Source organism: Hemiscyllium ocellatum, chromosome 11, assembly GCF_020745735.1.
Source record: "Hemiscyllium ocellatum isolate sHemOce1 chromosome 11, sHemOce1.pat.X.cur, whole genome shotgun sequence".
Taxonomy (NCBI): Eukaryota; Metazoa; Chordata; class Chondrichthyes; order Orectolobiformes; family Hemiscylliidae; genus Hemiscyllium; species Hemiscyllium ocellatum.
The window spans coordinates 67,198,879-67,328,507 of record NC_083411.1 but is presented as its reverse complement, the minus strand read 5'-3'; the positions used below and the strand labels follow the sequence as shown (position 1 = coordinate 67,328,507).

At 42.3% G+C, this 129,629-nt stretch overlaps 2 protein-coding genes across 4 annotated transcripts; both read left to right on the top strand.

Moving 5' to 3' along the window:
- Positions 1-8,527: 8,527 nt before the first annotated feature.
- Positions 8,528-66,272, top strand: LOC132820449 (U2 snRNP-associated SURP motif-containing protein-like). 2 transcript variants are annotated; one of them, XM_060832597.1, is made up of 25 exons: positions 8,528-8,609; positions 24,782-24,862; positions 25,685-25,799; positions 28,052-28,176; positions 30,470-30,537; positions 30,632-30,753; positions 31,055-31,134; positions 31,225-31,390; positions 32,437-32,645; positions 34,087-34,130; positions 36,301-36,405; positions 36,499-36,565; positions 37,665-37,834; positions 41,740-41,902; positions 42,198-42,277; positions 42,373-42,460; positions 45,231-45,359; positions 48,545-48,710; positions 50,394-50,489; positions 51,647-51,710; positions 59,367-59,517; positions 62,867-62,977; positions 63,470-63,726; positions 65,332-65,496; positions 65,711-66,272. In XM_060832597.1, exons 2-25 carry the CDS (start codon positions 24,785-24,787, stop codon positions 65,844-65,846), a joined length of 2,955 nt encoding a protein of 984 aa, XP_060688580.1. In that variant the 5' UTR covers positions 8,528-8,609; positions 24,782-24,784; the 3' UTR covers positions 65,847-66,272. The 2 variants fall into 2 exon arrangements, with proteins under 2 accessions (XP_060688580.1, XP_060688581.1); XM_060832598.1 differs by lacking the exons at positions 8,528-8,609; positions 24,782-24,862; positions 25,685-25,799; ... (4 more) ...; positions 31,225-31,390; positions 34,087-34,130 and having other exon boundaries at positions 32,476-32,645; positions 65,711-66,271.
- Positions 66,273-87,035: 20,763 nt separating this feature from the next.
- LOC132820196 (type-2 angiotensin II receptor-like) lies at positions 87,036-94,842 on the top strand. Of its 2 annotated transcripts, none has more exons than XM_060832164.1 (2): positions 87,036-87,078; positions 93,498-94,842. In XM_060832164.1, exon 2 carries the CDS (start codon positions 93,510-93,512, stop codon positions 94,671-94,673), a length of 1,164 nt encoding a protein of 387 aa, XP_060688147.1. In that variant the 5' UTR covers positions 87,036-87,078; positions 93,498-93,509; the 3' UTR covers positions 94,674-94,842. The 2 variants fall into 2 exon arrangements, with proteins under 2 accessions (XP_060688147.1, XP_060688148.1); XM_060832165.1 differs by lacking the exon at positions 87,036-87,078 and adding an exon at positions 87,321-87,392.
- Positions 94,843-129,629: the final 34,787 nt, after the last annotated feature.

Sequence of the window (129,629 nt, the reverse complement as noted above, 5' to 3'; positions counted from 1 at the left end):
CAGCAGCGACTTCCTTTTCTCAATGGAATCTATCTGTGTTAAACATTATGACATCTGTGTTAAACTGCTTCCTTACTGTAATGAAATGTGTGTGATTTATAGATATTAATTTTTTTTGTTTAGAATTTGGATTTTAAATTAGTGGCAATTGGTTACAGGACGATTTCCATAGATGTGTTTTAAAATTGACTAGGATTACTTCTTGGCTGTTTCAAGGAATAATCTTCTATTAAAAAAAAGAGATTGGTCAGAGCAGTTAAGAAAATAAGCTCCCTTAGTGAAAAATCTCGTGAAATATCCAGACCAGGAATAATGATTAGAAATTGGCAATTTATTAAAAGCTGAGAAGGTCTAAGCTCTCAGTTATATGAGATGCTAAGGCCTAAAACTGAGAAGACTTAGGTAAGTCAACTCTATAGATTTGAAAAAGAAGGGATTTCTATGGATTTTGGAGTAACTGTAATATTATGGCATTGGGTAATAGATGGCATATTGTTTTTCCATTTGTTTTGAAATCTTTCAAGTTGCGTTACCTGTAGATAACTTGATTTGTTACATTCTGTTTTTGTTTCTGCTATCACTAAACTTTTATTGTTAAAACCAAATCTGCAGCCTTGTGTACTTGTTTCTAAGTGAAAAACTGCCATAGAGCCATAGAGACATACAGCACAGAAAGAGACTATTCAGTCCAAACAGTCGGTGTTGACCAGAATCAAAAAACTCAACCAGTCCCATCTGCCTGCCAGATCCCTCCAAACATCTTTTAAGCATTATAATTGTGCCCACCACTTCCTCACAAAGTTAATTCCACATGTGAACAATCCTCTGTATACAACGTTTGCCCCTTGTGTCGTTTCTAAATCTTTCTCTTCTCACCTTAAAAATGTGCCCCCTCGTTTTGAAATCCCCCATCCTTGGAAAAGACACCTACCATTAACCCTATCTATATCACTCATGATGTTATAAATCTCCATTAGGTCACTTCTCACCACCCTACACTCCCGTGAAAGAAGTCCCAGCCTACCCGGCCTTTCTTTATAACTCAAAGCTTCCATATCCGGCAACATCCTGGTACATCCGTTCTGAACTCTCTCCAGCTTAATAGTATCCTTCCTGTAACTGGGTGACCAGAACTGGAGACAATATTTTTAAAATAATCACTTTTATATTTTCATTCTAGGATCTGACTTGTCCAGTGGTAATATCAGCTGGGGTTATACCAAGTTGAGGCTTGTGTGGGATCTCAGTTCATTGAATTTTTTTTTAGATTAGATTACTTACAGTGTGGAAACAGGCCCTTTGGCCCAACAAGTCCACACCGACCCGCCGAAGCGCAACCCACCCATACCCCTACATTTACCCTTACCTAACACTGTGGGCAATTTAGCATGGCCAATTCACCTGACCTGCACACCTTTGGACTGTGGGAGGAAACCGGAGCACCCGGAGGAAACCCACGCAGACACGGGGAGAACGTGCAAACTCCACACAGTCAGTCGCCTGAGTCGGGAATTGAACCTGGGTCTCAGGCGCTGTGAGACAGCAGTGCTAGCCACTGTGCCACCGTGCCGCCCACAAATTTGAGAGGGATCCATGTCTGTCTTAAAGAAAACCATTTGTAGAGATTCTCAGCATAACATGAAAGGGTTCAGAGAAGATTTACAAGGATGTTGCCAGGGTTGGAGGATTTGAGCAGTAGAGAGAGGTTGAATAGACTGAGGCTGTTTTCCCTGGAGTGTCGGAGGCTGAGGGGTGACCTCATAGGAGTTTATAAAATCATGAGGGGCATGGATACGATAAATAGACAAAGTATTTTCCCTGGGGTCAGGGATTCCAGAACTAGAGGGCAAAGATTTAGGGTCAGAGAGGAAAGATATAAAAGGGACCTAAGGGACAACTTTTTCACACAGAGGGTGGTACATGTATGGAATGAGCTGCCAGAGGAAGTGGTGGAGGCTGGTACAATTGCAATGTTTAAAAGATATCTGGATGGGTATCTAAAAATGTAGGGTTTGGAGGGATATGGGCCGTGTGCTGACAAGTGGGACTAGATTAGGTTGGGATATCTGGTTGACATGGACGTTTTGGACTGGAGGGTCTGTACATCTCTATGACTCTATGAGCCTATGCATTTGTTGGGTTTTGGTTTATTCTGTGCAATAAACTTTTATCTTATTGTTAAAACCAAATCTGCGGCCTTGTATACTTGTTTTTCTGTGAAGAACTGCCATAAAGTCATACAGTCATACAACACGGAGTTTTGAAAATGCCCGTAAATATTCCTAGTGTTTTCTGGAAGTAGAAGACATAAAGTGAATTTTTGGAATCTTTGACTCACTCTAAACTTAGAGAGTTAGCAGATAATTTGAGAGTAGAAGCAAACGCAGGATCTCCTAAGGAAGATAATATGTAGCATGATTAACCAACATTTAGAATTAGAAGGGACACATGAAATTGAGATGCCACATCTAGAATTAGCTAAGATGCAGTTATAAATAAAAAAAACTTGACTGGAGAATAAAAGAAATGAACACCCTTGAATTAGAAGATAAACAGAGAGAAAGAAAAATGAAAAGTCTTGAAGTAGAAGAAAAATAGAAAGATAAGTGAGGAAATTTGAGTTGGGCAAAAGAAGGGAAGATATAGCTAGCATGGTGGCTCAGTGCTTCCTCACAGCACCAGGGGCCTGAGTTCAATTCCACCCTTGGGTGACTGTCTGTGTAGAGTTTGCACATTTTCCCCACTTCTGTGTGGACTTTCTCTGGGTGCTCCGGTTTCCCCCCACAGTCCAAGGGTTAAGTGGATTGGCTGTGCTAAATTGTCTATAGTGTCCAGGAATGTGCAGGTTAGGTGGATTAGCCATGGGAAATACAGGGTTACAGAGATATGGTAGTGGGAATGGGGAGTCTGGGTGGGATGGTCTTTGGAGTATCAGTATGAAGTTGTTGGGACGAGTACCCTGCTGCCTCACTGTTAGGATTCTAAAAGAGCGGTGGAAAGGGAAATGGAGTTAAGAAAATCTGAATCGAAAAGGATAAAAAAGAAGAGACTACTGGAAAAAGAAAAAAAAGAACTGTGGACGTTGGAATTCAGAAACAAAAACAGAAATTGCTGGAAAAACTCAGCAGGCCTGATAGCATCTGTGGGGATAGAACTTGCTGAGTTTTTCCAGCAATTTCTGGTAGAAAAGGAGATGGAATTTTAAAAATTTTGAAATCCAAAGAGGTCACAAAATCAGATAGCATGATATAGTCAGAAAAAAAAGCTTGATGAAAGTAAGGGAAGAAAAGGCAACATCCCAGAGAATGATTTGACTCCAATCAGATTTTAACTAAGACTAGGCAAGAACTTTCAAAAGCTGATTGGGGGCAGAGGTAAAGGGACGGCTAGAAAATGGGAAGCCTTCAGGAATGAGATAACGAGAATCCAGAGAAAGGATATTCCTGTTAAGGTGAAAGGAAAGGCTGATAGGTATAGGGAATGCTGGATAACTTTGCTGCTCCTCGGATGCTGCCTGACCTGCTGTGCTTTTCCAGCACCACCCAAATCTAAAGAAATTGAGGGTTTGGTTAAGAAAAAGAAGGAAGCATACGTAAAGTAGAGACAGGATAGATTGAGTGAAGCCTTAGAAGAGTATAAAGGCAGTAGGAGTATACTTAAGAGTGAAGTCAGGAGGAACAAAAGGGGACATGAGATAGCTTTGGCAAACAGAATTAAGGAGAAACCAAAGGGTCTTTACAAATATGTTAAGGACAAAAGGGTAACTAGGGAGAGAATAGGACCCCTCAAAGATCAGCAAGGCAGCATTTATGTGGAGCTGCAGAAAATGGGGGAGATACTAAGTGAGTATTTTGCATCAGTATTTACTGTGGAAAAGGATATGGAAGATATAGACTGTAGGGAAATAGATGGTGACATCTTGCAAAATGTCCAGATTACAGAGGAGGAAGTGCTGGATGTCTTGAAATGCATAAAGGTGGATAAATCCCCAGGACCTGATCAGGTGTACCCTAGAACTCTGTGCGAAGCTAGAGAAGTGATTTCTGGGCCTTTTGCTGAGATATTTGTATCATCAATAGTCACAGGTGAGGTGCCGGATGACAGGAGGTTGGCAAACGTGGTGCCATTGTTTAAGAAGGTTGGTAAGGACAAGCCAGAGAACTATAGACCAGTGAGCCTGACCTCGGTGGTGGGCAAGTTGTTGGAGAGAATCCTGAGGGACAGGATGTACATGTATTTAGAAAGGCAAGGACTGAGTCAGGATAGTCAACATGGCTTTGTGCGTGGGAAATCATGTCACACAACCTTGATTGAGTTTTTTGAAGAAGTAACAAAGAGGAATGATGAGGGCAGAGTGGTAGATGTGATCTATATAGACTTCAGTAAGGCGTTCGACAGGTTTCCCCATGGGAGACTGGTGAGCAAGGTTAGATCTCACAGACTACAGGGAGAACTAGCCATTTGGATACAGAACTGACTCAAAGGTAGAAGACAGAGGGTGGTGGTGGAGGGTTGTTTTTCAGTCTGGAGGCCTGAGACCAGTGGAGTGCCACAAGGATCGATGCTGGATCGACTACTTTTTCTCATTTACAAAAATGATTTGAAGGTGATCATAAGTGGTATAGTTAGTAAGTTTGCAGATGACACCAAAATTAGAGGTGTAGTTGACAGCAAAGAAGGTTACCTCAGATTACAATAGGATCTTGACCAGATGGGCCAATGGACTGAGAAGTGGCAGATGAAGTTTAATTCAGATAAATGCAAGGTGCTGCATTTTGGGAAAGCAAATCTTAGCAGGACTTACACACATAATGGTAAAGTCCTAGGGAGTGTTGCTGAACAAAGAGACCTTAGAGTGCAGGTTCATAGCTCCTTGAAAGTGGAGTTGCAGATAGATAGGAAGGCGTTTGGTATGCTTTCTTTTATTCATCAGAGTATTGAGTACAGGAGTTGGGAGGTCATGTTGTGGCTGTACAGGACATTGGTTAGGCCACTGTTGGAATATTGCTTGCAATTCTGATCTCCTTCCTATCGAAAAGATGTTGTGAAACTTGAAAGGGTTCCGAAACGATTTACAAGGATGTTACCAGGGTTGGAGGATTTGAACTATAGGGAGAGGCTGAACAGGCTGGAGCTGTTTTCCCTGGAGCGTCAGAGGCTGAGGGGTGGCGTTGTAGAGATTTACAAAATTATGAGGGGCATGGATAGGATAAATTGACAAAGTCTTTTCCCTGAGGTGGGGGAGTCCAGACGTAGAGGGCATAGGTTTAGGGTGAGAGGGGAAAGATATAAAAGAGATCCAAGGGGCAACTTTTCCACACAGAGGGTGGTATGTGTATGGAATGAGCTGACAGAGGAAGTGGTGGAGGCTGGTACAATTGCAACATTTAAGAGGCATTTGGATGGGTATATGAATAGGAAGGGTTTGGAGGGATATTGGCCGGGCGCTTGCAGGTGGGTCTAGATTGGGTTGGGATATTTGGTCGGCATGGACGGGTTGGACCGAAGGGTCTGTTTCCATGCTGTACATCTCTATGATTCTATGACTCTGTGACTAATCTACACTTACTGCTTAAGCTCCTGAGGATAGATTCTAAAGATATATCACCTCATTTGAGGTGGGTTATAGACAGATGAACTGCCTAAAAAATGTTCAAAGCTTCAGTGTTTTGACAGATACAACAATGACTGTATATGCCAGATGAACAATCTTCAGGTTGTGAATCTGTTAAAAAAGCTATTTTCAATACCTATGGGACTGTCCATGACACATATAAATTAAAATTCTGAACTACAAGAAGGAAACCTAATCTTCAAAGGAAAACAAATGCTGTGCAGCTAGTTTCAATTACTGAAACTAGACAAACTTTTTTCAGAATGTTAGGGAAATTAGATTATGGACAAATTCAGAGTTAGCCTTCCTATAAACTTAAAATCTCATTTAACTGAGCATTAAGCACCAAAGGTCAGAGAAGCCGAAGTTCCTATAAGTAACCATGATATCTCATACAGACACATACAGATGAGGAGTTGGTCATATGGGAGAGTTAACAAATAACATACACACCAGACAAATGGCAGGCAATGACCACCTCTATTAACAGATCATCTAACCACCAGCCCTTGTGACATTCTGTGGTGCTGCCATCACTGAATCATCTACTATCAATACCCTGGGGTTATAATTGACCAGAAACTCAACTGGACTCACTACATGAACATTGTGGCTCCAAGAGCAGGTTAGAGGTTAGGAGTACTATGGTGAGTGACTCACCCCTGGCTCACCAAAGCCTGTCTACCATCTCCAAGACACAAGTCAAAGGTGTGATGGAAGACTGCCCACTTGCCTGGATGAGTGCTGTTCCAAGAACAGTCAACAAGCTTAACACCATCCAGAACAAAGCAGCCAGTTTGATTGGCACCACATCCACAAGCATCCATTCCCTCCACCACTGACGCTTAGTAGAAACAGTGTGTACTATCCTAAAGATGCACAGCAGGAATTTACCAAAGCTCCTCAGATAGCACCTTTCAAACACCTGACCACTACCCTCTAGAAGGGTAAAGCATTGTGTGTAAACTAACAGTATGTGGATTGCAGCGGTTCAAGATGACAGCTCACCACCACTTTCTCAAGGACAACTAGGGATGGGCAATAAATGCTGGGTCAGGCAGAGATGTCCATGTATCATCAGTGAATAAAAATAAATTGAAGGAATAAAAAATGTGCAGTTTGTTTTACAGAACAAATTGATGCCAAAGCTATAAAAGAGAACAGCTGGAATCAAAACGTGATATAAAGAAACTTAATCATTCTATTGTAATAAGACTGGACATATCAAAGTCAGTTGCTGGATTTAAATAGGACACCATTACTGCAAAATAAGTCAGGAAGAAAGGACTTCAGAGGACAGAAAGTTTGGAAATAAAAATGAGCACTATGTATAACTATGATTTCACAGTATCATTTCCTCCACCAATATCACCCATGCTTTTTTCAATGTTTCTCTCTGAGAGTATGGATTTCAAGGAGGGTTTCAAGTTTTAACTAGTAGAATTGTTGCTCGCTCTTAATTGTTTGTCTGTGGTTAGAATTTACCTACATGTATTTGTAATAAATAGTAATTCTTGTGGAGGACTTAAATGTAGTCAATATTTTCTATTAATCTAATTCCATCAGGCATACTTTGATGAACTCTTTCACTTTTTTAGTAACCTGACATTAATGGGCTCAAATATCACTACATTTTCCCAAGAGAAATGAGCAAGTTTTTTTTTTACTTGGTTTTAAAGTTCAAAGGAGACCTGACAGGCATCAAAAGCAAATGTAGTCTCTCTTAAAAAAAAGGAGAGCTGAGAGCAGTTAAGGAAAAATAAGCTGCCTTAGTGAAAGAGTGCAGTTTGTGAAACTTTCACATCACATGGTTGGAACTCTGCAGATTATTTATGTTTGTTTATTTAAGATTGTTCATGTTTGTTCCAAAACGTGTATGAAGTCAGGAGTAGATTGCACGGGCAGAACTCAAAGTAAGGATCACTGAGCATGTTGTTCCTTTGGTAGTTTCTCTTGATAGCATTTTTAACCATTTTCCATCACGCCATTGGTGATTGAGAGTAGACCAACAGGGTAGTAAATGGCTAGGTTGGATTTTCCTGCATTTTGGCCATAGGTCATACCTGGACAATGTTTTCTCTTATAATCAATCATGGAATTTGAGTGTTGGTGACTGGACCAGCATTTATTGTCCATTTCTAGTTGTTCTTCAGAAGGTGTTGGTGACCTGCTTGTTTGAACGACTGCAATCTATTTGCTGAAGGTAGACCTACAATGCCGTTCCAATTTGACATTGAAGGCCAAGCTAGACCAGGCTACCCATACCCAGACACAGAGAGAGAATCTCAACCACAGTCACCCTCTGGTGAGGTTCACCACCCAGACACATATTTCCAAGCCAAAATGGTGTCATGCTTGGAAGAAGATATATAATCTGCTGCTGCAGTTCTTCTAGATTTTAGTGCTGTGGGTTTGGAAGGTGCTGTCAAAGGACCCTTGGTGATTTTGACGTAACGCTTTATCCTGGATTGTGTCATGTTTCCTGAGTGTTTTTTGACCTGGACTCATCCAGGGAAGCAGGGAGTATTCTGCCACACTCCTGAATTGTGGAAGCCAGGTGGTGAGTTATTCAGTGCAAGATTCCTAGCATCTGACTTGCTCTAGTGTGAGTTGAATCCATGCCTTCAGGAGAGTCGCCTGGGGTTACTGGATGACAAATCCAGTTACATTACCAATGTGCCACCACTTCCCCTGCAGCTGAGGGGACCGCATTATAACAATTATTACATTTCAAAAACGGAAGTCATTGGCCGTGAAGCGCTTGAGGACATTATGAGATGGTGCAATTGTGATTGATGAATTATGCCCTTGCACTGCCTTATGCTCCAGGCTGCGATCTCTGGGAATTTTGAAATTGCCGCGGCTTGCCCGGGGGAGGGGGGATGGCGCATGCGCTGTGGCGGCGGGGTCCGCGCAGTCGCAGTGGAGCGGCGGCCGCGCGCATTCGTCGAGACGGAGCGGCCCCGACAGCGATCACCGGCGGCGGACCCGGCAGGTAGGGGCTGGAGGCTGGGGTTGGCCGGCGAACTTCACCGCCCGGTGTGGGGAGGAGGAGAAAGAGTTGGAGGGCGAGTGTGGCTGAGACTTCTCTCTCTCCCTGTGTGTGTGTGTGGCCTGGCCTAGCTCGGCCCTGCGTTGTCAGGCTCCGGGCCTGGGCCTTCCCTGACGGAGGCGACGCTCTGACTCTCGACTCTGTCCCTCCCGCAACGTCTCCCGAGCCTCACCACCGCCCCCGCCCCCGCCCCCGCCCCCGCCATTTCCTGACCCGACGCCCCCCGACCTCGGGGCCACTCTCAGACCCGCCACCCTCTCCGAACTCTTCCTGACCCCTCACATCTCCCCCCCCCCCCCCGCCTCCCTCACATCTCCCCCCCCTCCCTCCCTCACATCTCCCCCCCCTCCCTCCCTCACATCTCCCCCCCCCGCCTCCCTCACATCTCCCCCCCCGCCTCCCTCACATCTCCCCCCCCTCCCTCCCTCACATCTCTCCCCCCCGCCTCCCTCACATCTCCCCCCCCTCCCTCCCTCACATCTCCCCCCCCTCCCTCCCTCACATCTCCCCCCCCCGCCTCCCTCACATCTCCCCCCCCGCCTCCCTCACATCTCCCCCCCCTCCCTCCCTCACATCTCCCCCCCCCCCTCCCTCCCTCACATCTCCCCCCCCCTCCCTCCCTCACATCTCCCCCCCCCTCCCTCCCTCACATCTCCCCCCCCCTCCCTCCCTCACATCTCCCCCCCCCTCCCTCCCTCACATCTCCCCCCCCCTCCCTCCCTCACATCTCCCCCCCCCTCCCTCCCTCACATCTCCCCCCCCCGCCTCCCTCACATCTCCCCCCCCGCCTCCCTCACATCTCCCCCCCCTCCCTCCCTCACATCTCCCCCCCCTCCCTCCCTCACATCTCCCCCCCCCTCCCTCCCTCACATCTCCCCCCCCCGCCTCCCTCACATCTCCCCCCCCGCCTCCCTCACATCTCCCCCCCCTCCCTCCCTCACATCTCCCCCCCCTCCCTCCCTCACATCTCCCCCCCCTCCCTCCCTCACATCTCCCCCCCCTCCCTCCCTCACATCTCCCCCCCCTCCCTCCCTCACATCTCCCCCCCCTCCCTCCCTCACATCTCCCCCCCTCCCTCCCTCACATCTCCCCCCCCTCCCTCCCTCACATCTCCCCCCCCCTCCCTCCCTCACATCTCCCCCCCCTCCCTCCCTCACATCTCCCCCCCCCTCCCTCCCTCACATCTCCCCCCCCCGCCTCCCTCACATCTCCCCCCCCGCCTCCCTCACATCTCCCCCCCGCCTCCCTCACATCTCCCCCCCCCCCCGCCTCCCTCACATCTCCCCCCCCGCCTCCCTCACATCTCCCCCCCTCCCTCCCTCCCTCACATCTCCCCCCCTCCCTCCCTCACATCTCCCCCCCTCCCTCCCTCACATCTCCCCCCCTCCCTCCCTCACATCTCCCCCCCTCCCTCCCTCCCTCACATCTCCCCCCCTCCCTCCCTCACATCTCCCCCCCTCCCTCCCTCACATCTCCCCCCCTCCCTCCCTCACATCTCCCCCCCTCCCTCCCTCACATCTCCCCCCCCTCCCTCCCTCACATCTCCCCCCCTCCCTCCCTCACATCTCCCCCCCTCCCTCCCTCACATCTCCCCCCCTCCCTCCCTCACATCTCCCCCCCCTCCCTCCCTCACATCTCCCCCCCCCCTCCCTCCCTCCCTCACATCTCCCCCCCTCCCTCCCTCACATCTCCCCCCCTCCCTCCCTCACATCTCCCCCCCTCCCTCCCTCACATCTCCCCCCCTCCCTCCCTCACATCTCCCCCCCTCCCTCCCTCACATCTCCCCCCCTCCCTCCCTCACATCTCCCCCCCTCCCTCCCTCCCTCACATCTCCCCCCCTCCCTCCCTCCCTCACATCTCCCCCCCTCCCTCCCTCCCTCACATCTCCCCCCCTCCCTCCCTCCCTCACATCTCCCCCCCTCCCTCCCTCCCTCCCATCCCCCCCCTCCCTCCCTCCCTCCCTCACATCTCCCCCCCCTCCCTCCCTCACATCTCCCCCCCCTCCCTCCCTCACATCTCCCCCCCCTCCCTCCCTCACATCTCCCCCCCCTCCCTCCCTCACATCTCCCCCCCCTCCCTCCCTCACATCTCCCCCCCCTCCCTCCCTCACATCTCCCCCCCTCCCTCCCTCCCTCCCTCCCTCACATCTCCCCCCCTCCCTCCCTCCCTCCCCCCCTCCCTCACATCTCCCTCCCTCCCTCCCTCACATCTCCCCCCCTCCCTCCCTCCCTCACATCTCCTCCCTCCCTCCCTCCCCTCCCTCACATCTCCCCCCCCTCCCTCCCTCCCTCCCCTCCCTCACATCTCCCCCCCTCCCTCCCTCCCTCCCTCCCTCACATCTCCCCCCCTCCCTCCCTCCCCTCCCTCCCTCACATCTCCCCCCCTCCCTCCCTCACATCTCCCCCCCTCCCTCCCTCACATCTCCCCCCCCTCCCCCCCTCCCTCCCTCCCTCACATCTCCCCCTCCCTCCCTCCCTCACATCTCCCCCCCCCTCCCTCCCTCCCTCACATCTCCCCCCCCCTCCCTCCCTCCCTCACATCTCCCCCCCTCCCTCCCTCCCATCTCCCCCCCCTCCCTCCCTCCCATCTCCCCCCCCCCCCCTCCCTCCCATCTCCCCCCCCCTCCCTCCCATCTCCCCCCCCTCCCTCCCATCTCCCCCCCCCCCTCCCTCCCATCTCCCCCTCCCTCCCTCCCTCCCATCTCCCCCTCCCTCCCTCCCCCCCCCCCCCCCTCCCTCCCTCCCATCTCCCCCCCCCCCTCCCTCCCTCCCATCTCCCCCCCCCTCCCTCCCTCCCATCTCCCCCTCCCTCCCTCCCTCCCATCCCCCCCCGCCCGCCTCCCTCACATCTCCCCCCCGCCCGCCTCCCTCACATCTCCCCCCTGCCCGCCTCCCTCACATCTCCCCCCTGCCTCCCTCACATCTCCCCCACATCTCTCCCCCTCCCTCACAGACTCTCTCTCTCCCCCTCCCTCACATCTCTCCCCCCCGCCCCTCACATCTCTCCCCCCCCTCCCTCCCTCACATCTCTCTCCCCCGCTCCCTCCCTCACATCTCCCCCCCCGCCTCCCTCACATCTCCCCCCCCTCACATCTCCCCCCCTCACATCTCCCCCCCTCACATCTCCCCCCCTCACATCTCCCCCCCTCACATCTCCCCCCCTCACATCTCCCCCCCTCACATCTCCCCCCCTCACATCTCCCCCCCTCACATCTCCCCCCCTCACATCTCCCCCCCTCACATCTCCCCCCCTCACATCTCCCCCCCTCACATCTCCCCCCCTCACATCTCCCCCCCTCACATCTCCCCCCCTCACATCTCCCCCCCTCACATCTCCCCCCCTCACATCTCCCCCCCTCACATCTCCCCCCCTCACATCTCCCCCCCTCACATCTCCCCCCCTCACATCTCCCCCCCTCACATCTCCCCCCCTCACATCTCCCCCCCTCACATCTCCCCCCCTCACATCTCCCCCCCTCACATCTCCCCCCCTCACATCTCCCCCCCTCACATCTCCCCCCCTCACATCTCCCCCCCTCACATCTCCCCCCCTCACATCTCCCCCCCTCACATCTCCCCCCCTCACATCTCCCCCCCTCACATCTCCCCCCCTCACATCTCCCCCCCTCACATCTCCCCCCCTCACATCTCCCCCCCTCACATCTCCCCCCCTCACATCTCCCCCCCTCACATCTCCCCCCCTCACATCTCCCCCCCTCACATCTCCCCCCCTCACATCTCCCCCCCCTCACATCTCCCCCCCCTCACATCTCCCCCCCCTCACATCTCCCCCCCCTCACATCTCCCCCCCCTCACATCTCCCCCCCCTCACATCTCCCCCCCTCACATCTCCCCCCCTCACATCTCCCCCCCCTCACATCTCCCCCCCCTCACATCTCCCCCCCCTCACATCTCCCCCCCCTCACATCTCCCCCCCTCACATCTCCCCCCCCTCACATCTCCCCCCCCTCACATCTCCCCCCCCTCACATCTCCCCCCCTCACATCTCCCCCCCCTCACATCTCCCCCCCCTCACATCTCCCTCCCCCCCCTCACATCTCCCCCCCCTCACATCTCCCCCCCCTCACATCTCCCCCCCCTCACATCTCCCCCCCCCTCACATCTCCCCCCCCTCACATCTCCCCCCCCTCACATCTCCCCCCCCCCCACATCTCCCCCCCCCTCACATCTCCCCCCCCCTCACATCTCCCCCCCCCCTCACCATCTCCCCCCCCCACACATCTCCCCCCCCCCCACATCTCCCATTCTCCCCCCCTACCTCCCTCCCTCCCCACCTCCCTCCCTCCCTCCCCACCTCCCTCCACACCTCCCTCCACACCTCCCTCCCTCCCTCCCTCCACACCTCCCTCCCTCCCTCCCTCCCTCCACACCTCCCTCCCTCCCTCCCTCCCTCCACACCTCCCTCCCTCCCTCCCTCCACACCTCCCTCCCTCCCTCCCTCCCTCCCTCCCTCCCTCCCTCCCTCCACACCTCCCTCCCTCCCTCCCTCCACACCTCCCTCCCTCCCTCCCTCCACACCTCCCTCCCTCCCTCCCTCCACACCTCCCTCCCTCCCTCCACACCTCCCTCCCTCCCTCCCTCCACACCTCCCTCCCTCCACACCTCCACACCTCCCTCCCTCCACACCTCCACACCTCCCTCCACACCTCCCTCCCTCCCTCCACACCTCCCTCCCTCCCTCCACACCTCCCTCATGTCCCTCCCGTTCTCCCTCCCGTTCTCCCTCCCTCCCTCCCGCCCGCCCGCCCGTTCTCCCGCCTGCCCGCCCGTCCGCCAGTTCTCCCGCCCGTTCGCCCTCCCTCCCGCCCGCCCTCCCTCCCGCCCGCCCTCCCCTCCCGCCCTCCCTCCCGCCCTCCCTCCCTCCCTCCCTCCCTCCCTCCCTCCCTCCCGTTCTCCCTCCCGTTCTCCCTCCCGTTCTCCCTCCCTCCCTCCCTCCCGTTCTCCCTCCCTCCCTCCCTCCCGTTCTCCCTCCCTCCCTCCCTCCCGTTCTCCCTCCCTCACGTCTCCCCGCGCGCCCCCACGTTGTCCCCCCACCCCACAACCCCCATCCCCCTCTCCACACCTTCGCACACCTCCATGATTCCACCATCCTCAAACCCACCTTATCCCCTGATCCACCTCGGCATCCATTCTGTATTCTGATGCTGCACTGCCAGTTTCTAGTTGGTGCTAGAACGAGGTATTATACCAGGCACCAGATGAGCTCGTGTGAGCTTGTTCAGTGCTACCTTATTGAAGTCCCTATGGGACAAAGTAGGTGTATTTGCAAGCTGTGTCACTGTTGTTTCTGTTCTTTAGTGTTTTACAAATTTGACTTTATTTTGATCATGTACTGGTAGTGAAACAGTTTCAGATGGAGTAGGCATGACCTTGTGTGATTTCATGATTCTGCTAACCTCACTGATGAATAATGAAAGTTTTGGATTTGACAGTCACATTCGTGATGAAGTTTTGTGCCATAATATTCTTGAGATTAATTTGCTTGGGTGGATGGAAAATAATCTATTTTGGCTAATGAAACAAGTTAAGGATAGTGTTAGTGAATTAGAATAGACTTAATTGCGAAGAATAGGGGTAATCATGAGGATTGGGAGAGTTCTAAACTAACAGCATGAATAAAAAAAATTGATGGAAAAAATAGAATAGGAGCATAATCTACCAAAAAAAATGGAAGCTGATTGTAAGAGCTTCTAGGAGTTTGTAGAAAAGAATAGCTCAATTATGGGTAGACCAACATAAATGGGAAAAGCTCTGGAGGTTATGGAAATTGCAAACCAGTTAAGCATATATGTTATACCTGTCTTCATAGTACAAGGTATGAAAAACATTGGCAAAATATTGGGAATCAGGGACTACTGAGAGAGGAACTTAACTGGTAATTTCAAAAAAGTACTGGAGGGGTTATGAGACTGAGCTGATAACTCAACTAACAGAGCTACAACTGAGGTTTCTTATAAAAGTGTGGCAGAAGTGATGCTTACGATCTTCCAAAATCTCTTTGGTTCTTGAAACGTCCCAGTGATTGCAGGTAGTATAACCATCAAGAAAGGAAGAAGAAAGCAACTAACCACTTATTCTGATGCCATTATTGGAGAAGATCATAGAATCCCTACAGGCCATTTAGCCCAACAAGTCCACACTGACCCTCTGAAGAGTAACTCACCTGGACCCATTTCCCTCTCTCATTACTCTACATTTCCCCTGACTAATGCAGCTAACCTACACATCCCTGAACACTGAGCAATTTAACACGGCCAATTCACCTAACACGCACATCTTTGGACTGTGGGAGGAAAGCCACCTGGGCATGGGGAGAATGTGCAAACTCCACACAGATCCGGGTCCCTGGCTCTGGAAGGCAGCAATACGAACCACTGAGCCACCATGCTGCCCTGTGTTGAATATGCTTGCGTAGGCACATATGGGATATATTGTGCAGAAACAGGCTCTTCAATCCAAACAGCCTATGCTGAGCCAATCCAATCCAAGCCACCAGACGCCTGGAGGAAGAATGCCCCATCCTCCTTCATCTCACCCCACCACTTTATCCTGGATCCAATCCTCCAACTCAGCATCGCCCTCTTGAACTGTCCTCCCTGTCCATCTTCCTTCCCGCCTATCCACTCCACTCTCCACCCTGACCTATCACCATCATCCCCCACCTTCCTCTACCTAGTGCTTACCAAGTTAGCTTTCTTCTCCCAGCCCCACCCTCTCCCATTTACCTCTTGACCCACTTGCGCGCGTGCACACATGCACATGCGATTAGGGGCTTATGCCCAGAACGTTGACTTTTCAGGATGCTGCCTGACCTGCTGTGCTTTTCCAGCACCACACTTTCTGACTCTGTATGCTGAGTTTATGTTCACCATAAGATGTTGGAATTAACTTTTAAGGAAATGATAACATGGCATTAAGAAATCCATAATAGTTTTAGTTAACCTTTTCAGTGATGTTATGACACAGTCCTGAGCAAATGGGACTTGAACCTGGGCCACCTGTCTTGGAAATAAAATAAATCATAGTATATATGATTGGGTGCAGTCCACATGTTTTTATGAAAGGGAAATTTCGACAAATCAGTTTTGGAAGGTGTAACGAACAGGATCGATGAAAGGAGACTAGTGGATGTGGTAGGCTTGGGTTTACAAATTACAAGCAAATAGTAGTTTACTACTATTATACAAGTGCAAGAGGGTCTTATTGCAGAGTTTTGGTGAGACCACATGTGGAGTTTTGGTCTTAACACGAAAGGAAGAATATGCTTGTGGAGGAGTACATGGGATATATTGCACAGAGGAGAAAGTGAGGACTGCAGCTGCTGGAGATCAGAGCTGAAAAATGTGTTGCTGGAAAAGTGCAAACAGGTCAGGCAGCATCCAAGGAGCAGGAGATTCGATGTTTTGGGCATAAGCCTGAAGAAGGGCTTATGCCTAAAACGTCGATTCTCTTGCTCCTTGGATGCTGCCTGACCTGCTATGCTTTTCCAGCAACACATTTTACAGCATATATTGTACAGAAACAGGCTGTTCAGTCCAAACAGTCTATGCTGAGTTTATGCTCAGCTTCAGCCTTCTCTGTTCTTTCCTCATCCAGAATGATTAATAGTATCCTCTATTCCTTTCATCCTCATATGTTTGTGAAGCTGCACTTTAATTGTTTTTAACTGTTGACTTCAACCAGTACCTCTGTGGTTGCAAGTTCTGCATTCTCAGGGTAAAGATTGTGAAATTGTTTCTTGATTTATTGGTGACTGTCTTATACTCAGTCACAGGATCATCTCTAGTTAGCCATTGTCTTTCACTATACAGTGTTGTGTTGACATGTTTTACATGGCTTTGTTAGATGCCTTTTGGTTAGTTTGGCTTCTGGGCTATCTGGATTTGGCTTGATTGGTATACCTTCGTGATTGATATGCTTTTTTGTATTCACTGTTAAACTTCATGCTTGAATAATGAATATGGGTGACAGCTGGAAATTTTTACTACAGTATGGGTATTTGATTCTCAAAATAAATCTTGCATCTATAGCAGAGTTTATATTGACTGTAAAGCACAAAACAGCCATTCAGCCATCAAAGATTATTTTAGCATTGAACAGTAGTACCTGTAAATTTGATCTAGACTGCTGTTTACTAATGCCAAATTGTACCTGTCAGGTAATGCAACATTTATAGGTATATATGCAGTGCTAATATTACACAAATTACAAGGTTATCAGTTAAAGCAAGTGGTTCCAAACCACATTCTGTACAAAAGAAATGAATTAATTCAACAGAGAAGATATTAGGAGTAGCATTGATATAACTTGCTGAACATGTCAATATGAGAAGGACATTAAAGGAGGAGTTTTAGGGAACCAAATGTATGGGGTCTAGGTGGCTGAAGTATAGCCATCAAACGATCAGTTGAAGAACAAGCAAATATACAAAAGGTATCAGAAAAATGGTGTGTGGTTTCACCCTTCGGGATTGGTGAGAGCACAATAGAATTTAGACATTGATAATTTTGAATTGTAGGAAGTTGAGGCCTGGAGGGAATATAGGCCAACAAAGATAGAGATAGTGGGTGAGTGTGATCTTGCGTCAGATTGTGCCAGAAGAATTTTAGATCACCTGAATTCTAATGGGTTGTGAGAATGACCACTGGGAATTGGTTTAGCTCAGTTTGCTGGATTGTTGGTTTACAGAGCAATGTGATGCCAATAGCGTGGGTTCAATTCCCATCACTGGTTTGACGTTACCATGAAGGACTCTCCTTCTCAACCTGTCTTCCCTTGCCTGAGGTCTGGTGGCCCTCAGGTTAAATCACCACCAGTCACCTCACTCTAATGAGAGAGCAGCTCTTTGGCCTGATAAAACTGGCGACACAAATGTCTGTGAGAATGACCAGGTGACCAATGGAATAATGGGATGACTGAAGGTTTTAGCAGTGTCCTGGAGATGGAACTGATCTGTCTTTGTGACGGAAAGAATCTGGGATTGCAGTTTAGTTCAGGATCAAAAGAGATGAAGAATGAATAAATTCTGAAGTATAGATGAAAGTGTTTTGCAGTGCCATTATATTTCCAGTTTTATACTTGCAGCATGCTAGGCTGCTAAAAAGCATTGAGCTGAGCGCAGCAATAGGTCTTAGATGTTAGTCTGTGGAAGATTCTACTTGAGCAAAATTTGGACCAATAGATTTATCTTTGGAAATATGCTGGCTAAATTTCTACAGTATAATGATCACTTTGGTTGTATTAATGCTCAGCTGCACCTTTCCTCACCTCCATAAACTGGAAGCGCCAACTGATCAAATTCTGTGTATGTTCAAAAGCTATTTCTTAAGAGACTGACCAGTCTTGATGATAATAACTTACCAACAAGTGTTGGCACGAAGGTAAAATTACCATTGTCCTACCAGGTCATAGTTTTGCTCCCTCATTATATAGTAGTGACTGGTGGTGCTTTATCCTGAGGGTCACCGCACCTTAGATGAGGGAAGAGGTTGAGAAGTCAGTGCAAGAATTGAACCGACACACTGCATTGCAAGCTGGCGGCCGAGCCAACTGAGCTAACTGATCCCTAGTGTAGGAATAGATAGCAGTTGTTGCGACTTGGTGTGGGATCTTTTAGTTGTTACTGAGTGTCCGAAATGAGAACGTTTGTTTACAGAAGCCTGTCTCACCTTCAGGAGAATACACAAATAAAAGACGTGTTAATCCATTTCATTCTTTTCCATTGCATGATTGAAAGTTTGATTTAACACAAGTTCATTTTGAACTGCAAGAAAGGTGGTGGCAGCTCAGAATCAGCATTAATAAGTTTTTTTTTGCTGATCATTGAATCTCTCAGCCTGTTGACCGTCTACTGAATCGTGCAGCACAAAACCCATTGTACCTCTGCCAGCTTTCTGAAGGAACAACCAATTTATCTCACCGTCCCTTCTTTTCCTGTAGCTCCTTAAATCCTCTCCTCAAAGTATATACCTATTTTCTATTTAAAAGTTTCAGGTGAGTCTGTTAAGATACTCTGGGCACTGACCAAGATATAAGTATGCAATTGTAAGAAGATAATACAACATAAATAAAAGGGCTTCACTTACATAGCATCTGACAAAAGCATAATTTCACATCACGAAAGGATGCTTAGCAATGACTAAGGTGCCCGAAACATCAACTGCGCACCTCAAATCTTCCTCACTAACCACGAGTGCTGTTCCACAGTACAGCAATATGTTATAGTCGCACTTGTGAAGTCATACTTGAAACCAAAGTCCCAGCACCACCATTCCTAGGTATTTACTGTGTCACTAGCAACGTTGTATTTTTGCACACAGGAAACTTTTCAGCATGTTGAGTGGCACTACCAACACTCAGTCTCAACACTAACTCTCTTATATAGAAGCTCAAAACTGGACAACCATTGATCAAATCAATGCTACGCTATCCAGCCACATCCAGTGGTGAATGACTGTGTAATTAAATAACTAACCAGAGGAGATCCATAAATATACTTGTCTTGAATGATGGGGGAGATTTTGCACATTGATACAGAAGGTGAGGAGAAAGTGTTTGCATTCAGTTTCAGCCAGAGATCCTTCTCAGTCTCCTTCTGAGGTCCTCAGCATTGCAAGTGCTAGTCTTCAGCCAATTGAATTCACTCCATGTGATATCAAGAAATGGCTAAGACATTGGATACTGCAAGGACTATGAATTGTGAAAGCATCCCAGTAATAATACTGAAAACTAGTGTTCCAGAACTAGATGAGGCCCAGCCAAGCTATTCCAGTACAGCTGCAACACTGCTACATCTACCTGGCAATGTGAAAAATTACTCGGGAATGTCCTGTCCGCAAAAGTGGAACAAATCCAAGCCAGCCCGTTACTGTGCCATCAGGCTATTGTCCTTCATAAGTAAATCAATGGAATGTGACATCAACAGTGTTATCTAGTGGCACTGACACAGCAATAACTCATTTACCAGTGTAGGTTTGATTCAACCTTCATTATAGCCTTCATCCAAACAAAAGAGCTGAACTAGGTAAGGTGAGAGACGTTGCCTTTGACATCAAAGATCCTAAGCAAAATTGGAATTGGGGTTGTTAGTAATTGGGAGCAAAGCTTGCCTAGCTTGGAGACTTACCTAGTACATAAAAGAGGATTATGGTTGGTGGAATTATCTCAGCCCAAAGATATACACTTCAGGACAGAAACTAAACTGGAACAGCCACATAAATACTGTAGCTGTAAGAACAAATTAAAGACTAATAATCTTTCAGTGAATAACTCACCATCTGACTTCCCAAAGCCTGTCAGCCATCTATAAGGCACACACCAGGAGATTGATGGAATACTCTCTCCTTGCCTGGATGAATGCAGGTGCAATAGCACTCAAATCCTCACAATGTGCAGAACAAAGCAGTTTGACAACCCCCCCCAAAAAAAACAAAAACCCACTCATGCACACTGGTACTAGTGAATACCATCTACACTGCAGTAGCTCTAATACTTCAGGAGCTAGCTCATTGCTGCCACAGAATCAATTGGGCATAGGTTCCATGTTAGTGATGCTTGCACTCTGAAATAATTACTTTTTAGGAGCTTTAGTGAAATGCAGTAGTTAATCTTTGCATTAAGGTCCCGTGAAGAATGAGTTACAGTTTTTATCATTAATGCACAGAAGAATCAATGATCAGTTGATCCATATTTGGTGTTGGTGTCTATTAGAGCTTCGTCTTTATTAGTGCCATATTGTCTTGATTCAAATTTTCAAAAAGCTTAACTATCATGTGGACACTCCTTTTACCAGTCAAAAGATGTTGTCATCAATGTTGCATCCCTTATTACAGCATTGTACCAATTTAACCATTGGATTTTTAAAAGTTATTCATAATGTATGTGACAAAACGTCTTTTTCAATCTGTGTCCTTTTTATTTTGAGTAACAGTGAATAAACACATTTATACAATACTTGGCAGAACCCTTAGGAGTATTGACGTGGAAAGGAATCTTTAGGTGCAGGTCCATAGCTCCCTGAAAGTAGCAACACAGATAATTTGGTAAAGATGCTTGCATTTATTATTCGGAGCGTTGAATACAAACGTTGGCAAGTCAAGTTACAGCTGTATGAAGTTTGAGTTAGGCCACATTTGGAGTATTGTGTGCAGTTCTGTCATGCAATAGTAAGGATGTGGATGCATAGGACACATAAAAATGGATAAGTCCCTAGGACCTGATCAGGTGTATCCTAGAACTCTGTGGGAAGCTAGGGAAGTGATTGCTGGGCCTCTTGCTGAGATATTGGTATCATTGATAGTCACAGGTGAGGTGCCTGAAAACTGAAGGTTGGCTAACATGGTGCCACTATTTAAGAAAGGTGGTAAGGAAAGGCTAAGGAATTATAGACCTGTAAGCCTGACATTGGTGGTGGGCAGATTGATTAGATTAGATTACTTACAGTATGGAAACAGGCCCTTCGGCCCAACAAGTCCACACCGACCCGCCGAAGCGCAACCCACCCATACCCCTACATTTACCCCTTACCTAACACTACGGGCAATTTAGCATGGCCAATTCACCTGACCTGCACATCCTTGGACTGTGGGAGGAAACCGGAGCACCCGGAGGAAACCCACGCAGACACGGGGAGAACGTGCAAACTCCACACAGTCAGTCGCCTGAGTCGGGAATTGAACCCAGGTCGCTGGCGCTGTGAGGCAGCAGCACTAACCACTGTGCCAACGTGCCGCCCATTGCTGGAGGGAATCCTGAGGGAAAGGATTTACGAGCATTTGGAAAGGCAAGGACTGATCAGGGATTGTCAGCATGGCTTTGTGTGTGGGAAATCGTGTCTCTCAAACTTCATTGAGGTTTTTGAAGAAGTAACAAAGAGAATTGATGAGGGCAGAGTGGTGGGCGTGATCTATATGGACTTCAGTAGATTTAGATTAGAAGGCATTCAACAAGGTTCCTCATGGGAGACTGGTTAGATCTCAGGGAATACAGGGAGAACTAGCTATTTGCATACAGAACTGGCTTGAAGGTAGAAGACAGAGGGTGGTGGTGGAGGATTGCTTTTCAGACTGGAGGCCTGTGACCAGCGGTGTGCCACAAGAATCGGGGTCCACTGCTTTTCGTCATTTATGTAAATGATTTGAATGTGAACATAGATATAGTAAGTTTGTAGATGACACCAAAATTGAAGGTGTAGTGGACAGTGAAGGTCACCTCCAATTACAATGGGATCTTAATCAGATGGGTCAGTGGACAGAGGAGTGGCAGATGGAGTTCAATTTAGATAAATGTGAGGTGCTGCATTTGGAAAAGCACATCAGAGCAGGACTTTGATACTTATTGGTAAGGTCCTGGAGAGTGTTGCTGAACAAAGAACCTTTGGAGTACAGGTTCATATTCCTTGAAAGTAGGGTCGCAGGTAGAAAGGATTGTGAAGAAGGCATTTGGTATGTTTTCCTTTATTGGTCAGAGTATTGAGTGCAGGAGTTGGGAGGTCACACGTACAGGACATTCGTTAGGCCACTTTTGGAATATTGCATGCAGTTCTGGTCATCTTCCTTTCGGAAGGATGTTGGGAAACCTGAGAGGGTTCAGAAAAGATTTACAAGGATGTTGCCAGGGTGAGAGGATTTGAGCTGTAGGGAGAGGCTGAACAGGCTGGGGCTGTTTCCCGGAGCGTCGGAGGCTGAGAGATGACATTATGGAGATTTATAAGATCATGAGGAGCATGGATAGGGTAAACAGACGAGGTCTTTTCCCTGGGGTGGAGGAGTCCAGAACTAGAGGGCATGGGTTTAGGATGAGAGGGGAAAGATATAAAAGGGACTTAAAGGGTAATTTTTTCACAGGTTGGTGTGTGGACTAAGCTGCCAGAGGAAATGGTGAAGGCTGGTACAATTACAGCATTTAAAAGGCATCTGGATGGGTATATGAATAGGAGGGGTTTAGGGAGATATAGGCCCTTGCAAATGGGACTAGATTAGGTTAGGATTTCTGGTCAACGTGGACAAGTTAGACCGAAGGGTCTGTTTCCGTGCTGTGCACCTCTGACTCTGTGTGTGTGCAGAAGAGGTTAACTAGCATGATGCCTGGATTGGACTCTATTGGCTAGAAGGAGAGGTTGGACAAATTTGAATTGTTGTCACTAGAGCATCAAAGACTGAGGGGCAATCAGATGGAAGTGTATAAAATTATAAGAGGCATGGATAGGGCGGACAATTGGAGTCTTCCTTGGAGTGAAAATGCCAAGTACTGGAGTGTATAGGTTTAAAGTGTGAGGGAAAAAGTTTAAAAGAGAAGTGAGGAAAGATGTTTTTATATACAGAGGATGGTAGGTGCCTGGAATACACTTCCCAGGGAAGGTGGGAGAAGTAGATATGACAGCAAAGTTTAAGAGGCATTTAGACAGACACATGAACAGACAGGGAATAGAGGGACGTGGGCCATGTGCAGGCAGATTGGATTAGTTTAGACTAGATCATGGTGCAGACAGCTGAAGTGGCTGTGTTCTATGTTCTGCTAATTGCAGTCCTCTGCTGTTTAACCCAAATGACTCTACCTGATGCATGGTGTTTGGGCCTGAAATCATTGTTTGCTTCTCAGAATGCTGTTAAGATAAAAACCCCATTGCATTGAGCAGTACAGCATGTAAGGATCCAAAAGGTTAAGTATATAATTTTGAGAGATTTTGTTTTTACCTTAAAATGGGGTAAAATTCGTCTGCTCTCAAAACCCAGCTGTGTTCAGTGAAATTGGAAATGTTTTGATCTGGCTTCTTCCATGCCAGTGCAGGTAGTACTAAATCAATAATTTTTTTTTTAAGTATGAGGAATCATTACTCTCAATAACAACCCAAACTGATTTCTACAATCACTAGCCATTATTTCTGAGATTATTTTTATTTTTTTCATGGAACAGGAACCTCACTGGCATTTGCTAATCGTCCTTCATTTCTGATAAGGTGGTTGCGAGCCCCTTTGTGGTGCTTTTTTTATATATAAAAAAGTTAAAGCTAGAAAGACCTATTTTTCATTGTCTGCATATATCTGTTTGTTACCATGGTGATGTATTAATAAAAATCACTGGAGATTATGGCCAGAGGAACAGTTGCAAACTTGGATTTTCATAAGTGAACCTTTGGAGTGTGGCCTGAATTGACCTTTAATTTCATTCTTCAGAAAATTCCAGTCAATGTCTGTTTGTGCATGGTTATCATTGTTGTTTGCCTAGCTGGAAGCTAAAGGCTGAAGATTACTGTTTTTTGTGAGCCAACTCCCTTAGATCAGGATCTGACGATGATTCAGACTGCTGTAGGAAAGATCCAAATTACACAGCCTTTGCCCTGTTTTCTGCCAGAAATTGGGTTCAGGTGTGAACATCTTGGGTGCAGACACTTCTCAAATTTGGTAGTTTTTTTTTGTCTTAACAAATCAACTAGTCAGAAGAGAAATCTGCAAAATTTTTGGCAATCAATGTTGCTTTAAATTTGTAAATTAATTTTTAAATTGATTATTTTTGAATGTTTCCTTGAATTGTATTCTGTAGGCCTTCATTTTAGTCCTTTAAGAAGCTTGAAGTGTATTCATTCGCATCTTTTGTGTTGAGGACAAGCATGAACACTGGCACAAAGCAGTAATGATTAACTTTATATGTTAGTTACAAATTCCATGTACCTCGAATTATGCAGCACAGAATGAGACCATTCAGTTAATCGTGTCTGTTCTTTTCACAAAAGAAAAATTGTACAGCTGTCTATAACCCTTTAGACTGATTTTTTTCTTTTAAATTAATGGTGTAGCATTTAAATTAAAATCTTTTTTCACTAATTAATGTTTCTTATATGGTTAAAAACTTGTGCTAGAAATTCTTATTTTCCACCTTTCAACAGTTGCTCTATAATTCTCTACCCCACAGCTTTGTGTCTCATAGTGAGTGCATGTAATATTTTTGATAATTCTATTTTGCAGTCGTTCTTTGACTATTTTAAGACGTCACCTCAGCAGAACCTATTAGAGAACCTGATTAGCTACCAGTTTTTTGCTGACTTGAAGTTAACCAAGTGTGTGAACCAGATTCAATAATACTTCTGTTTATCTGCAGAAAATGGCAGAAAACAAACTGAAGAGCTTCGCTTCAAAAAGGACGTTAAGCAAAAAAGGGCAAGAAGAACTAAGAAAAAAGGTTTGTATTTCTATTTCCACTTAATAATGGTTTGCAGATTCTATGTTGCCTGAGAATTGAGAATAAAAAATTGAATCTGATTTTCTTAATTTAGGAGCTATAAGCATATGATATGGATTCTTTTTTGACTGAATGTTACAATAACTAGTGTGAAGAAATATTTTCGAAATTTATGGAAAACATTGACTTGAATTTATAGTTTAAAGAAATATAGGGACATAATTACATTTAATATTGAGAAACATGTATCAGGCAATGCAAGTTAAAATACAATTCAAGTAGTTATTTCTAAATCAAAAAATGTTGCACTGGATAATTTTCAAAGTACCCCTGCATTGTTTTCATAATCGTCCAGTGCTTGATTAAGTCAAAATGCTGATTTTAAACTGTAATTGAATTTTAAACTGTAGAAGCAATAATTAACATTGGTGGTATGCAATCTTATGTTTCAAAGATCAATTGAAATACTTTGCCTGAAAGCTGAGTGGAAAGAAAAGCCACTGTTTTGGTAAATTCCTTCTGCTGTGGAACAGGTCTAAATTGTGAAAGATAGAAATCACATAAAGAACAAAAATGTGAAGTGAGTGGATAAATTGAGTGCCACTGAAATGTTGCTCCAAACATATCACTTTATGCACAAAATGTTATTTGCCTCACAGGCAGTAAATATTTTTAGTTCCACAACTTAAGATCAAAAGTAAGGTACAGCAGCTTTGATTATGAATGCCACATTAAAAGCTGTTTATTTTATTGACGTATTTGTTCCTTTGAGATGTGAAAGTAAATAACAGTTCGGAAAACATAAACTACTGTTTTTAACAGGAAGAGGAGCTAAAGGCAGCTGAAATCTATGAAGAATTTTTGGCGTCATTTGATTCGGGTGGTACAGGCAATGTGAAAACTTTTGTAAGAGGGGGAATTGTAAATGCAGCAAAAGGTAATTTTCCTTATTATTCTTCATTTGGTAGTGATTTGTTTTTATTGAAGTGTAATAATTTCAAGAATGTCTGCAAGAAAGTTAGGAGTGAGATGAGGTGAAACCTCTTCATTCACGAGTTATTAGGATTTGGAATGCGCAGCCACTGACATTGGTGGTGGTAGGTTCCAAAGGAGGTTTCAAAAAGAGGTGGATATATACCTGAAAGTGATGAATTTAGAGTGCTATGGAGATTGGGCTGGAGAATGGGACCAGCTAGGTACATCATTTTGGAGCCAGTGTAAATGCAGGTCAAATGACCTTATGCACTGTAAAATTCTGTGAATATTTGGTGACTTAAAGATGTAGACGAGACTTCAAAGCTTGTGCAATTTGCATGATCAATTTGTCTTTGGGCTATTAATTTTAGTACCAAGTCATTAGTTTTGCCTCTACTTCTGCAAGTAGAACGGTCAGGATTAACAGAAGTCCAGGAAGGTTCTTAATTTTGCTTTCAATTAGTGAGAAGATTTCTGCTGTAGCTGAGCTAATAACTTGAGTTTTCTGCTGGAGTGAAGTCTTAGATAGTGAGGCTTTCTCTTTAAAAAATCAAAAGGGCAGATTATTTATTTCTTAAGGACTGGAGAGTGACAGCACGTGAGAGTTATAGATATTTTACTGAATTGCATTTTTGCAAAGGTGGGGTGGGGGGTTATCGGATGCTGTCTATATTCGAACAGTTAATGATTGCTATATAAAATGTTAGCTTAAATATTTCGGTAGAGTTAAGGATATGCCGATTCTTCCTTTTCTTTGTATTCTAACTGTTTTATAAGTGTACTGACTGGAACTAGGTGTACCGTATTGCCTACAAGATCCTTCATGAGGTTTTGTTGACCTGGGCTAATCAGGCTCTCTTTTCTGGCCAATATAAGCAGGGAATTTAGACACTCTGCAGTTCTAGGGACTGACTCCCTGCTGGCTATTGTTGTTGATTTTTGTTTTAAAAAAAATATAAACAGGGATTTAGACACTTTGCAGTCCTGGGGACTGACTCTGTGCTGGCTAGCCACAGAGTGACTTGGTGACGGGATACCGGCGTCTCTGCAGTTATTTCAGTTAGAATAAAGTGTGTTTTGCTTAAAGCCTTGTGGTGGATTAATCTAATCACATCTGGAAGACAGCACCATACGCTTCCCTTTAAATAAAAATAAAAAGTAAGGTTTAGGCTATCTCCTTACTATATTTTAGAGGAGAGGGGAATTCTAGTCTGGACAACTTTTTGCCTGTCTAGATGTATAAACATGACCCAGCATTTATGGTAAAGTCCCTTTTGCCAGAGTTGTCACAAAAGTTAGATTTTTTAAAAATAGTCAAGAAACCCGATTTACCTTTCAAACCCAGTTTAATGGAAAGCCTGGAGCAGGATTCTATAATTAATGATAATTTGTGCACATAATTTTTGTTTATCAGTAGTTAGAATCTGTTTTTGATTGTCAGGGCATGCTGTTCCTTGATTCTCCTTCAAATACTTGCGCATTGTTCAAAAGGTACAGGGTGGCTGGGTCACACTTAAGTCTCTGCCTTACACGTTAAAGGCCAGAATTACTGAGGGTAAAATAAACTGCCATCACCCTTAATGTGGTTTTCCCTGCAGAGCAGAAACGTATCTATTGTGAAAGTTTGATTGCTTCTTCCTTAAATATTCACACTCGAGCTGTTTCCCTATGTAGGAACCAATCACATGGCAAGCCGAAGGCCGTTGTCATCAATAACTGGTCATTAGTCCATAAATTAATAAGCTTGTGTGTTGCTGGCCAAAGCTCCAGCCTATCACAGTCCCCTGGCTCTAGTTTGTCTGAACCAGACTTTCACTACTACTTGAAGAAGCAGTTGCTGAAACACCACTTAGAATGAATGTCGGGTTACTTTTAAAACATTCAGTAATCCTTTCTACTTGAAGTCCACAGTTAAAAGTAAAATTAAAATCAAAATACAGTCAGAAATGGAAAAATAAAAATATTATGATCTTTTCAATGCCTATGTAATAAATGCAGCAGTAGCTTCAACTTTTACTTTATCCTTTTGCCTAACGTACTTAGTTCAGGATGCATTTGTGGATGGAGTAATGTATTTAATGTTTTCATCAGAACGTTGTTTCTCTCTCATCACATGTTGCCTGACCAACAGAACGTTTTCTGTTTTTATTTCGGATTTGCAGCATCTGCTTTTGGATAATGCACATCTTTAGTGATATTTTTGAAATTTTTCAGATGAAAAGGAAAGAGATGAAAGGAAGACTAAACTGTATAAGCCTAAAGCTAGGTATGGTGAAATGAAAGCACCACATCAAGAAACTCCTTCTGCCCCAGCTTCATCTTCTGATGCGAAGAAACCTGTACGTAAGAGTACATAATCTATATTTCCCCACTCAAAACGGGTTATTATAATTTATGTGACGGCTCTTTGGAGAATTGAAACTTGTTGCAGCCAAATACAATTGGAGGAGTGTATAGCAACTTGGCTTTCCAGGAGGCGAGGTAGAGGAGCATAAGGAGAGAATTCTGGAACCTGGAGATTATTAAATTTGTGGACCGAAAGGAGACAATAAAAGAAATTGTTCCCCTAAAGGTGGCACAGTTATTCCTACTGTAGACGCTTGAATGTGGATGGTCAACAAGCATAGAATGAGCCTCACTATGATGCTTTTACAGTTAAATAATCTGCGTGCACCCATCATCTTGGCTCACACATGGAGATTGGTTGCTTTGTTGAGATACTGTTGGAAAGCCAGGGATCCCCATGACCAAGACGAGGATGAAACCTATCAGAAGACAGACGGGTAGATTAGATAGTGAAGAAGACATTTGGTATGCTTTCCTTTATTGGTCCGAGTATTGAGTACAGGAGTTGGGAGATCATGTTGCGGCTGTACAGGACATTGTTTAGGCCACTTTTGGAATATTACGTGCAGTTCTGGTCTCCTTCCTGTCGGAAGGATGTTGTGAAATTTGAAAGGGTTCAGAAAAGTGTTGGAGGATTTGAGCTATAGGGAAAGACTGAACAGGCTGGGGCTGTTTTCCCTGGAGCATCGAAGGTTGCGGGGTGACATTATGGAGGTTTATAAAATCATAAGGGGCATGGATCAAGTAAATAGACAAGATATTTTCCCTGGGGTGGGGGAATCCAGAACTAGAGGGCATAGGGTTAGGGTGAGAGGGGAAAGATTAAAAAGAGTCTTAAGGGGCAACATTTTCAAGCAGAGGGTGGTGCTTGTATGGAATGAACTGCCAGAGGAAGTGGTGGAGGCTGGTACAATTGCAACTTTGAAAGGCATCTGGATGGCCATATGAGGAGGAAGGGTTTGGAGGAATATGGGCCGGGTGCAAGCTGGTGGGACTAGATTGGGTTGGAATATCTGGTTGGTACAGACAAGTTGGACCAAAGGGTCTGTTTCTGTGCTGTGACTCTATGACTGGAAGTGAGGGCTTGAATATAGAGAGCCCTTGCCAAATTTTAAGCTGCTCTTATATAAGAATTTGAGGAGGAATGACACAAAATTCTGTTGTAAGAAAGTCAAACAGCTCGGTGGCTCAGTGGTTAGCACTGCTGCCTCACAGCACCAGGGACCCGGGTCAATTCCAGCCTCGGGCAACTGTCTGTGTGGAGTTTGCAAGTTCTCCCCGTGACTGCGTGGGTTTCCTCCGGGTGCTCCGGTTCCTTCCAAAGTCCAAAGATGTGCATGTCAGATGAATTGGCCATGTTAAATTGCCCATTGTGTTAGGTGCATTAGTCAGAGGGATATGAGTTTGGGTGGGTTACTCTTTGCCCACCCAATATTTTAAATATTGTGATTGCACTTGATTTTCAAAAGATCTGGAATAGTTTGGGATAATATTGAAATTCACCAGTAATATTCTGATCAAAGGGATTGCAGTGTTTCCAAAAGGAATTCGATCAGTTTTCCCATTTATCTCAAAATATTTTGAAATTAATTAGTACTTTGAACATACTTCTTTCCTTATACACCAGCTTGCAATTCCGCAAGATACAAGAAATCAATGATTTGTCATCTTTTTGAGTGATGCCTTTGTGTTGGTCTACATTGTCATACTTATCTTCTATGTCTTTAAGCACTGGTGCTTATCAGTTAGAATTCAAAACCAAAGTTTGATTTTATTTCTCATTGTGTTTATGGCTTGATTTGCTGAAAGGTCCATTGTTGGCATAGCATTAGAGTTTTAATTAGAACCTTGAGAGCTGGAATGCAGGAGTACTTTAAAGGTTGGAACCTTTATAAAGCTTTAACTTGTAAGGTGGCAGAAACAAATCTGTACCACTCTTTAAGCAAGAGTAGATGGGGAAATGCCTCGTATATTCTTTTGTATTAATCAACAGCTTTCAGGACAGTGAATGATGTAACTGGGCTGTATCAAACTGCATATATATAAAGTTTCTGCCAAAGCATAATTGTGTCGCTTAATTCTAAAGACGTCAACATTTTAAGATCAGAATTGAGGAAATGCCTTGTGATTTCGGAAAATTCATTTCTAGTTTGGAATGCCAGTCCACTAATGGCTTGGTGCCTATGACAAAAAAGCTACTTTTGCAGTGGGGATTTGTGTGTGCCTTGACATAATTGTCCTGCATAGCAGAAGTAAAATTTTACCTTTCTTTTGCACCAAATATAGACTAATAAAAAAGTGAAAGATGAGAAAAAGAAGAGCAATTTGGAAATATTCAAAGAAGAACTCAAACAGTAAGTGCCGCAAAGTGCAGATTATAAATTGCAGTTTCTTAAAATATAACATTGAGTGATTATTTAGAATGGTTTTCTTTTAATGTCCATGTAGGATTCAGGAAGAGCGTGAAGAGAGACATAAAAATAAAAAGAAGAATAAAGAAGGAAATTTAAGACCAAGTAGATTTGAACCTATGCCCACTGATGTGGAACAGCAAGCAAACAGACGTGTCTGTGAGTGTTCATTTCATCATTTTTTTTACAGTTAACTGTTAGAATTGAACGTTGAACTATCAATTGAAGGCAAAGTGTACTTCATTAATTCCTGTTTTGTGTGCCTTCGAAATCTAGTCAACAAAGACTTTTGCTACCTTTTACTTTGTAGCCTATATCTGAAGCAACTCCTAGTTAACACGAAGAACATTAGTTGGTAGATGTACTTAATAAGTTACGATTATGCAGACAAAACACTTGTGTATCTCCTGCAGAAATACAAATTTTCATGCAAAATTCATTATTTTTACATAATATCCAGTGCTTGACGATACTCCAGGATCATACGATTCCGGGGATCCTCATACCACAAACTTGTATGTTGGAAACATAAACCCACAGGTATCCAGGTTTTCTATTCTAGTTTGTCACATTTTGGGTTCTTGGGATGTATTGCTTTTTTTAATGAGACAGATGTTTCTGTAATTTTAGATGGATGAAGAAATGCTTTGTAAGGAATTTGGCAAATTTGGCCCTTTGGCAAGTGTAAAAATCATGTGGCCTAGAACAGAAGAAGAGCGGGCTAGACTCCGAAATTGTGGGTTTGTTGCCTTCATGAACAGAAAACATGCAGATAAAGCCCTTAAATCTCTCAATGGTAAGTAGACCACAGTAAAAAGTGACTTAATGCCTAGTTAGATTGCAAAGTTTGATAAGCATAAGTATTATCTGACGCTTGGATGCTTGCTATTAGCTTCAGTACTATGTCAAGATATGTAACAGTTGACTAGAACTCATTTTAACATATATGAAATTGAAGATTTGTGTCCGGTTGATACTAACTTAGTTCATGCTTCAGAGGCAATACTTCTATGAATTTAACAAATTTCGCAGATTATGGTTCAGAGATTGCTGAAATAGGATACTTCATGCAGAGCACTGTGGATTGTATTTTCCTCACCTTTCAGGCCTTATTTTTGCAATTGAGTATTGATTACAGTGGGGTGAGATAACCAGGACTTTGAGACCTCATGACCAATTGGGCTAATGGTTTTTTCTTTAGTTAGTTCAATAGAAAGAAAAAGCAAGAAACCAGAGAAACAACAGAGATGGCAATGGGATGAATTGGATAAATTAAATAGTACGAGTACAAAAAGTTGGTTTAAGACAGGGGGAAAATGTTTAAAATGATGCTTAAGGAGAAAATTTCGAGGAACAATTTAATACCTGCAAGGTTCAGACTTTGTGGTTACAATTATTCAGTTTTTTGGCCTCCACTATTCAGTTTCATGTTAAGGCCATCATTCGTAGTGTCCTTACATCGTGGAAGACCAAGCCAAAACCAGTGTGCACTTCACTTGTGTTCATGGCACAAATTTACAAATGTGTTGACAACACGCACTTAATTTTGCAAGGCTAATGGTGGTTGCTGGAAATGTTCGAGAAATTTATGCAATTATCACTTCATGGCACTTCTCTTCCTTGCCAAAGATTGGGCATTTTCCAACGTTTCTTGTTTTCAGTTATGTTATTATTTATGGTGCAAGCTAACTTTATGAATATATCTTAATTTGAAATTGTGTTCTTTTGCATATCCATAGTGGTTTCTCAGTCAGTATATTTTAAATTAATTGGTTGACTAATACTGAAGAGTAACACAGTTATTTTATGTCCTAAAGCTTCTGTGTGACGTTATGTTTACAGGGAAATTTATAATGGGTTATGAAATGAAGCTGGGCTGGGGAAAGGCCGTGCCCACACCTCCATATCCTATATATATTCCACCTGCTATGATGGAATTGACGCTTCCACCACCTCCATCGGGTTTACCTTTTAATGCACAGCCTAGAGGGAGGCTGCGGAACCCTGACTTACCACTGCCGCCTTCAAAATCAAAGGAGGAATTTGAGAAGGTAAAACTATGTGTATGATTTCTATGCATGCTAGACAATCAAGAATTGAATATAAAATCTAAATATTACTATAGATCTAGTGCTTGAGTCTTTAAAAGCTTGAAGGTTGACTTTTTTAAAAAAAATTATAGTTGCATAGTGAGGTAATACATTGATTTTGAGGTTGTTCTTGTCACCATGAGATGTTCTATTAAAAAAAACTGACGCTGATTTTATTTACTCAGTGTGTTTGGGAGCTTGGTTGCAACTTGACCTAGTGTCAGATTTGACCCTTCCAAAATAGCTTAATGACCAGGCTAAGAACATAGTTTTTTTTTGAACAGGATGAAATGCATGGAACTATATCGCTTGTCTTTGTGATCTTTTGAAGGCAGAGTCATTTAGCAGCTAGTTTAAACAGAGTTGGAAACCTTGGTTATGAAAAAAATGAGCAGCCCATTTTGGTGAGCACATGGTAGGAATGAAAAATCTTCAGCATACTCTGCGTTCATTACACCCTGCATAATAATTTTAATTTACCAAAATATGAAATCAATCATTGTGTCAAATTATCATGCTTGCAACCTATTCATCTTCTCAGAGGCAAAGTGTCCAAAGCACTTTTTAAAAAGTTCCGAGTTTTCTTACTGTCCAAATTGAAGACTTCCGCACTATATTCAGAATTTAACCATGTTCTGATATGTGTATTCTACAATGTAAATGCTTAAAATAAGTAAAATAAAACAATCATTCTCATTTGAAAGAGAGACTAACATTTTTTGTCAGTGCTAGCGTGTAGTAAACCAAATATTCAAGTCGTCCCAAACTGAGCGCTTTCAGATCATTGTCTCCCAGTGATATGGAGTCATTGTCTTGTACTATTATTGCAGGGGACTTCTTTAAAATGTTAGTTTTTTTAAACATTCTGTTCTGGAATACAGGCATGTTACTACCCACCCCTAAAGTCTTGTAAAATAGCAAGATAACCTCTGTTGAAACTGTTAATAACAACTTCTACCATATGCTATTGTTTTTAACAAAGTTAAAACCAAACTTGTGCTATAAAACTTTTTTTAGGATTTGACATTCTGGTTCCCATAACACCAAAATGACTATAAAACTCTGCATACAACTATGTAGTGATGCTTAAGGGTATGTCTGCATTGCGACCCAACAACTGACTATTGAACCTAGTAGTACCCATTAGAGTAGTACGAACAAATGTTAACCAAAATCCAGATATGTAGATATCGTGTTAGCCAAATGCCCTGGTGAGTAGGCTGCTTTCAGGTATTTCGTGCTTTCTTTTTTGAGAGGTATTTGTCTTCTGGTTAAATGGCATAACATTAAAATACCAACTGTTGTTTTTATTTTGTTCTTGATGCTGTATGTCCTGCAGTGTTTCACCAGCAAATACTCACATTCTTTATATTTTTACTATTTGATGTGACTTCATGTGCAGACTCTGTCCGAAGCCGTAGTCAAAGTGGTTATCCCAACAGAAAGGTACACTTTCAGTTCATTCTTACTACTACTGCTACTACGACTAAGCAGCCTATTTGCGACAAGACTTTTAGTAGACCAAAGGATTTTTTTCCACGTGTGCTTACGTGCCTTAAAAGATGGGCCCCATTTCTGCGAGCAACCATATACTTCTAGAAGTATTCTGTTAATTCCACTCTCAGATCATGAATTATCAATAGTTAATCCAAGAAGTGGTTTAATATAAGTGGATTATCTAGATTTAACTCTTAGATCTGTGCTGAAACTTTCTTCGTTAATTATAGGCAGATGTCTGTGAAGGGTTTCTCAATTTTGGCAGAGATTTTCTGTTACTAAAATGTAGTTGAAGTGTTGACTTATACTTTGCTGTTGCTTAGTAATGAACTCAGTTGAGCTTAAACTGTGATGTCTTGCTCAGAGGAATGGGGACTCTTGGTACGTAGCTTTAAAAAAAACACATAAATAGATTCGTGGATAGAGTGTGCCTTAGTCACAGCACAATGAACGGACCAGAGGAGCAGGGACTGAAGTGACGGCTTGCTGATGCCTCAGGACGCTGAATTGAGTGGAGCCTGGTGCTGGTTTTCACTGGTTTCCGTACGAACATCCAGGGCTTCGTGGGATAACAAGGATGCACAACCACGGTTTGAGCCTGTTAGCTCTTCACACTTTGGTAGTTTTTACTATTAGTAACCAACTCGGCCACATGAACTATGGACACTTAGTACTTTCAGGTAATACTTACACTACAAATAGCTTCTGTACTTGTGTATACCAGCTGCATTGGATTTGTGAACCCAACTTATAACATTGTTTTGCTGCTTTCAGATTGTTATTTTCCTGTGACAAAATTCAAAAAAAAACTTTTGGATATTAGAATGTGGATACATTTTAAAGCTGCAATATGCATCTGTAAAATGGCAAGAACATCTAGTATGCAAGTAGAATATTTTGTTATAACTGCATGTACCAGAATTAAAATGTAATCAAAGTTGGTGAACGTCAATTCCAGAGCATCCATCCATTGCCTGTATGTTTTTTGAAGCACATCATGTCTCATGACTTGTAACTGTTAGAAAACAAGTTGATCGCTATAAAGTTAGATGATTTCTCAGTTTCAGAAAGGATTGACAATGTTGAGGCCTCCAATGCACAAGTGTATTATTATTTCGAAATATTGCATTTCACCATCTTGTCAATATATCCCTGCAAATTAAGTTAATGTCTTGAAAAGTCTTATTGTATATTGTAGCTTTAAAAGGTTAAATATTGAGTTACAAGCTATAATTTGGTGTTAATAATTGCCATTATTCCTTAAATGTGTGCACAATACAATTTCTGCGTTTTTGGTTTTGGTTAAAAAGTGAAAATGAGTCCAACTGTTAAAAAAAAAATGTACCATCCAAAAGTTTGGGAATGTGCTGAAAAATCAAGTTTTACTGATGGGGAAGTCGGACTGGATGGTGCAGTGGGTTACAACTAGCCTTTCACCTTAGTCCTGGATTTAGATTTGACCCAGTGTCATCTGTTTTCTAGTTGTGAAAAAAAAACTTGAAATTAGATATTTTTGGACAGTTTCAGTCCTTTTCCCAGTGAGAGTGGGACTATACGAGAAAACTAAAAATAATACTTGAGAAATGGGAAATTGAAAAGATCTGTCTAATTGGGGTGCCCTTTCAATGTTGGGTCTGAAGCTTATCATTGGAGCAAAGTCGAGGGAGCTTTACTCCACATCTAACTTTTCGTATTCTTATCTGTGTTTGATGCTTGTTTTGGGTTCCCAAAATGGAAGTATTCCATTTTCCAACACCAACATCCTTCACACTGAAGAGTACAAAATTCATACAATTTTTAAAGTTTAAACACAATTGCAAAAATATTGCCTGTAGTAGCTGATAGTAGTAAGTAATGCAGTAAAATGTAGGTGGTTGTACTTGTGCACGTTTTCGGTTGGATTGGAGATCTGCTTTATATATCTTGAAACACTGCACCATTTGCTTTGAGATTGTGGATTCACTGAGAAAGGGGACAGCATCAACTCTCTTGTCTTATTTCTGTTGATTTAATTGCTGTGTAATGGCTTTCATTTTTGAAAGTATGTCTGTCTTTGCTATTTAAAATGTGTATAATGGAGTGTTTTTGAACAATGTTTAATTTTCTTTTATTCTGCTAGGAACCTATTGTGTCTAATCCATCGAATGATTGAATTTGTAGTGCGTGAGGGGCCAGTTTTTGAAGCTTTAATTATGAACCGTGAAATTAATAATCCCCAGTTCAGGTAAGAGTTGATATTATATTCATAACTTTAATTATTTTTTCTATTCATGTAGTAAAATGATGTGGTGATTCTTCTCATCAAATCCTTTACCAGGTTTCTATTTGACAACAAGAACCCAGCGCATGTATACTATAGGTGGAAACTGTTTTCAATTCTGCAGGTAAGTAACACTTAAAACAATACAAATTCCGTGAATTCGTTCAATGTAACAAATTTTTAATAGGTTCGCTTAACAATAAGTTAGCTTCACTTAATTTTCATCTGCAACTGTTCCATTCAGGGAAAATAGAACACATTGCATATGTATTTTACTAGTATATTAAAAGGTAACTAAATGCTGGATAAGGAATTATTTAATTTACACCAGCATTTCTTTTGAGTTTAAATTAGATAAATGAGAGGTGCTGCATTTTGGCAAAGCAATCTTAGCAGGGCTTATACACTTAATGGTAAGGTCCAAGGGAGTGTTGCTGAGCAAAGAGACCTTGAAGTGCAGGTACATCGTTCCTTGAAAGTAGAGTTGCAGGCAGAAAGGATAGTGAAGAAGGCGTTCGGTGTGCTTTCCTTTATTTGTCAGAGCATTGTGTATAGGAGTTAGAAGGTCATATTGTGTGGCTCTAGAGGACATTGGCTAGGTCACTTTTGCAATATTGCGTGCATTTCTGGTCTCCTTCCTATTGGAAAGATGTTGTGAAAATTGAAAAGGGTTCAGAAAAGATTTCCGAGGATGTTACCGGGGTTGGAGGATTTGAGCTATAGGGAGAGGCTGAATAGGTTGGGGCTGTTTTCTCTGGAGCGTCGAAGGCTGAGGGGTAACTTTATCGAGGTTTATAAAATCGTGAGGGGCATGGATACGGTAAATAGACAAGGTCTTTTCTCTGGGTGGGGGTGTCCAGACTAGAGGACCTAGGTTTAGGGTGAGAGGGGAAAGATCTAGAAGAGACGAAAAGGGCAGCTTTTTCACGGACAGGGTGGTATGTGTATGGAATAAGCTGCCAGAGGAAGTGCCGCAGGCTGGTACAATTGCAAGATTTAAAAGGCATCTGGATAGGTATATGAATAGGAAGGGTTTAAAGGGCTATGGGTCAAGTGCTGGCAAATGGGATTAGATTAGGTTGGAATATCTGGTCATCATGGACGAGTTGGACCGAAGGGTCTGTTTCCATGCTGTACATCTCTGATTCTTATGTATTTAGAAAAATCTGAGCTAAAATGGGGTTTTGAAATCCAAATTACTTGCATTGTTTCTCTGCACTTAGGGTGATTCTCCAACTAAATGGCGGACAGAGGATTTCCGAATATTTAAATGTGGTTCAGTGTGGAAACCTCCACCTATGAATCCCTACTTGCATGGCATGCCGGAGGATGGAGAAATGGAAGTGCCTGTTGAACAAGAGGAACCAGTGAAGAAAGGACAACTGAAGGATGAGTGAGTAATGTTGTCACTTGTAAGGTGGCAAATCGCTGATTTATTGTCTGTAGGAATTTCACATAGTTAAAATGGAAGTGACTGCTGGAATATTCAATCTTTGTATTAGTGAAATAGTTTTTTTAAACTATATTTCAAAAAAAGCACATCCAGCAGGTTTATTCTCATGTTTTTGATATTTTCCTTGAGTTCAGTAGTTTATTGTTTAATTTAAACCAGTCGCTGCCAGTAAAACAGGGTATCCGTGTCTGATCAGCGTAGTGAGTTTCTGTTGTGCTTGATGGGGAGGGTGACATAGTCCCAGATTCCTGAACGTGCCCTACCTGCACCTGACCCACAATCAGTTGAAATGATATGTTTGCACTGCTTCAGCAAAAATTTTATTTAAATGGAAAGATATGTCTCCTTCCTTAAGGCACGTAGGGTTTTTTCTTTCCCTTCTCTTTAATGCGCCTGAACACCTTGAGCACACTGTCCATGTTTTACAGTCTGAAGTTATTCCTGATAATCTGGCAGGCAGTGTGTTTTGTCTTATGCTAATAAGTATGCATGGAAGCTTCACTTCATCAAATCCAGCTCAGTGTTGAGTGTATTCTTGGAGCAATTTTAGCTTGCACTTCAAACAAACTACAGTACTTCCTGCTGAAGTTCAGTTCCATGGATGTCATATGATTGGTAATGCTTTGCAAAGGCACTGATATTGATGAGTGAACCTACATAGTTATATTTGTAGACTACTTGGCCATGGAACTGATCAAATCTGACTCAGATCCCACCTGTGCTCTGAGAATTGGTACTTTGGAATAGTGTTGCTGGTTAATTTTACAGCTTAACACCAGACTGCTGAGACCCAAGGCAACCCTCACCACTACTCTAGTTGTGATTGAGCTATCTAAGTGTGCTGTTGAACACTTAGAACAATGTAGCTATGACAGGCAAAAAGTTAGCACTTTATCCCCCCACTTGAAAGAGAAATCATGCCAGAGAACATTTTGCTGTTATAACATGATATTTTAAATAAGAAAGATGTTATCAATAAATGAGTGATTTTGTTTGACTGGCAGCACCAGCTTTTGTCTGCTGGTGTCTTTGGGTAAGATTGGATTCAGCATAGTTTTTCTGGCATGATTCTGAAAACTTTTTGGGCTGTCCAAGTCACTATAGTAAGCTGTGCAGCATTAATTTAAGCCAAAACATTTTGAATGTTTTATCTTCTATCAATCTGGGCAGAATGTAGGATTTAGTGTCACATATCATTATATACCTAGTTCTACACATTGTCACCAACTCTGCCCATGGGTGTATATCTAGTGGTGGTGACATCATTATGCGCCAGCTTAACGCTTAGTTCCATGTGCTGTTTTGCTTGTCATCCTGCTTACATACTACCCTGTCCATCCTGCTCTCAATACCCTTGCTCACAGGTAATAGTAAGCTGCAATTGGAAAAAGACACTAGCAATGCGGTCTTTAATATCTACATATATGATTGATATTGGCCCAGATTTTTCTGTATCTAGAGATTTAGACTAGATATACTCTGAAAATGTGCATTGGCACCTCTTTGAAATATGATGAGAAGTATTTTTTTTAATATAAATTGTAGAGTTCATATTTTAAAATAGTGACATACTGTTTTATGTGGGTTACTTCTGTGAAGGTTTTTGAAATATAATAAGGTCAGGCAGTCTTTGTGGAAGGCACAACATAATGGACCAAAGGGCCCATTCCTTTGCTTTACAGCTCTGTGGTCTAAGACTGACCTAATCCACTATGTGCCTGAGAATAGGGACTTCTGAGTGTTAATGGAAGATTGATTTATGACAGTTGGGGTAACTATTGAAGGCCATTAGCTTGTTTTCAGTTTAAGTAATTTATTTCAGCTTGGGAAACCGAGACTAAAAGGTTTAGACAGTTTTGAAGGACACCTGTCTGGGTTTAAAAGCAAACATAGTTTCTCTCCTAGAAAGAAGTGTAGGAAAGTTCAGGGAAAGCACACTTACCCCAATAGAAAAATTTATTTGTGCAAATTCCAGACCATGAGTATTTGATTAGAGGTCTGAAGGTCATTAAAAGCTAAGAAGGTCCCACTGTCCAGTAAGAAGACTTCACAGTTAAATGAAAGAACTGGAAAAATGAGTTGTCAGACTTAAAGATTTGCTATAACAGTAAGTGTAGGGTAAGGTATGAGCCTTTGTTTTTCTGTGATTAAGAAGATCTTTCAAACTGTATTCCGTATTTAGATTTTCCTTGGATTTTTCTTTGGTGTAATAGTATTCTTTAAAACTTTGTTATTAAAGAAGCTCTTCAGCATCTTGTGACTATGTTTAGTGACTGACCACCATGCCAACTGAAATAACAATATAATCTATCAATCAGATTTATTTCAGGGTCTTACTTGTCCAGAAGTGCCATCATGACAAGGTTCTGTCTTACTGAATATGCGATAATTGTCTAAGAAGTTTAAATTTCCAATGACAATTGCCCAGTATGTGGAAACCTCTCAGAGATACACCGACCCTGACTCTTAAATCAGAAGTTTTGGCGAGTTTCCTTCATCATTTTGCAGCTAAAGTTGGAGGATCAAAACCTACTCTAACTCCTGGCTAGTCATAGAGTCCCTCCACACACATGTACACTTGCCTGCACATGCACTCTCAAAAAATAGCTGTTACTAACTGTTGCCCCTAATTGCCCTGGAGCACCTGAACCCTGCCTCTGTGAACTCACTTGCTTGTCACCTGTCATGTCTCACTCATTCCGAATCACTTCAGCCCACTTAGCACCTTGCTGTAGTCTCACCTGTCTTCATCCCCTCCCATCTTGCATACTTTGCATTTCTCAGTAGTTGTCAAAGTGCCTTTACTTTGAAGATTTTACTGACTGGAATATGGCAGCAATTGCTGCAAAGGGGTACCTTGACCTCCAATCATGATCCTCCACTCAGTGGATTGCCAGTTGGTTTCCAACACTGCAACACCTTTCACTGGGCAGTTAACTACAAGATACCATTTTCACAAAGCTAACAGTGATGTGACTAAACCAGCAGCTTGTGGCAATTGCGGAAAGGCTGTCTTATCCTTGCCCACAATTGCTGACTGACCATTAATATGATTTATATCATTCAAATGGCTTTTTTTCTTTGAAATACACATTTCAGCTCATATTTCAGTTTGGTGGGAGTTATGTTCACTTCACTGCTAAGTGCAAACCAAAAAATTGAACAATTGCATTTCAAACTTTTAGTACCCTGTGAAATGATATTGGTAATGTTTGTCAGCATTAGAAATGAGACTTTGTTTCCTAAAATGTAAAGTTTTTTGGACAATGCTAGTTTTAAAATTACTGTCTAGGTTTTGATCATTGATGGTTAAGTCCCTATACTTTTCACAAATAGAGTGAGCATTGCCATTGTAGCTATTGTGACGGTGAACTTTTACTTGATTCCTACTGCATTTGGAGAGATGTTGGTATAGTGGTAATGTGACTGGACTAATAATTCAAAACCCCTGGCTAATATTCTGGGCATGTAGGTTGATTTCCCACAATTGCAGATCGTGAACTTCAAATTCAATTAAAAATCAACTAGAATGAAAAGTTGGCTGAATGCCAACCAAGTAATCATTGTCGATTGTCTCGTACTGTAAACCCATCTGTCCTTTAGGAAAAGAAATCTATCATCCTTACCAGGTTTGCCCACAGATGACTCCAGACCTACAGAAGTACGGCTGACTTGTACCTGATCTCTAGACAATTGGAAATAGGAAATGAGCACTGGTCTTGCCTATAAAGCCTGCATTTCATGAAAAACATAATTTAGAAATGAGGATTTGTACTTTTTGATTTGCAATGTAGATCTTTTAACATATAATTTGCAACGTGTACCTAATGTTATAAAACTTACAGGCAGAGAGATAAATTGGAGAATATCTTGAGAGGCCTGGCACCACATCGAAACGACATAGGGGATGCTATGGTCTTTTGTTTGAATAATGCAGAGGCTGCTGAGGAAATAGTGGATTGCATTGCAGAGTCACTGTCTATTTTACAAACTCCACTGCAGAAAAAGGTAAACGTACAGAAGTTAAATGTTGTGTGTGCCTGTGTTAAAGTATGCAAAAAGTTGGTCATTCCTTTGTGCCACAATCTTCACCATCACTATACAACATTGAAATCTTATTAAGGTTTAATAATGTTTCTTGGCATTGTTGAAGTCTTCCAGCAAACTTGTAATATGATTACATGGGCTAGTAAATTAGAATATTGCTCAAATTTAAATTCATACTTGTGCATGTATTACTGTTTATGAGAGACAGTTTTTGGATTTCAAAAACTGAACCATTCATAAATATTTTTCATTGCAGATAGCAAGGCTGTACTTGGTGTCTGACATTCTCTATAATTCTTGTGCTAAAGTAGCCAATGCCTCTTACTATAGGAAATAGTAAGTTTCATTCGTTTTCCTTATCAGTCTTTTAAGATGATTTTTGGAAAGATTTTATCTGTGTAATTTAAAGATTATTTTATTCCTTTTAACAGTTTTGAAACCAGGCTTCCTCAGATATTTACTGATATGCATGAGGCCCATAAAGTGATTCAAGCAAGACTTCAAGCAGAACAATTCAAGGTATGTTTTTTTAGGAAAGAAAGAACACTGTGTTCTCTTTTGTGCAAAGTGTGGCTTGGTTTAGTAGACCATGAATTTGTCTAGATGTAATTTTATTTTTAGAAGAACAATTTCCTTGCCATCTTCCACTTGTCACTTGGATCCATTTATTTTAATTTCAGAGAACATGGTGACTACTTGATTTTGGACTACCCTGACACCTGGATGACCTCATCTCATTATCTGGGTTAGGGGCACTCAACTGCTGAGGTTTAAATTGAGTCTGTTGTCTTTAATGCGACAGATTTAAGGATGTTCCTTGCAGTTGATTACTGGAGTGATCAATCAGGGAAGCATATTTTACTGATAAGTAAGTTAGCTCACTGAGCTGGAAAGTTTGTTTTCAGATGTTTTGTCACCATACTAGATAACATTATCAGACAGAGTCTCAGATAAAGTGCTGGTGATATATCTGCCTCTTTGTTTATAGGTCTTAGTTTCTTAAGTTGGATGATGTCATTTTGTTTTTTTTTCAAAGGGAGGTAGATAGGATCTAAATCGATGTGTTTATTGATGGAATTCTGGTTAGAATATCGTGCCTCTAAGAATTCTCTTGTGTGTCTTTGTTGTACCTGTCCAAGGACTTTTGTGCTGTCCCAGTCAATGTGGTGGTGTTCTTTGTCTAGTGATAGTGGGTCATGTCTTTTGGTGGCTAGTTGATGTTTGTATATCCTGGTGGCAAGTTTCCTGTTAGTTTATCTGTGTTTGTTACAGTTCTTGTCTGGTATCTTGCAAATGGCTTTAGTTTTGCTGGTGATATCTAATGATTCTGTTAGGTTCATTAGTCGCTGTTTGTGTGTTGGTAGGTTTGTGGGCTTGAGAATGTTGAATAGATATTTTTCTTCTGCTTTTTGTAGTTCTTAGGTGCTGCAGTGTGATGTAGCTCCTTGAAATGTCTTGGTGCAGCTCTGTTTTTGGGTGTTGGGGCGATTGCTTCTGAAGTTAAGTATTTGGTCAGTGTGTGTTGTTTTTCTGTAAACGCTGGTTTGAAGCTCTCTGTTAACTGAACGTTCACCTGTCATGTCTAGGAATGGGAGTCTATTGTCGTTCTCCTCCTCTTCTGTAAATTTTATGCCTGTCAAGATATTGTTGTTGGTATGGTGTGTTTGCTCTGATATATTCTGTTTTGTGATGACAAAAGTGTCATTCACATAGCAGACCCAAAGTTTGGATTGGATGGAAGGGGCAGCTTGTTCAAGTCTCTGCCATTACTGCTTCCACTATGAGATCTGATATTGGTGATCCCATAGGTATTCCCATTCCTCGACATGACAGTTGAACGTACAGTTAATGGAGGGTAACTGATGATGTTACCTAGTATGGTGACGAAACATCTGAAAACAAACTTTGCAACTCAGCGAGCTAACTTACATACTTAACATCAACCTGAGCCATTATTGAATATTTATCTATAAAATAACTGTCTCCATTCTGCCTGCTATGGTAGAATGGTACTGTTGTACCGTTTTCGTCAAAAGTTGCTAATATTCTACTGAATTCAGTCATTTAAAAAAAAAACACGGAAACAAATGCAATCCAATAACATTTTGACCCAGGGAAATAAACTAAATGAAATAAATTGTCTTCCTGTATGGGTTTCCCTTTAGAGACCACTTGTCATGCAGTATAGGATGAGTATCTCTGCATGAAATCTCAGTTTTGCTTGATTACCAGTTTAGAATTAGCTGTTGTGTGTACATAATTTTCATCATGCTCAGATCTGATTTGATGCTTTTCTTTATATAATATTCTTGGCGGGTAGTCATGGGGAATAGATGGGCTTCTCACTGCGTGACACATATAGTCAGGGTTGAAAATTTTGAGCTTGGGAATAGTACATACTTGATGCAGCATTAAGATATCTTTAATCTGAGTCAGTGCAGCCATAGAAGATAATACCCTTATTGCATTAAAATTTGGATCATCATCTTATTTGTTAATATTATGTTCTCTTAAAGGCAAAAGTAATGCTAAATTGTGGCAGTTTCATGAGGCATTAGACATGTCCCCAAATTGATTTTACTTGGGATTATGAATGTATAATTATGAATAAGGGACTTTTTTTTTTAAAATCCAATGTTTTACCTTCTGCTTTCTTGGCAGCGTTGACTTCAGCTGAAATTGGATTGCATAAAGACTGATTATCCTTTGGTAATTTAGCAGATTATTACTTTAAAGCATAATTCAAAGCAGTGAGCATTGACAGGTCTGTCATCCCAATTACAAATAGATTTATGAACATGCTATCTGACAAACTGGCATTGAGGTGATTTTAGGTGCTTCATAGGAGTCATATCCAAGTTTGCCATATGGAGCCATCGTGCACTAATTCTGTGTCATTTTCTCAGTGTGTTCTTTAAAAACGTTGGTATGGTTACCATGTGTCAGCTTTTAATTTGCTGCATTTGTTAAATTTATGGTGCAGTAATGTCACAGATTTATTTTAATAGCCATCAATGGTCTGAACCCTTTTGTAAAAGTAGTAACTAGCGTTCACTTGCTGCATTTCTAGTTGTTCATTTAAGTTTGTTTAGTTGTCCTACAGTGACCATACACGGCAGGTCATTGTATCAGGATATTTTATACAGTTCTGCCTGCACGGATTAACTGTAATTTAAACCTTTCATCCAAGCATGCTCAACAAGGCTCAGCATTAAAATAATATTTGGCGGAATGAATATGGTATGAATTCATACCATATTTAAAACGATTGTGCTTTGTTTTTATTTAGCAAAGAATAATGACTTGCTTTCGAGCATGGGAGGACTGGGCAGTGTATCCAGAGCCATTCCTCATAAGGTTGCAGAATATATTCCTTGGATTAATGAAACTGGATGATGATTTATCAGAAAGACCTCTGGTATGTATCAGTATTACCTAGATTATCCTTTGAACACCAGTACATGGTGCATGAACTACACTTCTTGTTTTCTTTTCATCCCTTCCAATTCGCTTTCTCAGTTCTGGAGATGTCAGCTAATGTCACCAGTAGCGATTCTGTACATTTAACTTCAAATTGTGATGGTTGGTGTTGTAACACAGCAGCTAAGCCCATTACTTTCTTGAAGAGATGCTAAAGGTAATTATAATATTTGAGCCTGAGCTGTGATCAATTAATTCAGCAGTGAGCAGACTATTTTTACAGGTAGCTGTTGAGTCAGATGCTGATAACATATTTGACATCGTTTTTCTGCTTTCTATGATGGAAAAAATGGCAAAATTGTTTTTTAAAAAAAAAGCTTGAAAATACAGTATATACTCGTGTAAAAGTCAAAATTGTTTAGCGAGTTTTTTTTAGCTGAAATTAAGGGGTCGACTATTACACGAGTATTGTTTTCGAGGGGATGAAATTCATGTTTGGTGAAGTCCAAAATAGACAAACAAGAGCCAGATCTCTACATAAAACAAAAAAAAATGAAAGAGTTATGGCCATTATTGAATATTTATCTATAAAATAACTGTCTCCATTCTGCCTGCTATGGTAGAATGGTACTGTTGTACCGTTTTCCAGTTGCCAGTACTGTAAAGTGTACATAGATCTGCACATACATACAAAGGTTAATCAGCATACCAGCAGGTGGTTAGGACATCACGTAAATTAGTGCCGTAATTTACCAGTAGCCTACCAGTGTTCAGAAGCATGATCATCAAAAGCCTACTGTAGAGAGTACACATTTACCGTAGCTTGCTTTGTCATATTAACACTCTTACCGTATATACAGCTTAGTTCTATAGTTTATCGGTAAGTACCAGCACATCAAATTTTCTTATACTGGTAATGAAATTTTGAGGTAACTACAAAGGAGCCTCGATTATCTGAATATCGGATTATCCGAAGGGAATCTTAAGGTTCCGATAGAAACATTATATCAAAGAGCAGTTTCAACCCTGCTCGCGTCTTTTGTTATACAGGTACAATGATTAAAAATTAACTCGGCTCACTGAAATGCTGCCGAGAACAGTCCTGGACAGTCCAGGCACCATCTCTAAATGACTGACCTCCCACCCCCCTCTCTCTTCCCCCACACTTTCCCTGGAGTTCTACACCCCTAAACCTCCCCCCTTCCACAGATGATCTCTCCAAAATTGTTCAGTAGTTGCAGTTAAAAAGTGGGTGTGTGCGCGCAAGTGTGCTATTTGGAGACTTACCCCATATAGGCAACAGCAATCTTACTGTTGGTGTCCATTCTAGTGGATGAGGGGGTAGGGCGGTCGGCGGGGGCACGGATGCAGATCAGACGGTGGGTGGAGTTGGGGGGGTGCTGTTGGGCAGGCAAGGTGGGAGCGGACGGATTTGGGGGTGGGCAATGGGGCGGAAGGTGTTGGGGACAAACTGTGTTGGGGGGTGGGTGGGGAGGCCTACAGGGTTTGGGGGCGGGGTGGAGGCTGACGGTTTGGGGGCAGTCAGGGTGGGGGCGGGGGCTCACATGCAATGTGCTGCTGCTTAGTCTCCTGCACAGGGAGCAGACTTCACAGAAACTCCGAGCCCCAGAGGAAATCGATTAACAGAATAATCCATTATCTGAACAAAATAGTGCCCACCCATCTCGTCCAGATAATTGAGGTTCCTCTGTATATAGTGCGTTCTGGTAGTATCCATGTACTGTGCCCTTTAAGGCTGCATATATGGTCAGGAAGAGACCCCTGAAAAACTAGGGTCGGCCTTTACACAAGATAGATTTTTACATGAGTATGTAAGATATAAAGTTATTAGCTTATTGGAAAACTGCTATTTAACTCTCTGAAGCTCATCCTTCTATTATATTATCACCTACTATGCCATTATTTGTATTCTCAACATTTCAGTAATTTTACTTGTTATCTTGCTTGATAAATTGTAACTGTTGATGGTATTGTGCACAAATGTTTTTCCTGATACTTCTCCCCAATTTAATTTTCATAAAGTTAAATTTCTGTCTTTTGGTTCTATTTCTTGGTCTCTAGCCATAGTTTTCACGTTAGAGAGCCTTGAGTCTGTTGTGCAGTTATTGCAATTTGTCATATGTGAAATCATCACACACCTTCTTTGCAGTATTTCACTCTAATTGTTCATAACGCTGTACCCCATCACTGGTCACAAATCACAGCATACCCTTACCAAGCTATCCTGTACACTACTTCAAAACATAACCATCCACTTTTGTTACCCCCAGATTCTCAACACATCAGATTCACTGTAGATGTAGTGTTGTGTGATTTAATCATGCTCAGTATTGTCAGACTCTTACACTCTAGTTCTACTCATAAGATCCTGGAGGATTGCTGATTGAGTAGTATCATTCAATGACCCTTTCTCAAATGTTCATATACCCTGCTACAGTTATTCCTGTGATTCAGCACTTAGACAAATGTGGCTCCCACTACTACATTCTCTGACTTGCTACCATTTCTTTGTCCCTAGGCAAAAAGACTTCTCATTCTCTAATAATTCTGCACTGCTCCCATTTCCACAATCATTCCCATACTTTTAACCAACTCCACAACAATGCTGAGTCACAGTAATCCAATTAGTGTTAATAAATATTTACCAATCAGAATTTATTCTCTAATGTAAGCTTTTAAATAAAGTTGATGTCATTAAGTAAACAAGTACACCTGTAATAGTTAAAGCTCATAAATTAAAATGCCTGAAAGTTGCACAATTAATTTCAACCAGAACATGCTATCATATTTCTCTTTGTATTTTAATAAAAGGACAATTTCACATCAATTGCTTAAAGTAGTGGCTATCAGTAGTCCACAGCAGGCCAGTCAAGCATTCCAGTGCAGGAAAGCTTTGGGAACTATTTCCACCACCACCAAGTACTGTATAGGCATTGGAAGCATGCTTCATACCTTGTCTTAATTATGTATCACATTCTAAAATATTGTGTGAATGAAATCCAACTAATTTGCGTTTTAATCAATATTGTTTTTATGACCTACTTGGTTATCTTAAATGTACCTGCTAGCTGACTGTATGCACCACCTAGGATATTTGCATGTTTACCAGTATTAAAGTTGAATTAAGTATTCCTTGTGTTCGTCTGATTTATGTTTATTTAGGTGATTGATGATGTGGATGGTACACCAATTGATGGTGACCAACTTGCTCCATTAGATGATGTTGATGGATTGCCAATTGATGGTATCCCACTCGATGGAGCACCTTTAGATGATATTGATGGGATTCCTTTGAAATCAGTTGAGGATGACCTTGATGGAATGCCAAGTAAGCGCATTAATAATATTGACACTGCTTATTTATGATAAGAGTATTGTTGGCACTTGCAGGTTTATTTTAATGATAGAAATATTTGAGTTGAATGGTAATTATTTTACCTAATATTGGAAATATTTTAATGTAGTTATCAATTATACTTGTTTTAAGGTAATTTGTTATCGATGCAATATCTATAGCCATTGACCATTTTTGTGAATTAATATTTCTAAGAATTATCAAAATAGGTAGTTGGTGGTGCGAAAAAAATTATTGGATTTGTTCTCATTAGTTAAGCAAAAAAATCATTTATTTTGCAACTGCTTTAATATTTAGTAAAGTTTTAAATAGAAACTAAACCTGTGCACATTTTGATGGTATTTTGGGGCAATTGATGTTCTTTTGAATAACTTCACAAGGGGAAGATCAGTAATATTGAAGTTTCAATCCTGTGGAACCCAACTTACTGTATTCTGTCTTGTATTCAGTCGTTGAAATTGAAGATGTATGAATATTCTGTCAAAGGTGACTTCATTATTGGTCACTGGCCTTTACAAAGGAAAGATGATGTTTAATTCATTCATATGAACCATTCAAATCTTTGAGGCATCTTGATCGGCTATAATGCATTTTCAAGTAGCTTTGAAGTGTTATTACTATTCTGGTGAGGGAAGCATAGCAATATCTCGCTGAGCACTGAGGTAACTACCAGGTAAAAGGCCATCAATCAATTGCCAGTCGGGATATAAGACCTTAAGAAATAGGGACAGGAGTATGTCCTTGAGCCTACTCAGCCATTCAATAGGGTCATGACTATTCTGACATTTATGACAGTGCTATGGCTTTGAGGTGTATTTTGTTCTTTTGTTTTCTGATGAAGAAAGATTGAGACAGAAGTGACATGCAGTCTGCTCAAAGCCAATAAAGACCATAAAACGTGGGAGCAGAAACTCAGCTGTTCAGTCCATCAACTCTGCTCTGCCATTCAATCATGGCTGAGAAGTTTTTCAACCCCATTCTCCCACTTTCTCCCAGTAACCCTTGATACTCAAGAATCTGTCTATCTCAGTTGCAGATATACTCAATGACCTGGCATCTATAGCCTTGTGTGGCAGTGAATTCCATAGATTCTCCACTCTGGCTGAAGAAGTTTCTCCTTATCTCCGTTCTATAAGGTCTTCCCTTTACTCTAAGGCTGTGCTCTCGAGTCCGAGTCTCTCCTACCAATGGAAACATCTTCTATGTCCAGGCCATTCAGTATTCTGTATGTTTCGATTAGATCCCCCGTCATCCTTCTAAACTCCATCCTGTATAGACCCAGAGTCCTCATATGTTAATGGGACCATTCTCGTGAATCTCCTCTGAACTTGCTCCAGGATTAGTACATCCCTTCCGAGATATGGGGACCAAAAATGCATACAATACTCCAAGTGTGGTCTGACAGCTTGTGAAGCCTTGGGATTTTTTTTAAAGTTGGAACAGTAGCTGCAGCCTGAATGGGTCGGGTCAAACTCCTCAGAACCAGGATTACTAGTTTTAGCTTTTAACAGTTGCTGGGTACTTGGAGCGGAAAATGACACTGTAAGTGGCATTGTGGTAACCCGTGAGAACAGTTGCATCTACAAGTTTCCAGCACGTTAATAGGTTTGTGACAATTTCAAAGAATATTTCTGTATTTGTTTCTCTTTTTTTTAGTGGAGGAACTCGTGGTTGTTAAAAAGGAAGAACCACTGTTAAAGATTGCACCTTCAAAATGGGAAACTGTGGATGAATCTGAGTTGGAATCTCATGGTATGAAGTTTAAGTTTGTTTTGGTGTTTATACTGATACATTCATGCACTATTTCAAACTAATTGAATACTTGTTAATATTTTGATCATCTGTTGCCTGATTAGAAATTTAAGTTTTAGATTTAAATTTCCAACTAAGTATTTCATTGAAGATTTGGATATAAGTAGATGTATGTTAAGTAGTCCCAAACATTTTGTTGAATATCTTTAAACATTGTTTCAAATTTCAGAAGTTGTAGATAATAACACAAAGATGCAATGAGATCTTGTCATTTAACAATTAGGCATAATACAGTTTTTAACCAAGTAACTGCATAAGTGCATTTGTTTTGTGATCAAAATTGGATCATAAAAAGAAATTAATCTTCAACTTAAGAAAGATGAAGTTAATGTAAGTTTTTGCAATGGCAATTTGTAGCCTGAGATTGAGTAGCACATATGACTGAAAAATCATCAGCAAGAGAGGATGAAATGGCATGTCCATTTTCTTCCCATTGCCACAGCATTTTGCCAGCTGTGGAGAAGGTGGCAGATGGCCCTCCTATTCAGAGGTCACTTGAGACAATTAACTAGCCAGTTAAGGGACTCTTCCCAATACCAGGGGCTTTCTGGAAAGTGGAGCAGCCACATATTAATTCATGGCAGCTTCCCTGTAAACTCAAGGTGAAGGTGGGTGGCTTGTGGTTTCTTATCCAGTGACGAACACTTCCTCTGTAGTGACATGCCTTTCCATTGCTGAGGCCTGCCTGATTGGACTGAGACCAGGTGGCCCCTCACCACCTGCCTTGCTTGGAAATGCCACATCTATGCTGCTTTTTCTAGCTGCATGCAAGCTCAACAGTGGCAGTACTCCAGTGATGCTATTATGCCTAAAGAGCTGCAAGCTCTCCAATTGACTGGCAGCTTTGAGGCGAAACCTTGCCCTATAAGGATTTGGAACCCAGATACAACTCATTAGCTGGCCAGTGTGTCTGCTGCTTGAGTAAATGGCTGTGGAGTATTTTGTATTATACCCACAGTTGTTTGTTCTTTATCTAAAATGAAATGGTTTAAAATACATTGCTGGATTTGTAGTAACCAGATGAGGCACTTTATATGTTTACACAATGATGCTGTTTCTATTTATGAAATACTGAAATATAAATCTTATTTTTGCAGCAATAACTATGTCAAAATGGGATCTCCTTGACCACCCAGAATCAGAAGAAAAAATTGAGATTAAGTGAGTTGCTTTGTGCTACCTGTTGTGCGTTGGCATTTAATTCTCCAAGAATTTGTGTGAATTGCCAAGTTGCTCAGGAGCGGAATTAAGACTTACTAATCATCTGATGAATGAATTGGTTTCCTTCATAACTGTAATCAAGTTGGAGTAATTATTTTGTCAGTATCTGCAGTCGAGCATGCCAGACATCTAAGTCAAAGACTGGCTCTCAGCAAAAATAGTGTGCCATTTCTGCCCTTCCATCTGAATACTGTGAACACATCTTCTTCACCTCTCCACTGACAGAATTCAACAGTGACCATTCCCTCAGTAAAAGTGAGAAAGTGAGGACTGCAGATGCTGGAGAGTCAGAGTCAAAAGGTGTGGCACTGGAAAAACACAGCAGGTCAGACAACATCCGAGGAACAGGAGAGTCGATGTTTTGAACATAAGACCTTCCTGATGAAAGACTTATGCCTGAAACGTTGACTTTCCTGCTCCTTCTTTTTCCTGACCTTTGTTTTTCCAGCACAGTTCTTTCTGTGACACCCCAGTAACATCACTTCTGACACTTGCTTTTGCACACAGCCCCCAAATGGCACCTTCCCATGCAATCCATTCACATCGTCCCTCCACACTATTCAATGCCCCAAGTACACCTTCCAAATAAGGCAGTCTTTTATGTGTACTGCTTTCAGTTGTATTTGTTTCTTACATTCAACTTTACTTTAGCAAGACTGAGCACAGACTATGACTATTTTGCAGAATGCCTCTGTTCTGTCAGTAATGACTCTGACCATCCAGTTGCTTATTTCAATAAACCATCTTTCTCTATGTTAACATTATCTATTGGGGCTACTATAGTGTTCCAACAAAACTCCCCTCAAGCTTGAGGAACATCACATCATTATTGGCTTAGGCACATTACAGCCTCTAGGACTCAATATTGTGTTCCACAACTCTAAAGCATAAGCCCTTTCTCCATCTCCACTCCCTAGCTGTATGTTACTGACTCTGCTGTCAGTGGAATGAGCCCATTTCCCATTGTCACACTATTTTATAACTGTTATCAGTTCTTTCCTGCCACTAGTCTTTTGCTGTGTTCACTCTCACTATCTGTCCCACTCGCTGCACCTCCCCTGACAACAGCATCAAAAACACCATTTTTCAGTGAAGTTCACTCCATTTTTCAGAATGGCAACCGGTGACAAGCGGTGTCCCACAGGGTTCAGTGTTGGGGCCGCAGCTGTTCACATTTTATATTAATGATCTGGATGAAGGGACTGGGGCATTCTAGCGAAGTTTGCTGATGATACGAAGTTAGGTGGACAGACAGGTAGTACTGAGGAAGTGGGGAGGCTGCAGAAGGATCTAGACAGTTTTGGGAGAGTGGTCTAGGAAATGGCTGTTGGAATTCAACGTGAGCAAATGCGAGGTCTTGCACTTTGGAAAAAAGAATAAAAGCATAGACTACTTTCTAAACGGTGAGAAAATTCGTAAAGCCAAAGTACAAAGGGATCTGGGAGTGCTAGTCGAGGATTCTCTAAAGGTAAACATGCAGGCTGTGTCCGTGATTTAAGAAAGCGAATGCAATGTTGTCATTTATCTCAAGGGTTGGAATATAAAAGCACTTTATAAAGCTCTGGTTAGGCCCCATTTGGAGTACTGTGTCCAGTTTTGGTTCCCACACCTCAGGAAGGACATACTGGCACTGGAACGTGTCCAACGGAGATTCACACGGATGATCCCTGGAATGGTTGGTCTAACATACGAGGAACAGCTGAGGAACCTGGGATTGTATTCATTGGAGTTTGGAAGATTGAGGGGAGACTTAATAGAAACTTACAAGATAATATATGGCTTGGAAAGAGTGGACGCTAGAAAATTGTTTCCATTAGGTGAGGAGACTAAGACCCATGGACAGCCTTAGAATTAGAGGGGTCAAATCAGAACAGAAATGAGGAGACATTTCTTCAGCCAGAGGTGGTGGGCCTGTGGAATTCATTGCCGCAGAGTGAAGTGGAGGCTGGGACGCTAAATGTCTTCAAGGCAGAGATTGATAGATTCTTGATGTCACGAGGAATTAAGGGCTACGGGGAGAATGCTGGTAAGTGGAGTTGAAATGCCCATCAGCCGTGATTGAATGGCGGAGTGGACTCGATGGGCCGAATGGCCTTACTTCCACTCCTGGGTCTTATGGTCTTATGAAGACATAAGTTTAACATTAACTCTCCCTTTCCCCTCCAGCACTTTGTGTTTATTTTAAAATGTCTGCACCTCCAGTATTTTACTCTTATAGTCTTTCAGTAATGCAGAGTGTGTTTCTATTCTTTAGTACACATATCTGGCAAAGCTTTTTGCTTTGCACTCATCAGAATAGTTCACAAGACAGAATGCTAATTGATTGGAAATGACAGCGGTTGGTTGGAATCCTGCCAATTGGGAGGGGTCCACCCAATCACTGCACTTCTTTCAAATTGTCTGTTGTTTTACCTTTACTCGGGTGTTTTTTTGTGAATTCTCCTCCTGATAAGTGCAAGATGAAAACCTTCAGCAAAATGTGTCTTTCTTCAACCACAAGCAACATGACAATAATGAAGCAGCTAATCAGTGGCTCAGTGGTTAGCACTGCTGCCTCACAGCACAAGGGACCTGGGTCCAATTCCAGTCTCTGGCGAAATTGTGGAATTTTCACATTCTCCCTATGTGTCGGTTTCCTTTGGGTGCTTGGGTTTCCTCCCACAGTCCAAAGATGTGCAGGTGAATTGGCCATGCTAAATTGCGCATAGTGTTTAAGGATATGTGGGTTAAGTGCATTAGTCAGGGGAGATGTAAAGTAATAGGGTAGAGCAATAGGTCTGGGTACGATACTCACCATAGCTCGGTGTGGACTTGTTGGGCCTGCTGGTCTGTTTCTACCCTGTAGTGAGTCTATGATAACGGCTTTGAAGAATGCCAAATCCTTATCACCAATTGATTTCAGTTGTGGGGTTTTAAAGCATGTAGATAAGAAAATTGTAGATGCCCTAATTATTGTCTTAGAATGTTCTTTTGGTATGAGAATTCTTCCTTCACATTAGAAAAATTGTATAGCCCTTCAATAAAGTGCGGTGAGAGAAAGAAAATGGTTGATTACAGATCCATTTGTAGTCCAGGATTACAAAATTCTGCAATTGGGGATAGGAGATGAACATCTTGATTAGAGAGAGCTAGCAAGGATTTCTAAAGAATAGGTCATGCCTGACTAAGCTGAATTTTTATTCACAAGGTCATGAATGTCATGAACAGGATTTTATTGGTGTAAGATATTTGTATTAATTTTTCCAAAGGTGTTTGAGAAAATCCATCATGAGTACTGATAGCTAAAATTGACACTCCTGGAATTGAAGGCATTTTATCAACTGAGTGCAAGGAGACAAAGGTGTATTATGTTAGGCACGTGCAATGGCTTAATGTGACTAATAGTTTCATTCAGAGATCTGTATTAGGGCTTCAATTATTGGTCTTATTTTATTAGTTTGAATAATGAGATAGAAAAGCACATATCCAATGTAGTGCCCAAAACAGGGTCTTGTGCATAAAGACAGGGGACATGGCTGAATTTACTGTTGAGTGGTTTAATATTTTTGTGTATGTTTGCCAGCTTCAGCCAATTCAGTTATTCCATGTGATACCAAGGTATGGTTGAAGGCATTGCTTTGCTGATAAGGCTGTGAGCTGGAAAAACATTCTGGACACTGAAAACATTCTGTACCCTTAATCAAGCTGTTCCAGTACATTCACAATACTGGCACCTACATGACACTGTGTAAAATTGACCTGCCATGTCCTTTACAGGACAAATGCAACCCAGCCAATTACTGCCCTGTCGGTCTACTTTTAATTGGTTGAAAAGTGTTGGTTGATGCTCCGTTTAGGTTGTGACAGGCTCATCAGCTCCTGATCTCACAGCATTCATCCAAACATGGTCAAAAGACCTGAACCCAAAATGGGAAGGGAGGGTGATCACTGTTCACTTCGAGGCATCTTTTGACCAAATGTGGCATCAAGGAGCTCTAGCTAAACTGTGTTCAGTAGGATTGGGAGTGTTTGCTGATGATTGCATAATATTTGGCACCATTTTTAACTCCTCATACTGAAGCAGTCTGTGTCCAAATGCAACAGGAACTGGACAGCACTCAGGCTTTGGCTGATAAGTAGCAAGTAATGTGTGCCAGGCAGTGATCATCTTCAACAAGACTGATTCCAACCATCACTGAATTTTCCACTCTCAACGTTCTTGGAGTTTCACCTGAAACTGAACTGCACCACCTATATAAGTACCCTGATTGTAAGACCACATCAGAAACTGGAAATTCTGCAATAAGTAACCTGTCTCCTCAAATCTGTCCATGATCTACAAGGCACAAGTCAGTGGTGTGATGGCATATCCCCAATTACTTGGATGAATGCAGCTCCAACAACAGTCAAGACGCTCAATTTTATCCAGGACAAAGCAGCTGCTGATTGGCGTCCCATCTGATACCATCAGTATTCACTCTCTCCATGGTAGCAGCAGTGTGAACTATCTACAAGATATGGTACAACAGCCCCTTCCAAATCCGTGACCTCTATCCCCTAGGAGGCAAGGGCAACAGATACATCGAAATATCATCACCTTCAGGTTCCCCTCGGAGCCACATACCAGTTTGATTTAGAACTGTATCATGATTCCTTCACTGTCACTGGCTGAAAGTCCTGGAACCCTCTCTCTAATAGCACAGGTGGTGTACCTGCTCCCCATGCAGTGCAGTGTTTTTGGGTAGGCAGCTCATCACCACCTTGACAGCAATTAGAAATAGGCAGTATCTGTTGGCCTAGCTAGGAATGTAATAATCCCATGAATAATCCAAAAAAAACAGTTGAATTAGTAGTTATTGGCAATATCAGGATTGCTATGATGTCAATTTTACTATTTTCAAGGGTAATTGACTCATTAATATATGTTGAATTGACCTTGATTGCCAACCTAAAGATAGTGATTCTTTAGGCATGTTGGATTTGTATGTTTGACAGATCATAAACTAGGAGATTTCAATATGTTTAGAATAACATCAACTCAGTATCACTGATGATGAACAAACTCCAAGGACTGTAAACTGTATGGAGTCTGTGGTTGAATCATACCAAACTGTGGTGTGATGTTTTGGTTCTGTTTTCACAGTACAGGGGCACATTACCTACACCCTGTCACTTTAGGGCCTGGAATATGGTGAAGCTTGAGGCTTTCTGCAGTGATAAAGTATCCAATCTCCTGTTTGCCTCTGCTAACACATCCTTTTTCAACTTGTTTGTTTAAGTTTCTGTGTGGTGCTGCAAATTGCAATACTTTGAAAACTACTTTAATGCCTTTTATTTTGGTGATTCGTTTGTGTTTTGATTAAAGGGTGTGATTCGTCTGATTTGTGGGTGGATCTTGTGCCTGAAGAATATTTGAATTGGACAGCTGATAAAGCACTTTAATTTTGAATTGGCTTTTCTGGATTCCGAGAAGTAGTTCATGTGGGGATTCTGCGCTGTGGTCTTGGTAGCCATTTAATAGTTGGCTTTGCTAGATCCACAAAGGAGGTTCTGGGGTGACCAGGCAGGGAGAGGATTTTATTCTTCACTGTCATTGTTCTAAACTTTGTGATGCTGCCTTTGAATTGCAGTTCTGAGAGTCTTGAAACAAAATGCTTGAAATGTTACTCTGTTTCATTTTGTAAGTGTCCACATTAGTTGTGATGAACTATTTATGTTGAAGCTAGATGAAAGATGAGATGCTCCAAGATTATAAATACTGCACTCTATGTTGCTTGTAGTTTGACAAATCGCTTCTCTTAGACTTGATTTCTGTTCTTTATCCTTTAATATAAACACTGCTGGTTTACAGGAAGTTTTTCATTTGAGGAAGGCCGAAAATATAAAGTGGATGAAAATTGTTCTCTGGTGTTTATCTAGAAGCCTGTTTTCTGTAATTTTTATGGCATTCTTCCCAGCGTGGATTAAATTTGAAATCAAACTTCATATGGTTTTCAAAAATTCACTTGGCAGTTTTTTTTGCTTTCTGGGAAATTAATGGATTATGAATCTAAATGATTTTTATTGGAGTCTTCAATTTATTTTCCTGTAAAATGAATATTATTATTTCAAAATTACATTTCTAAGGATATAAAATTTATTTTGATGCAAGTTACAAACACAGTAGCATTGGTACCATTTGAGTAATGCCAGTAATGGCAAGCATGCTAAGTTGCAGACCTTTCTCTAAGTTGCAGTAAACATCACGTATGACTAATACACTAATTTGGCAAGTTTATATGTTATCTTACTGGAGCAGAAATTATCCTATTTGTGTTAATAGGGCAGCTGTTTGAATTTCATGAGTTTGTCCCCTGAGTAGAATAGTTTGTCCTGCAGAAGAAACCCATCAAAAGTCAGAATTTCACTTCATACACTCGGACATCTTGGGATAATTTTAAGAGCACTTGAGGAATCCTCTGGAAGGGTGCTTATATTTTCCATGCTTTCCCCATATTTATTATGATTTGAATAATAAACTTTATTCATATAATTTGTAGAAGTAGGTAACATGACATTTCAAAGTTGAAATTACAAAAAGTACAAATAAAACCAGGTTATTCTAATACTTTATCACTACATTTAAAATTACTACATTCACGACTTGTCAAGCATAGAGTCTGAAGGGTTTTATCCAGTTTTTAGTGTTCTGTAGATAGCTGTAAGGCCTTAGACGGTGACCTTACTATCATCTGTGCTGTTGCTTAAATTTGATATGAAAGCCTGACCTAGGAATTGACACATCTATTTTTGCGGCAGACCTTTTGCCTTGGTCAGGACAATCATTCTTTTAATTATTAGTTCAGACCTCTATACTGACAGATTAAAATTAGGTTTCTTGCTTTCTTGGCGTCTTATTCCAGGCCAGACTCCTCCTGGTCAGTTCATTTCGCTCCTTCGTCAGGAAAGGGCCTGCTTCTTTTCAGCTCCATATTATTATAAAGTAAATTATTATAAAGCTGTTATTAATTGGATTCTGAGGTTTAAGGAGGGAACTAAAATTTGGAAAGGAAACTTGTAGAAATTGCATGAGAATGGGTGGGGAATAGGCCAGGCAAAGCCACACATATGGTCAGAGGTTTTGAGGGGCTGCCTCATTTGCAATTTTCCAGTTGGCTTCTACATCCTCTATCTGTGCAGACGTCTTTTCTTAGTTGAAGAAGACGTTGTCTAACATTTGCAACTGAACATTTACTTGAATAGTAAAATAATGCTTAACTGATTACAGTTAAGTAGACTGAAATAATTGGGTGAAAACTTTGTTTGATTGCTGTGCACTTCAAATTTTGCTGCTTGCCATCCATATGCATGACATTGTGTTTTAAACCTATCCGTGTCTGAATGTCATTAATTTTTGTCAATACTTATTGCCTGCCTTGATCACAGCATTTTCTTACATTTTTAGAATGTGCTAATCAGTATCTTGGAAGATATGTATGTAGACACCAGTATAATGTTAATAGATAGATTTTTGGCGATCTGGAGGAGGTAGTAAAACACAGGCAGAAGTACACTTGTCAGCAGGTCATCAATTTAATATTCAAAAAGCAGTGAATTCTGGGTGTTTTTGATGTACAGGGAGGAAATTAAAGAGGAGTCTGATGAGGAAGAGGATGATGGTATTGAATCTGAAGAGTCATTTGGACAGAATGAAGATCCCTATGATTCAAAATCTCAAAAAATGTTGGAAATGTCTGAAGAGAAACGTGCCAAACTGCGGGAAATTGAGGTAATAAACTGTTTTTATTTAAATCTTGTATGTGTTTTAACAGATGTTTTTTAATTGATTTGCTGTAAAAACATCATTTGAAATAATATAGCTTAAAGGTTTGAGGCTTAGTAATGGCAGTGCTATCTTTGTAGACTTTGTCATCTCACTTTTAATAGCTTCTTTTATAAAGGTATAGGGTGGCAGACAGAGAACTCCCACAACCAGTTGAACAGATCTAAGATCAGTCCTGTTCAATCTAGCCATGAATGTGGGTGGGCAATTAATCAGCTAACAAGAGGCAGAGGCACCCATATATTACCCCATTTTCAATACTGGGGGAGCCTAGCACATCATTGCAAAAGATGAAGCTGACACATTTGCAGCAACAATCTGTCAGGATGTCTTGTCGATGATCTCTCCTGGAATTTCCTTAAGTTTCGAGGATGACAGGTGCCTATGATTGCAGCCAATTTGTTTCATTCCACTTGCTTTCAAGAAATGACTGAAAGCCTTGATAACATCTTGGCAGTAGTACTGAAGACTTATTTCCAACCAGTTAAACTACTGACAAAACTGGAAGTCGGACACCAACTAGGACAAAGACTTCGAGACAAAAAAAAATGCAGATGCTGGAATCCAAAGTATACAGGCAAGAGGCTGGAGGAACACAGCAAGCCAGGCAGTGTCAGGAGGTGGGAAATTCAGCGTTTTGGACCACCTGGGACAAAGCAGCCCACTTGCACAGGAGCAGCTGTTTATACTATCCACAAGGTATACTGCAGTAACTCCCCAGTGCTCCTTCAACAGCCTCTACCACCTAGAAAGCTAAGTCTTAAGATGCTTGGGAACAGCACTACCTGAAAGTTACCTTCCAAATCTCATATCATCCTAGCTTGAAACTACATCATTGTTCCTTCACTGTCAGTGGGTCAAAATTGTTCACTTCCGAACAAGAAGTTTACCTACTCCCCATGAATTTCAGCAGCCCAAGAAGACTGCTTCCTGACCATTTCTTGATGGCAGTTAGGATGTGCAATAAATGCTGGCCCAGCTAGCCACATCTCGTGAATCAATACCAACATCAAGCTATTGTAAAACTTGTTCTCAATATTTGAACCAACAACTCTGGATAACACATTGTTTATTACATTTTTATTAAAAATTACATTGAAGCATAGAGAAGTTGGGACATTACATTAGTTTTTTCAGAGTTAATTTAATCTAAAAGGGAATATTCCAGAGAGAACTTCGTAAGAACGTAAGAAATAGGATTGGATCATGCTTTTGAACCTATTCTGCCATTCAATCAGATCGTGGCTGATCTATTTCAAAGGAACTCTACCTTCCTATAACAATCCCCATATCCCTTAGCTTATTTAGGTACTAAGCACATTATCATCAAAATATGAAACAGGAATAGATCCTCTCAAGCTAGGTCTGCCATTAATTATGATCATGGTTCATCATTGACTTCACTTTTCAATCTGCTTCCCATATCCCTTCATGATCTGACAGACCAAAACTCTGTGCCTCAGATTTGAATATATTCAGTGATAGCACATTTGAAACCCTCACGTTGTACAACTCGTCTCTGTATTAAATAATTGGGCTCCTTTCCTGAGACTGTGTCCCCTTGTTCTAGATTCTCCAGTGAGGAACAGCACCCCTCTATCTTGCTTACCAAGTCCCTTCATAACCTTGTATACTTGAATGAGCTTGCTTTCTCATTTTGCTAAAATCCAGACTTCATAGGCCCAACTAACTGGTCATATGGCAACATTGATGTCCCAGGAATTAATCTAGTTAACTTTGCATCATTTTTAAAGCAACTGTTTCCTGCCTTAAGTATCAACACCAAAATTGCACACAATTGTCCAGGTGTGATCTTGCCAAAGTACTGTACAGACATAGAAAGACTTCTTTGTTGCAGTTCAGCCCCTTTGCAATAAAAACTAACATGCAAATTTCCTTTCTGGTTGATTGCTGTACCTGCATGCTCTGTTTCTTCTATCATTATACCTACTTTCTTTGTGTATCACCATTTAAAAGTTACATGCCTTTTAAAATTATTCTGAATTTCAAATCTTACAATCAAAGTGAATAACTTCACACTTGCCCATATTGTATTCCACCTGTCACTTTGCGCGTTTACTTAACCTGTCAGTATCTCTCTGTAGTCTCTTTGGGTTCTATTAATGGCTTTTGCTTCCACCCAGCTTTGTATTGTCAACAAATGTAGTTACATTATTGTCTGTCTCTTTATCTGAGTCATTGACATAGACAGCACAAAGCTGAGGCCACAGCACTGAAGATTATGGCAATCCACAAGAAACAGACTGCTAACTTAAAAAATTAGCTGTTTATCCATATTCTTTGCTTCCTGTCCATTAACAAATCCTGTATCCCTACTAATATGACTACTTGCAACTCCATAAGCCCTTAGTTTGCAAACTAAAGTATTGTGTTCTCTCATGCAATTCTTTTTGGAATCAGGTATGTTGTATCAACTGTCTCCTTTGTATCATACAGTTATATCCTCTAAAAATATCTAAGAAACTTGTCAAACATGTTTTCTCTTTTGTGAAACCACGTTGACTTTGTGTGATGTCAATTTCAATCATTGCAGCTAAGCAAATATAGCCTTCTGAGTGACAGAATTTGGAAGATTCACATCCCTTCAGTGAAGTAATTTCTCCGCAACTCCGGTCCTGCATGGATAACCATCTTTTCTGTACTCCCCAGCCAAGGGAATGTTCTCCCAGCATCAATCCCTTTGTTTGTTAGACATTTTTCAATTCTTCTAAGTTCTCAGCATTGTAGGCCTATTTCACTCCATTCTCCTCGTGGGAAAATCCACTCCTGCTAAGAATCAGTCTCGTGGACCTTCCAAGGTTAAAAAAAGAACTGTGCATGATACTCATGCAGTCTCACAAAGCCTTGATGTGATTGGAGTTGGAAGAAAGGAAGTAAAAATGTAAATTGTTTCGCAAGAAATGTTGACATTTGCCTTTTTAGTTATTTGTTACATCTACATGTTTAGTTACAAAAAATAAAGTGCTGAAAAGCAAAGCAGGTCTGGCAACATCTGTGGAGAGAAAACAGTTAACAGAACCTTCTGAAGCTGCGTTTCACCAGCAGTTTGTTTTTGTGCATTTCAGACCACCAGTACAAAGTTGTTTTTATTTTTGCATGTTAACTCACTTTGATTCATGTGCAAGGACTCTCAAGTTCCTTGGGGTGCCAACATTTCCCATTTTCTCAACACACAAATAAAATGTGATTTTTTTTTGTTTCTCTAAACATGCTGGTCTTTTTATTTTGAATGACAACTATATTTTGAATTCTTAACTCTTCATTTCTTTCTCAGCTAAAAGTAATGAAATTTCAAGATGAATTGGAGTCTGGTAAAAGGACTAAGAAATCAGGAATGACTTTTCAACAACAGGTTGAGCATTATAGAAGTAAACTGTTACAAAAGGTAAGATAGTTAACTGTGGCTGGCAAGTTGCCTGAGTTTGAGCAGAGAATGAGCAACTGGTTTTCTGCACAGTGTATCAATTGTAACGACGTAAAGGAATGAGAAAGTGTAAATGACTAAAGCATGGAGGGCAGCAGATGACTTGCAAATTCATGAGGTGTTCCATTTTTGGGGGGCCCTCTTGTGGCACAGTGACAGTGTCACTATCTCTGGATCAGGAGGCCTGGGTTAAAGTCCCACCTGCTCCAGAGGTGTGTAATAACGTCTCTGAACCAGTTGATTAGAAGAATAGAGGGCGTTGAAAGCAGTATCAAAACTATTATGTCTCAGATGTTGTGATTTAAAGGAAATCATGTGTTGCATGATGGCATGCAAAATAATTATTAGTAATCTGAGAAGGAAATATTATTGCAATTCATAGTTTACATTTATATAAAGCCCATATTTTGTAACAAAAAAATGTCAAAGTAGCCTTTTTTTCACTGTGCGTAGGAAAAGGAAAAAGACCAGGATAAAGAACTAGAGAAAGAAGTTGGGGATCTTGAAAGAATAAAAGATCCAAGCAAAGAGAAAGATAAAAAGGAAAAAGATAGACCTGAAGAACGGAGCAAAGATAGAGACAGGGATAAAGTCAAGAGCAAAGATAAGGAGAAGAATAAGCTGAAGAGCAAGGATAAAGAACGCAGTAAAGATCGAGCACGGACTAAAGAGAAGCACAAGGAGAAAGGCAATTCCTCATCTCCCTCTAGGTAAGCAAATACGTGAAACTGTAAAGTAGAACAAATCCTTGGAATTCTGGTAATACCTGAAGTTCAAATGTAATTGATATGATTCACAAACCATTTTCACTTGCCACCGAGTTTCATATTGTGTCCCATTCTAACTGAGTTTGGAAGTAATTGTTTTATTTCTGCACCTCCATTTTTTCACATTGTTTGAGGCAAATATTGAAGGACGTTCAGTGTCATTCTTACCTTTTGCCCGTGGAACAACTTGCATGTAGGTGCACTTTTATCCCAATTCCTACAATTGTTTGCTGAGCTGATGCCTTGAAATTTCACTCTATGCATTTTAATTCTTGTGATGAGGTTTAGCCTTCTGTTAAAATGTTTGTGTGGACATCAAATGTTTTGCATAACTAAATATTTAGAATTTAAATTGAGTCCCTCAATGACTTAAATTATGAGTTTTTACCTTAGGTTTAGATTGTGGTATAAGTGTGAAGGTCTGTCTGATAACTGCATATTTTGTGAAGGAAGCTTGGCAGTATCAGTTTAGTTTTTGGGAAGCATAAAGTGAATATTAATTATTTGATTGTTGGGATCTGTAACTGCTGTAGTTGTTTGTCACAGTAGCATCCAAATTAATACTGAAGGTTCAAAATATATTATTACGAAACTTGGATTCTAAATTAGACTGAGTTATGTATCGCTTTAAGTTTGGTCTGCATTTATGTGGCCTAAGAAGCAGAGATGGAGTTTTAGTTCCATCATCGAGTCCTGTGAATGGGGAAAGAGGTCCTCAGTGGCACAGAAGTTTGTAAGCAAAAAGCTCCAGGAACAGAAAACTTAAGATGTGGGTGAAAACATCTTTACAAGACTGTTGCATATGAGAATTTAAGTAACACCTGTTAAAGAATAAGTGAACTGTTAACTGTTTGATCATTTAAAAAGAGCTATTAGCCAGGTTTTCCTACGCCAGCCCATTATTATTCCAGTGTGGATTGGAGCTGCACATGGTATCTGTGAAATCTTCATTGTAGAAGGTTTCAAAAGAATTGCCTTGGAAATTAGAATTTCTACCATGCATTTCCTCTCTGCCTCAAAATCTTCACTTACATTCGAGAATGTGGAGAGTTCCAATGAAATTAATTAAATAGTTACTTAGGAAAGGTCTAACTTCTGAGTAACTATTCAACTGAACCCTCACACTGCCAGCTACAATTCCCTGGTCTGCACCCTCTCCCACTTCACCCCCCTCAAGACTTCCACTGTGCCATGTTCCTTCAGCTGTTACGTACACTTGGATACTGTTCCATTGGTGAAGTTTCATATTAGTAGCCTTGAATAGAATTTTTCTTAGTTTGAGCTAAGCAGACCAGCATTTATGAATTAGGATCAGTGAGAGAGCATCAGCCCGGACGTCATCTCCATAGCTCAAAACATAAAATAGAAAGAGGCTTGTTTTAATTTAAATTCATCTTGTTACTAGGAAGGAAAGCAATAATTGAACAATTTAATCATTTGCATACATTTCAGAATCTTTAGAAAAAACAGGTTGAACAATGCCATTTGGGTAAACTTTAACCGATGTACTGTAATTGAAAGTATTTTAACATTGCGCTTGTATTTTAGGAAAAGGAGGTGTACAAGCTCCCCAAGTCCATCAAGAAGCATCCGATGTGAAATATCCGTGTCTCCTTGGTCTGAAAGGTCACTACTAAAAGAAAATACCCTGTCTAGGTCTCCATCCCCAGCATATAAAGATTCCCCAAGACAGAGCAGCAAACGGAAAAAAAGGTAGGTGCTATCTTCGTACAATCTGCGTTTGACAATTGGTTAGTCTGCAATGAGGAGCATGGAGTTTTCTTACAGAAGTTTCTTAGCATGTAGGTTAACTAGTCGAAATTACACTTTTTTCAAATAGGTCTATCAATATTCGGGATTCATATCTCGTGTTAAATCTTTTGGTAATATTTATGCTTGCATTTATTTATTCCAATTTTTTTGGTAGATCTTGGTCTCGATCAAAATCACCTAAAAAGTCAAAGCATTCTCGTTCAAGTTCTCCGAAGAAATCAAGGCGATCAAGGTCGCGCTCAAGGACTCCTCACCGGTCTCACAAAAAGTCAAAGAAGAGCAAGCGCTGACATCCATTAGGTTTGCTTCTGCGCGATTATGTACATAAAGGATGATGCAGCATTTTTTGTACTTTGTTTTGCCCCTTTGTTACTCTTTTCCATTTGTTTTATAGATGGAATAAATATTTGCTTTTGTATTTGGATAACTGCAACTCATGTTTAAAATGGGAATGTGATTCCGATCTGAAAATGGTGATCAGTTAGAAATAATCTGTGTAACTGTTGTTCTTGCAGTGTAAAGAATTCACTTCTGCTCCGCTACCTAGTTTTGCTTTTGCTTCAATACAGGTGTTGTGGTTTTTTATATATAATTACACAGTGAAGAGCTGCAGGGCCAGTATTTTTGTTTTGTTTTGTGACCCATATGCATCTCTGTTCTGTTCCTGTAATTACCGCAACATTTAAATAAACTTTTGTGGCTCCTTTCATGATATTGATCGGTTTTATTCAGCATAATGGGTCCATATAGTAACTTTATCATAATGAGTATATGCTTTTCCTGTGAGGGTGTGGGTTATCCATCTTGAGTTAAGTGTCACCTGTGACCTAAGGAGCAGCAGGAGTCTTATCCCCTGATGATTCTACAAGGAAATGTCTCCATTTTCCTCTTTCTATCAGTACAGCTGCTTGGCAGTTTAAAATGAAGAATTCTACTGATGTTTTCCAGTCGTATCAGGACTTTTGGTGCACCTTCAAAGTTATAGTAGTGTGAATACACAATATAAGCATTCTAGCTTTGATCTTTTCCATCCTTTTCACTTGGCTGGGAGAAACTTCCATAGTTTCCTATAATGTATCAAATATAAATGAAGTTTTAAACTGAATTATTACAATGAGATGTATATGTATTTGCTTTCTGTCTCAACCCCTCATTACAGAGTTTTAAGGTTGTTGTCCTGGTTCATGGTCAATAGTGCGGTATTCAAGACCCTTTTTTTTGACAGCATCTTCCCTATTGTAGCCATGTGTAGACCTGTTGACAGTCTGTACTAAAGAGAAGTTTTCCTGTTTAATTTTTTTTGAAGAAAATCTTAACTTACATATCTTTGTTTTGCAATATAGTAGTTAAGTAAAATTCTTTTCCAATGCTGGCCCAGCCCCTGTCTGCTTTTGGACACCAATGTTATGTATAACATGGAGAAATTCTTCACTCAGCTTCAGAAAGTTATTTCATTGAATATTTTTTTTGTACACAATTAAGAGGGAGCTTGGCCAAAAGTCAGAAACCCCATCAATGCTGGATCGTTGAGATTTTTAAAGTCAAGTTGAACCTTAATTTGAAACTAATGTATTTTAATATCCATCATGCATTGGGTGATTAAGTAGCTGCAGAATATTGACCCTTTAAGATCATCAATCCCAGATGTCATCTTCTCCCCTACTAATATTATATAAAGATTGTATCTCAATTCCATTTTTCCATTAACAAGAATTGTTCACTTGTTCTGAGCTGAAGATTCAACTTGACCCAGCCCCAAGACTATGCTAGTTACAATTTTGTACTTTGCAATTTATTTCTGATGCTTTTTTTTTGTTTTATAATGCCCCTTGGCCTGTAATGAAGTGCCCTGAAATTTCTCCCAACTTCTCAAAATTTTCAGATGTACCTCTTTTTCAGGTTAAATAAGACTTTGTGAGCCTTAAATTTACAGAATGAAGTCCTTGCATAAAATAGTAATGTACATGAAGCGTTGGATGAACATGTACCTTGAATACCAGCACAGCAAAAGAATGATTAAACTTATAAACTTTTAAACTTCTGAATGAGCCTCCCTCTTCAAAATCTGATTAAGTTAGAATAATAGTCTGTGCCTTGACCATTTTGGAGCCTGATCACCCTTTCCTTTGAGTCAAGATTTGCAGAATAAATTAGATATTGACTTGTCATTCTTTAACTGCTGACTTCATAACCATAATGCAATGTGTGCAAAATAAAATTACTTGCCCTTTGTACTGACATGACATGCCCACAAGTTATTAATTGTGCATTTATAAAAATGGAGCAGTTTAGCTAGTTATTTGTTGTTAGGATCATTCCATGTTTTCATACTAAAGGCATATTTTACTAGGCACACCCACTCTTTCTGATTTAAAGTTTCACATTAATACTTTTTCAAGCTGTTTCCCATTGGGAGGTTTAAATTGTCATGACTCCAGAGCTGAGAAAGAGTCTGGGTGGGAGAGCAGAAGAGAGACCTGCAGAGTTTTAAATAAAAAGCTTTTCACTAGGTTTTACTGGACAGAATTCAGGCCTCTGACATCAGGCAGTGGGCCATGTCCACACTCTCTTTAAAAAATAAGTGAAGATTTAAAGGGATCTTGCAACTTGTCACTCAGTTGGAGTTCCATGACAGCTATTGGTGTTTCAGAGCTGATACCCATGTGCACTTTAAAAGAAAAGTTAAAGTTTAAGCAGTTTTGAGGAAGGGTCACCGGACCAGATACATCAACTCTGATTTCTCTTCACAGATGCTGCCAAATCTGCTGAGCTTTTCCAGCAACTTTTTGTTTCTAAGTAAAGCTTGCAGTTTTTTGGTATTATCGAAATCCAAAAACCCACATTTTGAGTGCATCAACAAGCTCTAGTGAACATCTTTCTCTGTAAATTTCATTATGACATTAATTCTCATGTGTTTCTGGTGTTGAGTGACTGTAATATCAAGCAGACTAAGTCAATCACTTTGAAGAGTCCTCATGAATAGCTACCTAGAAGGTAAGGAGCAAGTTTATTGCTTATTTTTTGGTGAACAATATATAGATTAGATCACAAATTAGATTAATGTACAAGATGGAAGATCATAAACATAAAATAGTTAAATGTAGGATTTTTATGAAGGCGTGGGGATATTTGGCAATGATCCAGAAAAAATAATTTTCTGTTTGTACAGAGGTGTGCTGTGCTCTCTCAAATGCCACAGAAGTAACGTCAAGATACTGCAACCTCCTCTCCACTACCTCCTTTTCAAGTACAGAATTTGTTCATGATGTTAGACTGTTAGAGGAGAATGCTCTGATAATCAAACCCCAACACTCCACCTTTGTGTAAATGTCTTGATTCAGTTACCAATATGACTATTTCTCTTTGGAGATTGTCAAAAATAAGACAAACATCTACCAAACTTCATGAGCTCAAAACAGTCCGCTTATTATGGACAAAACTTATTTTTAAATCAACAGTTATGTTCTCATAGGACAAAATACAAGTCTGAACAGAGATGATGTTTAAAAGAAATGAAAACAAATGATAGTTTGGTTCTCACGTCCACTTTTCCTGCTGACAAAACTGAATTGTTGACGGCTGTAGATAGATGATAGTGTCAGCTCTCACTACTATCAACGTAGATTTGAATCATTGGGGATTGGTCACCACCTTTCCCATAACGATTTAACAGGTAGACAGAAATACTGGGATTTGGAATGTCTATTAGATTCCCAGGGATTTTTGTTGAGAGGATTGTGGGAGAGAGCCTGCAGCTTCCATGAAGTCATCTTTACATTGCATGCTGTGTCTGCAACAGAATGCTTGAGAGGATGGTAGGTAATCAGAAGAGAATCGTGGAAATAAAGAGTGACAAGTGTCTTGAGACCTGACCGTTTCCATCTAAAGTTCTTAAAGGAAATAAGGAAGCACGTTGTACACCTGCTAATTCTAATCCTCTCAGGATTGGACAATTGCATGTCACTCTCTAAGAAGGGCAAAAAGAGAGAAACCAGGGAATTACAGGCCAGTCTAACATCTGTGTTGGGGAAATTGTTGGGAGTCTATAATCAAGGATCAGGTAACTATACAGCGAAGACTTTCAGTTAATCAGGGATAGCCAGCATGGATTCATGGTAGGCAGGTCATGCCTTGAATTTTTTGAAGAGGTGACCAAGGCAGTGGACAGGGGAAGATCTGTGAATGATGTTTATATGCACTTCAAGAAGGCATGTGATAGTTTACAGACTCTTACATGGAATCTAAGAAAGCTTCTGGACTGAGGTCTAATTTCTGATTATAGTTGGGAAATTGGTTGAGTAGAAGGTGACAAAATGGGGATACTGAGTAGGTACTCATTGACAGGATGTGACCATTGGTGTCCCTCAAGGATTGGTGTTAGGATCTCAAATATTCATTGTTTATTAATACTTGGAAAGTAGCATAAAAAGTCATGCACCAAAGTTTGCTGATGACCAATTAAATAGCACAAGACAGTGTAGATAGTTTAAAATTGCAGACTGATATTTATAGATTAAAGTGATTGGGCAAAACAGTGGAAGGTAGAGTTCAGTGTACGTTTCATATGAGTTTATCCATTTTGGACTGAAAAAGGATAAATTAGATTACTTTCTAGATGGTATGAAATTAAATACAGTGAATGCCCAAAGGGACTTGGGAGTTCAGGATCTTTAAAATGGCACAAAGATGTGCAGAAAGTAAGAGAGCTAATGGAATGTTGGCCTTTGTATCTAGATGGCTGGAGTACAAAGCTGCAGAAGTTCTGCTGCAGTTATACAAACCCTGGTTTGACTCCACTTGGATTATTGCGAGCAGACTTGGCACCACACCTTAGGAAGGTTATATTGGCTTTGGAAGGTGTATAATGTAGATTTACAAGAATGATTTACAAGACTTCAGGGGTAAAGTTATGAAGAGAGGTTACACAAATTAGGCCTATTTTCTCTAGAATTTAGAATGCTAAGGGGCGATCTGATTGAAGTCTTCGAGATGTCAGCAGGAAAGACAATAGATCAAGATAAACTATTTCCATTGGTTGGGAATTCTTGAACTCTTCAGAAGGTTGGTGTGGACTTGTTGGGCTGAAGGGCCTGTTTCTGCACTGTAGGGATTCCAATTCTAATTCGGGGACATAGTCAATGTATTAGAGCCAGACTTTTCAGAAGAGATGTTAGGAGCTCTCTTCCGCAAAGGGCAGTGGATGCTGGATCAGTTAATTTTAAATCTGAGATAATACATTTCCTTAACAAAAATGTATCTAAGGGATATGGGGCCAAGATTAGGCCATTGAATGGTGGGACAGGCTCGAGGGATTGAATGGCCTACTCCTGTTCCAGTGTAACAGCTGGAGAGTAGATAACTTGCATTTGAGCAGCTTAAAATTCATTCTTCACTTCATACTGGAGTGGACTGGGGAAGTTCAGTTAAAACTAGTTGAGAAACAGTGACATGCAGCAAGATATGTCCCAGTGAGGATGGAGGATTCTAAAAAAGGGATGAACCAACTACGTTTAACTAGGGAAGTTATAGATAGAAAAAAAAGTTAAAAGAGAAAAAACATAATGTGGCAAAGATTAGTGGTAGACCAGAGAACTGGGAACATTTTGAAAGCCAACGAAAGATGACCAAAACAATGAAGAAGGCAAAAATGCACCGAAAACGAACCAGCAACTAAAATAAAAATTGGCAGCAAGCATTTCAGTTTATAAAGAGGAAAGGGTGGGGCAAAGTGAGTACAGGCCCCTTGGAGAATAAAGCTGGGAGAACTAGGAAATGCCGGAGGAGTTGAATAACTACATTGCAACAGTCCTCAGTATAAGACTTTATTTAGCATTTTTGGAATGTTATTAATCGGAGACTCAAGGGTTAGAGTGGGGGCAGGAAATAAATGTTATAATTATCATTAAAGAAAAGCTATTAGGGAAGCTACTGGAGCTAGGGGCTGATAAGCCCCTGCACCTGATGGGTTCATTCTAGGATTCAGAAAGTAGTTACAGAGATAGTGAATGCACTGGTAGTGACCTTCCAAGAATCCTTGGATTTGGGAAAAATCGCAGTGATCTGGAAAACTGACAATGTAACGCCTTACAAAGGGACAGACCCAAAGATCGGTTACCATAGGCCGATTAGTTTAATATCTGTTATTGAGAAAATGTTAGAGTCTGTTGCAATGGATGTAATAGTGGAGCATTTAGAAATACATCCTAAAAGAATAAGCATAACTTCACAAAGGGAAAATCATACCCAACAAATTTATTGCAGTTCTTTGAAGATGTCAAAGACAGGGTAGATAAAGGAAGGCCAGTAGATGTAATGTATTTGGATTTCCAAAAGGCATTCAGTAGGGTACTCCAACTAAGGTTATTTAATAAATGTTGGTTTATTATATAAGAACGGACAGAGAATGGGATAGCAGAGGGTTGGGATAATGGTAACTTGTAACTAGTAAAATACCAGAGGGATAATTGCTGCCACAATTATTCATGTTGTAGATTAATGACTTGGATGAGAAAAAATAATGTACTACAGCCAAGTTGTAGTTGACAAAAAAAATAGGCAAGTTGTGAGGATGACTGGGGATATAGACAGGTTAAGTGAATGGGCAAAAAGCTTGGCAGATGGGATACATGTGGGAAAATGTGAAGTTATGCACTTTGGCAGGCAGAACAGAAGAGCAAATGTTATTTAAATGAGGAAAGGCTGCACAGAGTCACCCTGTTATAAGAAGGATATTTTAAACTGGAGATCGTTCAGAAAAGATTTATCAGAATGTTGCCAAGAATGAACGATTTGAGATATAAAAATAGACCGGAAAGGCTAGGACCTTTTTTCACTGAAGCATAGGTGGTTGAGTGGTGATCTCATTTATGTAGATAAGGTGAATGACAACAGTCATTTCCCTAGGGTGGGAGAACTCAAAACTAGGGGATAATATTTTCAAGGTGAGAGGAGAAAGATTTAAGAAGGACTTGAGGGATAACTTTTTTATGCAGTGGTTTGTATATGGAATGAACTGCCAGAGAAAGTGATGGATGCAGATATAGTTACAATGTTGGAAAGGTTTTGGATAAGTTCATGAATAGGAAAGGTTTGGAGTGATATGTGTCCAACGCAGGCTGGTGGGACAAGTTTAGTTTGGGAACATGGTCGGTGTGGACTGGTTGGACCAAAGGGTCTTGCTTCTATGCTGTATGAGTCTATGAATTGGGGTCCTTGTGAATGAATCACAAAGTAGCTAGCATACAAGTTGAATAGGTAGTAGAAAAAGCAAACTGACTTCGCTTTAATTTCATAGGGAATGGAGTATACAAGTAGAGAGATCTTGCTAAAACTATACAAAGACATAAGTCAAACCACACCTAGAATATTGTGAACAGTATTGGTCCCTTTCCCTAAGGATACATGCCACACTGGCATTGGAGGCTGTCCACTGAAAGTTCAGTGGGTTGATTCCAGGTATGGAAGGATTTTGCTTTGAGGAGAGATTGAGTAGATTGGGTTTACGCTTATTGGAGTTTAGAAGTTCACCTTACTGAGATATATAATGGGGCTTCACAGGGTAGATACAAAGAGGTTGTTTCCCCTTGTGGGACAGTCTAGGATCAGAAGGGATATTCTCAGAGTAAGAGGCCATCCATTTAAGACAGAGATGATTTTTTTCTCTAAGGATAGTCAATCTCTCTTTCCTGCGGAGAGCTGTCCAAGTTGAGTATTTTCATGGCTGAGATAGACCGATTTTGAATTAGCCAGGGAATCAAAGGGATAAGGCCAGAAAGTGGAGTTGAGGATTATCAAATTATCCATGATCTCATTGAATGGCAGAGCAGATTCAATGGGCCAAATGGCCTGTCTTTGTTCCTGCATCTTAGGAGTTTGTGCCTGGAACAGCCCCTATGAGCCATTCCATAATCCTTCACAGGATTTACATGCCTTAGAATCTGGCTGAGGTCTTTGAGTAGTTTGTCCGCAGACTCTCAGGCATCTGTCCCACAGTTTTACGTTCAGTATTTTTATTTATGTGCCAGTATGTAATATTTATGTTCTTTATGTAATATTTTCATTAGGTTTCCCACAGACTATTCCAAGCCGAATAAGATAAATGTTTATTTTGCTAAATGTGTTTACAGTGATCTCGTAACCACAAGGGAATTAGTTCTAGTTTCACAGCACATCCCCAAGTGTGGTAGGAAAAATCAAGGATTGTGCATTGATATATTACATTGTGAATAAAGAGGAAAGATAATATTTTCTTTTGTATAACATATTTCCAGTCATGAGATGATCTGAAGTACTTTAAGCCAATCAATTATGCTACTTTTATGGTTAAAGTAAATGTAGCAGTTAATAGTGCCCACAACAGGATAGTACTGAAATCTTGAGACTGCTGGACTATATGATACAGGATACGTCTTTGTGCATTGTATTGGCTGAATTACATTCTTGGTATCTCGGTGGTAGAATATTCACCACTTCAGGAAGTCATGGGGTCAAGCCAACTACCAGATATTTTAGCATTCCATTTTGTAAAGAGGTCACATTTTCATTGTTTCTTAATTTTTGGATTGAGGACCAAATGCAAAAAAGAACTTCTTTAAACCAAGGAAACTGTAGAAGAAAATGTTGGAGTTTTAAAATAAGCTACTGGAACTCATTGTAAGTTGTATCTACACTGTTGCCTTGTTTAAACAGTGGGAGTGCTGAGTGATGGGTGGGGTAAGGGATGTTGTGGGGTTGAGGGAGAGGCTCGCTAGATTCATTGGCACTGTGGGGGTGTGTGGGGGTGTGTGTGTGTGTGTGTGTGTGCCGGGTCATTTTGCTCAGAAGACAATCTGTTGATTGGTCCTTTAAATTGTGTGGCTCAGGAAAGGTCAGCGTGGCAGCAACTTTCTGATTGGCTCATGGGCAGTTGGACAGCCAGTGTGCCAATAACATGGGCAGAAGGCTTCCAGATTGTAGAAAGACAGCATCTCTCGCGCGCTCTCTCTCACTCTCCTTGTAGAAGACACCAAATATTTGAAGAGAGCTACCTATATTAACTCACTATTTGCTGATACAACTGAAGACGTGGTCACCAACAGTCAAGTGATTAAAACTGGGAATGCTTGGAAGGTCAAAATTAGGGGAGAGCAGATATCTTTGGAGGAGATTACAGAAATAGGAAGGAGTAAGGTCCTTGAGGGATTTGAAAGCTAGCATGAGAATTTTGAATCAAGGATTTGCTTGGTCAGACTAGTGGAATTCATTGAACACGAGGATGCCAAGTGAATGGAATTTGGTGCAAGTTAAGACACGAGCAGTAGAGTTTTGGATGAATTCAAGTTTACGATGTGTAAAATACGGAAAAAGACATCCAAGAGAATAGTGGGATAAAAACATGAGTTGAGACAAGAGCAACATTTTGGAGGTGAAAATAAACTTTGGTGATGGTGTAATCAAGAGGTTTTTGGGAGAGAGGTGATGATGACACATTTAGAGAAAAGAGATAATATTTGAAGAACATTTGAAGCTCATCATTAGGGGCAAGTGTGACACTAAGATTATGAACAAATTGTTTTAATCCAAACTTATTGCAAGGGAGAGGAATGAAGTCTGTATGTAGGCAATGGAATGTGGAAGAGATCCACAAACAATGGCTTCAAGCTTTCCAACATTTAATTTGAGGAGATTTCTGCTCATGCAGCATCTATACTGGACTTTAGAAAGCACTGTTCAAGTTTAACAGCAGTGGAATCAAAAGTTGGTGGTGAGGCAGAACAGAATATGATCAGCATAGAGGGGAAGACTGATACCTGTAATTTTGAAAGATAGTGCTCAGGGGCTGCACGCAGTTAAGAAGTAGCATGGGGGTAAGGGGGGGTGGTGCAGCAGCGGAAGTAATGGAAGTGAAACCATTGAAATTTATACTCTATGATTATTTAAGAATGGAACCAATTCCGAGTGGTCCTACTCAGTTGAACAACAGTCAGGAGGTGTTGGAGGAGAATGGTGAATCCTTCCAAAGGATGATGAGATATCGGGAGAATGAGAACAAAAAGTCAACTTTATTCACCGTCAGATAACGCATCATTTATAACTTTGATAAGAGCCCTCTTGGTATTGATTTTGGAGAGAGACCTTGGAGATATGAAGATAGTGTACAAGAGCAGATGTGGGTCAAGGACTTTAGAGAAGACAGGTGATAGTGACAGGAAAGAGGGACAGAACTTGTAGAGGTACAGTGGTGATTATTAGCTAAACGTTTGGAGGGCATGAGATCAATAGAAAGTCACATCGGGATTGAGGATTCACTTTGATTTGCTTCTTGGTACTCCACACCAGCAGAGTGTTCGATGAACCTCCAAATATATAACATATTGATTTAGGGCTCGAACATTTGGGAGGCGATATTCTTCCATTTTGTCTGATGATGGCTCGTACCATGGTGTTTATCTCCATCTTAAGCATTTCTTTGTGTGGCTCACTCTGGAATAGCAGTCTGTGCTACATCTGATGCAGTGGATGACATTGACTGAGAGGGACGAATGCCCTCTCCATTGGGTTGCCTGTTCATCTACCCATTTGAGCCAAGGCTGAAGCTCTGAGCACCTATTGAAGCAGGTGGACTGTGGCCATGTTAGCACCTTGCTATGTAGGATCTGCCTGACTTAAGATGAACATGGCTGCCTTATTTTATAAGGTATGGGTAATTTTGGTTCAGCCAGCATTTGTCACCCATCCCTGATTACTTTTGAGAATGCAGGGACCATTAGGAAGAGAGTTCCAAGCCCTTGACCCAGTGACACTGAACAATGGCAATATATTTCCACGTCAAGTTTTTATATGGCTTGGAGGAGAACTTGTAGGTTCCCATGCAACTGTGGTCCTTATTCTTGTAGGTGGGAGAGACCATGGATTTGGAAGGTGTTGTCAAGGGAAGTTGGTGAGTTATTGCAGTGCTTGAGGTGGTACACACTGTTGCCAATGTACATTTGTGATGAAGGAGTGCATGTGTTGCCAGGCAAGCTGAAAGCAAGTTTTTTTCAGTCTTGTTGGAGCTGCGCTCATCCAGTACAGTGTACAGTATTCATTACACTCCTGACTTGTAGATACTGGAAAGGGAGTCAGGAATAGAGTTACTCACTGCAGAATTCCTGGCCTTTGACCTCTCTTGCAGCTACAATATTTATATGGCTGGTCCTGTTGAGTTTCTGTTCAATAGTAATTCCCAGGATGTAGATGGCCAGGGATTCAGTGATGATAATATGTCAAGGGGTGATATTGTACAGTTGGCATACGATAGAACCTTCCATCATTGGAGACAACCTGTTGTACTCAGTTCTCTTTGCCAATTAAGGTGGGTTTATCATCTGTAACTATTGTCTCCTGTGTTGTTACTGACTTGTAATAAAGCTGAAATATCCTCTCCAGGGCACAAGCTTGTGAAAAATGAATGAAGATCCTCATTGAGTCCAATAGCATTAGATTTGGCACTAATTTGGTTGTAGGGGTTGCCGTGAGGATGACATCAGTCCTTCTTTGGGCTCCAATCCAGATTATCTCATCAGGATTCACACCCTTAGACTTCAGCTCTCTTGGGATATCCATAAGACATTGGCATACTTATCTACAAGACGGAGTTTAGATCATGAGTACCAGATCATGTCCACATGCCAGCAAGCCTGCACACTGCACATCAGTGGGTCAGACCTTCTCCACCCTCTGAAGGGTTGCAAGCCACCCAGTTTGGCCTACTTGTTCAACAAGTGGTTAATTGCAACTGACATGAGAGATGGTGGAAACACCAATCGACTGCAATTGAAAGCTGTGGGAAACTTACTGACCCCAATAAATGCTTATGTCATCGTGTGAAGTGGAAAGTGAGGACTGCAATTGAGTGGCTTCCTTACGGTAAAGTCATCATTATTTCAGCATACACTTGATTGTATCGGTTGTCTTGGATTATAGCACTGGTAGCTCTTGACCTCAAATAATGTGAGGTTTTACAAGCAGAATTATATTTATATTCGATCTAAAAATAAATAGCCTTGGTGTAGTGTACTTTCTGGAGTTTTGTCTGAGTTAAGTTTTTCCCATGTGTTGTCTGAACTTTGCGTGAGTCCTACTCAAGGTTTTTTGGCTGCTTGCCTCTTTCTAAACTGGAACTGATTCCCATATTATCAAACTGGACTGGAAATGTTAACTCTCAGCTGTAGACCAACTTAAAAGATCTATGTTGGTACAAGTCTTTGATGGTACAATGTGTAATATAGTGCGGGCTAAGGCATTTGCATAATTGACTATCCCGACAAAGGTTCCAGATTTTATTGCTTTAAATAGGCACACCTGAGGTCAAATTGAGCCCAGTTCTTCCTGGTCATGTCTTAAGGATAAATAGAGAGTATTTTCTACAACCTCCACTAGAGTCAAAGATAATCTTTTCTGCTAGTTACACTATCAAAGAAAATTCCAAATGGTTTATTAAATATGGTTTCTCTTTTACAAATCCATGTTGACTTCTTCTGATCCTACCATTATTTTTGAAGCATTCAGTTATCATGTCCTTTTATAACAAATTCCAGTGTTTTCACTACTACATATTTGTTACTCGCAGTTTTCTCTCTCCCATCTTTCTTAAACAGTTGGGGTTCCATTTGCTGCTATTAAATTTGCAGGAACTGTTCCAGAGTCTACAGAATTTTGAAAGAAGTTATATTAATATCTCCACAGCCTCCTCTGTCAACAGTCTATGATGTATATCAAGAAGTCCAGGGACTTTTCAAATAACTTTGTGTCATTTATTTTTCCAGTACTGCTCTTATTTTTTATTATTGGTATTAATTTCCCTCAGTTCCTCCCTGCCAGTGGTCCCTCAGTTCTCAGGTATTTCTGGGACAATGTTTGTGTCACCTCCATAAACACTACCCAATGTATTCATTTGATAGTTCCTTTCTCTGTCTCTGCCTCTAAAAGGCCCACAATTTTCTGTGCTAATCTTTTCCTTTTCACCTCAAGACGTTTTTACCATTGATATTTATGCTTTCCACTAGTTTGATTTCATAATCTATTATTTTCCCTTTCTTTATCAGTTTTGCTGGCTAGGAATAGCAGATGTTCTCCTACAATATTTGAGTAATTTAACTGGTTATTTTATAAATGCTTAAACTTTAGTTAAATTAGTTTAAATGACTGCCCTCGCTTAGAGGAAGAATTAAACCTAAAACTCACTAACTGAACCCACTTGATTGCCAAGTTAATGTCTCTGCATTCAAACTCTCAGATCTCAGTGTCTTCTGCTCCCCTCTTCAACAACATCGATATTTCATCATTTGTAAACTTGAGCAAACTCTTCCACCCATGTCCTTACACACATCCTGTCCTGTTCATTTAATGTCCCTGTGCTCATTAAGTTGATTCCTGTTCAAAGCCAAACATTGGTTTTAAATATTTTCAAATCCTTTCATGGCCTTGCCTCATCCTGTCTCTATAATCTGCTCCAATCCCACAAACCTTGCTGTAACAGACTGGAGTGATAGAGCAAGATCAAGGGTTCAGCAGGTCAAACCTCTCATTCATTTGTCTTGCATTGTATTGATTGTAACAGTCTAATCGTGTGGCTGAGCGGTCTAAGGCGATGGACTGAAGTTCAGTCGCAATAGAGGTGTGGGTTCGAAATCCACTGCTGCCAGTGAGACAATTCTCTTTAGAATAGAGAGCAAGTGCAGATGAACATGTGGCTGGAAAGCTGGTATAGGTGGGAGGGCTTCAGATATTTGGATAATTGGGATACTTTCTGGGGAAGGTGGAACCCGTACAAGAAGGATGGGTTGCACCTCAACTGGAGGGGCATAAAATCCTGGGCAGGAGGTTTGCTAGAGCTCTTTGGAAGGGTTTAAACAAGATTGGCAGGGGGTGTGGGAACCTGAGCTATGGATCAGATGGTGGAATAGGTAGTGAACAGCCATATACAGTGGATAGTGGCTGTTGGAGGTTGCAATGAACATTGATAGGATGCAGAACTGGGCTGGTAAGGGGCTGATGGAGTTCAACCTGGAAAAGTGTGAAGTCATTCACTTTGGAAGATCAAATTTGAATGCAGAATACAGGGTTAAAAGCAGGATTCTTGGCAGTGTGGAGGAACAGAGGGATCTTGGGTCCATGGTGGAGGAAGCAAGGATCCAGCACAGCTTTAGAGGTTCACAGGCTTACTAGAGGAGAGGAGAGCCAGGACAGGGCACGAAAAAGGCTTGGCAAGAAGGATTAGGCAGAACTCAAAGGCATTTTACTCATACGTGAGGAATAAGAGAATGATCAGGGAAAAGGTAAGGTCGGTCAGGGATAGCGTAGGGATTTTGTGCGTGGAGTCTGAGCAGATAGGGGAAGCCCTAACAGAGTTTTTTGCTTCGGTTTTCACTCAGGAAAGAGACCTAGTTGTGAATGAGAACTTTGCAGAGCTGGGAAACATGCTTGGACAGATCAAGATTGATGAAGTTGATGTGCTGAAAATTTTGGTAAACATTAAGATTGATAAGTCCCCAGGGCCAGACCAGATTTATCCTAGTTGCTCCGGGAAGTGAGAAAGGAGGTTGCTAAGCCGCTGGTGAAGATCTTTCCTTCCTCACTCTCCATGGGAATCATACTAGAGGATTGGAGGGAGGCGAATGTTGTGCCTCTTTTCAAGAAGGGTAATAGGGAAATCCCTGCCAATTACAGACCAGTCTGACATCTGTGGTCAGTAAGGTTTTAGAAAGAATTCTGAGGATAGGATTTATGACTATTTGGAAAAGCATAGTGTGATTAAAGGCAGTCAGTATGGCTTTGTGAGGGGCAGGTCGTGCCTCACAAATCTTATTGAATTCTTTGAGGAGGTGACGAGACAGGTCAATGAAGGTTGAGCAGTGGATGTGGTGTATATGGACTTCAGCAAGGTATTTGATAAGGTTCCCCATGGTAGGCTCATTCATAAAGTCAGGAGGTTTGGGATACAGGGAGATTTGGCTGTCTGGATTCAGAATTAGTTAGCTGTCAGAAGGCAGAGTGGTTATAGATGGAAAGTATTCTGCCTGGAGGTCAATGGTGAGTGGTGTCGTCCAGGGGGGGCTCTATTCTTGGGGCCTCTGCTCTTTGTAGTTTTTATAAATGACTTAGATGAGGAGGTTAAGGGATGGGTTAGTAAATTTGCTGATGACACAAAGGTTGGAGGTGCCGTTGATAGTGTCGAGGGCTATTGCAGGCTGCAGCGTGACATAGATAGGATGCAGAACTGGACTGAGAAATGGCAGATGGAGTTCAACCTGGATAAATGCGAAGTGATGCATTTTGGAAGGTTGAATTTGAATGCTGAATATAGGATTAAAGACAGGATTCTTGGCAGCGTGGAGTAACAGTGGGATCTTGGTGTTCAAGTGCATAGATCCCTCAAAGTTGCCACCCAAGTGAATAGGGTTGTTAAGAAAGCGTAGGTGTTTTGGCTTTCATTAACAGAGGATCGAGCTTAAGAGCCGGAAGGTTTTGCTGCAGGCTCTACAAGTCCCTGGTGAGACCATACTTGGAATATTGTGTCCAGTTCTGGTCATCCTATTATAGGAAAGATACAGAGGCTTTGGAGAAGGAGCAAAGAAGGTTACCAGGATGCTGCCTGGACTGGAGGGCTTGTCTTACGAAGGGAGGCTGACTAAGCTTGGACTTTTCTCTCTGGAGAGAAGGAGGAAGAGAGGTGACCTGATCGAGGTATACAACGTAATGAGACGCATGGATAGGGTCAATAGCCAGAGACTTTTCTCCAGGGCAGGATTGACTGGCATGAGAGGTCGTAGTTTTAAGATATTAGGAGGAATGCATAAAAGAGAAGTCAGAGATAAGTTCTTTACACAGAGGGTTATGAATGCATGGAATGCGTGGCCAGCAGTGGTGGTGGAAGCAGAGTCATTAGGGACATTTAAGCAACTGCTGGACGTGCACATGGATAGCAGTGAATTGAGGGGTGTGTAGGTTAGGTTATTATATTTTCGATTATATTTTTAATACTCAGCACAACTGTACCCCATATTCCCAATTCCTTCGTCTCTGCCGCATCTGCTCCTAGGGGGACCAGTTCCAATACCGTACAGCCCAGATGGCCTCCTTCTTCAAGGACCGCAGATTCCCCCCAGCCGTGATCGACGATGCCCTCCGCCACATCTCCTCCACTTCCCGCTCCTCCGCCCTTGAGCCCCGCCCCTCCAACTGCCACCAAGACAGAACCCCACTGGTTCTCACCTACCACCCCACCAACCTCCGTATACAGCGTATCATCTGCCGTCATTTCCGCCACCTCCAAACAGACCCCACCACCAGGGATATATTTCCCTCCCCTCCCCTATCAGCGTTCCGCAAAGACCACTCCCTTCGTGACTCCCTCGTCAGGTCCACACCCCCCCACCAACCCAACCTCCACTCCCGGCACCTTCCCCTGCAACCGCAGGAAATGCAACACTTGCGCCCACACCTCCTCCCTTACCTCTCTCCAAGGCCCCAAGGGATCCTTCCATATCCGCCACAAATTCACCTGCACCTCCACACACATCATCTATTGCATCCGCTGCACCTGACGTGGCCTCCTCTATATTGGGGAGAAGGGCCGCCTACTTGCGGAACGCTTCAGGGAACACCTCTAGGACGCCTGGACCAACCAACCCAACCACCCCGTGGCTCAATACTTTAACTCTCCCTCCCACTCCACCAAGGACATGCAGGTCCTTGGACTCCTCCATCGCCAGAACATAACAACACGACAGTTGGAGGAAGAGCGCCTCATCTTCCGCCTGGGAAACTTCCAGCCACAAGGGATGAACTCAGATTTCTCCAGTTTCCTCATTTCCCCTCCCCCCACCTTGTCTCTGTCGATTCCCTCGAACTCAGCACCGCCCTCCTAACCTGCAATTTTCTTCCTGACCTCTCCGCCCCCACCCCACTCCGGCCTATCACCCTCACCTTGACCTCCTTCCACCTATCACATCTCCATCGCCCCTCCCCCAAGTCCCTCCTCCCTACCTTTTATCTTAACCTGCTGGACACACTTTCCTCATTCCTGATGAAGGGCTTGTGCCCGAAACGGCGAATTTCCTGTTCCTTGGATGCTGCCTGACCTGCTGCGCTTTAACCAGCAACACATTTTCATCTACATTCATCCACAAACTCCATTAACAGACACATGGACCTGGACCCCATATACAAACCACTACAGCTGAAACTGACACCCGGAAGCGGCGAGAACAAACCACTATAAATACCGGAAGAAACATCAAAGCAGCGCTTCACAGGAGGCTCCAATAGCACTGATGATGTTCCCTAGCCAGGGAACGAAACGTTTGCAGCAAAAACTTCCAGCTCGGCGAGCAGAACCACAACAACGGACTCCAGAGCTACAAATCTTCAACCAGACTTTAAACACATTTTCAGCTCTGCAGCTCTATAGAGCCCTGGTTAGACCACACATGGAATATTGTGTTCAGTTCTGGCTGCCTCTTTAAAGGGAAGATGTGGAAGCTCTGGAGAGGGTTCAGAGGAGATTTACCAGGATGCTGCCTGGAGTGGAGGGTATGCCTTATGAAAAAAGGTTGAGGGAGCGAGGGTTTTTCTCATTGGAGTAAAGAAGGATGAGAGGTGATTTAGTAGAGGTGTACAAGATGATGAGATGCACAGATACAATGGATAGCCAGAGACCTTTTCCATGGTGGAAATGTCTATGATGAGGTGGCATAATTTTAACGTAATTAGAAGAAGGTTTAGGGGAGATGTCAGAGGTAGGTTCTCTACACAGAGTGTGGTGGGTGCGTGGAATGCACTGCTAGCGGTGATAGTAGAGTCCGATACATTAGGGACAATTAAGGGACTCTTACGTAGGCACAGGGAAGATAGTACAATGATGGATATGTAGGTTAGTGTGATCTTGGTGTAGGATAAAAGGCCGGCACAACATTGAGGGCTGAAGGCCCTGTACTGTGCTGCACTATTCTATGTTCTAATTCTGAAATCCTGCAAAATCCCAAATTTAACCCTTTGTGACCCTAAGCCCTGGAACTCATTCTCTAAAACCTGTCAGCCTCACTACGTCTTCCTTTAAGATATAATCTGAAACTGACCTCTTTTACCAAGCACGTAGACATGTGCTCTAACATTACCTTCTGTAGTTTAGTGTCAAGCTTTGTTTTACACCTCCATTTAATTGACTTTTTTTTATTATGTTAAAGATAATAGTTAACTAGATGTTGTTATTGTTATTTATGATGAAGGAGTGAGGAGATATATTCAAATCAGGATTGTATTGTAAGGTTACTGAAAATGGTGGTGGAGCATTATTTAGGCCTTCCGTGGACCAATTGATAGGGTTTATTCTCATCACAGAATTATTACAATGCAGAAGGAATCTGTTTGTCTGCACCAGCTCTCCAAAGGAACATTGTAACTTAGATCCTGCCTCTTCCCTATAACCCTGAATTTTGTTGCTTCTTAAATGTTATCTATTGTTCTCTTGAATGCCTCAATTGAACTTGCCTCCACCAAACACCCAGATCCTAACAATGCTTTGAAAAACATTTTATTTACATCCCATTTACTTCTTTTGCAGATTGTTTTGTATCTATGACCTCTTGTTCTTTAACCTTTTAGGAGACGGTACAGTTTCTCCACATGTCCATCTTTTCTCTTGATCTTGAAAACCTCCGTTAAATCTCTTCTTAGTCTTCTCAACAGTCCTAACTAATCTATCCTCATTACTGAAGATTTTCATCTCTGGAATCATTCTTGTAGCCATCTTGTCCACTTTCTCCAAAGCGTTCACATCTTTCCTTGCCATCCTGTGGCAACCAGAACTGTACACCAGGTTCCAGCTAAGGTCCATTGAGGGTCTTAGCATAGCTTCCTTCCTCTTTTGCTCTTTGATTCTATTAATAAAGCCCAGGTTACTGTGTTAATAGCTTTCTCTACCTGTCCATACACACATATAGACAGACAGACACAAAAAAATGGGGTGTGATGGGTAGGGGGAAAGCCTAGGAATGCAGTTTAATGCTCCTTACCATAGCATTCATTGAGTTGAGATCCTTTTGGCTGGTCAGGACTTGAGGCTCTTGGATCTTCTTTCTTGAGGATGCACAGAGCAACTGATTCAAACGTATGATGTGTCGGACTTGGTTAAAAAACGCAGCTTGCAGCAATTGCTGAGGAGATATAAACTGGCTTTCTTCAGGTTTGAGGTTTTAGTTTACTGTAGAAACAGGGCAACACCTTTGTTTCGGGAGGTCCGATGTTCTGTGCCCCAGTATTTACATTCACAAGTTGTTCAGCAGCCTCGGAACCAATCAGAAAGCTGTTGGCAAGCAGAAGGCCTTTGTCATTGACTGGTCACTACTCCACAAACCAATCAGCTACCTGTTGCCTGCTGAATCTTGTGTACACACCTCCTGGTTCCAGCACATCTACAACTTTAACCTCCCCCCTGCTAGAACAAACAGGGTTAACAACATTTACAATGAGTATCAGATAACTTAAGTACAGCAATCCTTCCCATAATCCTTGGCTTTTAAAACAGTCCTTTTCCATTTCAGTCCACAAAGATAGAAAAAAAATATAAACATACTATCTTCACACTAATTATCCTGCATTTTACCAGGTGACCACCAATTCTATCCTGAAAATTTGTTTTTAGAAGCTTTCCCACCCCTGCATTATAACCTTCTTTGAACAATTTGCAATTTGCAATTCTCCAATCAACTGGTACCATGCCTGAGCCAAAAGATTGAAAGAATATTGTGCCACACCTTGCTGTAGCACACTGAAAATTAAACCCCATTACACCTGGAGTCATCGCAAAACTCAAGATTTTATAAAAGTACGTAAAATTCCCCAATTTTCCAGTCTGATAGACTCAGGTTGACAGAAAGCATGGACTAAGTTTCTGTACTTAGCAAGGATTATTATTTATTACAAGTAAATAGATTTTAGTTACTGATAAACAATTATGAGCTGCTTACGTATGGCACAGCTAGTTAAATCTAGAACCCCTTACATTTAAAAGGCTTAAATCATAAGCCTCTGGAATGTAGCTGGGGTGCTCTTTAATCTAAATAGCATCATTTGACGTTGATATAACCATTTGGTGTAACAAAAGCAGGTACCTCTGAAACCATTGATGTTGATGGCATTTGCCAGTACCTCTTCAATAGATTAATCTTAGAAAGGAATGAAGTACTGCTGATCCTATCAATTCAGGGCTCTGACCATGGAATTGGGTACAAAATCGACTTTGTGACTGCATTCATCTTTCTATAATCTGTACAGAATCCAATTGATCCATCCAATGTCAGAACTAACGTGGATAGAGGATTAGGAGAAAGTGAGGACTGCAGATGCTGGAGATCAGAGTCAAAAAATGTGGCACTGGAAAAGCACAGCCGGCCAGGCAGCATCCGATGAGCAGGAGAGTTGATGTTTTGAGCATAGATAAAGGATTGACTAATAACTATGAGACAGTTGTCATACTGGTTCATTTTCAAGATGGCAACCTGTAATTAGTGCCATAGAGATCAGTGCTTGTGCCACAAGTATTTACAAGACACATTCAGGACTTGGATGAGGAAAGTGAATATACTGTAGCTAAGTTTGCAGATAACACAAAAATAGGTGGGATGGCAGGTTATTGTGGGTGATGGTTTGCAAAGGGATGTAGTGGTGTTAAGTAAGTGGACAAAACTTGAGAGGTGGAATATAATGTGGGAAAATGTGAATTTATGCATTTTAGCAGGATGAATATAATGTAAAGTATGATATTATATTCAAGCTGAAGTTTATTTAATTTAGGAAAGGTTGCAGGAAGACATGAAGCAGAGGGACTTGGGCATTCTCTTGCATAAATCACAAAAATCTAGCATCCATGTTCAGCAGGTATAGGGAAAGCAAATGGAATATCGGCCTTTACTTCAAGTGGAATGGAGTATGAAAAAAAGGAAGTTGATCCTGGCTATGGAGGGACTGTCTTATGAGAATTGGTTGAGTAGCAGGTGGATCTGTACTCACTGGAGTTTAGAAGAATGAGCAGAGACCTTATTGAAATATATAAGATTCTTAGGAGACTTAGCATGTTGTTTCCCCTTGTTGGTGAGTGTAGGATCAGAGGGCATAATCTCAGAATAAGGGGTTGCCATTTAAAACAGATTTGTAGAGACTACTGCAGCTGTTGGATTGCATTACTGCAGAGGGCATCAAGGCTGGGACATTAAGTCTATACAAGGCTAAGATAGACAGTTTTTTAATCAGTACAACCAATTTTTTTTTGGAAATTCTAAATTCTTCCCTTGCCACAAGGGAAGGCCCCAGGAGAAACATGACATGACTCAAGTTATTTTTCCTGTCAGAATAAGTGCTGCCAAAGTTCCTGTCCCATGTTTCGCACAATTCCATCTGGACACCATGTGATTTCTGTCGTGAGAATATAAAGGATGACATTAAAAGACTTAGCAACCAAAGCCAGGCTAAAACTTCGATTCTTCTCCAGGCTCCCAGTTGCTGGTAAGTTAAACTGATGCTTATACTTTTTGAAGCTGTTCTTGATTTTGGATGCAATCTTACTCAAGAATTTAAGATAAATATTTCAGGCATGAAATTTGAGACAAATAGATTGAGGAAAATAAATATTTGTAACTGCATATTTTAGATCAGCCATTCATTTATTAATACCCATTTCTGAAAGGAATACCTTGATGAGGCACAGTACTTTGACAGGAAATCTGAAGATACGTACATAACATTCATCAACATTCACCACATCAGAAAAGCAGAAAATCACTCATCAAACTAGATGGCATTTACAGAGAGAAATAGTGGTGAGAGCATTTTGCATGAATCTGACTTGTGTCTTTAATGGAATCAGATACTGAGTTGTGCTGACTCTAATTCTCCTTCTGTTCAATGGGATTGAATATTTTAACTGATGCTAGCGATTGTCAATTCATGAGTCTGTTCATTTGCTATTTAAATATGTTAGATTGTGATAAACAAAGTTTCTGATACATGGGATATCAGGATATTCTGAGATTATATATTTGGAATTGGCAGGATTTTTGTTTAATGCATCCTTTCCTTATCCTGTGAAAAGTGTAGCTGAGTTATGATGATGACAGTCTGTGCAATTTGGAATTTTGTTGTAAATGTGATGTCAATGTCGTACAACGTTCCTGGGGTCCGGATTTGAAGACAAGCAGTGTGGGAACTCCCAATGCTGAGAAATGTTAAAAAATGCCATGAAGAGGAGAATCAGAAATTCAATGTGCCAGAAGAGACTTTGAACAAAGTGCAGCAGATAATAAAGAAGGAAATACCAAAGGCATTTATCAATATAAAATAAAAATAAAAGTACATGACCATGCAGGGATGATGGACGGAGTCTAAATAGGGAGGTTTGGTGAGGTGGAGATCTTTAATAAACAATTTAGATGGATTTTTACAAAGTACGGCTGGAATGGGAGCATATGTTTCCAGGACTAACTGATGCAAATAAATTGGATTTGGTAATATTAGCAGAAATCAAATGTTGATAAACCATGTTGGCTGCAGCATTGATAGTGATGTTGAGTCATGGAGGAGGTTGAGCTTCAGACTACAACTTAAAACCCCCTTAGAAGTACATACATGGTAAAGGTGTGAGAATGTGAGTCCTCTGTTAAGAACAGATGTGAAGAATCAACTGACCAATCAGTCCATTAGTCAACAGTTGGCTGGACATTTGGTTGGTCATGCAGGGTGATGCCGACAGTGCAGGTTCACTTCCTTCACTGGCTCAGGTTACCATGAAGCTCCTTCCTTGTCAACCTTCTCTGAGGCATGGTGACCCTCATGGTGACCATCATGGTGATCCTCATGTAAAAACTCACTCTCTAACGACAGAGCAATCCTCTCAGGTTATGATTTGGAGATGCTGGTGTTGGACAGGGGTGTACAAAGTTAAAAATCACACAACACCAGGTTATAATCCAACAGGTTTAATTGGGAGCATACTAGCTTTCGGAGCGACGCTCTTTCATCAGGTGTTGTGTGATTTTTAACTCTCAGGTTATGGTGACTTTAACTTTCATTCAGGGAAAACTCTTTTTGCAATTAAGAATAAAATTAACAAAAATTTAGGAGAGCCAGGGATAATTGAAGAAAGTTAGCAATGATATGAATAAAGTGAGTTGTATTTTTCAGATTAAATGGTGTGGTTCCTCTCATGATATTAAATATGATCTGTCCAGGGATACAGCTCCTCCATTTCAGATCTCAGTGCTCTATGCAACTAGGATTACCCACTGCATTGACAGATATACAAAACCCTGGTTAGATCTTGCATGGAGTACTGTGAGCAGATCTGGGCATTATATCTTTAGGAAGGATATATTTGCCTTGGAGGGACTATAACATAGGTTTACAAGAATGATACCGAGACTTAAAGGATTAAGTTATGAGGAGTGATTATTTAAATAAGGCCTGTTTTTTCTAGAATTGAGAAGGTTAAGGAGTGATCTGATCAAAATCTTCAATATATTAATAGGAAAACAAAAGGGTAGATGGGGATAAATTATTTCCATTAGTTGGGGATTCTAGAGCTAGGGGGTCTAAAAATTAAACATTAGGGCTAGACTGTCAGGAGAGATGTTAGGAAAAACTTCTACACGCAAAGGGTGATATTTGTTGGGGGGTCTCTTCCACAGATGCTAGATCCCTTGATAATTTTAAATCTGAGATTGATAAATTCTTGTGAAGCAAAGGTATGAAAGGACATGGGCTAAGGCCAGGCACACGGAATTGTTTAGACCACAGTTCAGCCCACTGATCAGCGGTACAGGTTAGATTCCTGTTACTGTAAAATTTGGTACAAAAGCTCCAAAACGTTATAGTGTTTGTTCCTGATAAACTAATAATACCAAAAAATGACTTCCTACTCGACTTAATAAAATATATAGGAATCTCCAAAACAAATATTACGAAAGAAACAAAACTTCTATTATCTGTCTATCCATTGGCTTGTATCACTCCTACTGCTTGTAGCTGCTCAAGCATAGAACATAGAACATAGAAGGATACAGCGCAGTACAGGCCCTTCGGCCCTCGATGTTGCGCCGACCGAGTCCTACCTAACCTATACTAGCCCAATAACTTCCAAATGCCTATCCAATGCCCGCTTAAATGAACATAAAGAAGGAGAGTTCACCACTGATACGGGCAGGGCATTCCATGAACTCACAACCCGCTGTGTGAAGAATTACCCCTAACATCTGTCCTATACCTACCACCCCTTAATTTAAAGCTATGTCCCCTAGTAACACCTGACTCCATTAGCGGTAAAAGGTTCTTAGTATCTACCCTATCTAAACCCCTAATCATCTTATACACTTCTATCAGATCTCCCCTAAACCTTCTCTTCTCCAATGAGAACAGCCCCAAGTGCCACAGCCTTTCCTCATAAGATTTTCCTACCATTCCAGGCAACATCCTGGTAAACCTCCTCTGCACTCGTTCTAAAGCTTCCACATCCTTCCTATAGTATGGCGACCAAAACTGCACACAATACTCCAGATGAGGCCTCACCAGAGTCTTATACAACTGCAACATGACCTCAGGACTCCGGAACTCAATTCCTCTGCCAATAAAGCCCAGTACACCATATGCCTTCCTCACAGCACTATTTACCTGGGTGGCAACTTTCAGAGATCTGTGTACATAGACACCAAGATCCCTCTGCTCATCCACACTACCAAGTAGCCTACCATTAGCCCAGTAATCCATCATCTTGTTATTCCTACCAAAGTGAACGACTTCGCACTTAGCTACATTGAATTCCATTTGCCACATTTCCGCCCAGCTCTGCAACTTATCTATATCCCGCTGTAACCTACCACTTCCTTCCTCACTATCCACAACTCCACCGACTTTCGTGTCATCCGCAAACTTGCTTACCCAGCTTTCAAGTCCTTCCTCTAGATCATTTATAAAGATAACAAAAAGCAATGGTCCCAAAACAGATCCTTGTGGTACACCGCTAGTAACTGCGCTCCAAGATGAACATAATCCATCAACTACTACCCTCTGTCTCCTTCCAGCCAGCCAATTCCTAATCCAAACCTCTAATGTATCCTCAATGCCATACCTCCGAAGTTTTAGCATTAGCCTACCATGGGGAACCTTATCGAACGCCTTACTAAAATCCATATACACAACATCTACTGCTTTACCCTCATCCACTTCCATAGTCACCTTCTCAAAGAACTCAATAAGGTTTGTGAGGCACGACCTGCCCTTCACAAAACCATGCTGGCTATCCCTGATCACGTTATTCCTACCCAGATGTTCATAAATCTTATCCCTTACCATTCTCTCTAAGACTTTGCCCACCACTGAAGTCAGACTCACTGGCCTATAGTTACTAGGGCTATCCCTACTCCCTTTCTTGAACAATGGGACCACATTCGCTATCCTCCAGTCCTCTGGTACTATTCCCGTTGACAATGACGACATAAAAATCCAGGCCAATGGCTCTGCTATCTCCTCCCTAGCTTCCCATAGGATCCTGGGGTAAATGCCATCAGGCCCAGGAGACTTATCTATATTCATCCTTTCCAATATTCCCAAAACCTCTTCCCTGCATATTTCCAGGGCATCCATTCTAATTATTTGTGATTCCATATTCACATCAGCAACAGTGTCCTGTTCCTGAGTGAATACTGATGAAAAGTACTGATTTAATGTCTCTCCAATCTCCTCCGCCTCCACACACAACTTCCCACTACTATCCTTGACTGGACCGATACCTACCCTAGTCATCCTTTTATTCTTGACATACCTATAGAAAGCCTTTGGGTTTTCCCTAATCCTACCAGCTAAAGACTTTTCATGTCCCCTTCTCGCTTTTCTTAGCTCCCTCTTTAGCTCCTTCCTGGCTACCTTATAACTCTCAATCGCCCCTACTGAACCTTCACGCCTCATCTTTACATATGCCGCCTTCTTCCCTTTCACAAGGGACTCCAATTCCTTACTAAACCACGGCTGCCTCACAAGGCCCTTTACACCATGCCTGACTGGTACATACCTATCGAGGACACGCAGTAGCTGCTCCTTGAACAATCCCCACATCTCATTAGTGTTCTTCTCTTGAAGCCTGTTTTTCCAATCCACACATCCTAAGTCATGCCTCACTGCATCATAATTTCCCTGCCCCCAGCTATAGCTCTTGCCCTGCGGCGCACGATTATCCCTCTCCATCACTAGAGTAAAAGTCACCGAGTTGTGGTCACTGTCCCCGAAGTGCTCACCTACCTCCAAGTCTAACACCTGGCCTGGTTCATTACCTAGAACCAAATCCAATATAGCCTCCCCTCTTGTTGGCCTGTCGACATATTGTGTCAGGAAACCCTCCTGCACACATTGTACAAACACCGACCCATCTAATGAACTCGAGCTATAGCTCTCCCAGTCAATATCTGGGAAGTTAAAGTCCCCCATAACAACCACCCTGCTACCTTCACTCTTTTCCTGAATCATCCTCGCAATATTATCCTCTACTTCTCTAGGACTATTAGGAGGCCTGTAGAAAACACCTAACAGGGTGACCTCACCTTTCCTATTTCTAACCTCAGCCCAAACTACCTCAGATGGCAAGTCCTCTTCCATCGTCCATTCCACTGCTGTGATACTGTCTTTGACAAGTAATGCCACGCCTCCCCCTTTTTTACCCCCATGTCTGATCCTACTAAAACATTTGAACCCTGGAACGTGCAACAGCCATTCTTGTCCCAGTTCTACCCACGTCTCTGTAATGGCCACAACATCGAAGTCCCAGGTACCAACCCACGCTGCAAGTTCACCTACCTTATTCCTTATACTTCTGGCATTGAAGTATACACACTTCAATCCACCTTTCTGGTTACAGGCACCCTCCTTAGAGATCGCTGCATTATTCCTAACCTCCCTACACTCAAGGTCCTGTACCCTAAAGCTACAGTCCTGGTTCCCATGCCCCCGCGGAGTTAGTTTAAACCCTCCCAAAGAGCACTAGCAAACCTCCCCCCAAGGACACTGGTGCCCCTCAGGTTCAGGTGTAGCCCATCCTTTTTATAGAGGTCCCACCTTCCCCAGAAAGGACCCCAGTTGTCCAGAAACCGGAATCCCTCCCTCCTGCACCATCCCTGTAGCCACGCATTTAACTGCTCTCTCTCCCTATTCCTCGACTCTCTATCATGTGGCACGGGTAACAAACCAGAGACTACAACTCTGTTTGTTCTAACTCTGAGCTTCCAACCTAGCTCCCTGAAAGCCTGTCTGACATCCTCACCCTTCTTCCTACCTATATCGTTGGTGCCAACGTGGACCACGATCTGGGGCTGCTCCCCCTCCCCCTTAAGGACCCGGAAAACACGATCAGCGACATCACGTACCCTTGCACCTGGGAGGCAACATACCAAACGTGAGTCCCTGTCGCCCCCACAAAACCGTCTGTCTGTACCCCTCACTATCGAGTCCCCAAGAACTATTGCTCTACCTTTCTCCACCCTACCCTTCTGAGCAACGGGGCCAGGCTCCGTGCCAGAGGCCTGAACCTCGTTGCTTGCCCCTGGTAAGTCATCCCCCCCACAAGTATCCAAAACGGTATACTTGTTCTTGAGGGGAATGACCATGTTCCTGGCCTCGTACATTTCAGTGAAAATATGGATGTGAACATGAATTGGAATAACAGATTTGTACCTGTGTTTAGCTTTTTGCTAAAATCCTATTCTTAATTTGATCAAGTGAGTTTCACAAAGAGATTTCTTGAGTGAATAATAACTTATGCATTGTCCAGTGCATTGCAAATCCAGATATTATTCTGAAGTGTTACAAATGTTTATGAAAGTAGAACAGAGACTTTTTTAAAAATCGTCTCCCCTTGTATTAAGAGTGTGGCTTTGAATGTTTCATAGGTACAACAGCCAATGAAAAACACTACCAGCCAAGATCTTGCCTCAACAAAGATGGACACAATGCGTTTTACCCTCCTTGCTGACTATATCACAGACATTTCTAATGATACAACTTATTCACAGTTTATGACACCTTCTGTACAGAACGCATCTGAGCAATCATGCAATGTTGTTGTACCATCCCAATTTATTTCCAATGCCATCCCTGCTGTCTACAGTATCATCTTCATCTTGGGATTTATTGGAAACAGTGTGGTGATTGCCGTTCTATGTCATCGTTCTCATTTGAAAACTGTTTCTAATATTTACATAATCAATTTATCAATTGCCAACCTGGTGTTTCTATCTACCCTTCCCATTTGGGCGGTCTATTACGCTACTGGGTATAGTTGGCATTTTGGGTCAGTGATGTGTAAAATATGCAGCTCGCTTGAGTCCCTGAATTTGTACGCCAGTATATATTTCATCACATGCCTGAGTTTTGATCGTTATGTGGTAATACGCCATCCTTTTGGATCCCAGTCTGAGAAATCTCTATGTCAAGCTCGCTGTGTCATAATCCTTGTATGGACTTTGGCTTTGGTTGCAACCTTTCCAGCCATTTACTTCCTGCGTGCCCACTATTTGGAGAATTTGGGAAATACGGTGTGCGCAATGGTTTACCCCCCCGAGAACTCCAATCACTGGTCTGCGGCCATGTCTTTGATGAAAAATACTTTGGGCTTCTTCATTCCCTTCACAGTAATAAGCGCATGCTATGGTTCTGTTGCCTATCATTTGAGGAGAATGGAAGTACGAGAGAAGAACAAACATAAGCGAGACAAAGCATTGTGGATGGTGTTTGCAGTAGTGTTGGCTTTTTTCATCTGCTGGTTGCCATTTCATGTAGTAACCTTCCTCGACGCATTGTCAAAGATGAATTTCATTACCAATTGTCGAGCCATCACTGCGATCGACACTGCAAAGCCAATTGTAATTTGCCTTGGTTTTGCTAATAGCTGCATCAACCCTTTTATTTACTATTTCATGGAAGATCACTTCCAGGTCCAGTTTACTGATATGGCTCAGAGTGGATCCATTAAACTGTACAACCGGAGAAACTCATCGACCAGGATCATCAGCTCCTTCTCCCACAGGAACAATGACATGCAAGATACTGATGCGAAGAATTCATGAGATGTTGGATTAAATGGAGTCACCATTGTCCTCCCAACCCCACTGCCTTGCTGTTGATTGCCATTGCATTTTAATCTTCAATCTCCGTTGATATTAAGGCACCAGAAAGTGTGCAGCTCTTGATTAAATCTACATATATTAGAAATACAGCATTATGATAATGATATAATTGTCTTTAAAGGTTAAAACTGTAGATTTTTTAAATAGAATGATGCATGTTTTAAGTAACTGGGAATTCTCAGATATTACTCAGTATAAGGTTACTCCTGAATTCCTAGTATGTTGAAACTTATTTTTACTAGTTACTTCTATGTCTGTAAAAAGTGCTTTTGTATTAAGCTTTTGTTCATTATGAAGATTATCAACCATTTTAATAACCATTTGTTCTGGTGCAGTATTTTTTTTGTTACTAGGGTGAAGCTGTTACCACGTTTAGTCACTGTTAAATAAATAACAAGACAATGAGGGTAATCAGAAAGATTGGTATTTCACTGATCTCTTCCTAATGTTATATTTCATTGTTCCTCTGCCTGATATTTTCACTTAAAGCAATATCTTAACTTTTGCCCAATACTGCAGGATTAAATAAGGTCCGTTTGAGCTGAGTTCAGGTTGATAATTATCTGCCTGGCTTTTGTTCTACAGTGTGTCCTCAGTCTATGTCGAATCAAAATATGATCTTCTGATTTGTGGGATAGGCAGAAAATGATCAAATCTGTGAACTAGAGGACATAGGTTTCAGGTGAGAGGGGAAAGATCTAAAAGGGACTTAAGGGACAACTTTTTCATGCAGTGGGTGGTGCGTGTATGGAATGAGCTGCCAGAGGAAGTGGTGGAGGCTGGTACAATTACATCATTTAAAAGGTATGTGGATGGATATATGAATAGGAAGAGTTTAGAGGGATATGGACCAAGGCAAATGGGACTAGAGGGTCAGGTGCTGGCAGGTGGGACTAGATTGGGTTGGGATATCTGGTCGGCATGGACGTGTTGGACCAAAGGGTCTGTTTCCATGCTGTACATCTCTATGACTCTATGACTCTATGACTCTGCATAAACAGAAGGCTGTTATTAATGAAAGTGAATCTAATTGGAACCTTGTTACAATTGAAATTCCTCAAGTTTTTAGATTCAGAACATCACTGTTCAACAATTTTGTTCATGAGCACGTAAAGATCTCCAATAGAGCCATTCTTAATTTTTTGGATATGACTGACATATTTCATAATTTATTGGCTGTAGGCCAATTTAGAAAAGTTAACGGTAAATGTAAATTTAAGGTGAGCATATGAACCCAAACCTTCCGATCTCTGGATTTTCTGAGAAAATCTGACACAAACATATGTGGGAATTTCCAGGAATTTCAAACTTCCAATTCCCTGGGATCCTTCATTAATGACTCTGACCCTGAGCTCAGAATCATTGAACTGCCAGAGTGTGGAAAGTGGCCATTCGGCCCATCAAGTCTGCACTGACCCTCTGAAGAGCATCCTACCCAGACATTCCTCCCATAAACCCACATTTACCCATGGCTAACCCAACCAGCCTGCACATCCCTGGACATGGGTAATTTAGCGCGGCCAATCCAGACAACCTGGACATCTTTGGACTGTGGGAGGAAACAGGAGCACCTGGAGAGAAACCACGCAGACACGAGGAGAACATTCAAACTCCACACAGACAGTCACTCAAGGCTGGAATTGAACCCAGGTCCCTGGCACTTTGAGGCAGCTGTGCTAACCACCGTATCACTGTGCTGCTACTTCAGTAGAGATGTGGGCTAGATATTTGGCATTGATCTGCATGTCTACCCTGGTTATGTCAAACTGTTTCATGCCCAGTCTGACAGCTGTGTAACTCCAAAACGGAACCACCCCATCCATAAAAATCCACCCCTGACCATGTCTAACTGCTAACTTCCACCCCTACCAATGGATTACCACCACTAACCAGCCTAATTTGACCTGGCTAATCCCTCAATGGTCTCTCAACACAATCCCAAACTGACCCAATTACCCCCTCAACTATCCGACTAACCTTGACTACACGACTCCCCCGCCAACATTACCTGACCGACCCGACCTGAACAAATAACCACCCAACAGCCCCTGACCTCTTTACCCTCCTTGATGGCTAAACTACCTCCTGACTTGACCCAACTATCCCTCAACCAAATGACTATCCATTGATCACTGATTACCTGCTGGTCACGAGATTATCTGTCAGTCACTCAATTCCCTGAGGATCATCGACTACATCCCTGAGCACCCAACTATCCCCAACGTAACCTGAAAAGATGACCCCCTCAGCCGTCTGACTGCTCTGAGCTGGATCGACAAACACTTGAACACTCAATGACCCCCCTGATCCTGCAACCCAACCAAACCCTCAACCATCTCACCACCCTAGCTTTTACAGCTTCCTACCCAGCTCACTGACTCAGGCACCCACCAACCCATTCACGTTTTGCCCAGGTTCAGCATCCTCTTCGATCTGACCGTGTCCATTCTCCTGTCACTCTGGTTGGGCATACATGTGAGAGTCAAAATATGGTCTCCCTGTCACAATGATCCACAGGTGCTTCTGACCAGCTCTCTGCAGCACGTCTTTGCAAGTGATGTTATGGAGTCATAGATTCACACATTCGCACAGACACAAAACCTTCAGTCCACATATGTTCCCAAACTAAACTAGTCCCACCTGCCTGCGCTTGGCCCATATTTCCTCCAAACCTTTCCTATTCATGAACTTATCCAAGTGTTAAAGATTGTAACTGTAACTGCATCCACCACTTCCTCTGGAAGTTCATTCCACACTCTGTGTCAAGAAAAACTGCTTTTGTGTTTGTGTTATATCTTTCCCCTCTCACCTGCATCCCCTAGTCTTGAAGTCTCTCATCCTAGGGAAAAGACAGTGACCCATTTATGCCACTCATAATTTTATAAACCTCCATAAGGTCAGCCCGGCTTATCCTGCCTCTTCTTACAACTCAAACCCTCCATTCCCAGCAATGACCTGGTAAATCTTTTCTGAACCCTCTCCAACTGAATAATATTCTTTCTATATGTTGTCTCTATGTGATACTCAGAGTCTTTTCTAGATAGTGCTCATGAAAATGTCCAACCTTTGCCATCCTTTTTTTTGTGTCTCACTGGCATAGGTAACAGTTGATACTATTGTGGATATACAGAGTGGCAGCTTCATACCCGTGTTGATGGTGTTGAATGCTCAGATTACACAAGGGCCCTGCAAGACCAATGCATCTTTGTCCTTTCGTTTGTGGTCCTCAATCTCTACATTGCCTCCCTGGAAATATTCATTCCTAGGGTGGGGAGATCGTCAGCATTCTCAACGTCCGGTTGCCAGGTGCTAATGATGGTTGGGGAGTGGGGCTGAGTGCGTGATGTGGGGAATGCGTGTTGCTGTGCAGTCAGCATAGCATTGATGCATGAACCATTCTCGTGGTCACGTTTTGGAACAAATGCCCAATACAGGAAAGCAATGAAATCTATATTAGTCCGATCCATCAATTGTAGTGCTGCCATGGGGTGACAAGTCTATACAAACCATCACTTTCTTCAAGGTAAAATCAATAGCAAAGAGGAAAAGCAGTGGGGAGAATATGGGGCCTTGCTAAAGACCTGTCCCTGTTACCGTGTGTGATTCAGTTGACTATAAATAGAAGAGAATTATATTTGCGCCACACACTGCATTTGGTCACATTTCAAATATGCATTGAATTTTAATCCCAACATAGAACTGAGGGCATTTAGGCTCTGGGGAAGACACTACATCCTAGAACACTTAGTTGTGAGGATAAGCACCAAGAACGGACAGTAATTATTTTGCAAATAAACTGCATTTCAGGATATGAAGCAGAGCTTTTAAAATGACTATCAAACATCAATTCAATGGGTATTTGAATTAGGACCAGACCCCAGACTTGTAAATCCATTAGCAAAGAGTAATCTTGGACACAAGCATTATTTGCCCTCAGAGGTTCACTGTCCTTTGGGAAGCCCCGTTAAGATTTCAGGAGTGGGGTGAAATTTGACTTTGAGCACCAATCCAGAAACCTGGAGGCTAGATCAGCTGCTCATGATAGACTCACACATGTTCATTTGATTGACTTCATTGGGATGAAGCTCTGATGACTGTTACAACAGTTAGGTAATGTTCTCCATCAGATTACTTCCAGTAGAGTGGGTGCAAAGTAGAATAGAATCCTTACAGTACAGATAGAGGCCATTCAGCCCATCGAGTCTACACCAACACCCTGAAGAGCATCCCACTCAATCCCCATAGCTCCGCATTTGTCATGGCTAATCCACCTATCCTGCACATCCCTGGATACTACAGGGCAGTTTAGCATGACCAATTCACCTAACCTGCACACCTTTGTGAGGAAACCCATATAGACACAGGAAGAATGTGCAAACTGCACATAGACCATCACCCAAGCCTGGAATTGAACCTAGGTTTCTGGTGCTTTGAGGCAGCAGTGCTAACCACCCAAATCCCTGAGAGCGTCCACTGAAGTTGCAGAGGGCAGCTTTGTCATGAGTCAAGGCTGAATGGGTAGGAGGAGGCACGACACCTGGTGTTTCATTCTGACATTACAACAGTTGCCACATTGCAAGAAATACCGCTTTGGCTGTCAGGTGCTCTTTGACATTCGAAGGTCACGAGAGGTCACCTCCATTCCCCATTCCATCACCCGAAACCATCCCCCTCTCAATGCAATAAAGATAGGGTCCTCCCTTGTCCTCACCTACCAACCCACCCATCTCCGCATCAAATCCATCACCCTCAAATGCTTGCGCCAACTCCAACCAGACCCCACCACCAAGAACATCTTCCCCTCCCCACCCCTCTGTGCCTTCTGCAAGGACCATTGCCTCCAACAGTCCTTCATTTGTGCCACCCCTGCCACTGAACTCCGAGGTACCTTCCCCTGCAACCAGAAAAGATATAAAACCTGCTAGTACAACACCTCCCTCTCCTCCATCCAGGGCCCTAAACAGTCCTTACAGGTGAGATAGAGGTTCACCTGTCTCTCTTCCAACCTAGTTTACTGCATCAGGTGCTCCCGATGTGGTCTTCTCTACAACGGGGAGACCGAACGTAAACTTAGGGAACGGCTCACAGAGAATCGCAGCTGGGCCCACAGGGGCCAACTGGACCTCCCTGTCACCACCCATTTCAGTTCCCCAACCTCTCCCTTTCCGAAATGACCATCCTTAGCCTCCTCCATTGCCAAAACAAACCACAACTCCTATTGGAGGAACAACACCTTATCTCCCATCTGGGCAACCTATAGCCCGGAGGGCTGAACATTGAGTTCTCCAATTTCAAATAGCCTCCCTTCCCATCCCCCAACTCCCTTCCCAGCCCCACCCCTTCCTTCCATTGCTCTCTGCCACCAACCGGATCCATTCCTCCCATTGACCAACCAGGTCGCACACTCTACTTGTCTTCACCTATCCCCACTTCACCACGCTAGCCCTGCCTCCCCCTTTACCTGCAGCTCCCGCCACACCCACCCCCAGTCCTGAAGAAGGGTTACACCTGAAATGTTGACTTTTGCACCTCTTGATACTGCCTGGCTTGCTGTGTTCTTCCAGCCTCCTGCCCATCTACTATATAAATGGAAGCATTTCTGTACCAATGTTACGTTCAGCAGCTCGAGCCATGGGTTAAAGTATGACAGCAGGAGATATTGTTGAAATGCTGCTCTTGTCCTTTGTGCAGCACGGTGGCTCAGTGGTTAGCACTGCTGCCTCCCAGCTCCAGGCTCCCAGGTTCGATTCCAGCACATTCTCCCTGCACCTGTGTGGGTTTCCTCCGAGTGCTCTGGTTTCCTCCCACAGTCCAAAAGATGTGCAGGTCAGGTGAATTCACCATGCTAAATTGCCCATAGTGTTAGGTGCATATTCAGAGTGAAATGGGTCTGGGTGGGTTACTCTTCAGAGGATCGGTGTGGACTGGTTAGGCCAAAGGGCCTGTTTCCACACTGTAGGGAATGTAATCTCATCTAAAACCAGATTTGATCTGCTTTGAAGAGTAAAGTGTAGAAATAAAAGTTTCCACTAGATGGAGACAATAATATGCAATATACAATAATATAATAACTGCTCAAAGAATGGCAGCAGCAGATGGCAGCAATTTACCAATGAACCTGTTCCTATTGTGGCCAAACCTCTTTAAGCTAATTGCCAAACTGACTCTGTTCAGCATCCCAGCTGAACCTGTTTGAACACCAGAGAGTAACCCCAGGGTGAACAATGAGAATACAACAGTGGTTGAGCAGAGGAAGGGGAACCCTTAGACAGATTGGCCAATGCACAGCTTGAACACTTGTAGCAAATACGTGCCTGCAATAAAACCTCAACTAAAACTTGACTTCCCGCCCAATCTGAGTAATAAATTGAACTCATGCATAATTAAATCTTTATAACTCACTATAATTCTTAGCTGCATCAAATCTGCGTGCGACATGTACGGAACATTTAGTACGAATGACTGCAATTGTACATACAGAAACAGATTTTATGATAGACACCACAATGGGGATTTAGTTACATACAGCAGAAAATATTGATTCCTGATGAAGGGCTTTTGCCCAAAGTGTTGATTCTCCTGCCCCTTGGATGGTGCCCGACCTTTTCCAGCATCACACTCTCTACTCTAATCTCCAGCATCTGCAGCCCTCACTTTCGCCTAGAAAATATTGGTATACAGTCTTAAAGGTTTTCCCCTACCCTGTAAATAATATAGAAAGCAGGAATATATGCATTTAAAATTGCTGTACCTATTTTCTCTCAAATGTAGACTGATTTGCAATGTCAGAGAAGTAGAATGTTTGCTGTGGCTGTCTGAATGCACAAGGTATGGAGAAGTGTTACTTGACAAATGCATCAGGCTCCCTGATGAAAAGGTAGAGTTGCTGCAACACAAAAATACAATGACTACCTTTTAATTGGCTTTTCATATGCATCCATCGCGCCTCAGAGACCAGCCCTTTAGGCTTCTCCAATCAATAGATTAAAAACTAGGATTTCACTGTGTTTCTCAGCTGCACGCACGCAACATGTGTGCGGAGGGAAAATTAAGCACCACTGCTGTTGGGCGGTAGTGTGGAAGGGAAAAAGAAAAAAATAAATAAGTGATGAGTGTCAAATGTTCTGTTCACTCTGAGACCTGGTTCTGAGGGAGCTGGATTAGTGTCAAGGACTCTCCACGTAAATAAAGGGTGACTTGGTAACAGGATACCGGCCACTGTGAAGTTATTTCAGGTGTCAAAAAAATAAAAACCAAGGATTTAAAAGGTCCTCAAAAATGTCACAGAGTAGTCCAAGATCCAGAGGCAACCATTGCTGTCTCAGTTGCCCAACTCAAAAGTCTAATCTCACGATCCCACTGGGGGTCACAGCCACCACAGTATGTGAAACAATGATCTAAACTTCAAGAAAGCAATGCTAGCTTTGGCTCAGTTTCCCTCAGGATGACTTGCCAAGTGAGTGTGACACAGGAATGAGGGCCAAAAGATCTGCTTGTAAACAACCATGACTAGAAACTGTGGTTTGCATTGTGCTGTTTCAAAGTGATTCATATACAGTCATTTTGACATTTACATATTACTTTGCCCCAATTCATTTGTAGAAATAACACTCATTATTGTCATGTTCAACACAAGTGTACAATGGGCAATATTCTGATCTGTTGCCTGTTATATGCCTCATCCCATTTTTCTTCAATGCAAAACAAAATTAGACTAAGTGGGTGACAATTCATTTTGTCCATTTACCTCTTTGTCAAGGTTGAAACTTCTATTCATTGTTTGGAAATACTTTGCAGGCATCCTCTGCTCTCCTTTCTTCATCCATATTTCCCTCTCCCTCTCTCTCTCTCTCTCATCAGATCTCCATTTCTATCTCTCGATTTCTCTCTCCATCTTTTTCACAATCTCCCTCACTTTCTTTCTCTCTAGCTATCTTTATCTCTTTTTCGCTCTCGCTGTCTGTCTTTCTAAGCTGATTTCTGTTGCTGTGCAGAAGCGTGTCACACCAACAAAGAAAGTCAGTCGTTTCCTGCTGCGTTAATTTCAGCCCAAGAAATGAAACTGGGGATGTGTGAGTAGCGTAGTGACATTGGCTCCATTGGGAGCTGTAGTGTTAAAGGGGCAAGCTTGTGTTTCTCATTGCTTCACCTTAACGTTGAAGCATCATCTCAAAGAATTCCGACAAGTTATCTTGCCATTATGAATCTTCCAATCTTGAAGGGTTCGATCACAGTTATGTGGGGACACCAAGAGTGTCTTATGTGGAAATGCTACTTTCAGGAATATCCAGGAGCAATGCCAGGAAGATCACCTCACTGTATCCAGATCCACTGTTCAGTGATCAGTACAAATATGATCAATCATTGATGTTGGGGACTTGATAACACAACCCTGGGGTTCATAAAACAAAAATAAACCAGTTAACCATCCTCAAAGGATCAAAACCAGTTTAAGGTTAGATGTGGGGATCTGCACTGTATCAAGCACAGACACATTCTTGAAGCAGGCACACATGACTCAGCCGTGTTCCTGGAGGTTATTCAGCTTTGGAGGGTATTGGGAAGACAGAGGGTGGTGTTGGAGGGTTGTTTTTCAGACTGGAGGTCTTGTGCTGGGTCCACTGCTTTTCTTCATTTATATAAATGATTTGGATGTGAACGTAGGAGGTATGGTTAGTAAGTTTGCAGGTGACACCAAATTTGGAGGTGTAGTGGACAGCAAAGAAAATTACCTCAGATTTCAATGGGATCTTGATCAGATGGGCCAATGGGCTGAGGTGTGGCAGATGGAGTTTAATTTAGATAAATGCAAGGTGCTGCATTTTGGAAAAAGCAAATCTTAGCAGGATTTGTACACTTAATGGTAAGGTCCTGGGGAGTATCGCTGAACAAAGAGACCTTGGAGTGCAGGTTCATAGCTCCTTGCAAGTGGAGACACAGGTAGATAGGATAGTGAAGAAGGCGTTTGGTATGCTTTCCTTCATTGGTGAGAGTATTGAGTACAGGAGTTGGGAGGTTATGTTGCAGCTGTACATGTCGTTGGTTCGGCCACTGTTGGAATATTGCGTGCAATTCTGGTCTCCTTCCTCTTGGAAAGATGCAGCAAAACTTGAAAGGGTTCAGAAAAGATTTATAACAACGCTGCCTGGAGGATTTGAGCTATAGGGAGAGGCTGAATCGGCTGTTTTCCCTGGAGCGTTGGAGGCTGAGGGGTTACCATATAGAAGTTTATAAGATCATGAGGAGCTGGAAAGGGTAAATAGACAAGGTCTTTTCTGTGGGGTGGGGGAGTCCAGACCTAGAGAGCATAGGTTTAGGGTGAGAGGAAAGATATTAAAGGGATCTAAGGGGCAACGTTTTCACACAGAGGGTGGTGTGTGTATGGAATGAGCTGCCAGAGGAAATGGTGGAGGCTGGTACAATTACAGCATTTAAAAGGTATCTGGATGGGTATATGAGTTAAAAGGGTTTAGAGGGATATGGGCCAAGTGCTGGCAAATGGGGCTAGATTAGGTTGGGATATCTGGTCAGCATGGACAAGTTGGACAGAAGGTTCTGTCCATGTCTCTGACCCTGTGACTCATACTCATGAATTCCCAGAGCAACAGTGTCACTGACAGGGTCAGTAATTATTGCCCATCCCCAATTTCCCTTGTGTCCCTTAAAGGCAAGACTGAATTAGGATAACAAGTTCCCATCCACAAAGGAAATGAATGAATGAAACAGATGGTTTTTTTACAACATTTGGTAGTGTCCACTAACTTTTTAGTTCCAGCTTTGATCCTATAAACCGAATTTATAATTCCCAGCTGCTGTGGTTGGATTTAAACTCATGTTTAAATTAGTGTAAACGTTGAGGTTACTAGACCAGTAACAAAGCCACTCTACCTCCACACTAAGGCTTTGGACACAATGTGCAGTACAGTTACTAAAAGAAAAATATTACATTTGTAGCAAAAGGCTCTTTTATTGCTACGCAGTTCCAAAGTTGGGAATAGGAACATTTTCAGGATGCAACCTGCAACTAGTGGAGTGCCACAGGAATCAGTGCTGGGGCCACAGCTTTTGCAAAATATATCAATGACTTGGCTGACGGATGTGAATGTACTGTTGCTGATTTTGTGGATGACACAGAAATGGATGGGAAGGCAAATCGTGGGGATTATATAACGAATCTGCAGAAGGTTACAGGCAGGTTGAGTGAGTGAGTAAAAACTTGGCAGATGGAATGTAATGCGGGGAAATGGAATACACTTTAGCAGGAAGAATAGAAGAGCTGAAATATTATTTAAATGGAGAAAGGCTGCAGAAAGCCACAGCACAGGGGGACTTGACTGTCTTTGTGCATAAATCACAAAAAAGTCTAGCACTCAAATTCAGCAGGTAGTAGGAAAGGCAAACAGAATATTGGTCTTTATTTCAAAATGAATGGAATATAAAAATAGGGAACTATATGAGGTTCCAGTTAGACTACACCTGGAATGCTGTGAGCAATTTTGGTCCCTTTATACTGACATTGGAGACAGTCCAGAGAATGTTCACTCTCTTGATTCCAGGTATCTTTGGATAAGGACAGGTTGACATGACTAGGCCTGTACTTAAAGGAGTTTAGAAGAATGAGAGGCAACCTTATTAAAACAAATACAATTCTTAGAGGGCTTGATACGGTAGCTGCTATGAGGTTGGGATTGTTTCCCATTGTGAGAGAGTCCAAGCCTATAGGACACAATCTCAGAGTGAGGCGTTGCACATTTCAGAAGCGATAAAGAGGAATACTTTCTCTGAGAAGGTATTGAATCTGTGGAATTCTGAACTGCAGAGGGCTATAACAAATGGGTCTTTAAGTATATTCAAGGCTGAGATAGATAGATCTTTAATCAATAGGGAATCAAGGATTAGAGGAAAAGGTAGGAAAGTGGTGTTGACAGTTATCAGACCAGCCAAACTCAGTGGGTTGAATGGTCTACTTCAGCTCTTAGATCTTAGAGTCTTTAGCATTCCCTTAATCGAGGCTGAAGGCACGGTGCTCTGTCAATATTAAAACTGGTGAATGTGCCTGAATCACACCTAGCAAATAGTATGCTTATACTTCAAGAGCTGGTGAAGTGCGAACAGTGAGAGGGTGATGTCAGTGGTCAGTCCGTCATGGGCTACAATCACACTCATAGAGTCATACAGCACGGAAATGGACCCTTCAGCCTAATTCATCCATGCTGACCAGATATCCTAAAATAATCTAGTCCCATTTGCCAGCACTTGGCCCATATCCTTCTAAACCTTTCCTATTCATATACCCATCCATCTGCCTTTTAAATGTTGTAATTGTACCAGCCTCCACCGCTTCCTCTGGCAGCTCATACCACCCTCTGGGTGAAAATGTTGCCCCTCAGGTCCATTTTAATTCTTCCCCCTTTCTCATTTAAAACATGCCCTCTAGTTTTGGACTCCACCATCTGAGAAAAAAATACCTCAGTTATTTACCTTATCCATGCCCCACATGATTTTATAAACCTCTATCAGGTCACCCCTCAGCCTCCAACGTTCCAGGGAAAAAGTTGCCCCAGCCTATTCTGCCTCTCCCTATAACTCAAACCCAGACACATACTTGTAAATCTTTTCTGCACACTCTCAAGTTTAACAACACCCTTCCCTCTAGAAGGGTGACCAGAATTGTATGCAGTATTCTAAAAGTGGCCTCAACAATTTCCTGCACAACTGCTACATGACACTCCAACTCTGATACTTAATGCACTGGCTAATAAAGACAAAGATGCCAAATGGCTTCTTCACTATCCTATCTGCCTGGGACTCCACTTTCAAAGAACTTTGCAACTATACCCCTAGGCCTCTTTGTTCCCCAGGGCCCTACCAATAAGTCCTGGCCTGATTTGCTTTTCCAAAATACAACACCTCACTGTCATCTGAATTAAACTCCATCTGCCTCTCCTCAGCCCATTGGCCCATTTGATCCAGGTCCCATTATACGCTAAGATAATCTTCTTCACTGTCAACTAATGTCATCTGCAATATACTAACCATACCTCCTATATTCACATCTCAATCATTTATATAAATGGCAAATATCAGTGGGCCCAACACCGACCCTTGTTGCACACCACTGGACACAGGTCTCCAGTCTGAAAAACAACCATCACATTCTGTGTCCTGCCTTCAAGCCAATTCTGTATCCAATTGGCTAGCTCCTCCTGGATCCCATGTGATCTGACCTTATTAACAAGTCTAACATGCGGAACCTTGTCAAATACTTTGCTGAAGTCCATATAGACAACATCTACTGCTCTGCCTTCACCAATCTTTTTTTTCGCCTCTTCAAAAAACTCAGTCAAGTTAGTGAGACTTGATTTCCCACATACAAAGCCATGTTAACTGTCCCTAATCAGTTCTTGCCTTTCCAAATACATGTAAACCCTGTCCCTCAGAATCTCCTCGAACCACGTATCCACTACCTACGTAAGGCTCACTGGTCAATAGTTCCCTGGTTTTCCTTTAAATGATGGCACCACATTAGCCAACCTTCAGTCTTCCAGCATCTCACCAGTGATAGTTGATGATACAAATATTTCAGCAAGGGGCACAGCAATCTGACTGGCACACCATGGTTAACAGGGCAGCACTATGGTTAGTGCCGTGCCTCACAGCATTAGGGAACTCGGTTCGATTCCAGCCCCGGGCAACAGTCTGCGTGGAATTTGCGCATTCTCCTCATGTCTGTGTGAGTTTCCTTCGGGTGCACTGGTTTCCTCCCATAGTCCAAAGATATACAGTTTAAGTGGATTGGCCATGTTAAAAACTGTCCTGTGGTGCCCAGGGATGTGCAGGTTAGATGCATCAGCTATGGTAAAAATGGTTACTGGGATGAGGTGAAGGGTTGTGTCTTGGTGGGATGCACTTCAGAGGGACAGTGCTGACTCGATGGGCTGAATGGCCTCTTACAGGATTGTAAAAATTTGAAGACTTCCATGTTCGATGTTCTATACTTGAGTAGGTGTCCAATTGAGGGTTTCCTGTGCAGTGCAGGTTGTCCTGAGTCTGCACTAGTGCAGGCAATGGGGCCACAGAGAAAGGGGAGACGGAGGAGCTGTGTACATCTGGAGAGGTTGGATATGAAGATGCCAGAGTGCCTGACTCTGCATGCTCCTCCCTCTGTCAGTAAGTGCATACTAAAGGCTGAACAAATCATGGCATCTGGAAAGCCTTACTGTTAACAATCATCCATCAGTCTGCTGAGTTCAGAGCGTTCCAACTTCTATACTCAAGGGTCTGAGCAATGAAGACAAGTGTGCTAAATGCCTTTTTAACCACCCTGTCAAAATGTGACACAAACTTCAAAGATTTACATACCTGCGCCCCCTAGATCTTTTTGTTCTACAACACTACCCAAGGCTCCAAATTGTTCTAAACATAGCAAGGCTGGGTACAATGGTAGTGTCACTGTCTTGGGAGCAAAATACCTGCGTTCAAGTCCCACCTGATCGAGCAGTGTATCAAGACATAGAATAGAATCCCTCCAGTGTGGAAACAGACCATTCGACCCATCAAGTCCACATTGACCCTCCAACTAGCATCCCACCCAGATCCATCCTATCCCTGCATTCCCCATGGTTAATGAACCCAGCCTGCATATCCCTGAATCTTGTGGGTAATTTAGCATGGCCTGTCAACCCAACCTGCACATCTTTGGACTGTGGAAGGAAACCCACGCAGACACAGGGAGCATGTGCAAACTCCACACAGACAATTCCCCAAGGGTGGGATTGAACCAGGGTCCCTGGCGCTGTGAGGCAGCAGTGCTAAACACTGAGCCACTGTGCTGCAACTACATCCCTGAGCAGGTTGATTAAAAATATCTAAGTAGTGAATTATTTTAACATCAATAACAAACACAAGATCAGCGTACACTTGGACACAAGATGACCCAAAAAGAATAAGTCCACGTTTACAACTGAACAGCATGAATATTTATGTCAAGATCAGAATGGTGCTGGAAGAGCACAGCAGGTCAGGCAGCATCCGCAGAGCAGGAAAATCAACATCTCGGCCAAAAGCCCTTCATCAGGAATGAGGCAGGGAGCCTCCAGGGTGGAGAGATAAATGGGAGGGGCATGGAGCTGGGGAGAAGGTAATTGAGAGTGCAATAGGTGGATGGAGGTGAGGGTGAAGGTGATAGGTCAGAAGGGAGGGTGGAGTGGATAGATGGGAAGGGAAATTGGCAGGTAGGACAGGTCTGAGGGCAGTGTAAAGCTGGAAGGTAGAAACTGGGGTAGGGTAGGGGGAGGGGAAATTAGAAAACTGGTGACGCCCACATTGATGCCATGGAGTTAAAGTATTCCGAGGCGGAAGATGAGGCATTCTTCCTCCAGGCGTTGGGTGGTGAGGGAGCAGCAGTGGAGGAGGCATGTTCTCGGCAGAGTAGGAGGGGGAGTTGAAATGTTGGGCCATGGGACGGCGTGGTTGATTGGTGCAGGTTTCCCGGAGATGTTCCCTAAAGTGCTCTGCTAGGAGGCGCCTCGTCTCCCCAATGTAGAGGAGACTGCATCGGGAGCAACGGATACAATAAATGATATTGGTGGATGTGCAAGTGAAACTTTGATGGATATAGAAGGCTCCTTTAGGACCTTGGATGGAGGTGAGGGAGGAGGTGTGGGCGCAGGTTTTGCAATTCCTATGGTGACAGGAGAGGGTGCTAGGATGGGAGGGTGGGTTGTAGGGGGGTGTGGACCTGACCAGGTAGTCACGGAGAGAACGGTCTTTGTGGAAAGTGGAAAGGGTGGGAAGGGAAATATATCCCTGGTGGTGGGGTCCGTCTGGAGGTGGCAGAAATGTCAGTGGATGATGCGGTTAATGCGAAGGTTGGTAGGGTGGAAAGTGAGGACTGGGGTGTTCTGTCCTTGTTACGGTTGGAGTGGTGGGGTTTAAGGGCGGAGGTGTGGGACATGGATCAGATGTGTTGGAGGGCATCTTCAACCACGTGGGAAGGGAAATTGCGGTCTCTAAAGGAGGAGGCCATCTGGTGTGTTCTGTAGTGGAACTGGTCCTCCTGGGAGCAGTTATGGCAGAGGCGGAGGAATTGGGAATGTGGGATGGCATTTTAGCAGGAGGTAGGGTGGGAAGAGGTGCAATCCAGGTAGCTGTGGGAGTCGGTGGGTTTGTAAAAACTGTCAGTGTTAAGTCGGTCATCATTAATGTTGAGAGAGAGGTCCAGGAAGGGGAGGGAGGTATCAGAGATGTTGATTTTCCTGCTCCTTGGGTGCTACCTGACCTGTTGTGTTTTCCAGCATCACTTTAATCTTGACTCTGACCTCCAGCATCTGCAGTCCTCACGTTTGCCTATGAATATTTATGTATCCATACCATCGCTGATTAAATTTTAAAAAGCACCACTGTAGTCAACAAAGTAAAATAAAACTGGCACAATATAAAGATACTTTATTGAATGGGAAATGCCGCTTTCAGGTTTTGTGGACTTTCTCACCTGCGTTCAGTTTGGATTTATTTTTATTAAATGCTAGCTTTTTTTAGTTGCTCCATAGGAGACCACCCACTTTGCAACCCCATCCCTCCTAATACCACATCTGGCTTCTAAATTTTCCACATGTGGCTGATGGCCAGGGTTATTGGAACAAACTGTTCTGGGTTACAAGGGAGAGCAGTTTAGAAACACACTGACTTAGAGCTTCATAATGAGATTACTCCCAGCTGTTGGTATTGGTTAGCTCTTCAATGTCATGGGTCTCGGCCCTGCTGTCTTAGAGCTGAATTCACGGTTGTGAGTTTGGATCTAACTGTGTGCAATGCTGCATTAAAAGAAGGGCACCAGTAACGGTTCGCATACTTGGCTGGATCACTGTTACTATAACAACTAAGTACTTCTTTTCGCACAGCATCTTATATACGGGGGAAACAACATTCTAACACAATTCAGAAATAGAGAGGAACAGATGCAAAGCTCAAAAAGGGAGCTTCACCAGAATGACTGAAATCTTGATAGGTTAGCATTAAGGGTTAGGTTTAGGGTTAGGGTTAGGGTTTGTGTTAGGATGTGGGTTAGGGCTAGTGTTATGGTTATGGTTAGGGTTAGGATTAGGTTTAGGTTTAGTGTTAGGGTTACGGTTAGGGTTAGTGCTAGTGTTAGGATTAGGGTTAGGGTAAGGGTTTGTGTCAGGATGAGGATTAGGGTTAGGGTTAGTGTTATTGTTATGAATAGGGTTATGGTTAGTGTTAGGTTTAAGATTAGGGTTACAATTATGGTTAGGGTTATGGTTATGGTTAGTGTTAGGCTTAGGGTTAGGGTTAGGGTTATGGTTACGGTGAGGTTGAGGGTTAGAGTTAGAGTTAAGTTTAGTGTTAGGGTGAGCTTTATTGTTAGAGTTATGGTTAGGGTTAGTGTTGGTTAGGGTTAGGGCTAGGCTAGGGTTAGAGTTAGGATGTGTGTTTGGGTAAGGGTTAGGTTTAGTGTTAGGGTAAGGATTAAAGTTCGTGTTAGGGTGAGAGGTGAGATTAGGGTTAGGTTTAGGGTTAGGATTAGAGTTAGTGTTAATATTAAGGACTAATGTCAGGGTTATGGTCTGGGTGAGGGTTAGGGTTAGGGTTGGGGTAGGGTTAGGATTAGGGTTAGGGTTAGGGTTTTGGTTAGGTTTAATCTTAGGATGAGGGTTGGAGTTAGAATCAGGGTCAAGATTAGGGTTAGGATTCAGGTTAGGATTACTGTTAGTGTTTCAATTAACGTTAGGGTAACTGTTAAGGTGAGGGTTAGGGTTAGAGTTAGGGTTAGGGTTAGGTTTAGGGTTAGTGTTTGGGTTAATGTTTGGAGTAGGATTAGAGTTAATGTTAGGGTGAGCGTTAGGGTTTGGGTTAGTGTTAGGGGTAGGTTTAGAATTAGGTTTAGAGTTAAGGGTTAGGGTTACGGTTAGGGTGAGGGTTAGGATTAGGGTTAGAGTCTATGTTAGGGATGGGTCAGGGTTAGTGTTAGGTTGTGGGTTAGTGTTTGGGTTACGGTTAGTGTTTGGGTGAGGGTTAGGTTTCAGGTTAGGTTGAGGGTTAGGTTTAGGGTCAGGGTCAGAATTAGGGTTTGGATTAGCGGTAGGGTTAGGTTGTGGGTTATGGTTAGGGTTAGTGTTAGGGTTAGGTTAGGGATAGGGATAGGGTTAAGGTTAGAGTCCGGGTTAGCGTTAGTGTCAGGGTTAGAGTTAGTGTTAGGTTGAGGCTTAGGTTTAGTATTGGTTTGGGTTAGTGTTAGGGTGAGGTTTAGGGTTAGGGTGAGGGTTAGGGTTAGGGTAATGTTACGGTGAAGGTTGTGGTTGTGTTAGTGTTTGGTTTAGCGCTAGGATTAGGTTGTGGGTTAGGGTTAGTGTTAGGGTTAGGGTTAGTGTTAGAGTTAGGGTTAGTGTTAGAACATAGAACATAGAACATAGAAAAATACAGCGCAGTACAGGCCCTTCGGCCCTCGATGTTGCGCCGATCCAAGCCCACCTAACCTACACTAGCCCACTTTCCTCCATATGCCTATCCAATGCCCGTTTAAATGCCCATAAAGAGGGAGAGTCCACCACTGTTACTGGCAGGGCATTCCATGAACTCATGACTCGCTGAGTAAAGAATCTACCCCTAACATCAGTCCTATACCTACCACCCCTTAATTTAAAGCTATGCCCCCTCTTAATATCTGACTCCATATGTGGAAAAAGGTTCTCATGGTCAACCCTATCTAAACCCCTAATCATCTTGTACGCCTCTATCAAGTCACCCCTAAACCTTCTTTTCTCCAATGAAAACAGCCCCAAGTGCCTCAGCCTTTCCTCATATGATCTTCCTACCATACCAGGCAACATCCTGGTAAACCTCCTTTGCACCCGTTCCAGTGCCTCCACATCCTTCCTATAGTATGGCGACCAAAACTGCACACAATACTCCAGATGCGGCCGCACTAGATTCTTATACAACTGCAACATGACCTCAGGACTCCGGAACTCAATTCCTCTACCAATAAAAGCCAGTACGCCATATGCCTTCTTCACAGCACTATTTACGTGGGTGGCAACTTTCAGAGATCTGTGTACATGGACACCAAGATTCCCCTGCTCATCCACACTACCAAGTATCCGACCATTAGCCCAGTACTCCATTTTCTTGTTACTCTTACCAAAGTGAATCACTTCACACTTAGCTACATTGAACTCCATTTGCCACCTTTCTGCCCAGCTCTGCAGCTTATCTATATCTCGCTGTAACCTGCCATATCCTTCCTCACTGTCAACAACTCCACCGACTTTCGTATCATCCGCAAACTTGCTCACCCAACCTTCTAGCCCCTCCTCCAGGTCATTTATAAAAATGACAAACAGCAATGGTCCCAAAACAGTTCCTTGCGGAACACCGCTGGTAACTGCACTCCAAAATGAACCTTTACCATCAACTACTACCCTTTGTCTTCTTCCAGCCAGCCAATTCCTAATCCAAACCTCCAACTCACCCTCAATGCAGACCTCTGTATTTTTGCAGTAGCCTACCATGGGGAACCTTATCAAACGCCTTACTAAAATCCATATACACCACATCTACCGCTTTACCCTCGTTCACCTCCTTAGTCACCTTCTCAAAGAATTCAATAAGGTTTGTGAGGCACGACCTGCCCTTCACAAAACTTTGCTGACTATCCTTGATCACATTATTCCTATCCAGATGTTCATAAATCCTATCCCTTACGATTCTCTCTAAGACTTTGCCCACAACAGAGGTAAGACTCACCGGCCTATAGTTACTAGGGTTATCCCTACTCCCCTTCTTGAACAAGGGAACCACATTTGCTATCCTCCAGTCTTCTGGCACTATTCCTGTAGACAACGAGGACATAAAAATCAAGGCCAACAGCTCTGCAATTTCCTCCATTGCTTCCCAGAGAATCCTAGGATAAATGCCATCAGGCCCAGGGGACTTATCTACATTCACTCTTTCCAGAATTTCCAACATCTCTTCCCTACATATCTCAAAGCCACCATTTTAATTAGGGGTAGGTTAGGGATAGAGTTAGGTTAGGGATAGGGTTAGGGTTAGTGTTAGGTTGAGGGTTAGATTTAGTGTTGGTTTGGGTTAGGGTTTGGGTTAGTGTTAGGATAAGGTTTAAATTTAGGGTTGTGTTAGGGTGAGGGTTATGGTTGGGTTAGGGGTTAGGTTAGTATTAGGGTGAGGTTTAGGGTTGGGGTTAAGGTTAGGTTTAGAGTTAGGATGAGGGTTAGAGTTAGCTTTAGGGTTAAGTTTAGGGTCAGCGTCAGGGCGTATGTTAGGGTTTGGGTTAGCATTAGGCTCTGGGTTCGGGTTAGGGTTGCAGTTAATGTTAGGGTGAGGGTTATAGTTAGGTTTAGGTTGGGGGTTAGGGTTAGGGTCTGAGTCAGGATTAGGGTTAGGGTTAAGGTTAGTGTCATGGTGTGGGTTAGGGTGAGGGCTAAGGTTAGTGTGAGGCTGTGGGTATACATTAAGGGTTAGGGCTAGTGTTAGGGTGAGATTTAGGGTTTGGGTTAGGCTATGAATAGGATAGTGTTAGGATTAGGGTTAGCGTTAGGCTTAGAGATAGGGTTAGGTTTAGTGTTAGGGTGAGAGTAAGGGTTAGGTGTAGGGTTAGTGTTAGGGTGAGGGTTAGAGTTAGAGTAAGGGTTAGGTTTAGAGTTAGGGTTAATTTTAGAATGAGGGTTAGAGTTAGGATCAGGGTCAGGATTAGGGTAGGGTTAGAGTTACAATTCAGGTTAGGATTAGGGTTAGTGTTTTGGTTAGGGTTAGGGTTAGGGTAGGGTTAGTGTTAGGGTGAGGGTTATGGTTCAGATTATTGTTAGGGTTAGAATTAGGTTTAGGATTAGAGTTAGGGTTAGGTTTAGGGTTAGGGTTTGGGTTAGGTTTGGGATTAGGGTCAGGGTTTTGTTTAGGGTTAGTGTTCGGATTAGGTTTAGGGTTAGGGTTAGTGTTACAATTAGGGTGAGGGTTAGGGTTAGGTTTACTGTCATGGTGAAGGTTAGGGTTGGGGTTAGTGTTAGGGTTTGATTAAGGGTTAGGGATGGATTAGGGTTAGTGTTAGGTTGTGTGTTAATATTTGGGATAGGCTTTAGGTTAGGGTGAGAGTTAGGGTTTGGATTAGTCTTAGGGTTGGATTATGGTTAGTGTTAGGCTTAGGGTTATGGGTAGGCTTACTGTTGAGATGAGGCTTATTGTTCTAGTCCAGATTATTGGTACAGTTAGGGTTAGGGTTGAGGCTAGGATTCGGGTTAGGTATAGTTTTACGGTTAAAATTAGGGTTAGGGTTACTTTTACGGTGAGGGTTTGGGCTCAGGTAGTGTTAGGTTAGGGTTGGTGTTAAGGTAACGGCTAGGCATAGGGTTAGGCTAGAGTTCAGGTTAGGGTTTGGGTTATGGTTAGGGTTAGTGTTAGCGCATGGTATGGGTTAGGGTTAATGTTAAGGTGTGGGTTATGGTTAGAGTTAGAGCTAGGTTTAGGTTTATAATTTGGGTTAGGGTTAGAGTTTTTGTGTTAGGTTTAGGGTTCGGTTTTGGGTTAGGATAAGAGTTTGGGTTTGGGTTCGGATTAGTGTCAGGGTTAGCATTAGGATTAGTATTAGTGTTAGGCTGTGGGTTAGGGTTAGTTTTAGGGTGAGTGTTAGTGTTAGGGTTAGTGTTAAGGTTTGGGCGAGGGTTAGGCTAGAGTTAGCGCTAGGGCTAGGATTTCGGGTAGGATTATGTATAGGGTTGTGGTTGTGGTTAGGGTTAGGTTTAGAGTTGGGTGAGGGTTAGGGTTAACCTTAGAGTTAGAGTTAGGGTTAGGGTTAGGGTTAGGGGTAGGTTTACTGTTTGGTGAGGCTTAGGGTTCGCATGTGGGTTAGTCTTAGGGTTATGGTTAGGATTACTGTTAGGGTTAGGGTTAGTGTTAGGAAAAGGGTCAGGGTCAGGGTTAGTGTTAGGATGAGGGTTAGGGTTAGGATTAATGTTAGGGTGAGTGTTAGGTATAGGGTTAGGCCTGGATTTGCGTAAGTCTGAGGGTTAGGGTTAGGCATAGGGTTAGGAAGAGGTTTAGGGTTAGGGTTAGGGTTAGGTTTAGTGTAAGGATGAGGGTTAGGTTTATGGTTAGGTATAGGGTTAGCGTCTGAGTGAGGGTTAGGGTTAATGTTAGGGTGAGGGTGAGGGTGAGTGTTAGGGTTAGGGTTTGGGTTTGCATTACTGGTCAGGTGAGGGTTAGGGTTAGGGTTAGTCTAGAGTTATGCTTAAGGTTAGATTTAGGGGTAGGATTACGTATATGTTTAAGGTAGGGTTCTGGTTAGGGTTAGGCTTAGTGTTAGGGTGAGGGTTAGGGTTAGGTTTATGTTATGGTGAGGGTTAGGGTTAGGGTTAGTGTTAGGGTTTGATTAAGGGTTAGGGATGGATTAGGTTAAGTGTTAGGCTGTGCGTTAATATTTGGGATAGGCTTTAGGTTAGGGTTTGGATTAATCATAGTGTTGGATTAGGGTTATTGTTAGGGTTATGATGAGTATCAGGGTTAGGGTTAGGCTTATGGTTAGTGTCAAGGTGAGGGTTAGGGTTAGGGTTAGGCTAGACTTAGGGTTAGGGTTAGGCCTAAGGGTAGGATTACGTATAGAGTTAGGGTTAGGGTTAGGCATAGGGTTAGGGTTAGTGTGAGGATGAGGGTTAGATTTATGGTTAGGTATAGGGTTAGCGTCTGGGTGAGGGTTAGGGTTAGGGTTAATGTTAGGGTGAGGGTGAGTGTTAGGGTTAGCATTACTGTTCAGGTGAGGGTTAGGGTCAGGGTTAGTGAGTGTTAGGGTTAGCATTACTGTTCTGGTGAGGGTTAGGGTCAGGGTTAGTCTAGAGTTATGCTTAGAGTTAGATTTAGGGTTAGGATTACGTATATGTTTAAGGTAGGGTTCCTGTTAGGGTTAGACTTAGTGTTAGGGTGACGGTTAGGGTTAGTGTTAAGTTTAGGGTTAGGGTTAGAACTAGAATTAGAGTGAGGTTCAGGGTTAGGGTTAATGTTAGCTGAGGCTTATGGTTAGGGTGAGGGTTAGGGTTCGGTTCGTGTTAGGGTTAGGGTTAGGATTAAGGTTCGGGTTCGGGTTAGGGCTAGTGTTAGGGTGAGGTTTAGGGTTAGTTGTAAGGTGAGGGTTAAGGTTAGGGTTAGGGTTACTTTTACGTTTTGAATCAGTGTTAGGATTACTGTTAGGGTGACGGTTTGGGTTGAGGTTTGGGTTAGGGTTAGGCTTAGTGTTAGGTTAGGATTAAGGTTATGATTAGGGTTAGGGTCCTCATTCGAGTTTGTGTTATGGCGCAGTTTAGGGTTAAGGTTATTGTTAGGGTGAGGGTTATTGGTAGAGTTAAGGTTAGGTTTAGGGTTAGGATTAGGTTTAGGTTTATGGGTAGGGTTAGGGTTACGGTTAGGGTTCCTGTTAGGGTGTGGTTTGAAGTTAGAGTTAGTGTTAGGATGAGCATTATGGTTACAGTTATGGTTAGGATTCGATTTAGGGTTAGTGTTAGGTTTCAGTTTAGGATGAGGGTTTGGTTTAGGCTTAGGATTAGTGTTAGGGTTAGCGTTAGGGTTAGGGTTAGGGTTAGGATTAAGGTTTGTATTAGGGCGTGGTTTATGGTTAGAATTAGTGTTACGGCGAGAGTTACAGTTAGATTTGGTGTTAGGATGTGGGTTAGGGTTAGGGTTAGTGTTACTGTTAGCATGAGGCTTAGGGCTATGGTTTGTGACAGGGTGAAAGTGAGGGTGAGGGTTTGGTTTAGGGGTAGGGTTAATGTTAGGATGAGAGTTAGGGTTAGGGTGAGGGTGAGGGTTGGTGTGAGGATCAGTGTTAGGGTTAAGTTTAGGGTTAAGGATTAGGGCTAGTGTTACGGCTAGGTTTAGGCTTAGGTTTAGGGTTTGTGTTTGTGTAGGGTGAGGTTTAGGGTTAGGGTTAACATTAGGGTGAGGGTTAGTGTTAAAAGTTTGGGTGAGGTTTAGCTCAGGGTCAGGTTTAGGGTTAGGATTTGTCTTAGGGCGAGGATTAGGTTTCGTGTTAGTGTTAGGGTTAGGGTTAGTGTGAGGGTAAGGGTTAGAATTTGTGTTAGGGTTTGGGTTAGCGTTTGGGATGAGTTTTGAGTTAGGGTTTGGTTTATGGTTAGGATTAGGGTTCCGGTTCGGGGGTTAGGGTTAATTTTTGGGTTGTGGTTAGGGTTAGGAGCAGGGTTTGGGTTAGGTTTAGAGTTAATGTTAGTGTTAGGCTGTGGGTTAGGGCTAGGGCAAGGTTTAGTTTTAGGGTGAGGGTTAGGGTCACGGTTATTGTTAGGGTTATTATTGTCAGGGTTAGGTTGAGTGTTAGAGTTAGGGTTGGGTTAGGGTTAGGCCTAGGGGTAGGATTACGTATGGGAGTTAGTGCTAGTGTTAGGTTTAGGGTTAGGATGAGGGTTAGGGTTAGCGTTAGTGTTAGAGTTAGAGTTTGGGTTTGTGGTAGATTTACTGTTCAGGTGAGGCTTAGGATTCTGGTTTGGATTACTTTTAGGGTTAGGGTTAGGGTCAGGTTAGGGGCCAGGCTAGGGTTAGTTTTATGTTTAGTATTAGGGTTCGGGCTACTGTTAGGGTGAGGGTTTGTGTTAAGGTTCACATTAGGGTTAGGTTTAGGGCTAGAATTAGGTTTCGGTTTGTGGTTAGGTTTAGGGCTATGGTTTGGGTTAGTGTTAGGGCGCGGTTTAGGGTTAGGGTTAGGTTTAGGGTTATCGTTAGGGTTCGTGCTCGGGCGCGGTTTCGGGTTAGAGTTAGGTTTAGGTTTAGGATTAGGTTTGGGGTTAGTGTTAGGTTTCTGATTTGGATGACGGTTTGGTTTAAGCTTAGATTTAGTGTCAGGGTTAGCATTGGGGTTAGGGTTAGGATTAGGGTTAGGGTTAGGGTTAGAATTAGTGTTATGTTGTGGTGTGGTTAGGTTTAGGTTTAGATTTAGGATGAAAGTGTGGATTAGGGTTAGTGTTAATATTAGCATGAGGGTTAGGGTTAGCGTTTGTGTTAGGGTGAGGGTGAGAGTTTGCTTTAGGGTTGGGGGCGTTAATGTTAGGATGAGGATTACAGTTTGTGTTAGGATGAGGGTAGTGTTAGGGTTATGATGAGGATTCGGGCTGGTGTGAGGACTAGGGTTAGGGTTAAGTTTAAGGTTAGGATTAGGCTTAGGGTTAGGGTGAGGGTTACTAATAGATTAGTGTTAGGTTGAAGGTTGGATTAGGGTTTGTGTTCAGGTTACAGTTACGGTTATTATAATATTGAGGTTAGGGTGAATGTTAAGGTTAGGGTTAGGGTTAGGGTTAGTATTAGGTGAGGGTTATGGTTAGGGTCAGCGTTAGGGTTTGGGTTAAGGTTAGGTTAGGATTAGTGTTAGTGCGTGGTTTAGGGTTAGGGTTAGTGTTTGGCTGTGGGTTAGGGTTAGGAGTAGTTTTAGGGTGAGGGTTAGGGTTATTGTTAGGAGTGGGGTTAATGTTAGGGTTGAGTGTTAGGTTAGGGATAGTGTTAAGTGAGGGCTATGGGTAGGGTCAGGATTAGTGTTTGGGTTCGGGTTAGGCTTTGGTTAGGATGAGGGTTAGGCTTAGGGCTAGCGTCAGAAGTAGCGTTACGGTTAGCATTAGGGTTAGTCTTAGGATTAGGATTTGGGCTAGGATTAGGGTTAAGGTTAACATTAGAGTTAGAGTGAAGATTAGGGTTAGCGTTAAGGTGAGGGTTAGAGTTAGGGTTAGGATTCCATGTATGTTTAGCGTTAGGTTTGGAGTAAGGTTTAGGGCTCGGGTGAGGGTTAGGGTTAGTGTTAGGGTTAAGGTTCAGGTTAGTATAATATTGAGGCTTCGGGTTAGGTTAGTGTTAAGTGAGGGCTATGGGTAGAGTCAGGATTAGTGTTCGGGTTCGGGTTAGGCTTTGGTAAGGATAAGGTTTAGGGTTAGAGTTAGGATAAGGTTTAGGGTTAGGGTTAGTGTTACATTTAGGGTTAGTGTTCGGGTTAGGATGAGGGTTTGGGTTAAGGTTAGGATTAGCGTCAGAGTTAGGGTTAGTGTTAGGCTGTGGGTTAGGGTTAATGTTAGGGTTAGGGTGAGTGTTAAGGTTAGGGTTAGGGTTAGGGTTAGTATTAGGTGAGGGTTATGGTTAGGGTCAGCGTTAGGGTTTGGGTTAAGGTTAGGTTAGGATTAGTGTTAGTGCGTGGTTTAGGGTTAGGGTGATGTTTGGCTGTGGGTTAGGGTTAGAAGTAGTTTTAGGGTGAGGGTTGGGGTTATTGTTAGGAGTGGCGATAATGTTAGGGTTGAGTGTTAGGGTTAGGGTTAGTGTTAAGGTGAGGGTTAGGTTGGGGCTAGGCTAGAGATAGCATTAGGATTAGTCTTAGGGGTAGGATTACATATAGGGTTTGGGTTAGGGTTAGGTTAAGATTAGTGTTAGTGCGTAGTTTAGGGTTAGTGTTTGGCTGTGGGTTAGGGTTGGGGTAGTTTTAGGGTGAGGGTTAGGGTTATTGTTACAAGTAGGGTTAATGTTAGGGTGAGTGTTATGTTTAGGGTTTGTATTAGTATGAGGGTTAGGGTTAGACTGGAGATAGAGTTAGGGCTAGGCTTAGGGGTAGGATTATGTATAGGGTTAGGATTAGATTTAGGGTCAGGGTTATAGTTTGGGTGACGATTACTTTTAGGTTAGGGTTAGGGTTAGGGAATGGGACAGGGTGAATGTTAGGGTGAGGGTTATTGTTAGGGTTAGTATTCGGGTGAACGTAAGGTTAGGGTTAAGCCTGGGTTAGGATTAATGTTAGGGTTAGGATTAAGGTTATTGTTAAGCTTAGGGTTAGAGTTAGGTTTAGTGTTCAGCTGCAGGTTAGGGTTAGGGTTAGGTTTAGGGTTAGGATTAGGTTTAGGGTTAGGGTTTGGTTTAGGTTAGTGTCAGGGTTTGGGTTAAGATTAGGATTAGAATTACGGTCTGAGTTTGGGTTAGGGTTAGGGTTTGTGAATGGGTGTGGGATAGGTTTTGTGTTAGGGTTTGGGTTAGTGTTACTGTTGGGTTTTGGGTTACGGTTCAGTTTAGCGTTCGGATTAGTTGTAGGTTGTGGGTTAGGGTTAGGGTTGGGGGGGGAATTAGGGTTAGGGTTAGGGTTAGGACTTGTGTTTGGGTTTGCTTTTGTGCTGGTTTTTGGTTTAGGGTTAGGTGTAGGTTTCAGGTTTAGAGTTAGGGTTAGGGTTAGGTTTAGTGTTAGGTTGAGAGTTAAGTTTAGTTAGGGTTAGTGATAGAGTGAGGGTTATGGTTAGGTTTAGAGCTAGGATGCGGTTTAAGGATAGGGATAGTGTTAAGGTGAGGGTTAGGGTTATGGTTAGGGTTAGTGTTAGGGTGAGGTTTAGGATTAGTGTTAGTATGCAGCTTAGGGTTAAGATTAAGGTTAGTGTTAGGGTTAGGGTTAGGGTTAGGGTGAGCATTAGGGTTAGTGTTAGGGTACGGTTCCGGGTTAGGGTTAGGGCTGGGATTAGGATGATGTTTAGGGTTAGGGCTAGTGTTAGAGTTACTGTTAGAGTGGGGTTTAGCATTAGGGTTAGTGTTAGATGAGGGTTATGGTAAGGGTTAGGGTATGGGTTAGGTTTAGAGTTAGGATTAGGTTTAGGGTTAGGTTTTGGGTTATGCATAGATTTAGGTTTAGGTAAAGATGAAGTTTAGTATTAGGGTTAGGGTCAGGATTCAGGTTAGGGTTTGGCTAGTGCCTAGATTAGTGTTAGGATTAGGTTTGGGCTTTGGGTTAGGGTTTGGGTTAGGGTTAGTGTTATGGTGAGGGTTAGTGTTTGTTTTAGGTTTTGGGTTAGGGTTTGTGGTAGGTTTTGGGTTAGGGTTTGTGGTAGGTTTTGGGTTAGCATTAGGCTTAGGGTTATCATTAGCGTCAGGGTTACGGTTAGGGTTATGGTTAGGTTTTGGGTAAGGATGAGATTTAGGGTTAGCGTTAGGGTTAGGGCTAGTTTTAGTGCGAGGGTGAGGATTAGGTTTTGTGTTTGCGTTAGTGTTGGGTTTTGGGTTAAGATTATGTTTAGGGTTAGGATTTGGGCTCAGGTTAGCGTTAGGTTTAGTGTTAGGTTGCAGGTTAGGGTTAGTGACAGAGTGAAGGTTTGAGTTAGGTTAGTGTTAGGGTTATAGTTAGGGTTAATGTTAGAGTGCGGTTTAGGGTTCGGGTCAGTGTTAGGCTGAGGGTTAGGATTAAGTTTAGGGTTAGATTTAGTGTTAGGTTGAGGGTTCGGGTTAGGGTTAGGGTAAGTGATAGGGCGAAGGTTCAGCTTAGGATTAGCATTAGTGTCATGGTTATGGTTAGTGTTCAGGTGCGGTTTCGGGTTAGGCTTGCTGTTAGGGTGAGGGTTAGGGTTATGGTTAAGGTTAGTGTTAGTGTGCGGTTTAGTGTTAGTGTGTGGTTTAGGGTTAGGGTTTGTATTAGGGTGAGTGTTAGGTTTATGGTTAGGGTTAGTGTTCGGGTGAGGTTTATGGTTAGTGTTTTTCGTTAGGTTAGAGGTTTAGGATAAGATTTAGGGTAAAGTTTAGTGTTATGTTTAGGTTTAGATTTAGGGTTAGGATGAGGGTTAGGGTTACTGTTAGAGTTAGGTTTAGGGGTAGGTTTAGTGTTCAGGTGAGCCTTAGGGTTAGGATCTGGGTTAGCGTAGGGTGAGGGTGAGGGTTAATGTGAGGTTGTTGGTTAGGGTTAGGGTTAGTGTAAGGGTGATGGCTATGGTTAAGGATAAGGATAACTTTACGGTGAGGTAAGTGTTAGTGTTAGGGTTAGGGTTAGTTTTAGTGTTAGGGTGACAATTAGGGTTTGGTTTAGGGTTAGCTTAGGGCTATGGTTAAGTTTTGGTTTAGAGTTAGGGTTAGAGTTAGGTTTAGTGTTCAGGTGAGGGTTAGGGTTCGTGTTAGGATTGGGTTAGGGTTAGGTTTAGGGTTAGTGTTCGGCTGAATTTTATGGTTAGGTTGAGAGCTACTGTTAGGGTAACGGTTAGGGTTAGTGTTAGCTTGAGGGTTATAGCTATGGTTAGAGTTTTGTTTCAGGTTAGGATTAGGCTTACTGCTAGGGTTAACATTAGGGTTACCTTTAGGGTTAGGGTTAGCGTTAGGGTTAGATTAAGGGTTAGTGTTAAGGTTAGGATTAGTATTAGGGTGAGGGTTAGGGTTACATTTAGGGTTAGGGTTAGTATTGGGGTTGTTGTTAGGGTTATGGTTAGGCTTAGAGAAGACTAACTCCAGGTTGTCATGCAAAAGCGTTAGGGTTAGGTGAGGGTTAGGGTTAGGGTTAGTGTTAGTGTTAGGGTGAGGGTTGTGGTTAGGGTTAGGTTACAGTGAGGGTTAGAGTTGAGGTTGTTGTTAGGGTTAGGGTTAGGATTAGAGAAGACTATCCCCAGGTTGTCATGCAAAAGTGTGGTTAAGTTAGTGGATGTGAAATAAATACACAAGGGTAGCATCAAATTAGTTCAGGAGGGGATTTCATGCTAGACACATTTGGAGAGATAAGTTGAGCAAAGCAGGGAGAGAGAGGAAGGGAGACAGGATAAAAGAGAGGGGTCAAGATGTGGGCCAGGAGATGAAGAGAGGAAGGCAATAGAATGGGAAGGAGGAAGGAGCGGAGAGGCAGGGGAGAAAAGGAGGAACAGAAGGGGAGATGGAGCAAGCCAAGGCAGAATGTGGACCAAGCCATGTCTGCTCTGCCATTCAGTGAGATCATGTTGATCTGAAGATCCTCAATTCCATTTCTTCCCCATAATTGGTTTCCTCACTGATTAAAAACCTGTCTACCTCTGTGTTAAATATACTTCATAATCCAGCCGCAATAGCCATTCGTTCTAAAGAATTCCACAGATTACCTACCCTCTGAGAGAAGACATTCCTCCTCACCTTTATCTTTGATAGGAGACCCTCTACTCAGAGATTATACATTCTAGTCCTTGACTCTTCCACAGCCTCTCTGCATCTGCCCTTCCGAGCCTCTTGAGAATCTTATACGTTTCAATAAAATTGCATCTCATTCTTCTCAACTCCAATGAGCATAGGCCTGACCTACTGAACATCCCTCCAAACCCAGGATTGAGGTGATGAACCTCCAATGTTAGTATACCTTTCCTCTGATAAGGGAAGCAAAGTTGTTCCCTGTGTTCTAACTGTGGTCTAACTAGTGCCTCATACAAGTTGAACAAGATTTAACAATGTTTATGTTCAATTCCCTTTGAAATCGAAGCCAGCAATTCATTTGTATTTACTATTACCTCCAAGCTGTACATTTATGCTAGCTGTATGTGCTTTTTTTCCACAAAGACCACCAAATTGCTCTTTGCTGTATCTTTCTGCGGTCTTTCTCCATTTAAATAAGGTTTGCCTCCTCTTGTCTCCTTTCTGAAGTCCACAACCTCACACTGACCCATGTTATTTTAAATCTAACCAAACTATTGCCCACTCACTGAAAATGTCTATGACTCTCTGTAGGTTCGGTGCCATCCTCACCAGTTGACATAATCACTTGCCTGATCCAAATTATTAATACATACTGTAAATAATTGGAAATGAATAATTGTTCCACTTAATTATTTTTGGTCATCTTTTGCTGGTTTTTAAGACTTTTTCAATTGTCTGGGCGACCACAAATCTTTGCCACATTGCATGTTTTTTTTTTCAATTTGATGCTATCTTTAATTTCCTTGGTTAACCATAACTGGTTTATCCACTTCTTGGAATCCTTCTGCCTCATTAGCATTTATCTTTGTCATGAACAGTCAACTATTTTGTTAAAACACCTACCATTGTGCCTTAATCATTTTTTCTTCTAAATCCTTTTTCCAGTCCTTACTCTAACCTCATTCCCAAGTCATTATTTATATTTAGGTTCAGCACGGTTGTTTCCATCCCAAGTTTCTCACTCTCAAACTGAATGCTAAATTCTACCATGTTATGATCATTGTTTCTGTGGGGACTTTTACTCCAAGATCATTTGTTAAACATGCCTCATCACACATTACCAGATCCAAAATAGCCTGTTTCCTGTCAGATCCACATGATGTTCAAGGAAACTGTCCTAAATATGGATTCTTCCTCATTGCTCCCTCTGACAATTTGGTTTTAATTATCTACATGAAGATTAAAGTCATCCATGATTAATGTACTGCCATTATCTCCTGATTTATTCTCTGCTTTACTGTGGTTGCTATTATTAGGGTGCTCATAGACTAGTCGGAACAGTGTCTTTCTCATGTGGTTATTTCTCACCTCCACCTATATGATTTCCACCTTTTCTGATTTTAGGAGAGGTGATGACCTAGTGGTATTATCACTGAACTGTTAATCCAGAGTGTCAGGTAATGCTCTGGAGACCTTAAACTACTGCTGATTGTCCTACTTACCTATCTTCTTTTCCACCGATCCAATCCACCTCGCCCCCACCCCCCCACCGACCTGTCACCTTCATCCCCTTCCCAACTCACCTATTGTACTCTATGCTACTTTCTCCCTATCCCCACCCTCCTCCTATTTATCTCTCCACCCTTCAGGCTCTCTGCCCGATTTCCTGATGAAGGGCTTTTGCCCGAAACGTCGATTTTCCTGCTCCTCGGATGCTGTCTGAACTACTGTGCTTTTCCAGCACCACTCTAATCTCGAATGTGGTTTCCAGCTTCTGCAGTCCTTGTTTTTACCAAGAGAAAATACCATATGGTTCATTAATGTCATTTAGAGAAGCAAGTTGCCAGCCTTACCTAGTCTGGTCTCCATGTGCCTCCAGACCGACAGCGATGTGGTTGATGCTTAACTGCCTCCTGAGTAAGTAGAGATGGACAATAAATGCTGGTCAAACCCATGATGGCCTCATCCCGTGAGTGAATTAAAGAATTCTTGTTATCGTACTTCCTCCATCTCATAGTAACAATGCTGCCCTATCACCCTTTTCCTTCCTGCCCCACACAGCCCTGAATTGTTGCCACCTTGTTACTGCATCTCTGCAATGTGCTCATACCCATTAACCTCCATTTAAACTGTTACCTCATTTGTTTTGTTCCCAATACTACATGAATTTAATCCTTGAACAGGATTCCTGATGAATGGCTTATGCCCGGAATGTCGATTCTCCTAATCCTCGGATGCTGCCTGAACTGCTGTGCTTTTCCTGCACCACACTCTTGGCTAATGTTTACAGGGGCTGAGGCTCCTCAAATGCTATCCCCATCTCACCGGCATTTACACCCTTCTACCCTGGATTACAAATCAAATCTGAACTTTGATTACCAAGTCTGAGGGGGTCTGTTTGCCTCTGGGAGCAAGGTGTCCAGCTACTTTGAGGTGGGCAATATCTGTAGTTGGAGTGCAGGTTCATAGCTCCTTGAAAGTGGAGTCGGAGGTAGATAGGATAGTGAAGAAGGCATTTGGTATGCTTTCCTTTATTGGTCAGAGTATTGCATACAGGAGTTGGGAGGTCATGTTGTGGTTATACAGGACATTGGTTAGGCGCTGTTGGAATATTGCATGCAATTCTGGTCTCCTTCCTATCGGAAAGATATTGTGAAACTTGAAAGGGTTCAGAAAAGATTTACAAGGATGTTGCCAGGGTTGGAGGATCTGAACTACAGGGAGAGGCTGAACAGGCTGGGGCTGTTTTCCCTGGAGCATCGGAGGCTGAGGGGTGACTTTATAGAGGTTTACAAAATTATAAGGGGCATGGATAGGACAAATAGACAAAGCCTTTTCTCTGGGATCGGGAAGTCCAGAACTAGAGGGCATAGGATTAGGATGAGAGGGGAAAGATATAAAAGAGACCTAAGGGGCAACTTTTTCACGCAGCGGGTGTTACGTGTATGTAATAAGCTGCCAGAGGAAGTGGTGGAGGCTGGTACAATTGCAACATTTAAGAGGCATTTGGATGGATATATGAATAGGAAGGGTTTGGAGGGATATGGGCCGGGTGCTGGCAGGTGGGACTAGATTGGGTTGGGATATATGTTCGGCATGGATGGGTCTGCTACCATGCAGTATGTCTCTATGACTCTATAATTCCTCCTCAACTGGGATCCGAAGTTCCTCAGCTTGCAAACAGTTGCTACGAATGTGATTGGCCTGGACCACCTTGTCATCCAGCAGCTGAAGCAGTAACACATCGCCCATCCTGCCATCACTATTGTGTGTTATCAGTTAATTAATCTAGGATCGCTGCTCTTTATGCTGCTTTGTAATTTAATGAAAACAGCACCATCATTCTTATGAAGGGAAAGATTTAAAAGTGATCTAAGGGGCAACTTTTTCATGCAGATGGTGGTGTGTGTATGGAATGAACTAGCTGAGGAAGTGATAGGGGATGGTACAGTTACAACACTTAAAAGTCATCTGGATGGGCACATGATTAGGAAGGGTTTAGAGGGATACAGATTTATTTCAGGTATTTGGTTGGGAAATGGGTATGTGGTTGGTTAGTCTGTCTTCGGATGGGTTGTGCCGTTCTCTACATGTCTATGACTCTATAACTTCCCAGACATTATCATTCCACTCACCATGTGACTGTACTGACATTTTAAAATTCATTCATGGGATAAGGACATCACTGGGTAGGCCAGCATTTATTGCCAATTAAGAGTCAACCACTTTGCAGTGGGTCTGGAGACCAATGTGCGACAGATTGGGTAAGGATGACAGTTTCTTTCCCTAAAGGACATTATGGGTCTTTCTGACAATGGTTTCATAGTCATCATGAGGTTGATTTTTTTTAGTTACTCCAATTTTTTTTATTAATTCAAACTCCACCATCTACCATGGCAGAATTCGAACCTGGGTCCCAGAACATTGTTTGGATTTCCAGATTAACTGTCCGCTCAGCCATTACCTTGATGCCTGGTATCAAAAGGTTCAATCTAATAGCTCCAAACTAGGCATCTGTAAGGCACCGCAGGCCATCAGTATGGAGATGATGTGTTGAACTGGTGTGGACAAGGTCAGAGGTCGCACAACACCAGGTAATCGTCTAACAGGTTTATTTGAAATCACAAGCTTTCAGAGTGCTGCCCCTTTGTCAGGAGAAGTGAGAGAGAAGCAGCCTCCCAGTCAGGAAACACTTCGATGGCCAAGGGCATTCAGCCTCCAATCTTTGGGTAAGTATCATCCAAGGCAGCCTTTGAGATACGCAACAACACAGAGCCACTGAGCAGCAACCGATAGCCAACTTCCGTACCCATGAAGACAGCCTCAGCTATGATCTTAGTTTCATGTTGCACTACATGTGACCCCAACCACAGTGTTCTATCTTTAAAATCGTCCTTACTGTCCTGATTTCACACCGTCACCTTGACAAGTTGTCATGATCTCTTTGCCTTAATTAGTTTGTACCCATCCAGATACCTTTTAAACGCTGTAATTGTACCAGCCTCCACCACTTCCTCTGGCAGCTCATTCCATACACTCACCACCCACTGTATGAAAAAGTGGCCCTATGCATCCCTTTTAACTCTTTCCTTTCTCGCCTTACAACCACCTGATAAAGGAGCAGCGCTCCAAAAGCTAGTGCTTGCAAATAAACCTGTTAGATTATAAGCTGCTGTTGTGTGATTTTTAACTTTGTTCACCCGAGTCCAACACTGGCACCTGCAAGTCATGTACAGTTTTGGATTACTTAGTACTTTAGTTAGATCCTCGGCATGTCACCCACACACCGATTATGCTGTTCCAGCCATTTGGTTAATCTCCAGCACCATCTTACTTTTAATGTTTTGTAATTATGTTCTGCCTCATTTAATCAGATTAAAGGACATCCCTTTGCTTGTTATTCAGCCGTTGACTCACACTGTCTGACACTTTTGATCACTCACAGAGATCTACTATTTGGCCTGTCAACACTCCAGTCAGACCATTTGTAGGATGTTTTCATCCCTTTGCCCATTGATCTCTCTGACTATAAATTTTGTGCCTGTGTACTTCTCTCTCACTTCACCCAACAGAAGGGCAGTGCTCCAAAATCTTGTGATTTCAAATAAACCCGTTGGAGTGAAACTTAGTGTCATCTGACTTCTGACTGTGGCCATCAGTAGCAGGCAAATAATATTCAACAATAACCTCTAACCTCTTGGACTGGCCCTACTTCATTCTATATTTACCACCAGGCTACAGGATAAGCCTTGGTTCATTTAGGAGTGTGAGGGAGATGCCAGTAACATCATCAGGCATGCTTAACAATGAAGCCACAACATGCTGAATACAGGATGTTGCATGTAGTTGGGCGCAGCATGGTGGCTCAGCGGTTAGTACTGCTGCCTCACAGCACCAGGGTCCAGCCTTGGGCGACTGTCTGTCTGGAGTTTGCACATTCTCCCTGTGTCTGCGTGGGTTTCCTCTGGGTGCTCCGGTTTCCTCCCACCGTCCAAAGATGTGCAGGTTAGGTGAATTGGCCATGCTAAATTGTCCATTGTGTTAGGTGCATAGTCAGAGGGGAATGGGTCTGCGTGGGTTACTCTTCGGAGGGTCGGTGTGGACTTGTTGGGCCGAATGGCCTGTTTCCACACTGTAGGGAATCTAATCTAAACTAATGACCAGGTTTAAGCAATCCCACAACTAATGGATCAAGTCAAGGCTCTCTGGTTCTATTACATTCAGTCAAGAAATAGTGAAGTTACTGGGTACTGCAAAGACTATTGGCCCTGACAATACCCAAACTGTAGCACTGAAGGCTGGTGGTTTAGAGCGAGTTTTACTCTGGGTCAAACTTTGCCAGTACAGGCTACAACACTTATACCTACCCAATGGTGTGGAAAATTGCCAGTTCTGCCCAAAAGTGACTCCAATCTGATCAATTGCTGCACCATTATTTTACTCAAAACCATCACTAAAATGGTTGAAGGTGTCTCTGACTGTTTTTTACAAGAGGCACTTGCTCTGCAACAG

Bases quoted from the DNA above. Each gene is read 5' to 3' on its own strand.
- LOC132820449 (XM_060832597.1), top strand. From the start codon at position 24,785: ATGGCAGAAAACAAACTGAAGAGCTTCGCTTCAAAAAGGACGTTAAGC. The intron at 28,177-30,469 runs GTACGTAAGAGT...CACCAAATATAG, and splicing joins CTTCTGATGCGAAGAAACCT to ACTAATAAAAAAGTGAAAGA. The intron at 32,646-34,086 runs GTAAAACTATGT...CTTCATGTGCAG, and splicing joins CAAAGGAGGAATTTGAGAAG to ACTCTGTCCGAAGCCGTAGT.
- LOC132820196 (XM_060832164.1), top strand. From the start codon at position 93,510: ATGAAAAACACTACCAGCCAAGATCTTGCCTCAACAAAGATGGACACA.